General features: G+C 47.9%; 2 protein-coding genes and 3 long non-coding RNA genes across 10 annotated transcripts; 3 read left to right on the top strand and 2 right to left on the bottom strand.

Moving 5' to 3' along the window:
• Positions 1 to 15695: 15695 nt before the first annotated feature.
• On the bottom strand, positions 15696 to 64456 carry MAPK9 (mitogen-activated protein kinase 9). 6 transcript variants are annotated; one of them, XM_082723653.1, is made up of 13 exons: positions 64241 to 64454; positions 50371 to 50541; positions 49677 to 49912; positions 39149 to 39278; positions 36658 to 36716; positions 34056 to 34194; positions 26083 to 26248; positions 25120 to 25191; positions 21407 to 21589; positions 20246 to 20370; positions 19015 to 19078; positions 17984 to 18055; positions 15696 to 16465 (listed from the first exon to the last, which is right to left on the bottom strand). In XM_082723653.1, exons 3-13 carry the CDS (start codon positions 49718 to 49720, stop codon positions 16323 to 16325), a joined length of 1197 nt encoding a protein of 398 aa, XP_082579779.1. In that variant the 5' UTR covers positions 49721 to 49912; positions 50371 to 50541; positions 64241 to 64454; the 3' UTR covers positions 15696 to 16322. The 6 variants fall into 6 exon arrangements, with proteins under 6 accessions (XP_082579779.1, XP_082579778.1, XP_082579781.1 ...); XM_082723652.1 differs by lacking the exon at positions 25120 to 25191 and adding an exon at positions 24713 to 24784 and having other exon boundaries at positions 64241 to 64451; XM_082723655.1 differs by lacking the exon at positions 49677 to 49912 and having other exon boundaries at positions 15696 to 16470; positions 64241 to 64456.
• Positions 64457 to 64581: 125 nt separating this feature from the next.
• Positions 64582 to 68098, top strand: LOC309861122. The gene is made up of 2 exons (XR_014309767.1): positions 64582 to 64782; positions 65211 to 68098. It is a non-coding gene; the product is annotated as an uncharacterized lncRNA (long non-coding RNA).
• A 510-nt stretch (positions 68099 to 68608) lies between these two features.
• Positions 68609 to 111393, bottom strand: GFPT2 (glutamine-fructose-6-phosphate transaminase 2). The gene is made up of 19 exons (XM_082723564.1): positions 111186 to 111393; positions 97997 to 98104; positions 96538 to 96636; positions 95901 to 96026; positions 92345 to 92403; positions 91554 to 91688; positions 91005 to 91066; positions 87883 to 87962; positions 87293 to 87410; positions 82143 to 82306; positions 80563 to 80658; positions 80389 to 80486; positions 79998 to 80118; positions 77725 to 77882; positions 77449 to 77563; positions 73553 to 73680; positions 71903 to 72070; positions 70819 to 70980; positions 68609 to 69485 (listed from the first exon to the last, which is right to left on the bottom strand). Exons 1-19 carry the CDS (start codon positions 111376 to 111378, stop codon positions 69441 to 69443), a joined length of 2235 nt encoding a protein of 744 aa, XP_082579690.1. The 5' UTR covers positions 111379 to 111393; the 3' UTR covers positions 68609 to 69440.
• Positions 87969 to 97971, top strand: LOC309861121. The gene is made up of 2 exons (XR_014309766.1): positions 87969 to 88616; positions 97086 to 97971. It is a non-coding gene; the product is annotated as an uncharacterized lncRNA (long non-coding RNA).
• Positions 111394 to 111400: 7 nt separating the features above from the next.
• LOC309861123 lies at positions 111401 to 120041 on the top strand. The gene is made up of 2 exons (XR_014309768.1): positions 111401 to 112078; positions 118992 to 120041. It is a non-coding gene; the product is annotated as an uncharacterized lncRNA (long non-coding RNA).
• The last annotated feature ends 8318 nt before the right edge of the window (positions 120042 to 128359 follow it).

The raw sequence follows: 128359 nt of genomic DNA, 5'->3' as shown, positions 1-128359 counted from the left end.
CCTGTGGCCGGGGCAGCTATGAGTTGCTGCCCGGAGTGGGGACCTCGAACTGCTCTCTCACCTGGCAAACCCCTAGCACCCTAAGACCCCGGTTCTCCCCTTTCCTCAGTGTGGGACCCGGTCGCGCCTCTGGCCTCTCCTCCTGCGATGGCCACTCAGCTGGGGTTTGTCTGTGTCCCTGGGCACACGGGCATCAAGGGGGCGGGGAAGGCTGCGCATACCTCCCCCACCCTGACTGCCCTCCGTGGAGGAAGGGATGGCAGCCCCAGGAACTGGCCCACAGGGAGGGTGGGTCACCCCCTGGGGGCGCTGGGTGCTACTAGGACAATGCTGTGCTCTTTCTCTTTTAGAATGGCGGAGGGAGCTGGGACAGGATCCCATGCCCTTTCTCAACTGGCTCTACCTGGACTTTTAAAATCTCCTGGTTTATCCCAGCATGGAGGTCAGGGCATCAGTCCTCTGCTTCAGTCAGAATCTGACCAGTGAGATGTGGCAGAAAACGCAACGCAAACAGCATATGCCAAAATCACTCATTGACTCATGAAGCATTTAAATAAATAAATAAATAAATAAATAAATAAAAATTAAAAAGCCAAGGCATTCTGCCTTCAGGAATAGCTAGATCCAGGTGCTGAAACAATATAAATGGGAATCCACCTCCCCCATCTCCCAGACCCGCTGTGGCAGAATGGCCCCCAGCAGTCTTGGGTTGACACCCTGAGAAAGGGCACACCTGCCTGATAGCTCTGGCCAGACCCCAGAGCTGCCACCCAGAGGCTCAGAGGAGTCTGACTCAGGTCATTTCCACAGACCTGGACGTGAAGATTACAGGTCAGGGGGTCGCCTCCCCCGAGCTCAGATAAAGTTACCTCTTTGTCATCCCTGAGGTTGGATAGAGTAGGGCTCTGCTCCAAGCATGTCCTGAGAGCTATTTCCAGAATACTGGACAGGTGAAAACAACAGAGTCCAGCCTGTGGCTTGCATAGTGGGGGAAACTGAGGCCTGGGGGGAGCAAGTGTCTGCCTGGGGCACACACACGTATTAGGACCAGTGTGATTTGGTTGGACTGGGCAGGGAGACAACAGGGCCTTGGGACAGGACCAGGCCAGAGGCTGGCCCTAGTGAGGGTGATGCCCAAAACCAATGTCAAGGGTCAGGCTGGGGTGAAGAACCAAGGGGAAACAGAGGCAGGCAGGGAATGAGGGCAGGTGCTGGGGCTAATCCTCAGGCTTGTGTACTTTCTTCAAGTCCCACCCCACACCCCTGGCCCTCATGTTAGGCCCAGTGCATCACCCAGGGGTATGCTGGGTTCTAGGGAGAGACGGTTGCAGGAGGGATCCTATAAGAGCTGGACTGCTGGGGTGCCTGGGTGGCTCAGTGGGTTAAGCCGCTGCCTTCGGCTCAGGTCATGATCTCAGGGTCCTGGGATTGAGTCCTGCATCGGGCTCTCTGCTCAGCGGGGGGCCTGCTTCCCTCTCTCTCTCTCTCTGCCTGCCTCTCCATCTACTTGTGATTTCTCTCTGTCAAATAAATAAAATCTTTAAAAAAAAAAAAAAAAAAGAGCTGGACTGCTCACCTGTGACATGAGGGGCCAGAGCAGCCATGTGGGGACACCTCCCCCTCCTGAATGTAGCTCAGAGAAGCAGGACAGTCTCTCCCCACCCTGCTGCCTCTCTTCCAACAAAAGCCTGGGGGCCACTGAGGCCTGATTGTCGTGCTGAATGAAGGCTTGGGAGCAGGGACTGGGGCAGTGCTTGGGGGAGCAGTGGAAACCCACGGGCAAACTTGCCTGGGGACACAGTCCAGGTTCTAAGTGGGTGAGTCGGTGGGGCTGTGCCCTGTGACAGGAGGAGATGGCCCTGTCCTCTGAGATTTGCTGTGTCCTTGCCCACTGCACAGGAAGTCAGCATGGCCCAGCAGCCGCTTGAACCGAGTCCTGAGGCCAGCGTGGGACTCTGCGCTGGGCCATCCCAGGGGAAGGAAAGGCTGGCTGCTGGTGCTGGGTCTGGGCCCTGGGGGAAGTCTGGCTGAGCGTCGGTACCAGTTTCTGTAGCCCCCTCCCTGACCCAGCCAAGAGCACACTGTCCAGCAGGGCCCCTCAGCCTGCCCCACCCCACCTCCCTTCCCACCCAGGAGGCACACCCACAGCCTCCTTCCCAGAAATGTGGGGCCCAGGATGGAGGGTGAGCCTCCCCTGCCCCCTCGCCCGTTCCTCTCCGAGATTTCTAGTGAGTACTCCCCGAAGGCCTGTGTGAGCTGGGAACCACACTGGGTGCTGACGGACCTGCCAGCAGGTTATGAGGTTCCTGTCCCCTTAGAGCCCATGGTTCAGAGAGGAGACACTGGAAACTAACCATACAAACAAAAGAATGATAAAAGCAACCTTTTCGGGGAACGCTTAGGTGCCACTTGACCTAATAATACAGGTGAGGTGGTTGGAGTATGGCTGGGGCCACTTTGGACTGGAGGCCAGGGGAAAGCATTCCCCTTCCCTGGCACAGGTGCGGTTGGGTTGAGACCTGAGTGAGGAGACAGCAGCCCCAAAGGTCAGTGGAAAGAGCATCCTGGGCAGAGGGGATAGCAGAAGCAAAGGCCCTGCGGACAGCATGTGCTTCACACCTTTGTGAGGACGGAAGGAGGCCGGGCACCTGGCGAGGAGAGGATGGTGGATAGAGCGGGAGCCCAGGTGGAAGGTGGCAAGGCCGGGTTGGGGCCTCCTGGGGTGTGAAAACCTGGGACTCTGTTCTCAGGGTGGTGCTCCTGGCACTCATGAGCCCTTTTCCAGCACCCCTGGCCCAGTCCCCCTTGCCTATGGCCCAGACCATATCTGGCCCACACAAGCAAGTCTGAGGCCACCTGAGTGCTCCAGCAGCCCAGCACTGGGATGGCAGGACTGGGGTCCCTGTCCTTGCTTCCCTGAGGGTGGATGCGAGGGAGGGGGTGGTAGGCAGGGGAGGGCCCTGGGGCAGCCCCAAGGGTTATTGATGGGGGAGAAGCCACTGGGCGACGGAAAGAGGGGACACGTGTGAGAAGAGCTTAGCTCTTCTCAAGGGCGTACACAGGGGACCTGCGGAGGCTGTGGGCCAGGGGGATTATTTGGAGGACTCCTGGAGGTGGCTGGACTTCGGGCTGCTCGGTCGTCAGGGGTGAAGGAAGGAGACATTGGGGTTCTAGTCACTGCCGACATTCAGCATCTTAGAGCCTGTGAGACCTTGCGGCACGTCTGTCCCAGCTCTTGGCCCGGCCAGAGCAGGGAACTCGGGAAGGAACCTGACACCAAGTGGTGGTGACACCACGCAGTGTCACCAGTAAGATCAGAGAATGGCGAGGACAGAGCTTTGGGTTCTGGCCAGTGCGTTTAATTAGTGCGATTCATAGCTCATCTGTTCCTGAGTCTGGTGGAAACTCTCCACGTATAACCATAAGGGCAAAGCTCCAGGAGACAGTCATCAGATAGCCAGCCACTAGTGGTGGGGGGTGTCACTGTTATGGACTGAATGTGTCACCCCCCCCATTCACATGTTGAAATCCTCGGCCCCAAGATGGGCCATAGGGGGATGACTGACTAGGTCAAGTACGTGAACCCTCATGAATGGGGACCAGGGCCCCCTTATAAAAGAGACCCCAGAGAGCTCCCTTGTCCCTTCTATTATGTGAGGACACAGGGCGAAGATGTCCGTCTGTGAACATGGGCCCCCATTGGAACTCAGTGGTGCTGGAGCCCTGATCTTAGACCTCTAGTCTGCAGGACTAGGAAAGATAAGTTTCTGAGGTTCAGGAGCTAAAGTGGCCTGATTGGACAGAGACAGTCACATTTGATTCCTGTTCATAGACTAGGATGCCAACCACCCCCCTGGTGCTTGCTGGGTGAGGATCAGAGACAGAGTATGTGTGCACATATGTATGCACTTCTGGTGTGTGCTCTGTGTATATGCGTGTGTGTGTGTGTGAGTGTGGTGTGTGTGTGTGTCATGTGTGATATGCACATGCGAGGTGGTGAGTATAGATTTGATCCCCATCTGGGTCCCCCAGCCCACGGTTCCGAGCAGGGCTGGGCTGAGGACAGAGGTAGGCATCACAGGGTCATAGGCAGAGTCCCCCGGAAGGAGAGCCTGAGTTGCTAGTACAGGTGCTCTGTGTGGATAGGAATCCCAGGGAGCCAGGGAGGACAGAAAGACTTGAAGGGGGAATGGGGGACAGCCCACAAAGGCTGCATTATTAGGATGGATACCACGTGGCCAACAGAGGCTCAGACTTTGGGGAGCTGTGCGGGGAGTGTCTCAGCTTCTCTTGCTGGGCAGAGAGCTTATTTATGTCCCTTATCCATCCTTCCCTGAAGGCTGAGCGGGCTTGGCAATTCAAACAAAATTCCCAAGGTGGAAAAGCAGAGCGGGCGGTGGACCACTCTTGACATGTGCATGGAACCCTCCATCTAGCTCTGAGGTGGGCGAGACTCGGCACAGGCTGCAAGGTGTGCCTGCAATGGTGCCCCCCCGGAGCACTCAGATTCCCTCAGGTCCCACATTAAGTTCACAGGGTCGCCCCCCCCAACCTGTGAGTCTCCTCATCCTCCTACAGCACTTCCACTCGCCTAGGTGGCCACGGGGGCACCTCAAGGCATAGATTGAGGTTCAGAGGAGCCTGTACTGGGTCTTGGGGGGCAGCGCCCAGCACAGCCTTAATTTGCAGGCCTGGGAAGCCCCTATGGAGGATCCTCAGTCTCCAAGCTCGGGGCAGAGCTGCAATGTGCTGGGTCTGCTGGGTTCTTGGGGGGTACTGATGGCATGAACCTCCTGTGAGGTTCTGAGCGCTCCCGGCACATACCACACCCGAGACCTCACTTTTCCAGGCTATCCAATGTTACCGGGCATTAGGTATCACCCGGAACCTGAGGACAGGTGGCAGCCCAAGACCCCCATCGAGACCCTGGTTTGGGTGTATGAGTGGTCCCCAAGTTCCCAGGTAATGCAGATGTGGGCAGGAGATGGGGCACATGCTCCCATTTGTGGCGGGGGGGCAGAATAATGGCTGCCCCCAAGATGTCCACATCCCGATCCCTGGAACCTGTGAATATGTGACCTTTCCACAGCAGGAGGGGTCCAGTTAGGGCTTTGAGATGGGGACATTAACCTGGTTGATATGGGTGAGACCCGTGTCATCACATGGGCGCTTAAAAGTGGGAGATGGGCAGAAGAGGAGTCAAGGGATGGGAGGACGGAAGCAGGGTCAGAGAGATGCCTGCTGCTGGCTTTGACAATGGAGGAAAGGGGCCACAAGGCAAGGAATGAGGCCAGCCTCTGGAAGCTGGGAAAGGCAAGGAATGAATCTCACCCCGACATCCCCTCGCCCACCAAGCCTCCAGCTGGAGCTGGCCCTGCGGACAGCTTTGCTTGAAGCCTTCTGAGACCTGTGTGGGACTTTTGACCTTCAGAACTGTAAGATCATACACTTGTGTTGTTGTGAGCCCATGAAGTTTGTGGTAATTTGAGATAGCAGCAATAGGAGACTAAGACACCAGTCCACATAAGTGGCTCAGAGAGGGCAGGTGGCCCACGTGGGTGGCACAGCGGACCTAGCGTCCAAGCCCTCCTTGCATTTCCCTGGCTGCTCTGCTTGCAGCGGGGGAAGCAGCGTGGCCGAGACGGGGAGCAGGCGCTTTGAGGGGGGGGGACATGCATGGCTGGGCAGAGTGGACCTGTGCTTGGCTTGCCCTCGGAGCTCGTTCACCGCACAGATGCCCGAGACCCTGCCGAGACCTGATACTCAGAGAGTCAGGGTGGGACCAGGAATCTGTGTCTCATCCCAATGGTACCATCGCCAACAACACGATGTTGTTTTCGGACATCGTCTGTCCTCACCATGATGCTGGCAACCTTGATAATTTAATGTACAAGATGTAGAGAGCAGCCTGGCGGTGGGAGGTCAAGTTTGAAAAATAGCCACGTGGTCAGCTGGGACCCGTGAAGGCTGCCACAGAAGTGAGGCAGAGACACAGAGGTCACAGCTGGGGAGGTTTGCCCTGGGGTCAGGTGAAGGACAGGAGGTAGCTGGACAAGAGTGGCAGCTGGGAGACCCTCCTGCCATTATGGCTGCTGCCCCCTTAGACTAGTTTGCTATTGGGCAGCGGTGGAGATGGGGACAAGGGGGCAGAGCTGACCTGGTGATAAAGGCAAGGGGCTCCAGCTTCCTTCCCCCAGGCGACTTCTCCCTGCCTGCAGTTGTCAGCTCACCTGCATTAAGGATTTGATTGCAGCCACTGAGGAGGAAGGTCTCCAGAGGCAGGGGCTGTGTGTCTGTCTGATTTATGGCCCGATTATTTATGAGCTGCTCGGTGAGTATTTGTTGGAGTGAATGAAGGCACGGCCTGTGGCTGGGTGAGGAGAAGAGGGGGCAGGAGTGGGCCTGGAAGGGCAGGCGGGGAAGCAGGGGGCCCCGGGGTGAGCAGTCTGGTGACTGAGGAAGGATGCATTTGGATTTGCAAGATTTCCCTGGGGATTTGTGGTCTCTGCCCCCAGCAGGGCGCGGGGTTTCTGGACTGCCATAGGGGGGTGGCAGGCTAACGGGACACAGGCATCGAGCTTTGGCAGGACTCGACCTGGTCTGTGTCCTCTCAGTGGGTGCCGCCACGGCCCCTTTCTCCTGGTCGGGTGCTGGGCAGTCCCTCACTGGTGTACTGCACATTTCTGGTAGTCAGCTTGCATGCATGTGCACGTGCGTGTGTGTGCAAACACGCACGCACACACACGCACGCACGCACACGTGCACGCGCATACGCTCCAGTCCCCATCAGGAGGTGGCTTCAGGCTGTGGCTTCCGGATGGTTGACATTTTCTGCTTCCCCTTGCTCTTCCCTAAATAAGCCCCGCCACTCCCCGAAGGAAGCTCTTTTCTATTCAGAGTTTTCTGAGCATTTCTTTTTAAAAACAAAAATAGGTTATTTATCAAGAGAGTGATGTTGAGTCACCCTGCATGCATTCTGGAAACCATACAATGTTGGATTCCATTCACATCTATGAAAAGGGCGTGTGATCGTGATCTTTTTTCCCGCTTTGGAATCAAGATGGTACCAACCTTCCAGATGGAGTTGGTTGGTTTGAAAATCTTGGGTCAGAGCGGGTTTTTCTGTCAACAGAGTGTGTTAGTAAAAACAGACCTGTAAGACTGATTTGTCCTGGAGAGATTTGGGGGGTAAGGGGTGGCCTTTGGTTGCTGCTTCCCTTTCTCTGATGGCTCCTGGTCCAGTGGAGTTTTCCGGAGGCCGTCTAGAATACACAGTAGCTCCGAGCCCAGGACGGGCACCAGCCTGCCCAGCCCCAGACCCCGTCTGCACACACAGTGAGTGTCAGCTAGGGGAGCTCACGCTGTCTCCCTGCCCATTCCTCCCACTTCACGATGGAGAGAACCATGCTGAGCTCACAGGACCTGCTGAGATCAAATAAATTCACATGTACAATGGACTCAGTGTCATCACTCTCGAGACCATCTCAGTCCTTTTTATTTCTATTGAAAACAATCTGCTTCTCACGGATTATCATGCGCACTGGAACGTTGTAAATATTGCATCCAGGCTTACTTCCCTTTTTCTCTTTGCTCTTGTGTATTCTTCTTTTCTGTGCCCGGGATTGCCAGAGGTCTGTCTACCTTTTTGGTATTTTGACTTCACTGATTTTTTTCTCATTTTTATTTTCTAGTGTCTTGTCCTTATCCTTGTCCTGATTTTTATTCTTCTTCCTTTTTGGTTTCTTTGGGCTTGCCCTGTTGCTCTTCTGTCGATCGTCCGCGCTGGATACTGAACTCAGTTTGAACAACTTGTCTTGTTTTTGATAAATGTATTTCAGCCTTAGCTGGGAACTACCAGATTTTGTATGCCATGTTTTTTAGAGGTTGTGCACTTTTTGGGAGTTTCTCCATTTTTCCTTACAATTTCCTCTTTCATGTAAGTTGCTTATCATGTCCTGCTTAGTCCCCAGATGTGGAAGGTCTTTTCAAATTTATTTTGAATTTTATTGCATTATCATAGAAAAACAGCTGTGTATTAGGGACTTTGAGATTTACTGAGGTGCCCTCTGTGGCGTGGTACACAGTCAGTTTTCCTTTAAGTTCTCTGCGTCATGAAAGGGAATTTGCCTGTTGGGTGTAATATTCTGTATGAGCCCAAGTTACATAACTGTTCAGAGTTTTCTGAGCATTTCTTTTTAAAAACAAAAATAGGTTATTTATCAAGAGAGTGGTGTTGAGTCACCCTGCATGCATTCTGGAAACCATACAATGTTGGATTCCATACATATCTTCGCTCATTTTTCACCTGCTTGACCTGTCAGTTTCTGAGAGGAGCGCCTTCTAACTCTATTTTTTAATTTCTCTCTGTGGTACTGTCAGTCACTTCATACACACCCACACTGATTCTTCAGTAGGTTTCTCTCAAGTCGTGTGGACCCATTTACCCCATGAACCCTCCTTATTATAAACACTATGAACATGTCTGCTTTTGATACACAGGAGTTCATGTGCATATGTGTCTATGCGTCCTTGTGCCTTTGTCTACAGGGGATTCTGCACGAGTTTGCAGATATTAAAAAGTCTGGTTGCTTGTATGTAACAAGCAGGAGGGAGGGATCTGTGATTATGTGTATCAGCAGAAATGTATATATGTACGGACACAGGCATGTCCTCTGCACATATACAGATGGAGAAGGCTAATGTGCATATAGTAAAATGTTAATATCCGGGGAACCCAGGTGGAGAAAGTTACACAGGAATCCTTTGAACTATGGTTGCGACGTTTCTGTCACTCTGAAACTACTCCATTATTATGATTTTTAAATTTTCAATAGGCTTCAGCCCCAAAGTAGGCTTGAACTCACGACCCTGAGATCAAGGGTCACACGCTCTACCAACTGAGCCCGCCAGGAGTCCCCACTCTGAAACTAACTCAAAATAAAAAGTTAAAAAAGCTTAATGAGGTCAGAGGATTGGTGGGAATCAGAAATTGAGGATCTTCCCCAGTCACAACTTAAGTCTCAAAAAGAATGACGGGAATATACTCAACGAGAAGAGAAAACAAACCCTCCTGTGAGACCACTCGGAGCGACGATTAAACCCATGTCCTCTTCTGAGAACTGGTGGCTGAAGAGAAGGAAGAGGCTTGGAGCCCACCCTTCAGCCTGGCCTCACCTGTGGGCCACCAAGCAGCCCCAGCGGATGCCATGAGGCTCCCCTGACAGCAGAGTCCAGGAAACGGTGTCGAGGGAATGGTGGCATCAAAATCCCTCTTGCGGTCAAGAGCTCCCATAAGACTCCTGCTCGTGGCAGCCACCTATGGTATGTGGTGGATGGGGCACCCTGAAAGTGAACCCACATGCCTGACTTTCTGGTCAGAGGGGGAGACACTGTGACTGTGTGCAGTTGTAATGATGCAGGACTGGGCTGGAGACACCCCAAACCCAGAGGGCAATTTTAGCATCACTGATGGTGGGTTAAAAAGAATGAAGTGTCTTCAGATGGGAGCTCGGACAAAGGACACAGTATCACTCAGGTGTGTTATAACTAAAAGATGCATGTGTATCGGTTGAACCTTTAGATAAAGCCTGCAGATCCAGAAAATGCTGGAGGTGGGGAGCGTGGTCTGTATACCCCCGTGGAAGCGGCCACATGGGGCTAGAGGGGGCCCTCATTGACGGGACAGCATGCCGGTGACCACGGGCCGGTGTCGTGGGGGTGGGGGGATCAACAGTTTCTTAAGGACATGACAGGCAGAAACTAGGCACCAGGAACGCAAGGGCCAGATACACTAAAAAAAGACTTTGGGGACACTGGGGAAATCCCAAGGCCTAGGTATTAGGGCAGATGAGGACTTACAGACACGGACAGCTGGAGATCGGTAAATGAAGCATGCATGTTATAAAAAGCATATATGTATGACCTCATTTGGGCAAAGACAAACCGACAAACCAACCATCTAGACGTGTGTATGTCCACAGAAAACCACATAGTAAGGTTATTAACAGTGGTCATCTCTGAATGTGGGAATACATATGTTTAGTTTCTCATCCTTGATTATACTTTCTTATATATATATATATATATATATATATATACACACACACACATACACACATATGTATGTATATACATATATACATAGACACATATATATGTATATACATATATGTATATACATATATACATGTATGTGTGTGTATATAGACAGTATGTCTATATACACACACACACACATACAGGGAGAGAGAGAGAGAATATATGCATTTTACATTTTTTAAAATAGGGAGCAGATGGGAGGAAAGGAGGTGGAGAAAGTGAATACAGTCGGCGCTTGATTTCTGTTGCAAAGGGGGAGCAATTCGAGGGTGATGTCGGGTTGTGAGCTCACTAACATGAGTGAGGTGGAGGTGGGGAAGGGAGCAGAGGGATGGAGAGAGGCCACACTGCATCAAGCTCCCATGGGAGTGAAGGTCAGGCAGAGGGCTGGGCCCTAACCCTAACCCTGCTCCTCTACCCACTCCCTGACCTGTGGACGTGGGACAACAACTGGTCTTGTCTTCTGAGTGGCCAATGGCTGTCTAGAGTGCAGATTTCGAAGAGGAAGCCAGCGTCTCCTGCTGGCTCCTCCCAAGAGAAAACCAAAGCAAGAACACTGAGCACCAGGGTGTATGACAGACTCCTTTTTCTCAAGATGTGATGAAGTGCTCTTGGGATATCTCTGTGGAGTCCCACTGAGATGCTTCTTCCTGACCTTGTTGGCAGAGGGACCCCGCTGAGGAGGGGACAATGTGCTGGCCACATGGGTCCCTCTCTGTGACTGCTAGGGTCCGCCTCGAGGCTCTGTCCTCCTGCTCAGTGGTGTTAGTCACCACTTGGATGAATTTTCAGAAGGCACATTCGAGCTTCTAAAACTGACAGATGTCACCGGCTGGCAGATGGAAGGCTCATGAAGTCTGACAGAATCGGGACTAACAGTCATGGCAGGAATCCAGGGACTCTGACGGACTATAGGGGTCGGGGGCGACATGGCTGGGAAGGTTCAGGCCCTCTGTGATGGTGTTACTTGGCTGGGGAAGACTCGCTTGCCAAGCATGCTCGCTGCTCAGGCTGTATCTGGAATATTCCATTCACTTGGGGCCCACATCTGTAGGGTGTACCGAGGTGATGAGGCTCTGGGGGCCAAAGGGAGAGGGTTGGAGGAACTTTGAGCTGAAGTCAGAGGAATGAAGACTTGTGGCCTACCTTTTCAACCAGCGGACTCCCTCTGTCTCACCCAAGGGAAAGGCCTGGGGCTCCAGCTGTGGAAGCCTTGGGAATAGGTTTCAGTTCTGTTTAAAAGAGAACTTCCTGATGGCCAAAACCACACAGAATTCTGCAGGGAGGGACTTCCCTTCGTTAAAGCCCTGTGAGCGGAGGCTGGGTGGCCTCAGGTGCCTTCCCGCCCTGAACAAGGGGTAGACTGGAAGGTCTCTCCTCCCATGGTTAGGCTTTATGAAAGCCAAGTGAGCAAATGAAATGAAGGGAAAAGCATGCTTATAGGAATCTAAGAGAGTCAGGGGAGTTTTGGGAGAAGGGCAGAAACTATTACTGGAGAACCGACAATTTAAATAGGGATTTCGGCGGCAAGTTCAGTTTATTTCAAAGCACAGCACGAACTACTTCTTGGAAAAGATGGATTTAATTTTTTCTGTGTTTCCCTGAAGTCTGTCTTATAAACCTAGAGCTCTCAGTCTTGCCCTTAAATTCCACATGGAACGAATCACAGAAATGATGCATTTCACTGGACCTGAACCCTTATGTCCTCTTTTTGAGACTACCGACTAATGCTGGGGCTCAGAGTGAAGACATCACCAACATCCGTGTGCAAGTGTCCCGGCTGGTGAGAGCGGAAGGGCCTTCCCCTGCAGGCTCTGCTTCCCTCCGTGCACAGGAAGCCTCCAGAAGCTGCTCCTGGAGAACGCAGAATGGGGCTCTTCACATGGTATCCGCCAGGGCCCAGGACTCCTCAGAAAGTGTGGCAGAATTTGGTGTTCATGGCATTTTTCTTGGGGGAGGGACACCATTTGCTTCAGACCCTCTAACAGGGCTTATGGCTAAAAGAAGAGTGAGTTTTGCACCTGCAGGACACAAGGCAGTGTGCAGACCAGCAAGCCTGCACTCCCTCCCCGCTCCTCCCTGGGTCTGGGACTGTGTTAGAGAACTCACTCCAACTTCCCTTCCAACTTTCAAGTGCCCGCAGAGAGGGGATGGTAGCAAATACCCTTGCTCACAAGGACTCTGGGCCCCCAAAGCCTGGCTCTTTCAAAGCGTGAAGGAGTGTGACCCAGGGCCTTGAGAACTTGCTGAAGGACAAATTCCCCATGGCTGTGACAGGCACATTCTTCCTAAATCCTGGTCACAGATGGTTTCAACAAGACATGACTGGCCACTCTCCGTTTGTTACCAGTTTTCCTGGTCTGAAAACAAAATATTCAGTGACTGCCTTATTGCCAGAGGGAACCTTACGCTTAAATTCATACGAAGAGCCATAGGAGCATCGGGACAATGTTAGGTTATTTTGAAAGATTACCCTTCTCCCCACCAAACCCCACCCCCCCACGACTACACTAACCATTTCAGTTAATAAATAAAAAGGATTTTTTTTTACCGTCTGCATTGAAAGTCTGAAGGGGGCAAGAGAGAGAAATGGGGCCCAGACCCATATTAAGAGAAATGTTTTCCTTCTCTAGAGAACTTTATAAATCAGCCCGATACTCCTTTATCTGGAATGATTCTGGCTCTTTTAAGCATAGAAGAGAAAGCCATTGAGGGCCCTGTTAGTCCTACCGTTTTAAGTAGTGAACTGGGTGTGGAGCCTAATGTGGGGCTTGAACTCCTGACCCTGAGGTCAAGCCCTGAGCAGAGATCAAGAGTAGGATGCCAGACTGACTAAGCCACCCGGGCAACCCTGAGGAGTGGACATCTTAAAGCTCCTCAAACCCAGAAGCAAAATCCAAGTGGCTAATCCCGTGTACAAAACCATAAGCAGACAGGCAGTGGGAACGGTTCTAAGCATGACAGGTGGGGACCCACCGGCCACGCCCTGTGAGGAAAATGCTTACGCCAGTACTCAGGATATTTGATTGTGTATACTTGCATATTTCTGAAAACTGAGATGCAGAGTTTGCAGAAACATCTTCAGTCAAAGACATAAAAGAAATTGTTTGCCTGCCAATTAACAACATTTGCTAATATTGATGGAGATGATACACCAGCACTGACCCGAGTTCATCTCTGTAATCAGAGATGGTGATGTAGAAAATAAGCCAAGTGTCACTTAAAACCACACAAAAACCAAACATACTTTACACTTCTTCTCTTTAAAAATGTATCTGTATTATTACCACCAATCAAGGCACACACGGTGTATTTTATTATAAGACATTAAGCAACGTTACTTCTGAGAGCTGCAGCCTGAAGGTCACGTCTGTACTGGCTGCCAGCATGAACACCCGAGGACGACGCTAGAAATCTACTGAACTCACACATAGTCACCATGACAGACAGGGCATTGCATCTGGATTAAACCAGTGTCCCAGCCAGCGGTCCAGCCAGGGCCTCTGGGCATCAGCAGGGGCCCTGCCAAGGGTTTGCTCCTTCCCGCTCGGAGGCTCTGGGTTTTGGGTCCCAGACAGAACAGAGCCTCACTGCCATTTCCATGATCCCGACTGATCAATACTGAGCAGTCTGTGTTTCTAGAATGTTCTCCTGCTCTTAGAGACCCCATCTACTCTCAGAAACCTGCACTGCAGGTCAAGACCCAACCGAAGGGAGGCAGTCATTTCCTTTTTAACTAAAAATGAAGCCAACAGATAAAAGAAACCTAGTCCAAGTCCCAGGCTAATGATAAATTTCCTGGCTTATAAAAATAAGTAGTTATTTCCAGGGTTATGTACAATATAAATTACAAAAATAAAATAGAAAAGACGAGAAAGTTGAGCACGTTTTAGTTCTTTTTCCAACATCGACCCTCATCCCTCTAGAGCAGTTTGAAACTGTCTATACTGCACCAGGACCCCGGCGCATCTCGGCTCAGGAGGGAGGACCCTGGCATGGGGTGAGGTATTTCTACTGAAGGTGGGCATGGCAGGAAGCCCGTCCACAGGGACACAGGCTTCCCCTGTGAATACACGGAGGAGGAAGAAGTGAGCAGAAAGCCAGTCTGCAGGGGCACCCAGCTCTACTCACAAAGAGGCCCTCAGAAGTAAGAGCCCTATGTGCCCTCAGCATCCCCATGCTGTGTTCACAGAGGCCTAGAGCAGATACACATTTTTTTTTTAAGATTTTATTTATTTATTTGAGAGAGAGAGAGAGGGAAAGCATGAGAGGCAAGAGGGGAGAGGGTCAGAGGGAGGAGCAGACTCCCCACTGAGCAGGGAGCCTGATGTGGGACTTGATCCCAGGACTCCAGGATCATGACCCGAGCTGAAAGCAGTTGCCCAACCAACTGAACCACCCAGGCATCCCAGATACTCATTTTTAAAGAACATATATTAGATAGAAGGCCGTTTTAAGATGTTTATATTTGGTTAACGATAACTTTCTTCACTGTACCATCAGGCCTCCGAAACCAAAGCCATTCTAAGCCATATCATAGGTGTTTCTGCTTCAATCCAAGTCAGCATTTCCATCTTGTATTTGAATATGTCTAAACCTCACAACATAAAACTGTTACTTCAACATGAATTTTGTTCATCAAGGGCTCCAGTCTCCACAGATAAGACCAACCAATGAGATGCAAGTGACGGAGATAATCCTATGTTTTAGATAACATTTATAATAAACTTTCTTATCCAAGTTCCTCCTCAGAACACATTCTGTAGAATGTTGACCCAATAGTTTCCCAAAGAGTTAAACACGGGATATGAATTTGTAACAGAAGAAGCTCAAGGGATAAGCACAGTGAGCACAGGGGGCCAAAATGTGACCAGGGTGAGCCCAGTTCCGCTGTGATAATCCAGTACTCTAGCTTAGGGAACTCCTAGTGATATCCACATCAGAATCTGAAAGCATCAATTTCAGGTGAGCAGTTTTAAGTCAGAAAATACTCAAGAGTTAATCACTACTCCTAAGGGTTTTTCCTCTACAACCCCATGAGGGGGTTTCCCAGAAGATCCATGGGTTTCCCTTTAGGAAAAGGAAATGTTCCACCAACTGGAAAACACCACCATCCCAGAGGCATTCTGATTCACCTTGCTTCCTAAAACAGATCCAAGGTGGGGTGGGCAAAAAAAGAAAATTGTGTAAGAGCGTTAGGTTGGAAACCAAAAACGCTGCCCTGGGAGATGGTGCCTCTCTCGGGGAAGGACCCTGACCAGTCTCGGAGGGAGCAAGTGCTCAGGAAGTCACTGCAGTCATCTTCAGTGACCATTTTGTCAAATTCTACTCTCACCACTAATGGATTTGAGAATCTGCCATCATGTTATTGACATGGAGTGTTAGGCATCTAACAAAGAAGGTGAAGTTTTAGGTGGCAGTTTAAATTAATGAGTCCAGAAGACCAGGAGAAAGGAGCAAGGGTAGATTAGGATTGTAAAGGCATATATGTCTCAAGCAGCACAAAACGGAAAACTTTAAGACAATTTAGAGAAAACAGTGTCCACAGAGGTATCTTGGTTTTAGCAATGATAATTCTCAGCCCAAAACATGACAGATTTAAGAAAAGTTGTATTTTTTTTTATTTATTAAATAGATTTAATTATATTCCTTCTGAAATACAAAAGATAGAATAAATCATACCATAAAAGAAGGTAAGATATGATAATATGATGGTGGCCAATTAATACACATAAACCTGTTTTTTCCTGGACAGACACTAAATTACTCAAGAGGATTAAGAGAGAATTCTAGAAGCAGCACTACCTGGAGGATTATTTGGCATTTAAATACTGATTTCCAAAGTGCTAGAGGGCAAGCCTGAGCAAGCACACGTGGTCACATGCATATAATTCCCCAACGGTTACAGAGGATGAGAAAATGTCACTATTACTGTACAACTTAAAAAAAAAGTAAAACAAAATCATCTACTCTAATTGCTCACCTGAAATGACCTTGCACAACTTCTCTACGAGTGTGGCTCGCACTTGTGTTCTTCAGACACAGTCTGCTTCACTGTGAAATCTAGGCAGGCAATCCTATTGGAACTGAGCAGGGGCAAGGCATCGTGTTCCTTACATGCAGAACATGGAGTTTTTCTATTTGGTTCCATCAACCCCCAAGCATTTCAGGCCCATGGAAGTGAGAATTCCTACACTGAGGACGAGCTTGCGGGTCGTGCCTTATCACCGGCAACCTTCGAGGGGTCCCGTGGAGGCGTCGAGGCTGCTGTCTGTGTCTGAGGCCAGCGTCTGCTCGGTGGACATGGACGAGATGTCGTTGATGGATGACGACCGGGACGGAGTGGCGTTGCTGCTTACTGCTGCATCTGTGCTAAGAAAACCAAGGAGAATAAAATCTGACGCACGACATTGCTGCGGGTCTGGGCAGTGGAGCCTTGGGGCCCTACCCTCCACAGCTGGCGTGGCTCCAGGCCTCACTGCCAGTGTGGACAAGTGGTGAGTCAGCTGCCCGTGCCCAGCTTTTCCTGGAGTCCTTCTCTGGGCCCAGGATCCCAAACATCCTCCTTTTCTTCCCATGCTGAAAAACACCTGCCTCTTTAAAAAAAGATATTCATAGAAAGTTGGTGTCCTACAACTCTCAGTGTCGCAAAAGGCTGAAGCCCAAATAAGGGCTTGATGATCATCAGATGTTTCAGCTATAGTCATCAATACTTTGTCCAAGGGAAAAAGCAGCAACCTTGGAACAATTCTTTTGTAATAAAAACGCAATGGAAAAAAATCAGATGGGGAGACACACCTTGAGAGACTCTTAAGTCTAGGGAACAAACTGAGGGTGGCTGGAGGGGAGGGAGGAGAAGGGTGGGGTAAATGGGGGATGGGCATTAGGAAGGCACGTGATGTGATCTGCACAGGGTGTTCTATGCAACTGATGAATTATTAAACACTACATCTGAAACTAATGATGTACTACATGTTGGCTTTTTAAATTAAGAAAACCATGCTAAAATAAAAACTATATACAAACAAACAAAAAGGAAAAAAAATTAGTGGCCTCCTACTGACTTTATTTTTGTTTTCTATATCCTGAAAACTGACATTTTGAGTCTTTAAGGTACATGAAACTATGCTATTTCCTAGGGCCTGTATTTTAGTCTGGTGCAAGCAAAAATAAAACATTTGAACTCTCAGAGGCCAGTGCCTACAGTCTTCAATTTGTGCCTTGTTAACCACAGGCACCTAATTCTGTGCTGAAGTTACGTAATCTCCAGATACTTGGCATGTACGTCATGCTGAACAGAAAATTCAAGAGTCTGTGTCTCCGTGTGCATGAGTGCGGGCTTCTGGGTGGGGGGGACGAGGTGAGAGAATAAATATAACAAGGAAGGATCTCACTCAGGAAGCATGTGGGACCCTACAATCCTGCGCAAACACCACACGTGTTCTGTCTCTGACAGTTCCATGGGGAGTCGGCCACCAGGGAGGCCAAGTACAAATACGGGAGTATTAGATGAACAGCTTTTTCACAAGGGAACCAGACTGCATTTTACTTAGATTTGCACGGATTTTCTTCTGGAGCCAGGTGGGGCCTGCCCAGAGGGTCATGCACCGTGGCGACGTTTGAAATTCAGCTCCCTCATCTATAGATGGAGCTGGCAGGAGCAGAGGCCAGTATGGAAGTAGGCCGGTTCTAACCCAGTTCTAATCTCCTGAAGCAGAAGCCCAGCAGCTGCTGCCACTGCAACACCCCAGACAGGCAGCCGACTTCCCATCAGGAGCTTTTGGACCCAGGGCCGGGTGAGCTGCCATCCCAAGTGCTGCTGCCATTTAGGAAAGTTGGAAGGGGAAAAGGAGACTGGGCTCAAGCTATCAAAGCAATCACTAACCTGAAGGCTGATCTTTGACCACGCCGTTCTTGCTCCTCTCTTCCCAGTCCAGCACTTCCTTGTAAATCAGCTCTTCAAACAGACACGCAAGGTAGAAGCCTCCATCAGTTTCTCTGCATCTCTGAACCCTGCTTCCTAATTAATCGGGGCCACTCCAAGGGCAACGTGATGCCTTATTTTTAACCATGATATACAGTTAACTCAATAATACTGTCTACCTAGACCAAAACACCCACTGTTCGATACATTACATCTTCTCAACCTGACTGAAGGTGGTTCTGTACCCACAGGGGGTTCTACAAGGGGCGGGGGACTAGCAAAGTGACCCTTGTGGAGCATTTGAAAGTACCACACGTTTTCGCACCATTTGCAAGCATTTCTCTCATTACTCGGGGTTCTCCAAATGGAGACGGTATCCATCTGTGGGGGAGAAGCCCCTCCAGCCTGGCCAGAAATTTATACAAACTCATCAGTCATTTCTTGGCTTCAACCTTAGTTTCCTTGATTCTGACTTGTAAGTGAAGCAAACAACCTCCCAGGGAAGCATCAAGGGTTCCTAGAGTTTCGGCATTTGTGAGCCGAGAGGAGAATGCCTTGAGCATTTCCCTGGCACAGAGTGTGGCTATGTGTGTTGCCCTGGCGAGCGCATGTTCATGCAGGTCCCGGCTCTCCAGTCACCCTGAGAGAGCAGACGTAATCCGCTGGGGCAGAGCACGTTGCCATGTTTGACCTGCACTGACCCAGGTTCTCAATTCCTACTGATTCTGCTTTTTAATGGGGAATTGCTCTTCAACCTCCTGGTTACGAGCTTAGTTGCCTGTGGGCTGTTTGGTGAATCTCACAGTCTCCAGAAGCCACAGTATGCAGCTGATACCGGTTCTTCTCTGTTATCTGCAAGTTCCTGCTCTACTAGGGAGTGGGAAGACCTGGGCTAACAGGGGCTGCAGGGCCTCTCGCCACTTCCCTAGAAGGGCTCCTGCCAACAAGCGACTGCATAGGCGAGTGAGGGGCAAAGTCCCATTTGCCTTTACCTTTCCACTCTTCAATCGCATGCTCTCGTTCTTCCAGCTGGGCATCGTATATCTGAGGTGGTGGCTGAAAATTAAATGACACGTGAAGTCAACAGTTACAAACGTAATGAGGCATGAAGACGGTAAAATCACTGGGGAGATTCTCATCTATTTATCATGTGACTTTCATTCAATACATGGCTCCTTAAAGGTTTCTTCAGAAGTGCGATGTTACATCACTTTGTGAATCAAAATAATTAGGGAGAAATTAACCAAGAAAAAAAAGAGGAGCTATTGTGGTCCTCTTAATAATGACATGATCTCTAAACATTCTCACGGCATCTGCCCAAATGTACCTATGAAGCAGTAATCATGAGCCGCTTCCTAGCAACCCGCCCTGGATGAGGACCATGCCGGCTCAGGTTTGCAGTTCTTCACGTCAGAGCCCCCTTACCCAATCCCTGACTCGCACAGGACCGTTCCAAAGACCTACTTCAAAAGCCCATGTCGATAAATGGGGCTCCTTGAAACACTGTTCACTGTGGTGGTGAAGCCCACGGGCGAGCCCTAAAGCAAGCCTGCCCCCATGAGTTACGTCTTAGAGCCAGAGAGCATTCAGGCCACTGCTGCTAAGGCAGAATGGCCCTGAGCCCACACTCTCAAGTGGAACTGCCCTGGGAACCTTCCAGCAAGTTTCTTAGCCTCTCTGACTGGATGGACTAAACAAGCTGTTATAAGCAAAGCACACAGCACCCTGCCAGGCACATGATGGGGGCTTCATAAGTGGTGGCATTATGATCCCACGCCAGCTTGTGTATAAAGGAAGACAACGTGGCACCATAGCATAGGCACATCCACTCCTGAGCTACATGGAGCAATGGCCCCAGGAGCAAGGGTCCCAAAAGGGACTCAAGTCTCTGACGACCGCTGGCCTCTTTATAGTCAGGAGTCCTCTGAAATCTAGAACTTGTGGGCACCTGGGTGGCTCAGTGGGTTAAGCATCTGCCTTTGGCTCAGGTCACGATCCCAGGATTCTGGGATCGAGCCCCACATCGAGCTCCCTGCTCAGCGGAGACTCTGCTGCTCCCCCTGCTTGTGCTCTCTCTTTGTCAGATGAATAAATAAAATCTTAAAAAAAAAAATGAAATCTAGAACTTGCCATCTTCATGCAGCTGTTCGGACTGAGCCATGGAAGATCCGAGGAAACATACGCCCTGCCCCCCCAACAAGTCCTTCTGGAACACAGGCTTACCGCTTCGGCTTCAGCAGGGTCGTACCAAACGGTAATATAAGGGTGACGTAAAGCTTCGTCCACAGAGATTCGCTTGTCGGGATCAATCACTAACATTTTTGATAACAAATCTCTAGCTTGACTTGCTAGGGTGCAAACAAATGATTAGATGAATACATGAATGCCGAGACACAGAACATCACAGAGGAAATGCGACAGTGCCGACAGAATAGAGATGTATTCACCTTGAGAAATTTTTTGGCAGGTTCCAGATCAATCAAGGCTTTTTCTTTACAAATAAGCCAAGAAACCACTTTCACTACCATCAGGTTTTTGACCTCCATTTCTTGCCTCTGGATCTGGGAGGGGAAGGGGGAACAGGGCACCAAGGGGACACAGGCCAACAGGAGGCCAACATGGTGCCTAGGGAGAGCTGCTACTAGGGGGGGCGCAGGGGCCCAGCTAAGGGCTGCACTTCTTGACATGCAGGCATGGAGCACCGGAAGGCTCTTCTCTTCATGTCCCCTCCAGACGGATTACAATAGACCTCTGAAGCCATACAATGATCTCATGTTTGCCCGTGATCGAACACTTCATGGATGCCTCCCCTATGCCCAACTGCATGTAATGTTGGCAACATACATTTAAAAAAAAATCTAGAGATTACTTGTTAGAAAAAAACCAACATACTCAGTAACTCACCTAAATATTGGCAATTAAAGTTCACATCGGTAGGCAAAGGAGAGATGGGACTTTTCGGATGGAGGCACAGTATACCCTGAGGTGGAGAGAAATCTATCCTTTCCCTTAAATCACAGCTTTAGTGATGGGCACGGGAGAAGTGGAGGAGGAGCTTTATTTTATCCAACTATGGGCTAGAATCTTAACTAGAGGGTTCCTTGTACCCAAAGACTGTGATTTCCAATTGCTATAATTAACATAAGACTGGTTCAGAGGGACTCGAACCTTTTCATTTTGACCAAAGATTTCAGCGTGGCCATTCTGTAGAGGACAGAACTTTCAGGTCTCTAAGCCTTCAGGCTGGCCTGTACCTCACTTTATTTGAGGGCTTCCATTATTTTATCTCCCCACATCCAGAGGCATCAGAACGAGGACCTGAAGAGGCCGAGAGTGGTGCCCAGACTGTGGAAACAGGGATGAAGGAAACAAAGGGCCTCTTACTTTTAATTTTGTCTCGTTCGGATTCGGATGGGAATATCCAATCTGGAAAGAGCTCTTCGAATTTGATGCCGGGGTACTTCGGTCTGTTTTCTACGTAATTCCTCACGGTCGGCTGCAGTTTCTTCATAAAATCCGCAGACGGTGTTCCTAGTTGCTCAATGACTTTATTCCACTGATCAATATCTAAGGAGTCTCTTGAGGAAAATACAACTGAAGGGCCTTACGGTCACGTCACATGAAGTAGCATCATTCAAAGAAACATGAAAACCCTCTTTCGACCTACTGACAGGTAATGAGTGAGGCCACCCCACAGGTGTTTTGATACAATATGCAAATATGGTGTGGGTTTCCAAAGGGAGACTAGTTTTAAAACCTCTGTGCCTTTCTAAACTCTGGTCACAGTATATTAGACTGTGTATATTACAGTATATTAGACTATTATACTAATATATTAGTATATTAGACTGACCCACCTTCTAGACCAAATGACAGTTATCTTGTAACTGAAGGATACCCATGACAGAGGTGATGAAAGATGAAGTTAGATAAATAGGACTTCAGCAAACCGAAATCAGTTTTCACACTGAGGCTACTTAGATTCGAAAGCTTGCTGAAGTAGACAGACCTGGGTCCCGGGGTCACGGCTGGGAAAGCAGAGGCCCCACGGAGTATGGTGCGTGAGCCAGGGTTCGGGGCTCTCGAGCCCAGGCCCTGTCCTCTCCCACAGGACCACAGGCTTGCCTGGGACTGGGCTTAGATGGACAGCTCTGCGAGGTCATTCTCATTCCCCTGGCACTGACCCTGACCATCACTGCAGTACCCTGGAGTGCATCTTACTTCCTTTCAGAGCACATGACCTGGGTTTCGGACTCCACTGTGCTCTAACCATGCGCCGGGTGCTGAACACTCAGTCTCCCTTGGCTTCCGGCTTGCTTGTTTGTAAAATGCAGAAAATATCAGCTTTGCCTAGTTCACAGGGGGCTTGGAATAATGGGCATTATGAGCTGGAAAGTGATTCTGAGACTGAAACGATGATAACAGAGAATGTAGGCCAGGAAAAAAAAGTCATGTAAACAGCAATGTTTAAAAACCCATTTTCAAAAGTTGTTTAAAAAAAAAAAAAAGGAATGGAGGTTTGTCTTAGAAAAATGCAATCACATTATTGTGGAAGAAGCCGGGGAGCTGAACAGGCTCAGGGGATGGGCTCTGGCCACTGGAGTCACTAGCATATTCTCCTCCCTCACTCCTGTGTTCCTATGTGCTGCCGGAGCTGGATGGGGAAGCCCTCAAGCCCTTCTCACCACCTTCACTTTCCACTGATCCTCTGAAACATCCCTCGTCTCCCTGCTCCTGCTCTTGTCCGTGAGTCTGTCTGCCTTTGGCCCAGCCGCTGGAACGACCTTTTCCAACATAAGTCAGGTCTGAGCCTAGAAAAGGGCAGGTGCTGAGTAAATGTTTAGTGTGCTCATGATCAAGGGTCATTTCTGTAGACTAACGGGAGGAAGGGAAAGGGTGGGAAGGGAAACATCACACCCAACAAGCCTGATGGGCCTTCTTGGTGTGTGCGTGCACTCCTATCCCTTGGCTCCCATGGGCCTCTCGTTATGCTGAAGAGGGATCGAGGCTGAGGGATGCCCGGACTCCTGTGCGCCTGAGGGTGGCAGCTCCCTGTCTCTGATGGGCTACTGTGGCACAGGAGGTCCTCTTCTACCCCAGGTCACGGATTTGAAGCACATCTCAGAGCACTGCAGTCTAGATGCCAGAATCTTTTCCCATTCCAGTAATTTTTAATCTAATGTTTGAAATAGGGGGCAAAAATTGCCTTTGGAAAATGATGTTAACCCTGTATATATATTTTGAGAATGACATCAGGTCGCCTGATATATAAAAATACTAGTTACCGACATGGCAAGATGTTAATACTTAAGGGAGGAACTTCAAATTAACTTTGTAGTGCACCAGAAAGTATCCACAGTTTTTATACTTTCTGAAGAAAACATTTCATAATTCAAAAAAGGAAGGACACAAAATGAACAAGAATTGAGACCAATGAAATGTTAAGTAGATCCTTCTAAATTATTTATCTTCAGAATACATCAACTTTTCCCTTTTAAGCTGAGTCTGTTTGCAAGATAAAGACCTCCTTATTTATAGTTTGGAACAAGCGAATCAAAGGAAAGGCAGTGGAAAACTGCCAGAAAATTTATTAGAACAAAATAAAATGCTGTATTTAACTTCACATAAAATCTGTGATGTGAAAAATGTCAAGGAAGGCAAATAAAATGATAGGAACAAAATCTTTTCATTCCACATTTGTGTTGTAAAGAATTTATATTACAAGAAAATCACCCTCATAAAATTATAAAAAAACTAAAATAACTTTAATAAAATACATACAAAACACTGACTACACAGCTCCATCTCCTTTAAAAATAACCATCAATCTGCCATCAGACAGAGACCACTTTAAGGTTTCATAAGGCAAAAACAAAATCAAAGACTAATGGAAATCGTAAGTGGTTAGAACGCAAATGAAAAAGGGAGTATGTTTGAGTGAAAAATATTAAAGATGGGAGAATGTGAGAAGCGTGACCAAGGAAAGCTACTCTAACGAGCATGTTGTCTCGTCTGCTTTATGCTCTGTGTTATTAATGTGATTTGCTGACCACAGTATAAGTTAATCTTCTGCATAGTATATTTACTCAGACTTCTCCAGGTGTGTCACAGAAGAACCTTCTAGATGGATCTTTTAAAAATTTCTACAAAATAGCAGAGTAACAGGCAAGAAAATTAACATGTACTGTTCCTCACTAAACTTCTTTTTGATCTCTTTTACTTTAGTCTTATGTAGTGTGCTTCAGTTCTTACTTTGGGGGAAAATATTTTAGTCCATTCTAATAACTAGCAAAATGGTATATTAATAATTGAATGACACAATAATACTGGCCTATTAAGCTTAGACAGCAACCTTCCTCGTTAAAACAACTGAATGATCTAAATAAACAGTATTTTTCATTTAAATATCAAAATATGTTTGACAGAATAAATCAATTCCTAAGCTATTTTTGATAAAATTAAAACTAACATAATTGGTTTAATGTAACTCTAAGCCTCCATAAAGTCATTACAGGTAGTCAAGTGAAAAAGAAAACATAAAACTGAACCACTTGGTTTGTGATGCTAATTTAACAAACATAATAAAGACCCCCCCAGGATACGGTCTACAAGTACAACATTTTCCTTTCGAGCTCCTGCTGGCCTCGGCATTTATGGAAAGCACGGCCATGAAGGTCCCGGGAAGGATACGATCAGTGCCTTGGAAAATCACACAACCTTTCACCAGCTCTCCCATGATGCAACCCACTGACCAGATATCAACTGAAAATAAAATGAAATGATAAAATTATGAAGTGCCATGAACAAAACAAAGGTGAGGAAAAGGAGTTCTAACAGTGTACTAAACACACAAATATGGAAAAATAAATGGCTAGCTAAGGGTGAGCTGTCCCCATGGTGTGAACGACTGCCGGCCTTCGCTGTGGCCTTCGGCTTCCGGCAGTCTGGGCTATAGTACCTGAGGGTCCAGCACTTTACAGCATGGAATACAAACAGACCCGCCAACAGAAGAAGTGGCTGTGCCCCCAGAGCTGTGTGCAGGCAGGCACCCGCCCGCCCCCACGGCCCATGCTTGGGTTTCTCCCTGTGAAGGATACAGTCTCTTCCTGGGAACAGGACTTTATGGAGGACCATTTCTGCCATGATGCACCCGACAGACCAGATGTCCACTACCAAACACCAGGTGATTAAAGCCAGCCCGAGATCCCCATGCAGCTTTCTCAAGACCCCCTCCCAACAAAGACAAGCCCAGCTGTCGTCAAGTATGGACACCATGCCCACTGCGTGACCCTCTGCTACCCTATCATGCCTGCAGGACCTTCTGGGAGCAGGTGCGCTGGTCTGGGCTTCCTTGGGGCCTGAGGGCCAGACAGAGGGCTACTTGGTGGCCCTGCTTAGCACTATTGGAGGAGCCAACGGGGCCACCAGGAAGCCATAGAGAGACATCTCTCGGGGGGCGGGGGGGCACTGGTGACCATCCAGATCACCTGCACAAAGTTTCAGACTCTTTTTTTTTATCAGCAATTTGATATTTTTATTTTTTTTATGCTTAACATTGAAAAATATAAGTTTCAGACTCTTAGCGAGTAACTGTGATTGAGTTCTTTTTGACAAATTTGTCGAGAGCTAAGTTACAAAGGGCTCTGATATTGTTCGAGTAAGTTAAGTGTTGATGTTAATAAACCGGTTTTACACAAAAAACAGCATGTATCACTCTATTTGTACTAAGCTCAAAAAATAAGGAAAAACCAGGCTTCGGCACTGGAAATCAGGGTAACGACTCCCTATGGGGGCAGAGAGCTTAGAGGGGGCCTGGGGAGGTCTTCAGGTACTGCTGGTGTGGTGGGCCTGCACATGTGTCCAAACCAAGCATGTTAAAGTTTGAGATGGTAAAAAGTACTCGTTTCAAAAGTGAATTTGTACAAGCGGGTGACTTCAGCCACTGGAGACATGAGATTAATGACTTTGCACCTGTGGGCCCACCCAGGGTGTTTCCTGTGGCCTGGGGGAACACTGCTACTGGTGAGCCTCAGCCACGCAGGGGCACCGCCTGCACTCACCGTTCTCTTTGTAGCCCATGCCCAGGATGACTTCAGGCGCCCGGTAATAACGCGTCACCACATATGGAGTCATCATGAAGTTGGTACACGCCGTTCGGGCCAGGCCAAAATCAAGGATCTTGAGTGTGCAGTCTGATTTTACTACGATGTTGCTAGGCTTCAAGTCCTAGGGCAGAGACGGCTGAGGTGAGCATGACAACCCAGAGCACACTATACCGCCAACCTCGTACCCCAGGGATTCGTGAGGCTGGGGGCTGCCCAGGTACCAGAGTTCTGGGACATCAAGGGGGGTTAGAACTGAACACTGGAATTTGGGAAAACCTAACTCTCTCAAATTGAAACAAATACAAATTCACTTCAAGAAGTCAGATGGTCGCCCTCGTCCCTATGTGGGAAACGTCACGACATCTCTTTGCTTAAAACCTCCTTGGAGCTCCCACAGAACCCAGCTTTCCCTCCTCCACACCTGCTCCTCCGTCAGTCCCCAGCTGTCCCACAGAAATATAACACAGGCCACACGAAATTCACATTTTCTAAGAGCCACCTTAGGAAGGATGAATACAAACACATAAAGTGAATTGTAATAAGGTACCTTATGTAACCCAATATACCCATTAACATTATCGTTTTAATATGTGAAACAACATACAGAAATGATTAATGAGGCAGTTCATATTCCTTTTTTGGTACTGTTCTTGAAATCCACTGCATCTTAACAATGACACCACATTCTAAGTACTCGACAGCCCTGTGGCTCGTGGCTGCCACACTACTCAGCACGGGGCTAGAATTCTCTAACTCCACAATCTTTGAATGGAGACTTCTTCTCTCAGACAAAGAATTCCATGGTCCCCAAGCCTGCCCCACCACACACACCTCCCAGAAGGCACCCTCATCTCCCCCTGCCAGAGCCCGGGCTGCGCTGTCAGCTCTCAGAGCCCAGCCTCATCCAGTGGATGCACCAAAGTTGCTCGCTGTGTGAACACATGTGTCACCCTCCCCTCGACCCCACACTATGGACACATGAACATGAGTTCCACCCCGGGCCTTTCTTCACAAGGACCATCTCATCCCCATATCCTTCCTCAGGCCCCAGAGATCTGACTGCTGGCTGGGATGGCAGCCTGCACATTCACCCTAGAAACTGTGCCTTCTCAGCTATCCCCGTCCGCTGTCCTCCCTAGTCACACTGAGCACGGGAGGACCTGGGAAGACTCAGTGTGAGGGGTCAGGCCCAGCACCTGACTCATGCCTTCCAAGGAACATGCACAGATGGGTGCTCGCAGGTGTGCCTTGAGACAGTTAAAAACTCCATCAGATAAAATTATGTTTCATTACTGTTGAATGTTCTCAACTTCTTGGATTCGGTAGAAATATGTAATATTTGAAAACGCAATGAAAATTCCCACCGATTCCCATGCAGATGCCCTGGTGTCACTGGCCACCACCCTCTCATCCTCTCATCCATGTGGGGGAGCCCGCGGGAGCTCTCCCATCCCTCTGTGAGCCCCTCACGCACACCAGCGTGCCTTGTGAGGAGGCAGTCATACAGCTAAGGCAAAGAACCAATTTATCTCTAGTTTTTTTTTTTTTTTTTTTAAGACCAAGACTATGGCAAAAGCAGGTATGTTAATAGGTATGTTAACACCTGATAACAGGTAAGATAATGCTCATCTTCGTGAAGAAAAAATTTTTTTAAATGTCCAAATGACAAGGAACTATTTTGGGTCTCTTTGGAAAGGAATGACAACATCCCATTGGTTGGGATGTCAAAAGGTGCTTTCTTTAGAGGAAGCTGATTCCTTCCTCTGGAATCCACCCCAGCCTTGATCTAAAGCAATGCCATAGGGAAAAGGGTTAGTAGTGCAGCTCACCGTCCACCGCTCAGTGAACCGCAGAATGAGGTAGAAAACATGCCAGTCTCCAGCCCCTTCCAGCTGTCAGAAAATTCTCCCCTCGAGCAGATTGGGTTGGAAGGACACCCTATACTGCCATCTGCTGGAAAATTGTGATAACAAAATGCAAAGCCGCTGTCTGTGATGTCCTGGCAGGCCTGAAAGGTGCTGGCCTGGGGATGCCTGCCCACAGGAGGGGCTGGAAAAGGTCTCGGGGCTCCTGATGGCCCCCCCACTTCCATGGCACTCTCTCTTACCACCCCAAACAGGGAAAAGAAGAAACACACGTTAAGATACAAAGGACACACGAACTTGGGGCTTGGCCCACAGATGTAGGGATGGCCATGAGAGCACAGTGTCCCTGGGGCAGACAACAAGAATGAGTGAAACAACTATAGCCACAGAAGGGCCAGAGCAGAGGAGAAGGGGGCCGAGGGCGGCACCCCATAAGACACCATTTTCCCCGGTCAGTTCTCAGATCAGAACCCAATGACCAGAGCGGTATCCTAGGAAGGAGGACCCTGCACATGGTGACAAGTGTCCGCTACCTTGATTTCCCCAGTTCTTCCCTAGAGGTACCTGCAGCCACTCACCGGGATGACTGAACCCTGGGACAGGAGGCTAAGCAGTCATCTGGAGGACTGTGGGACATGAGCTCTGAGTGGACCCTGAAACGCAACGACCCAAAGCACCATGGTTCCAGCTAGCTGACGACACAGACCTGTGCACACTACGGAAGTACATTGCTGTCTGTCCCACCTGTGTGTGAACAGTTTCTGACCCTCCCTCCCAATCAGCATGGAAGAATGCATTTGCCCTGTCAGTGGCTTCACGCTGTACTAAGGCCTTATTAATCGGTTCTAGGAGCTCTATCATGGCTGGCACTGCAGCTGCAACCAGCACTACTAGCTGCATAGGCCTTGGCGGCAAACATTCTCCGGGACCACTGAGTTTCCTCCAGGGCCGGACTGGGGACTCAAACAGGGCTGTGACATGGAGTGCTGTCCTTGAGTTCCAGTGGTGGCCCTAATCTCCTCTATCCATGCTGACCCCGGAGATCAAACGTGTTCTTGACTTATCTTGGTGGGACAGTCTCATGTGCCCACTTGGCCTTCGCCATCATGACACCTCTTACTTTGCAGGCCAAGGAACCAGTGCGGGGGTCACTCCAACTGCCCAGTGTATCCGTTTCGATCATACAATTTCAGGACTGGGGAGGGGACTGCTGGCTGCATCCACGGGCCCAGTAGCCTGTTCTGAGCCACCAGAGTCAGACCCCTCAGATATCAAGGTCTGGGTCACATGCAGGCAAACCATGGAGACCTGGCAAGGCGACAGCCGAGGGAACAGAGAGTGGACAAGGGAAAGTGTGCATCTGTTGTGGCCCAGAGAACAACTACTGGGACAGGAGATACCTTCTTCTCAAGCTCCCCTCAGGAAGAGAGACCCATGGGGAGCACCACAAAGCTCCTCCTGACCTGTGTGGCTCCTGGCCTGTCACAGTGTAGGGCAGGAGCCCATTTCTGAGACACCAGACTCCAGCAGGCGGCTCAGGGACTGCCGTGGGGGAAGCTTTCTGAGGGCCATAGTTGCAGCCTGCAGCCCTGCCCTCAGTCCCTCCAACAGCTCAGCCCTGGGCTGCTTTCCGCCAGCCTCTCCAATCCCTGCAGCCCACTCCCCGGCTCTTCCACACAGGCCTTCACCTAGTACGAATCTCGCAGGTCCAGTCCCATCCTGGCAGGCCATGCTGTCCATGAAAAACCCCACATGCTCTCTGGGGACAAAGAGTGGTGGAGAGGCAGGAAATGAATGACTTGGCTGAGTGTGGTACATTCCAAACTCAGTGAGCAGCCCGAGCACCACAAGGGGGACCACAATGCCCAGGAAAGGGTCAGGGCTTTCCAGATCTCCCCAGCTCCACCCCAGAAGAGAGGCAGGCTCCTTCTTCACCCCTATGGCCCCATAACCTAGAAAAACTGAAACTGAGATTCCAGACTTGGGCCTCAGCACAATAGCAACAGATATGCTGGTGGGAGGCACAGGGAGGGCATGGGTGTAGTGGAGGTCTGCATCCTGACCCAGCTCTACCCTACCTAGCTTCTGACACCAGGCATTCTGGGCATTCTGAAAGAAATACTACAAATTTCCCAGAACTCTAGGGCATAGCCTTCCAGACTAAAGGGCCATCAAGTGCCCACCACAAGGAATGAAAAAAATTTTCGTATCAAGGCATATCGCCATAACATTTCAGAACCCAAGAAATGAAGAAACATTTTTAGAGAATCAAGAGAGAAAAACACAACAGGGCACTTGCAAATCATCTAGAGTAAGAATGGTACTAGAAAGCTCAAAAGCCAAACTACATGACACTAAAACAGGGTCCTGCATTTACAACTTGGAGGGCAACTGATTTGTAACTAAGAATTCTATATCCAGCCAAACTATGAATCACGTGACAGGGCAGAATGAAGAGTTTTAAGCATTTAAGGCCGCAAGAAAGTTTACCTCCCATGCACCACTTCTGCAGAAGCTATTGGAGGATGTGTTCCACCAAAATAAGGGAATAAACTGAGAAAGACAGAAAGGGGTCAGGGAGCAGGTTAAGCCCCAGGGAAATGCTAGGGCCAGGGCCAGGATGACCCCCCCCCCACCTGCCGCATCAGGTATGGGGGTGGGGGGCAGCCAGTCAAGGTGGGAACAGCTCTGAGGTTCTGAGAGCGAGGGTCCACCTGCGATGAAACAGCACATCACCTGGACACACTGAGAGGAAACCCAGATGCTTGGCAGAAGGCTTTGCGTTAACTTAGCAAGGAGAGCAGAGCAAACTACTTGCTCCTTGAAAAGCAAAAGAACAAGACCACAATGCAAACAACTAAATCACAGTGTAAACAGAAGGCTGCGGGGGGCGGGGGGCATTTAGGTGATCAGAGTGATAGACAACACACCACCCATACTGGTCCAAACCCAATGACACCACCAACACCAGGGAGGTCAGGCCACGGGAAAGGTAGCCGAAGGGGAGGGGAGGCTCTGGGTCAGGGAGAGGGAGCTAAAGTGATACCTTATGCCCCAAAGGGAAGGGATGGGGATAAACACCAAAATAACAGCGAAAAGAACAGAGTTTGCTTCTGGGGAGCAAGAAATTAGAAGGAGGAAGTGGGGACTCTGTGTTGTTGCTTTTTTTAAAATAAATATTTGCAGAACTATTTGATCCTTGATTAAAATAAGGAACAAATCAACCAACTTGTTCAGAAAGTTGCAGAATAATTACAAACAAGGGTGATCCCGTTTGAAAAGTATAAACTGAAAAGGACATCAGTACACACAGATACATTGGTAGTAAGGTACTCACTCTAAAGTTTGGGAGCAAACACCCAGCTGTTATCACGACCCACCCCCAGACAACAGCAGAGAACTGGAGGACTTTCCCTTCTTTTAAGTTTTTGAATCATACAAGGTAAAAAGTGGTGAGACTATCAATGTTCTACTTTCCAAATAATTAAAATTTATATTTAGTATAAAAGCAATTTAATAAGCAAAACTGAAAATGTGTATTTTGTACATGGCACTGTGTATGAGAGAAAAGACCAAAAAGGCTCGTGGACAACCATGAACCCACTAATAGGTTCTTCATCACCTCTTGGGTCCTGGCCGGGTGGGCAGGGTGGGCCACTGGGGCTTCTCGCTATTTGCACTATCTCCCTTTCCCACTACCAGCACGTGGTTCTTTCACAAGCGAGCACAAAGTCCAGCAGACCCATGAATGTGTGAACAGGTAGAAGACAAGCAGGCGGAGTGGCAAGGCCTGGTGGGGTGATGGACAGGATGGAGAAGGGCTTGGTGGGATCATCTGCTGGGGTGTTCTAGGGTTTCTAAACACTGTGCTGGGCAAAGTAGACACCCCTTTGGACACTCTTTGACATTCTGGTCATCAGAACTGGAACCAAGCTTCAGGGACCGAACATTCCCTAACATGGGCATGTGTGCTGCAGCCCTGGAAAGGTCCCTAGGATACTGCTTCCCCACAATACTCGGCCCAGGAAGGGAGCAACAAGTAAGGCAAACCATTTTCCTTTACAAAACTGATAAGGCTTAACACAGTAAGGCTGGAAACTTATTCTAAAGCCATGAATGTAACACAAAATGTGGTTAAGAGCTAGGAAGAGTGTCTTAATTTATATAATGGACTGTGAAATTTTTAGGAAGCAAAAGAGAATAGTATGTTGGGAAATGTTTATTTTTAATTAAAAAAATGGGTATTATTATGTTAAGTGAAAAATGTCAGTTGGAGAAAGACAAATATCATATGATTTCATTCTTCTGTGGAGTTTAAGAAACAAATGAGCAAACAGGGAAAAAAAAGAGAATGAGATAAACCAAAAAACAGACTCCTCACTGTAAGAGAATAAAGTACTGGTCACCAGAAGGGGGAGGGTAGGGGGATGCGGGAAACAGGTGATGGGGAAGAAGGAGGGCCCTTGCGGTGATGAGCACTGGGTGTATCAAAGTGCTGAATCATGATATTGTACACCTGGAACTAATATTACACTGTAGGTTAACTAGCTGGAATTTAAATAAAAACAAAAGAAAAAAATGAGTAATATTATTTTAAAAGAAAACTTGTCAAGAGAATTTATATTATTTTAACTGGACACTTGGTGGCAGCAAAGGCCATATTTTAAATAACATCACCCAGTCAGGAGCCCAGTGTGTGTGAGGCCCCACACAGGGCCCTGGCTGGGGACCAGGTATGCCGCCCAGGCCCTAGGGCTTTGGAGTCCCAGACCTGAGGCTCATGGCTAGGGGTAAGGGCAGTCGGGTACTCTGTGGGTTGGCGGGCTGTGCAGTTGTGGCCAATGTTTCCTGGCGCCTAACAGATCTACCACACCATTGAAAATCTCTCTATTCTTTCCTCTGTGAATAGGCTTCTTTGTTCTGGTCTCACTATCTTTCTCCCCACACAGATTGTGGTTCAGAGAAATGACAACTTCTTGATGTTGGAATATAATATCTATAGACAATTTGTCGACAGAATTAGTATGGTAATAATTTAGGGAATGCTAAGAATGTCTCCAACATAATTCTATTATCTCTGCCTGTAGTCTCACTCAACATTTTATTGTCAAAGAAAATTCTATCCTGATGTTCTGCTTGCACAGTGATACAAGTCAAAAAAGAAACAAAAACTCCTAAGAGCAGCTTACAGAAGTACACTGTATCCACTGGTTTTTAAATGCTACTTCCTGACAGAGTACAGCCAGCTGTCATTCAAATCCCAGTTTAGGGGCTCAGGACACCCATCCTGGGCCATTCCAAAAGTTCCCACCGAGGGGCCAGGATGCTACAGTGGCAAAGCTTTATGACTCTAAGAAATGGGGATTTGGTCCATAATTTATGTATGATTTCTCAAGCAATGGTATCATTTACTACTTAGCCTCTAACTGTTCTCCATCCCAAATCTAAACTCCTGCCTCATTAAAAATGGGATTTCAGGGGCGCCTGGGTGGCTCAGTGGGTTAAAGCCTCTGCCTTCGGCTCAGGTCATGATCCCGGGGTCCTGGGATTGAGCCCCGCATCGGGCTCTCTGCTCAGCAGAGAGCCTGCTTCCTCCTCTCTCTCTGCCTGCCTCTCTGCCTACTTGTGACCTCTGTCTGTCAAATAAATAAATAAATCTTTAAAAAAAAAATGGGATTTCAAATATGGCAAATATATTAACAATGAACAAACAGATGGTTCTGGGTAAATAACATTGGGGAGTTCTCTGTTCTATTCTTGTAACTTTTAAACTTTAAGTTACTTCAAAATTAAAGGTTAAAAAAAAAAAGGTAAGTTTTTTTCTGCAGCATCAAACCGAGCAGCTCAAGCCTGCATCTGGAGTGGCTTATGTGGGCTTGGGCCAACAAGGCGCTCCTTCTAATCTCAGTGGGATTTGGGAACTCAACACGATCCCATAATTTCTTTGAATTCTTTTGACACTGGCAACTTTTAAAAAAATATTAAGTTCTTTTGTGCCTGGAGAATCATGACTGGAAAATGTTGTGACTTTAAAAATAAAACTAACGTGGTGTCACTACTTACTCTATGAATGATACCAGCTGAATGCAGATGTTTAATACCACAGAGCATCTGGTAAAGAAGATAGGACATCCTTTCATGGTCCAGCTCCATGTGAATAACCTGACATAAGTTAGCATCCATTAATTCCATAACCAAATACCTGGGGGGAAAAAGATCAGCCATGTACACATAAAAATCACCCAAAATTCCTTTATGGTCCTAAACTATATTTATATGAAACAGTAATAACTTACTACTTAGTTACTGCACTGGCTAAAATTTTGGAAAAAAACAAAAAACAAAAAAAAACCTTGTTTTTTCTAAATATTTATAAGGTATCTTGTAAAAAAAAAAAAAAAGCAAACATATAATGGAACTTAGCAGAAGTTTTCCAAAAAAAAACTATCAACATGGGGCGCCTGGGTGGCTCAGTGGGCTAAGCCGCTGCCTTCGGCTCAGGTCCTGATCTCAGGGTCTGGGGATTGAGTCCCACATCGGGCTCTCTGCTCAGCAGGGAGCCTGCTTCCTCCTCTCTCTCTCTGCCTGCCTCTCTGCCTACTTGTGATCTCTCTCTGTCAAATAAATAAATAAATAAAATCTTAAAAAAAAAAAAACTATCAACATGATATATTTCGTATTAAAACAATTTTTAAATCATATACAATAGAATTTCAAATATTCAAATTCTCCCAAATCTTTATTTATGTGTTTTTTTTTTGCTATTGGATCATACTTACCAGTAGAGAAACCGAGCTGTTATTCTCTCATGCTGGACCTTCTGCCCATACCAGCTATACCCCGTATTTTTGCTCTCTGCAAGCAAAACTCCCCTAAGAGGTGTCTATACTTGTCATCTCCCATTCTTCTCCCATTTGTTCTGAAGCCCACTTCCATCGGGTATGTGACCTGCCACTCTGCTGCAAGTGTCCTTGCCAAGACCCTTGATGACTTGCATGTCGCTAAATCCGATGGTTTGTCCTACAGTCCTGGCTAGCTGTGCCCTGCTCCCCTTCCCAACTTCTTACTGTTGGGGGTGCCAGTGCTCACTCCTTGGCCTCTTCCTCTTCTCTGACTATCACTGTCTTGGTGATCTCCTCTGGTCCCTGGTCTGAACACTTTAAATACCATCTGCAGACCGTCAACTCTCAAGTTCATACCTTCTGCCCAGACCTCTCTCCTGAATTGCCAGGCTTATAACTGTCCATGTCCCAGGCCTACTTGGGTATCCAAGAGGTATCTCGAGGCCCATGTCCAAAACTGAGCCCCCATTTCTACCTCCCCCACCAGTTGGCTCTGCCTGTTGCCCTCCTTGTCTCAGCTGGGAGCACCTGCAAGGGGCTCAGGCCAGCACCAGGCGTCACCCTCAGCTTCCCCTTCCTCACACTGCAGTCCTCTACAGTGGCTCCCCTTTCGGGACAGTTTCAGCCTCCAGTCTACCCCCTTTACCTTGTACCCTCTGGCCTAAATGCAATCACCATCACCCTTCCCCTACATTGCTATGGGGCTTCTGTGTCCCCACCCCTGCTGGTCCCAACAGAGACACTAAAGTTATTCTTTGACAATGTAAATCAGGGAAGCTCACGCCTCTGCTGGGTCTTACTGCCTTGACTTGAAGTAAGTGGCCTTGAGGCCCAGGAGGGTCTGGCCCCATCACTTCTCCGAGAGCTCACCCTCTTCTTTCCTCTGCCCCTCCCTGCCCCACCCCAACTCTGCTCCAGCCACACTGGCCACCTGTGGCTCTCAGAGCACAGTGGGCATGGCCCCACTTCCTCTCCTTTGTACACCTGTTCCTTCTATCTCGATCTCACCTTCCCTCAAATATCTGTAGGACTAATCCTGAGCCTCCTTTATGGGTTTCTTTATCCCCAGTCCAGTGAGGTATTTCTCCTCCTCTGCTTAGGATGTTCCCTGACTCCTAACCCCCGCACTTCTGATTCCCTAACCCAGCTCACTTCTTCCAGAACACCTGCGACATCCTTAAGATGGCAGCACTTCCTTCCGTTGACAGCGTATCTTCTCTAGCTTTCTCAAAGCTCTCAGAGCGAGTATGATGGCCTGCAATTCTTAATCATAAAAGGGATCTTGGCCTGTTTGGGTCACTGAAGTATGCCAAGTCCGAGAGAATGCCTAGCACACAAGTGGCAATCAGATATTTGTTGAATGAATGCACCACTCAATTTAGGACGAGTTGGGCATTCTATTTCAATACAATAAATTAATATTTTACTGTTTGTAAGATAATTCTATTTCAGATTTTGGAATTGCATGGTGTTTAGTGATATAATGATTTCAAATAACAATTATAAAGCCTTGAACCCTATCATCCTGGCTTTCAGGGGCACTGGAGAAAAACATTTTATATTTCAGCAAAGCAAATCAACAGCATTAATGGTCACTGTCTGCTCCAAAGAATTGTTTCCAGTCATCCTGTCGGTTATGGAGATGATAATATCTAGGCACAAATAGTTGAATATTATTATTTTTCTTAACATTTCTCCTCCACAGGAAAAAGTGGCTAAATATATTGTTACCTACATTTCTGAAGTAAGAAAAGCAATTACTTTCTTTTCTAAATTTTTAGTCTTTGATGCATGGTGCGTTACTGAGTAAAAATGATACTTACACATCTTGAAATTCTTCTAGAGTCTTTTGTGGCGTAAACACATTTAACAAACTAATTATCTGGAAAGAGAAGATTTATTATTCCTCAGCATGTCAGGTAACTTCACTTAATTATCAAAATTAAGTTTAACATTAAAAATGTATTAAAACTGAAAAATCATAGCAGAGCTCAGTATTTATTATTTTTATTAGTTTTACCAAAATATCCTATTACATGGTATTTGAGAAAAGTTAAATGATTAGGATTCTCACCTTGGAAAGACGATATATTTTTAATCAAATCACATTTGATGTGTCTCTAGTAACTCATTATGAGACAGTTTTAACACATAATGTCTTTTGGGCTCTGGACATAAACAGGTAGACATTATGGGTAGAAAAACACCAAAGCAATATGTTGACTCTGAAAACTGAAATACGCTCTACAAATTTCTGAAGTTTTGAAATAGGAAGGTGAAACCTGTATTTTTAGTATGATGAAGGTGAACCCCTCAAAGTGTTACTTATTTACTTAAAGAAGGTTGTGGGAAGGCCTCTAGGAGTCCCACCGCTTGAGTATCAAACACACATCCTCAATCATTTCAAATGACCAAGGGAAAGACGAATGACTGAGAATATAGGATTAGGGTGGCCGGCTAACTGAGGGCAAAATAAAACCAGATCCATACTGAATCTTCACATCAACTCCACATGGAACAAAGATTTAAATGTAAACCATGAAACCACAGAACACTAAAATGTGGATAAACATTTACGTAATCCTGGCATAGAAAAGCCTTTTCTAAACATGACAGGAAACCTAGAACATGTGTCATATTAAACCCAAACCAAGGTCAACAAACCAAAAAAAAAAAAAAAAAAACCAAAAACAACAACAACAAACAAAAACCACCAAAAAACTAATATAGCAAAAGCAACCTAAATGAGGTCAAATGGAAAAGAAGTCAGGGTTGATAGCTTTAATTATACAAAGATCCTCTATAAAGGCATAAAAGAGACCAACAGCCGAAGAGAAAAATGGTCAGAGGCCACAGGAAACAGATTCTTTTTTTTTTTTTTTGGAAACAGATTCTTTAAAAATAAATGGTTAATAGAGATAAAGTATGGAAAGAATTTAGCTTCAGAAGTAAGAATAAGATATCACTTGTCATCTCTCAGATGGGCAAAGCACAACAACAAAAAAATCAACAATATGTACATAGTGCTGGGGGATTCTGAAATAAAACACGTTCTTAGATAATCTTTTTTGTACCCCTCGACAGTCTTAGTGAAAGTGTAAAACTGCAGTCTTCTGTGAGGTCAATTTGTCAGCACATACTAAAATAAGAAGTGTGCAGTACACACTTTGACTAAGAAGTTCACCTGGACAGGTGGGCAGAGATGCAAGTACAGGGAGGTTTGTTCCAGCACTGGTTATAATAGCAAAAACTGGAAGCAATCCAAATATCCAGTAACAGGTGACCGGTTAAATAAATAATTGTGCATGTGTACTATGTAATGTATCTGAGGCCCAAGAGTATTCTGCGAGGGAAAAGGCCAGATGCACCATAACACAACTGATCATGTTCATGTAATATGTAGGTGCACGTGTAAGAATGTTCACCAAAATGTTAATGATAATGATCTAAGGGTTTCGATGACTTTTGCCTTCTTGTTTATACTGTATGAATTAAAAAAAACCTAACCATACTTGTGCATAACATGAAAAAAATGTTAAATGTGTAAGTAAAACAAAGCACATGTTGGAGAAATCAAAAACAAACTCAAACCACAGACTCAAAAGAATAAACTTGTCTTTGTTTTGTATGTAATGTCCGTACCCCAGAAAGATCCAGCATCAATGCTAAAGTGAAGGGAGGCACGTAAGTAAGGGGTCACAAGGGCTGATCTCCAAAGCCCCTTACAGACAGAACACTTTACAATTTTTTTCAAACACAGCAAAGTTACCAAATCATCCTCACGATAATGCTCAGAGACTAGCTGTGGACATACGATGGGCCTGCATACCTCGTTTTCTGGAGAAACACAATTTCTCCTTGAAATTCACAGTGTTTTGGTTTTGGTGGAAATGTCAAAGCATAGACACCTTGAGTATCACACCATTTACTCACATTTATTTAGAACTGAAATGTCCATCATACGAGGTAAAAAGCTACCTGATGGAACAATGTTTTTCTAAAAAAAATTGGTTAATTGTTTCTCAGTTTCTTAGGTCAATGTTGTTGCCATTTTACAGAAACAGAAACAGTGAAAATCAAATGATTACAGGTTAACTGATCTTGCTGTCAGACCTAGACAGGACCATGACGCTTCTTGCTGACTTTAATTTCCCCAATGCTGATTAAGAATTTTGTCAAGAAAATAGAACCCCTTAAATAGTTCCTGTTATGACTATTTTACCCAAGGTCTGAACTCAATGTATTTCCAAAGACCCCCCCAAGATGACAATATCATGAACAACATTACACAGAGGAAATGTAGACATAACTTACATTTTTATGATTGACACATTTTAAGAGGACGAGTTCACGGTAAGCTCTCTTTGCATGAGTTTGATTCTGAAAAGGACGGCTTAGTTTCTTGACTGCAACATTTATCCCAAGAACTGTATCAAAAGCAGCACTATAATCAGGAAATATAATAAGGGACCCATTAGGATGATTCTGGAGAAGACTACAATGCACAATGCCCATTCAATGCATTCTGTTTAAAAATAAGTAACAAATAAGGAAATGTCTTTCTGCTTGCTTCCACTCAAGGTACTCCTACACATAAAGAACAAGTCAAGTTGGCTATGAGTGTGGGATGGACTGACTCCTTTGCAGAGGCACAAACTTGGAAGCTGCAGTTAAGACACACACCTGGACCTCTCCTTATATGAGTTGAGATTATTATATTCAGAACCAAGTAATTAAATACAAAGTGTGTAAGACCAGCCAAGAAGTGAACTCTTCAGTTTGAATACGCCAATAAGTTGGAAAAAAAAAAGTCACTGGTTATCACAGAATACAATATAGGTATAATCTGGCATATGGCAGTGGAGGAAATGGTTGAGCTCATAAGAAGGATGTAACAAATACAAGCTCTGATTGTGTTTTTCCCAGACAAAAGAGTCTGAAAAAAGGAAACAGAAGCCAAGATCTCAGCTCATGGTAAATCCCCAAGATACAAAAGCTCTAATGTAAGCAATGGCTATATAAAATTTGACTAGAAATAACTCCTTGTGCTATTATAGTAAGAATAAAATCTTGCAGAGGCTGCATTTCTGGCATCTCAAGTTCCCAGCCAAAAGTCATGGTTCCTTTTTACCTCCAGAAAATAGGAAAAATTGAGTAGGCTGTTTGGGCACTTGGTATAAACTACACTAATGACGCTACTAGTGTTATTCTTGCCCTTCGGCTCCTCACCAGAGGTTAAGAGCTGCTAAGGACCACTTGAGAATCCAAGCACCATCTAAAATATTGTTTCTATGTATTTGTTCTATGCAGTTTGTAACACTGTTTTCCATGTATTCACCCCATTCATGTTTGTTTGTTTGTGTTTTTTTTTTTTTTTTTTTTTTTGCTAATGACCCTCACTTAATTCCATCTGTTTTAAATTGAAGGCTAGAAATTCCATGTTACTTTGTAATTATTTCTCTTCAATTCAGGTCACATTAAGTGTACATGTGTACACATAGGTCAATCCACATGCCCATATGCAAATACAACATTCACATGAATTATAAAATGTTCAGATAAATCTATTTGTGCAACAAATGTACACACATGTATTTGTATCTACTATATTTTAGTCTTAATTTGAAAACAGACACGCCGTTTTTGATCTAAAAAGTTTGTGCCCAAAATGAGCCAAATGGACTTAAATTCTAACCCTCTGAGCAGACACACACTTCCATTCCTAGTTCCAACCCTTAGAGCGACCACCTTCCATTATTTCTGGTTTTAATTCTTATGGTCCCTTCTCAACTCCAAAGAATATACTTTTATCAGCATTTCCTCATTTATCGACTTCAGAAGTAGTCTAACTACTCCCCTAAAACTGAAGATTTAGTCCCTTTACTTGACAGCCCCACACCTCCCAGTTTTTTGCTATCGTGTTATTCTAAACTTTCCCTTTGGTCACCTTAGTTACTTAAACAACGTGCCTAAACTTCTTGTTCCATCAGCTTTGGAGGGAGGGATCCTCCAGACTCCCAGTGTGTAATACAAGACCACCACATTCCATACTCTCTTTCCTTTCCTCCAAACTCTGTCTCAAATGACATATCTATTCGGTCTCTACAGCTAAGTCTTCTGTGTGTTCCCTTTCAGACATGTCTAAACATTGAGAACCAAGACACAGAGGGCACGCACATGTGCAAATGTCAGTGTTCCTAACTGCAGGGGCAAAATGACATTTCATTTTCTTTTTTTATAAAGATTTTATTTATTTATTTGTCAGAGAGAGAGAGAGAGAGAGAGAGCAAGAGCGAGCACAGGCAGAGTGGCAGGCAGAGTCAGAGGGAGAAGCAGGCTCCCTGTGGAGCAAGGAGCCCGATGTGGGACTCGATCCCAGGACGCTGGGATCATGACCTGAGCCGAAGGCAGCTGCTTAACCAACTGAGCCACCCAGGCGTCCCGACATTTCATTTTCTAAGGAACACATGACCCTTGTCACCGCTCACAAGAAAATGAGATTGTTTCCGGTGTCGAAGTCAAGTGGATTTTCTTTTCTTACAATCCAGCAATCCATTGCTCAAACATCATGTCTTTTGAAAGCTGTTTGACCTCAGACCATTACTTTTTCTAGGTTATTTCACCACAAATTTCTCTTAAGAAGAAAAATATCCCTTTCTGCAGCCCTTCCCATTATTGTTTGGAGTCTATTGCAAATAGTCTATTCTATTCTTTTTGACAGCACTTTTTCTTGGAGTTCCTTTCAAGGCTGGCAGCACAGCTACCACCCTGGGGTTTCTTTTCACTGGCCTCCATGTTTCTGGTTGTACATGTTCTTGAATTCTCTCTCTTGGTGGAGTACATTCTCAAGAAACTTCCTCAGAAAAAAATGTGTGGAAGATAAATGACCTTATTCTGCCTTTGGCCTTGATTGTTGGTCTTCTGACTTCAAACTCAATTTTCTCTCCGAACTTCATGGATTTCCAACATTGAGTATTGGTGAGAAGGCGATGCCTGTCTGATATTCATTCATTGACTTCCCTTCCTATTCCTCAGCTCCATGATTGACCACAAAGAGCCATGCTTTGTCAGCATTCCCCCCACCCCCCAACATCTACTACTAATCACTATCCCTCCTGTCCCCCAAAGACGATAACTACTTTTGACTCTTAGGAAAATCACTTCCTTGCTGTTACCAGAGGAACAAGAATTTTTAAGCTCCCTCCCCAGAGCCCCCATGGCTGCTTCTCCTTCTTCTTCTTCTTCTTCTTCTTCTTTTTTTTTTTTTTTTAAGATTATTTATTTATTTATTTGACAGACAGAGATCACAAGTAGGCAGAGAGGCAGGCAGAGAGAGAAGGGGAAGCAGGCTCCCCGCTGAGCAGAGAGCCCGATGTAGGGCTCGATTCCAGGACCCCGGGATCATGACCTGAGCTGAAGGCAGAGGCTTCACTAAGCCACCCAGGCGCCCCAACCCATGGCTTCATTTTGCCTGGTTTTTAAAATCAGCTGGTCTGACTTCTGGTGAGACTCTTCTGCTGTTGCGTGTAGCTAGAATTCATTCTGGGTCACTGCTATATTATTCCTTTGCATGACTATGTGACAGAACGTTGACAGGTACTTTGGTTGTTCTCAGTTTGGAAGTGATTACAAAAAAACATTCATAAACATTCCCGCACAGGGAGAGATATTCTCGGCATCCCCTCTGCACACATTTCTGATGAGTAGATAGCTAAGAGTAGGGATGCACATACTTAGCAGATAATGTCAAACCACTGTCAAAGTAGTTTGTTCTACCAATTTCTAGGCATTTGATTTTTATGTATCTTGGACTTGGTGTCCTACAACAGGGCTTAGCATACTCACTAACAAACAGGAGCTGGGGGGTAATCTAATCACAAAGACCTTCAGAAGCAGAGTTTGCTCTGGCTGGGGGGAAGAGGGGAAAGTCTGAGAGATTTTTACCCTGAGAAGGATCAGACGTACCACTGCTGCCTTTAGGATGGAAGGGGACATGTGAGAAGGCCTGTGGGAGCTTCGAGAAGAACAGTGGCCCTTGGCTGACAGAGAGCAAGGGATAGGGACCTCAGACCTATGGCTGCAGGGGACTGACTCCTGCAGCTGCTTGGAAGCACATTCTTTCCCAGATCCTCCAGATAAGAGCACCGTCTGGCCAACATCTTGATTTCAGCTTGATGAGATGCTGGGCAAGAACCTGGGCAAGCCTGTGAAGACTTTTGACCTACAGAACCATGAAACTATGAATGGGTGCTTATTTGTTTTTAAAACACCAAGTCTGGGGTAATTTGTTATGCAGCAATAGAAAACTAATACACCCTCTCTCCTATACTATTTCTACACATCTGTTTCTTCAGGCCTCTTCCTGAATTTTTTTCCTGACCCATCTTACAGATTGCTAAATCTCTCTTCAGTTATATCTAATATGCCATAAAACCCATCCATTAACTTCACAATTTGATTTCTGTATCTTACAGTTCTAGAGTTCTTCTTAGTTCTTTTTTCTATGTTCTCATTTTTCATCTTCCCTTTAACCATCCTGAACTTAGCATCATAGCTATTTAGAAGTCTGGATCCAAGAATGCCCATTTCCCCTGTGGATCTGCTTCTTTTGTCTGTTTGTGCTGGGCTGTATGCCTGTCTAATCTCCCATGGGACTAGTTATTAGTGATTACGTATGGGACCTGGCACTTGCAAGACTCCTTGCTGTCTGGAAATAATCTGATACCCAGTATGATGCGGCCTTCCTCCAGGGAGAATTTAAATTCACTTCTGCTAGGTACCTGGTTGGGGGGGGGGCATTAGCAATCTGGGTTCAATTCAGTTCAAGTTCAGCAAATTGAGATGAGCTGAAGCTGAGTGGCAGTGCCTGCAAGGGTCTGTTTCTTTCTGGTTCAGTCTCCCTCTTGGAGGTAATCCTTTACTGGACTGAGGTCAACGTGAAGCAAGTTCACCAGGCCCCCACAGGGCCCAGGGCTCCAATCCCTGTCTGCCAGTCCCCCAAGGCAATTCCAAGTATGATTCAATCTCTCAGCTGCCCACTCTAGAACTGTCAGAAGACCTCAGGGGGAAGAGTTCCAAATCCTGGGCTCCCCTCATTAGGCTCTGTCCTTCCCCGGATCCTGGCCTATGTAAGCCTTCACTCACCTACGTGTGCTCTAGGTGCAAATGCTGAGCATGGGGGTGAGGGTGGGAATGCTGGGAGCCAACTGGCTCAATTGTTTCATAATTAACACACCTATTTCTAGCCACTTCTGTCATCTTCATTTTCCGTATTTGTCCTCTCTATACCCACAGCCTCTTTGGGGTCTTACTATAGACATGTTCTCTTCCTTGCTGCAGATGTCTCGTCTACTTAGTCTCACTTCCTCTGCTCCATTTATCTGCATCAAGTTTCCAATTACTTTTTACCTTAGGGAGGAACCTTGTTAAAAGGCTCTCCTGCATGGACTACTGCCTCCTGTTCTCAGTTAGGTATCTGATCCAGCAGCTCTAAGCCACTTGTTTTAGAAGTCAAACTATCAAGAACCACAAAGACACACAGATTCGCCCAAGGCCACAGAGAACTGCAATGTGCATCACGGCCAGCCTTGGAACTCATTCCCCCCGAGTCACTGCCTTCCTGAGTTTTATGCTACAGACCTCCTTCACTGCAGAAATGCTGTTACACACATTCTAAGCTTACTTATACCACTAGAGAGAAAACAAAATGGTGTAAGAGCAGGCCGGCATTTGGGGGTGCCGGAACTATAGAGAGGAAAAGAAGTAAGAGCTAGACTACCCACTTCAAGCTCCGGTTGCTAACGGTCACTTCTAGGGGCTGCCAGGTCCAATACTATCCATAAAACAAACAATCCTTTGGCTGAACAACTTGAGAGTTTAGAAAGAGAAAGAAAAAACTGAAGAGATATGAAAGAAATGTATACACATTTCCCACAACAGCTTCATAATCTTACAATGACTTCATTTTACAAAATAACATAGTTGATACTTAAGAATAATCCAGAGAGGGGCGCCTGGGTGGCACAGGGGGTTAAGCCTCTGCCTTTGGCTCAGGTCATGATCCCAAGGTGCTGGGATGGAGCCCCGCATCGGGCTCTCTGCTCAGCGGGGAGCCTGCTTCCTCCTCTCTCTCTCTGCCTGCCTCTCTGCCTCCTTGTGATCTCTCTCTCTGTCCAATAATAAAATAAAATCTTTAAAAAAAATTATAAAAAAAAAGAATAATCCAGAGATAAATATTTCAAAACTTACTTCCTAATTTATTTTACTAATATTTTTAATGAACAATAAAAAGAGAAACAAATCAGAGACAAATGCAAAAACAATGAAAAATTAAAGAGTCAGAATATTTTACTTGGGTCCCAGCTCTTCCATTTAATCTTGCATCAATACTGGCACCTTTTTTGCCCATACCTCAGGCCCTAGGTCCCTTTATAAAGCTCTAGTTTAAACAGACAACGAACAAGTTTTATAAGCCATGCACTATTGCTACTATGATATTTTATTTCTCAAAATGTAAAAACACGCATGGCCCCTATGTTAGTTTTCTATTGCTATTATAAGAAATTACCAAATTTAGTAGTCTAAGACACAGATTTACTATTTTACAGTTCTGGAGAGAGACAGAGCATGTTTGTGTGTGTGTGCGTGTGTGTGTGTGTGCGTGCGCATGCATGGGCACATCAATTAAGCACTTGGTTCAATCAGAGGCGAGGCTCTATTCTATTTTTTTAATAAGATTTTATTTATTTCAGAGAGAGTGAGTGAGAGAGAACACAAGTGATGGAGAGGCAGAAGGAGAGAGAGAAGCAGGCTCCCCACTGAGCAGGTAGCCTGACTTGGGACTCGATCCCGGGACTCCAAGAATCATGACCTGAGCCAAAGGCAGATGCTTAACTGACTGAGCCACCCAGGCACCCAGGAAGCACCATTCTAAATGTGAGCTGTGGTTACCTGGGGACGTTTCATAGATGAGATCAGTCTTGAAAGACCAGGGATGGCCTCTTGAAAGACTGGTATGCCTCTGAGGACAATCCAACTGGGACATGCAGTAGGGACAAAAGTGACGGCCGTGGGAATGAACCTGTTGTGTTTGCAGGGAAAGGAGCACTGGAGAGAACTGGATACGCAGAAATTAGGGCTTGATGGTGGAAGTACTCAGGCCCTTCTGTCACTGACAGGAAGAAAGACGTCTGACGGCTTTAGTAGTTTCTTGCTCTATTCCAACAACTGAATGGGGTAAGACCCTCTCCTTGAACATGTACAGGACAGTTTTCTACTGAGGTCCTTAAAGCAAAATGCCAATATCCAAGATGCTGTGCAAAACCAAGCCAGGAAAAGATCCTCAGAAGTCTCATGGAGAAAGTGCTCTCCTCTCCATCTGCGGTCACCACTGCTGCAGCTCAGCGAGACCACAAAGCCTCAAGCCGGGCAGGAAGGTGAGGAGCACCTGGCTGACAGCAAGTCGTACCAGCTATGGGACAGAGGAGCGAGGAAGTAATCATAGAAACGAGGTCTCCAGGCATGCAGCCCCAACTCCTGGGATGGTACAACTCCGAAAGATGACACAGCACAGAAGTCTAAGCATGATTTTTATAACTGCACAAACATTTTCAAAAGAAAACATCAATACTCTGAGTCAAGTTAACTAACCCCCTTTTCCATGTATCCATTAAAGTTAACCCAGCTAACAGGCTTTGATTTGGTAATGATGAACTAACTGGCTGGGTTACAAAGGTAAGTGAATAGTGAAATCCAAGATGGTGAAATAAACTGTTGGCTGTGCATGGGCTCATTAAGTTTTAATTAATTAATTAAGTTTAATCAGTTCTAAGTAATGACTTCTTCCTTGAGTAGAAAAGAACAGAAGCCCAGTCTTTAATCTTTCCTAGGAATCAAGAGATGAGATTTAGAATGGTGCTAAAATTTTAGCTATGACAGGGACACCTGGGTGGCTCAGTTGGTTAAACGTCTGCCTTCAGCTCAGGTCATGATCCCAAGGTCCTCAGATTGAGCCCAGCATTAGGCTCCCTGCTCAGCAGGGAGCCTGCTTCTCCCTCTCCCTCTGCTGCTCCCCTTGCTTCTGGTCTCTCTAATAAATAAAATCTTAAAAAAAAAAAAATTTTAGCCATGACATACGTCTTTCTTCCTACCTTTCTGCATGTGAGAGAAAAGCTGCTCTAACAAATAGCAATAAAATTGTCATAAAATCATGTAAAGGAAAATACTAAGAGTTAAGTGACATTACTTAAGATTCTGTGAATATGTAAATTAAGCTACTATAGGTAGTGACAACATATTTTGTAATAATATAGCACAAAAATGTGATTATATATGATACTATGGTATCAGGAGTTAAATAGCTATTATGAATGACAAATAGCCTTGGTTTAAGGCACTGTCCAGTTTGCTCTTCTAAAACTTATTTTTTTTTAAAGATTTTATTTATTCATTTGAAAGATAGAGATCACAAGTAGGCAGAGAGAGAGAGAGAGAGGGAAGCAGGCTCCCCACTGAGCAGGGAGCCCGATGTGGGGCTCGATCCCAGGACCCTGGGATCATGACCGGAGCCGAAGGCAGAGGCTTTAACCCACTGAGCCACCCAGGCACCCCTAAAACATATTTTTGAGGTGAGACTCACATACACATAAAATTAACCATCTGAAAGGGAACAATTCAGTGGCATTTGGTTCATCCACAATGTTGTGCAGTTACCACCTCTGTATCTAGGTCATTCCGAAAGACTTTCCTCACCACAAACAAAGCAGTGTTCCTCCATCCCCTCACCTCTGCCTCCATGGATTTATCTACTTGGGGTATTTACCCTGAGCCTCTGGCTCCTTCCACACAGCATGTTCTTGGGGACCAATGCCAGTGCTCCGTTCCTTTCTGTGAGGAACATCCTGTGGACGCACACACACAACTTGGCATCTCTTCATCCACAGATGGACATGTGGGCTGTTTGCACCTTTCGGCTGCTGCGACCAACCTCTGTGTACAGCTCTCTGTTTGAATGCCTGTCTTTAATTCTAGGAGTACTTCCTGGGTCTTGTGGTAGTTAAATATGGAGGAACCATCAAACCATTTTCCCCAAGTGGCACGTCACTTTACATTCTCACCAGCAATGTGTGAGGGTCTAATTCCTTCGCATCCTTGACATCAGCTACCTCCCACTGTGCTAACCGTGGGCATCCCAGTGGGTGTCAAGCAGGATCTCACTACGGTTCTGACTTTCATTTCCTTAATGCCGAATGATAAGCACCTTTCCATGTGCTTATCACCTGTTTACATATCTTCTTTGAGGAAACGTCTGTTCAAGTCCTTTGTTTTTTTGTTCTGTTTAAAATTTTTTTTTTTTTAACAGTTGTAAGAGTTCTTTATACATTCTAGACACTAGGCTCTTACCTGATATATGATTTGAAAATACTTCCCCATTTTGCAGGTTGTTTTTTTCACTCCCTTGACAGTGTCCTTTGATGCACCAACGTTTTTAATTTTGATGGAGTCCAATTTTTTATTTTGTTGCCCATGCTTTTGGTGTCATTTCTAAGAATCCACAGTCATGAAGCTTTCCTCCATTTTCTTCCAAGAGTTTAATGCTTACAGCAGTTATATTTATGTCAACGATCTAGTCTGAGGTAACTTCTTAAATTATGTGAAAGTAAGGGTCTAACTTCACCCTTCTGCAGGGGATATCCAGCTGTCCCAGCACTGTTTGTTGAAGAGACTGTTATTTCCCCATTGAATAACCTTGGCAGCTTTTCCAAAAACAAACTGTTTGTTCTACCATCCACCAACATAATGTATGGGTATTTCTGGACTTTGAGTTTTTTAAATTTTTTAATTCAGAATTTTCCATCCTATAAGTCTGCCACTACTTTTCCCTGATTAAGTCTGGCTTATAATAGCATATTAGGAACTTTGTTTCAAAACCAATTTTTTTTTAAATGAAAAATACACTTCCATAATGAATAATTCCATTATTACACATGTCTTTAAAAAATAAAGATGAAAAGGAGCATATGCAACCTGGAAGTCACAACCTCTGCAAACAGTACTTTATCAAGTAGCATGTGATTTTACTGTTATTTACCATGCTGTAATGAAGTCATTAATTTTAACTGCCAATCGTTTATAAAACCTTCCATTTTACAGTGACTTATGAACATCCAGTCAGCCTCTCCCTGCTGTTACTACATTAAACATCCTTGATAACAGTCTTGCCAAATTATCTGTGTCAAATGACCCCCCAATTCCAAATCAGAAGAATGTTTTATTGTCTGGAACTTTTTAGACGTATCGAAGTGTCCTCATTCGGGCCATCCAAACTTCTCTTGGTACCCTGGACTTAAGCACCGATATAGCGTGCCATCACTTGGAAACTGAGATCACTATTATTTTAGACACACGCCTGGCATTCCTTCCACGCAGCCCCTTCTCCTGCATTAGTCCTTTTGCAAAGCTCTACACTGCCATCTCCTCTTAGCTCCTGGGGCCTCCAACCACCCAGGCTAAAGGAAATACTTGACTTCTCTGACGGCAGATCTCCAAACCCGGGGATCACTTCAAACCACTAGTACAGAGACTCTAACACAAACATCAGCTCCCCTACCCAGATTATCTGGAAGAGTTCTCTCTTACTTTGAATCCCCTCTGCCTACAAGGGCTAAACATGGGCTATGTAGCTTTATCACAGTTTCCTTCAGAGGCAGAGACCATCTTGTTTTTACTGACCCAAAAAAGAAAAAAGAAAGAAAGAAAGAAAGTCTTGCCCGGGGAGACTACGGGAGAAAAACTTTGGGAAGTGCTGATAACTGTAGTCTAGAAAACATGTGAAAGAGTTTACCTTGAGCTGGCCGGTGATGGCGCGGCAGCTGACTGTCTTACCATGCAAGACACTAAGGCTCAGGGTCAGACCAACGGTTCTGACGGGCTGGACACATGGCTGAAGTGAGACACCAAGGAAGAGACGGCCAGCCCAACCCCTCACACAGCAGCCCTTCCTGGTTAATCCATGGGGTGATAATGACACTGCTTGGCCTCGTCTTTCCAATGAAGGACAAGGCACTGCAGTGACGGCGCCTAGAAATGAATAGGAGTGATTTGGGGGTAAAAGGGGAAGGGGGAAAGGTGGCCAGGATGAAGAAATGAATAAAACTCCAAATTTCTGTTACAACTCACTGTCATACCTATTACTCTAGTATCTAATGACAGGAGGGGAAATGGAAAAGGGAAAAAAAAAACAACAAAGAAAAGAAAAAAGACACAAAGCAAAAAAAAAAAAAAGAAAGAAAGAAAGAAAGAAAAACTACCTATTTATATTTATGCAGCATTCTAAGAATTTAGGTTTGTATCCTACAATAGGACTACATATAACTAGAGCAAGAGGTTGACTCAATTTAGTTCAAAAACCTACTGCAAAGAAAAGAGTAGTTTTTTGTTTTTTGTTTTTTTAAATCAACTGTGTTTCTAAGTTCTGACAATTTAGTTCTTAGTACAATAAAAACTGGGTCCACGCTATTGAAAGAAACCCTACTTACCAAACAATTCCTTGGGCTCCGGAGCCGATTGGCTTCAACTGCTGGTAACGTTTGAGGACCGTGAAGGTTGAGTCTGCCACTTGCACACTATAAAACTGACTATCACATTTACTGTCACTCATGATGTAGTATCATAGAATATTCCAAAAAGTTGGTACGGTTGTCGGGTTCCTTGAAAGAAAAACAGAATGAACATGTATTCTTAGATTACATGTGTGCAGCTCACACATGCAAAATTTTTAAAAGATTTTATTTACTTATTTGACAGAGAGAAAGATATCACAAGTAGGCAGAGAGGCAGGCAGAGAGAGAGGAGGAAGCAGGCTTCCTGCTGTACAGAGTCCAATGCAGGGCTTGATCCCAGGACCTTGGGATAACGACCTGAGCCAAGGGCAGAGGCTTAACCCACTGAGCCACCCAGACGCCCCAAGAGTGTTGCAAATTTAATGGCGTCTGAGACAAGGGGGCTGTAAGTGGATAAACTCAGTTGCACCAAGAACTTCAACAACATGCAAACAAAACAAAACAAAAAACCCCAATCGCCCCCCCCCCCCAAAACCAAAAATGCAACAACGCTGCAGAGGTACTGAGCCTTCCATGGAAGGACAGAATGCTGAGGCCCGGCATGACCATGTTTTAAGGGAGTGGTCTAGGAAATAACAGCCTTTTTTGTATCTGTACAGTTAGCCAGCCAGGACAAGATTATGTCACCGTGTGACTCTCCTCAGCTTGCCTCCTGTGGGACCAGCATATGCCGGGCTGGCTCAGGGATGAAGGTACTCGGGAGAGGTTTCAAAGGGATCCTGTCTACGATTCCTATAAACACTGCAAAAGGGCTGAGTCCACAAGTTCAGGTGAAGTGATGAAGCACAGAGCCAGTCCTGGGCCAAAGTGACTGCAAATGGGGGAAGTTATAGAACAACGGGGTGCTGGGCCCTGGTGACGTGGCTGTGTGTGCCCGTGCGTGTCCTGGAACTGGCCCATGTTCCCCAAACCCCACATTCCTTGCAGGCTCAATACCCACACGCTCTAGATGGAGAAATGTGGTAACCTGCAGTCAATGACCTGGATGCTCTGACATCTATTCGTGATACATTAGTCCAAACTGGCAGTCTCAAAGCGGCCTTTTGGTGGGTTAGGCAACAGATCAAGATCCCTACCCCGCAGGAGCCTGTGTGATTAGCAGGCAGCTACACGGACAGGGTTCCCTGGCTCTTATCTGAAGACTTTTATTTAAAAGTCAGCAAGCTATTTATTTTGCCCTTTTATTAAAAAAAAAAATTAAAAAGCCATCAAGTGAATCCTAGAGGTAAACGTCCTATACAGTTTTAAAAACTGGGAACTTAAAATTTTATTGCCCAGCTCCAGCAATTTCCTGTTTGCTCTACCATCTAATATTTGATGGCGACCCACTGAGTCAATGGAGTGATAATTTGTATTTTGATACAGTGATGCCTGGAATTTCCATTAAATATGGAAATAAGCTGATTGATAACAGGCCTAAATAAAGAATTTAAATTGAGTGAATAGTTTCTCCAGCTGACCACTCCTTCACTCCTGTTTCCCAGCTTTTTTTTTTTTTTTTTTTAAATACCAATCTCAGGGCAGTGGCTGAGCCATCTGGGCTCCAGGCCTCTGGGCCACGGAGCCATCAAGGCAGAGAGACATGGGTCCTGACCTGCTTTTCAGAGTGGTCATTTGAGAAGCTGAGAGAGGGATGGTTTGGAGTGGGCAGGACTGAAGACAGGGAGACCTGGCAAAACAGGACAGGGTTGTGGCTGGTGTGGACGAGAAGTGAATGCACGTCTTGGAGGAAGCATGTACACGACCTGGAGAAGAGGGGAAAGCAGGTGAAGCCGCTGGAGGGAAGCCGGGCGCACAAGCGGTCATCGAGTCTGGCTTCGGACAGGTAAACCGCAGTGCTAGAGAGATGAGCAGCAGGACAGCCACAAGCTGCTGCAGATCTCCAGGACCCCTCCTCCATCCTTCATTCTAGGACAGAAGCCTCCCTGTTCCAGCTGGACAGATGGCCACCCAACTAGTCATGACATCTGGCTGTGTTCCTGGCAGCCAGGTGTGGCCAGATGGCCAGCTTTTGGCACCTGACAGGTGAGCAGAGCAACAGCATTTTTCTTTTCTTTCTTCCATCTTAAAGAAAGCTGCCTGCTGTCCAACATATCTTTCTCTGTTGCTGCTGGCTGGGGGAACAACTGTCATCGACCCAGACATGGAAGTCAAGTGCTGGAGAGGGCAGAGCCGCCCACCAGCCGGAGTCCTGAATGATCTTGCAGCATGGAGACGCCACGCACCGTGGCTCACCTGCCAGCTCGGAGACTGGCGCAAACGTACTCCTCCACCCTCGCTGAGCAATCCTGAGCTCTCTCTCCTCTGCTATAGCTGCTGGGACCTGTGTTCTGCCTGCCACACTCTTGGGTTAGCTTTTGTGGATTTGGGGAGAACATTACATCATCAGGTTTGAGGATGGATAGATTTTCATCTCAAGATTTAAAATAAGTTTTAAATTAAAGGATGTTGCGCTTAGTAGACAAAAACAAAACAAAAAAAACCCACATGCACATAAGAGAGAAGTTGTCAGAGCCACCTTCTCTGTCAACCTTGGGCTCCGTGAGCAGGAGACAGCCAGTAATTTAGTTGTTAATGAAATCAACTCTGTTGAGATTCTATTTCAACAAAATGGACATCACCTGGGTTTTAGAAGACAGTTTACAAATTGGGAAGTGTACAAGTTCTTCATACAACCACATTATCAACGCACTGAAGGTGCAGTCATTGCCTTCACTTCCCTTGCTGGTGGGCACTGGTTCCTCCCCTGGGCTCCCGCAGTAGGACCTAGTCCCCGCCCACGCTGCTTCTACACGGTCACTCGGTTTCAGCAGGTCTGCCTCTGTCTCCCTTCCCCAGCCAGGGAGCACCTCTAAAGCAGGAAGGATCTGTCTTCACTCTCACACATTGAGAAATTTAAAGAAGTGTCCAGTGTCTACCATGATCCACTGAAAAAGCTCCTTGGTGACACAAGGGACACACTCTGCTCCTTGGGGGACACGCAGGACACATCCTGCTCCCTGGGTTCTTCAGACCTGTGCGTACTGGGCAGATAGCTCAAGGGACGGAGTTGGCCCAGCCTTTGCTAAAGGCATCTGGTTCATGTCCATGCCCTTCTTCCTTCACCACGCTACTTCAATGAATCATTGTTGAACAAAATGCTCTCATCTAAAATCCCTACTGGTCTAAGACTGAGGACTCTTGCAGAATCCCCTCTAGGAATTCTGGAGTAAAATCGACCCACTCTACAGATAAATGTGGGGTAGGAGGAACATTCCTAACTTGTTTAGAGCCTAGAATAAGAAATGCTTTTAAAAAATTCACTAGTATTCCTCTAGATACATGCAATTCAACTACTGTAAATAAGATACTAATGTCTGAGTCCTATGGGGACATCAGCTACCATTCGCTGAGACCTCCCCACACTTCATGAGGGCCTCCTGTACACCAAGGACAAGGTAATGGTTATTAAGAGGGCACTATCCAGACTGTCCCTTTCCTCGAATGGCAAAGAACATGATCATCACACCACCTAGTAAGTATCCTAGGGGTAGAAGTGGGCCCAAGGGCAGGGGCCCAGCACAGTGGTATGTTGAGGTGCAGCTAGTGATAAGCAGAGAGCGTGTGCGAGTGAGACATGGCTGTCAAGGAAGGTTTCCAAGAGGAGTTAAGATGAATGCAAGTCTATTCACGGTATCAACCCAGGGTTGCAGGAACAGGCCTTCTCCATCGTGCTTGCAAGCACTGTAAGTTGGTGAAACACTTTTGGCGAGGAGAAGACATACTATCTAATGAAAAATTTAAAGGCATGTGACTCCTAACCTGGAAACTACTGTTCTATACATGTATTGGACAAAAATGTATGTATGAAAGCTCAAAAATACTTGTTCAAGAATGTTTGTGGCACTTCCTGTAACTGGCAAAAAAAAAAAAAAAAAAAAAAAAGGAGAAATAACCTCAAAGGTATACTTGAAATGAGTGACTAAATTATGGCATGAAAGCACAATAAAGTGATTAAAAATAATGCAGGGACTTTGTGTACTGAAAAGGAATGATGTCCAAGACACCTTAAGGCAAAAAAGTTGAAGAATGTATGTAGTAAACGCCAGTCTGTGGGAAGGGTCCCGTGCATGCGCTCGCACATACACAATATGTGAGCAAGTGCAGAAATGAAGGGGGAAATGAGACTTATTCTTCCCACTGTAACTTTCTGTGGGTTGTTTTTTTTTTTTTTTAGTCATGCACATATTTCACATTAAAACGAACAAACAAATTAAACCCTTTTAAATGGAAAGGTGAGACCTAAATGTAGGGTAGGTTTGGGGCAGCTGAGGCCACAGGCAGGACAGTGGGCCAGGCTGTGAACTGCAGGTTATAAACAACCCCCTGCCCTCTGCCCCTCTCTGCAACCACTGGGGGAGCAGCACTGCCCCTACTCTGCAGATGAGGGCAGGAGCTAGGAGACAGTGAGGAAGCAGCCCAGATCCCTAGCTGGACAGTGGCACGGCCCGGGTCTCAATTTAGGTGTGTCTGATGACACTATTCCTGTCCTTCCCAATACCCTGTTCTAATTACTATCTCTCTCACTGTATTTATAAAGTAAAGTGCAGTGACCAAGGACTGGTCAGGATCAGGCCAGGAAAAAACACAGCCCTTTACGTCGCATCCTGCTGGCTTCACTCCACCAAGACACTTTCTTCTGATGATGACGAGTCAGTCGCCTTCACACTCAGGCCAACCTTCAACCACACAAATGGTTCAGGATACCCACAACAGGCAAGATCTAAAATAACCAACTGCTGCAGTTAAAAGCAGATTTTCACAATCGCCCTCTTGGTTCAATACTTGCTATTGAAGTTTTCAACCAAACTATTTTTTCCTCCTTTAATTCCTATCCAAAACAGCAAGTGCAACAACTTCACCTTCTTTGATAATCAGGAGCCTTGCAGCATCTCAGAGTCATCATTCTGGACGTCAGTTCTTAAACCATACTACAAATTATGATAAAGGATGACACTCATGTTTGGTGATCACAGCATCCCTGAAGGAAGGGTCCATTGAGGTCTCCTCTCCACAGGCCCCTGCAGGTACCAGGGCCTGTCCTTTGCCCCTCCCAGGCCCCAACTCCCTGCGCTCCTATTAGGGCATTCTCAGTTCTCCCTCACCATGGCAACCACCCAAGTGCCTTCCCTGCCTCCATTCCTGCTACCTCCAAACCACTGTACACATGTCATTTAGAAAGGGATATCTGCCTGCATAAAAAACTACATGGGGCGCCTGGGTGGCTCAGTTGCTTAGGCATCTGCCTTCGGCTCAGGTCATGATCCTAGGGTCCTGGGATCGAGTCCTGCATCGGGCTCCCTGCTCAGCAGAGAGCCTGCTTCTCCCTCTCCCTCTGCTCCCCATCTGGTCATGCTCTCTCCCTCTCAAACAAATAAATAAAATCTTAAAAGAAAAAAACTGTACACAGATTTCATAGCACCTACATTTTAACATTTTAAAACACTAACACCCACATTTCAACACTGAAAACCACCCAGGTGTCCTTGAGTGGGTGAATGGTTAAGCAAAGTGCTGTCCATCCATTCTACGGAACACAAGAGAACACAGTCAGCAAGAGAAATGAACCAACCACTGATACCCTCAGCAACCTGGGTGATCCTTTTTTTTTTTATTTGACAGAGAGAAATTACAAGTAAACTGAGAGGCAGGCAGAGAGAGAGAGAAGGAAGCAGGCTCCCTGCTGAGCAGAGAGCCCGATGCGGGACTCGATCCCAGGACCCTGAGATCATGACCTGAGCCGAAGGCAGCGGCTTAACCCACTGAGCCACCCAGGCGCCCCAACCTGGGTGATCTTAAGGGCATTATCCTTAAGGGAAAAAGCCCATCTCCAAAGGGCCACACAGTATAATTCCATTCACACAACATTCTTGAAATGACAGAATTACAGAGTTGTACACCAGATTAGTGGTTCCCAGGGTTATGAATGGTGGGGACCTGTGTGTGTGTGTGTGTGTGTGTGTGTGTGTGTCTGTATGGGGCAGCACAGGGGAGATCTCTTGGATGAGGAAACCGTTCCGTATCTTGACTGTGGTGGGGATGTTTATACTGACCTCTGTGTGTGACAGAATGCCCCAGAACTGTGTGCACACACTACCAGTGCCACGTTCCTGGCGTTGGTCTTGTGCTGCAGTTATGTAAACATGCAGCCAACGGGGAAAACTGGGTGGAGGATGTACGGGAACTCTGTACTATTTTTACAACTTCTTATGAACCTGGATTTCAAAATAAGGAGTTAAGAGAGGGAGAGAGAGAGAGACAGAGAGACAGAGAAAGAGAGATTTGCTGAACATGTGCAGTGGTCATACTGCTCTCTGGCTTACATTCCTTTGATGGTGACTGACTACCTGGAAAGTACATTCCAATCCCTAGTGCAGCAGAGGAGCTAACAGGGCCCGTGGCCCACTCTCAGGCAACAGGGAACCACCGGAGATGCTGGCTGATGCCCCGGCTCCCGTGTACCTGCGGGCCTCTTCCTGAGCTGTTTCATCAGCCTGCAGTGACTTCCCTCCCCATTCTGTCCTCCTGGCCAACCTTCATCCTCCTTCAGAGTCTAGTGCACGCGCCTGCTTCTCTCCCACACTGTCCTCTGCAGCCTCTCTCTTCCAACGGTGCTGGGCATGCCCCCATGTTTGGCACCACAACCTATGTTCCTCTTCTATTGCACTGCACATCTATCTCCACTTCTGCTCCGTGAGCTCCTTCAGGGCAGAAAATGTTGTCTGCCTCACTTCCTAATCCTCTACTAATTTCATCCTGGGTGCCCAGTAAATGTCTGTTAAAGGCAAAGCTAAGTGGGATAAGAAACGTGGTGGGGCAGTAGGGTGCTGTGGTTAGCATCGATGCTCTGGAGTCAGAGGGCAGGTTACTGGGTAGACTCCACCAAAAAACTGTTAGAACAGAACAAATTCTGTCAAGATTCAGGATATACACTCAACACACAAACATCTTTTGCGTCTCTATGTGCTGGTGAACTCTCAGAGAAATTAAATGATGCTTTCACAACTGCATCAGAAAGAATAGAATAACTTTAAACAAGGAGGTGACAGACCTCTATACAGAAAACTTGAAGACATTAATGGAAAAAATGAAAGACACAAATAAATGAAAGATATTCTGTGTTCACGGACTGGAAAAACCAATATTGTTAAAATGTCCATACTCCCTAAGCAATTTAGAGCTTCAGTACAATTCCTATCAAAATTCCAGTGGCACTTTCTGCAGAACTAGAACAAATAATCCTAAAATTTGTATGGAACTGAATAGCCAGCGCAATTTTAAGAAAGAAGAACAAAGCTGGAGGCATCATGCTCCCTGATTTCCAAGCTATAGTAATTAAGTATTACAAAGCTATAGTAATTAAGACAGTATGGTATGGGCATAAAAACAGACACATGTATCAATGGAATAGTTCACCAGAAGGAAAAGTCCACACATACATGGTTGATTAATTTATGACAAAAGGAGCTGATAATATGCAACAGGGAAAGGACAGTCTCTTCCATAAATGGTGCTGGGAAAACCAGGCAGCCACATGCAGAAGAATGAAACTCAAACACTCTGACACTACACACAAAAATTAACGTTAAGGCGGATTAAAGACTTGCGCGCCACCATAAAATACCTAGCAGGAAAAACGGGCAGTAAGCTCCCAGACAGCAGTCTTGACAATGATTTTTTTAAACTGGCACCAAAAGCAGGAGCAACAAAGACAAATATAAACAAGTGGAACTATATCAAACTAGAAAGCTTCTGCACAGCAAAGAAAACCATCAGCAAAATAAAAGGCAACCTACAGAATGGGTAAAATACTGTGAATCATAGAGCTGATAAGGGGTTAATACCCAAAATATATAAGAAACCCAAACAGATCAATGGCAGAAAACACAAAACAATCTGAGGCATCCGGTTGATTCAGTGCACTGAATGTCCAACTCTTGGTTTTGGCTCAAGTCCTAATCTCTGGGTCATGAGATCAAGCCCTGCATGGGGCTCCACACTCAGTCAGGAGTCTGCTTAAGATTCCTTCCCTCTCCCATGCTTTCCCTCTCTCTCCACTCCTCCCTCCCACCCTTGCTTACGCATGCTCTCTCTCTAAAATCTCAAACACACACACACACACACACACACACACACACATACACAGAACCCCATGAATAATCTGCCTTAAAGAATGGGCAGAAGATCTGAACAGTTTTCCAAAGAAGACAAAGAAATGGCCAGCAGGTACATAAAAAGATGCTCAAAAGCGTTAATCATTAGGGAAATGTAAATCAAAACCACAGTGCAAGATCACCTCAGGCCCACGAGAATGGATAATATCAAAAAGACAAGAAATGACAAGTGCTGGAAAGGATGTGGAGAAAATGAAGCCCTTGTCTCTGTTGGGGGGAATATAAACTGGGGCAGCTCCTATGGAAAATAGTTCAGAAGCTCCTCAAAACATTAAAAAATAGAATGACCATTTGATCCAGCAATTCCACTTCTGGATATTTATCCAAAGAAAACAAAGACACTAACTTGAAAATAATACACACCCCACGTTCACTGCAGCATTATTTACAACAGCCAAGATATGGAAACAACCTAGTGTCCATTAGTGGGTGAGTGGATAAAGAAGATGTGGTTTATATACCCATTAAATATTACATAAAAGAAGGAAATGTGCCATTTATGACAATATGGACAGAACTCAAGGGTATTATGCTAAGTGAAAGAAGTCAGACAGAGAAAGACAAATACTGGGGCACCTAGGCAGCTCAGTCGGTTAAATGCCTGCCTTCATCTGGGGTCATGATTCCACGGTCCTGGGATCAAGCCCATGTTCAGCAACCTGCTCAGTGAGAAGTTGGCTTCACCTCCTTCTGGCCCTTCCCCTGTTCGTGCTCTCTCTCAAATAAATAAAATCTTAAAAAAAAAAAAAAAAAGACAAATATTGTATGATCTCTCTTATATGAAGGATCTTTAAAAAAAAAAAAAAAAAGAAAAAGACCAACCTTATAAAGAGAATAGATTGGTGGTTGCTAGAGGTAGGGTTAGGTGTAGGAGAAATGGGAAGGGGGCAAAAAAGTAAAAAGAAAAAACCACATATTACTGTATGTGTTTTCTACTCTTCTAAATTATAGTATACAGACTTAAGATTTGGAATAAATATTTCTTATAAGAATGGTCAAAATAGCTATCTGGAATAGGATTTCTAGATTTTCTCTTTAGATACTAAACTATAACACGTAATAGCACAATAAAGATACCTATTTAAAAAAAAAGATTGGGACTCTGGGGTCAGAGGGTAACAGGCCTGCCACTTGGCCAGACGATCCTGGACTACACTCATCTATAAAACAGGGATGAGCATTGAATCAACCTCAGGGGGCAGTGAGCACAGAACCCAGCACAGGGCAAGGTCTCAAAGTCAACTGACATTAGGACAAGATTACCACACCCATTCTGTTTACTGCTCCCCCTCCCCAAAGTCTGCATTCTGAAAATGTGAACTAAAATCTGCTAAGGGGGAAAGCTGATGACATGGTCATTACTGGGTTGTGCAGAGGTTGTGCCTGGCAGGGGACATCTCAGGACGTTTGCTGAAGACACCTGCTTCCTAAGAGGTGCTGTGTTTCTGAGAGTCTAGTTAGGAATTGGTGAAACAGATTTTGATTCCAGAATCAGAGCTGGTGGATTTATTACTTGGGCTGCACCCTCAGCCCAGATATGTTAAAATCAAACTAATAGCAGCATTGGTTGAGCTACACAATACTTAAATAGTCTAATGAATTAAATCACTTACAGATCTATACAAATACAAATACATACACACACATATATTGTGTTTTTTTAAAGAAAGTTCTTTTAAAAGCGTTCATTCTTTCTCAATCATTCTTAGCATCATTGTGGGGGAGGGAGGATAAAATTGTTTTTTTAAATAAATCCCCAAGTTTTTCCTATCCCAGCCTATGGAAAGAGAAACTTCTGGCATACATTAAAAGGTGTTCACACCGTTCTTTCTCCTCATAGCCAAAAAAATTCATTTATAGAAACACTTCAAATTACAACTTCAGAATAGGCAAGAACCCATTTAACATAAAGGCAGTTAATATTAATGGCTCATTTATAAGAAAAAGAGAACTATCTCATTTGTTATCCATGTATCCTTGGAATCCAGTTTTACTATCTCTGAAAAGTTTTAGAGTGTGTAATCTTTGTGAAGTAATATTAGCTGAGGGCAGGGGTGGTGGTGAAATAGTTTATGGGACCAAAATCCAAAAAAACAAACAAACACATAAAAAATCTCAAATACATTAAATAAAATCAAATTTGTTGAATTCCACCTTCAAATATTTAGTAAACTTCTTTAACTATAAAAAAGTCCTATGTTAAAATGGTGATTACTCTTGCTCATTATTTTCTATTAATTTATACCCCAGCATTTACCAAAGAGGATTTGAGGCATCCATTAAAAATATTTTAAGTGGCAACTCAAAGGCCAATATAAAAATCTGAAACAATGAGCCTTTGTTGTGCAAAATATATATAAACTTTCCTCTCAAATGGTACAACCCTTAATGAATCAATGGGTCTAGGCACTGAGCATCTGCCTCTAGATCAAAGAGAGCACCCCACCTGGGACATCCTAAACCTGAACAAGCCACGTCTAGATTCGACTACGAATTTTCAGGAAATACAGAGAAACATGATAAATTACATTGCAGAAATGCAGTCCATAAAACGCAACCATGGAAATGCTACAGAAATGCAACTGCTTCAACAAATCAACTCCCAGGAAAATGAACAAACAAAAAGAAATAGAGGGGGGAATCTACAGGTTAAAAGAAACTTAAGAGATGTACCAACCAATCACAATAGATGGACCTCATCTAGATCCTGATTCTAATGAACAAACTGTTAAAGAACCATAAAACTTATGGGGCAACTGGAAATGTGAACATTGACTGGTTATTTGAGTATATAAAGGCATTACTGTGATTCTAAATTCGAAAGAGTCCTTATCTTTTAAAGATATATACTGAAACATTCATGGATGAAATGACATGACATTTAGTTTTCTCTTGAAAATAGTATGGAGGGTACTGGTGAAAGAAGATGGGCCAGGAGTTGACAACTGTGGAAGCGGGCTACTATCATCTAATTTTGGTCTGTGTTTGAAAGTTCTCATAATAAACAGTTAAAATAAAGACTGACCTTGAAACTAGTTGACGCAATCACGAAAGACCAAGTACAAACTTAATTATTTTCAAGAAAATGATGTAACAAAAAAAGTCATCTTAATCCGAGGAGAAGTCTAGCTACATATTTAAACCACAAATAGCTGCCCTGACTGCCAAATCAAGTGTTAAGAAAATGTGGTTTCTGTTTTACCTCATGCATCACGAAAACAACTGCTTCACTCGCTGTTAATTGCTTCATCTGGCACTTTTCTTTATCCAGAAAATTAAGAACATTTTATTTTAAATAGACAAATTGAATATGCCCTCCAACACTTATTTCAAACACATTTTAATCCTGGCGTCACAAACATGAAATCCTCAGGAATATCAACACTCTCCAGAGAAGACTATGCCAAAATAGGATTATCTTTAACCCTGCAGGATCCTTTTGGAAAAAAAAAGAAGAGGGGGAGGATTAAATGGAGGCAAACACCTAGATTGGATGTTGTTCTTTCAGAACAAATTAAAAGCCAAAAAAGAACAGTGAGAGCTGAGGAACCCAGGAAAGGATGCTTTCCTGGGGAGAGGCCTGGGTTCAAATTTCACTTTCCAAGCTGCATGCTGTGAAGCTCACTGCTGGAACTCTGTGAGCCTCCTCGTCCACCTCTGCAGAAATGGGTTTCACAGCTGCTACTCAGGGGGTCACCAGTGACAATTAAGTGAGAGTACCCGAATAAACAAACAGGGCCCCACTCCCCTGGCCTTGGGCTACCTTTCCCGCTCTGCCCTCCTACACACCCTGCCCTGGAGAGCCAACAGTCTTGCAACCAAGCTAAATGGATTTTGCATGGCTCAGAGCATTGAAAATTTTTTAAAAATTAGATACTGCCAACACTTGAGAATCAGGAGCATAGGAATACAAGGTAGAGTTCCGACTTCTTTCTTAAGATTGTGGGGTGAGGTCTGGTTTTCCAGTGTCCTCACCATCCTGCAGGCTAACTCCCGAGCCCAGACTGGCCTAATGTCCTTCCTCCGCCCTGCCCTTTCCCCCCATTCTGTGCCTCTCCCTGCCTGGCGAATTTCTCTTCAGGGCCCAACTCTAGTACACCTGTCACTTCCTCCACATTTCCACAGAGGAGCCCCTCCACTACACTCCATCACACTGTCCTGGCACTAACCTGTCCATGTATCTGCCACCTCTGCTGGGCTTTCTGGAGGAAGGGACCCTGTTGCTATTGCCTTTGTGTCCCCAGGGCTGAGCAGAAAGCCTGACCTAGATAATGCAGAGTTTGGTAACCGCCTCCCGAACGTGTGAAGGAAATTAGAGCTAAAATATCACAAAAATGTAAAATTTCACATCACAGCTTGTTCTGACAGTTACCAAATAAAGGGGTCAAGGACATTAAGATGTGCAAAACGAGAACAAGCTTCCATCTGCTTACATATTTCACGAGTTAGTCAAGTCAGTAAATAAACTGACAAAGCAGAAGCAACAGTAGGCAGGGTCATTCATTCGTTCATTGGATTGGTATCACTGAATTCTCACTGTGTGCCTTCTAAGCACTGGGGACAACGCAGGGGACAAATCAGACAACTACCTGTTTTCAAAAAGCTACATCCTAGTAGGGAAACAAAATCAACAGACAGACACAGTCATTTCAACCCAGAGGCAACGCTAGGAAGAAAACTAAACAAAATAATGAGATAGAATGATGAAGGGGAGAAAGAGAGCGGTCAAGGAAGGCCTCCTGGAAAATGAGACATCCGACCATAAGGAGCCAGTTGTGCAAAGATACCGGAGACAGCTCCAAGCGTTGGAAACGGAAGTGCAAAGGTCCTGAGGTAAATAGGGCTGAGCCGTCAAGGCAGGGCAGACGATGGGTGGGACTGGAGGGCAGAGTTCTGGGTGGTGGGAGTGGTAGGGGAGGTGGGCAGGGCCCGCTCTGGCACTGCTAGGCACTGAATGTGCAATGACTAGGCACTGGAGCAGCGCGGGAATGGGGGTCTCTGGGCGGAAGGGGACAGGGTTCCTGGCCAAATCACACAAGCATGGGGCGGAATCCCGCCCAATTTCCCGCAGACGAGCCCGGGCTCCCGCCCAGACGCTTTCACACACACTGACACAACCGGACAACAACCCTGTCCAGAACGGGAGACATTTCCCCACCTTCCCTAGGGGAAAGCATTGGAACCCCGAGGGTCAGTGCCTTGGCCAAGGTCGCGGGAACCAGACTCCGGGTCCTTAGCATCCCCGCGCGGGTATGCCACTGCGCGCCCCTCCGTCCGGAGGGATGGCGTCCACAGACCCCGCCGCACGTCTGCCAGAGCCAGGCCAGGGAGCGGGCCCGCAGCCCCTGGCTGCTGACAGCCGGGCGGGAGGGGGCGACTGCGGCAGCCGGGAGGGCAGGGGCGGCGGCCAGGGCCGCCTGCGCCCCCACAGAGCCCGGCCCGCTCCGCAGCTCCCGGCCCCGCGACCCCCAGTCCTGCCCACTGCGGCCGCGCGGCCCTCCCGCCGCTCCTTCCCCGCGGGGCCCGCTCGAGCAGCCCCTGCCAGGCCTCTCCCGCCCGCCCGCTGGGCTCACCTCGCCTCCCAGCCGCCGCGCCAAGGGTAGAGGGCGAGCGGGCGGACTGGCGGCGCTGCGCACTGGCCGCTCGCGGCTCCGCTGCCGGGGGCTCGGCCGGCCAGCCGCCCCGCCCCGCTCCGCCCCGCCGCCGCCGCCGCCGCAGTGGGTGTGAGGGGCGCCGGGGCGCTTCGACCCTTCCGGTCCCGCTCCCTTCTCCTCCGTCGCCGCCGCCGCCGCCGCGGCGCCGGGCCTGACCGACCCGCGCGCTCACCAATCAGCGCGAGGAGAGCCGGGCAGGCGCGGCCAATCGCGCCGGGGGGGAGGGTCGTGACGGGCGGCGTGGGCGGGGAGAAGGGCGGAGTCGGAGTCTCCGTGCGGGGCTCCGAGCGGCTCGGCGGCGCTAGGCGGGTGGCGGCCGCGCAGCTGTTCAGCCTGTGCCGGGCGCCCTTCGGGTCCGACCGCGCGCGGAGTCAGCCATCCCCACCACCGGGCACGCGGGAGCCGGGAGGCGGCGGAGAAGGCCGACGGGCGGACCAAGAGCCGGGCGCTCCGGGCGGCAGGTGCAGGGTGGCCGCGGAGAGGCGGCCTGTCGGGGAACGGAGCCGGCCGTTTGAGGGAGAGCTCAGGGCGAGCACGAGGGGAGGCCGGGGCCTTGGCGGCCGGCGCCCAGGAGCCCGGCGCGGGGTGGCGCCCGGGAGGACGTGGAGGCCCAGGCGGTGAGGAGTGGGGAGGAGAGGCAGGGGTCGTGGACTCTGCGGCCTTCTCTGAGCGACTAGAGTCGGGGAGCGGAGAACAAGGAGGTGGCCGCGTGCAGACTGGGTTCCCCGCGTGTCCGTGACGGTATGCAGGAGGGGACGGGCTGGTGTACTCAGGGCGGGGGTCAAACCTCTGACTCAGAGAAAGGCAAGGTCGAAAATGGGGAGGAAAGGAGCGCAGTGCCGAGGTCCCCCTAGGGCCTGGGGTGCCCTGACACTTACCTTCTTTTGAGCCAACTCCTGCAACCCTGTGGCCCCTCGCTCGGCTTCCAGCGGCCCTGGGTCGTGTGAAATGACGGGAGAAGCCGGGGCATTGCCTGTTGCGAGATTTGCGTTTGAACAAGCAGAGCGGAGAGTGAGGCAGGAAGACTGGACACACTGAAAAAGGATCAGAGGTCCGTGGATAGGTGGGGGGGCGGTGCACGCTTTAGGGACCGGTAGAAAGAGGGATTGTGGAGGAGGAGCGGCCTGCGCAGAACGCCAGAGACTTCTGGGTCATCAGGGCAGGGGACAAATTGGGAGGAAGAAGCAGGGCTCTGCGGGGCGGAGGCCAAAGGGCTTGGGGGCATGGAGGGTAGTGGCAGAATTTGGGGAGGATGGCAGGCCTGCGACGCAGGGCCAGGCTGAGGGCACCAAGGCCTCAGAAGAGTATCATCGAAGACCCGCTCCTTCCATGGGGTCCTCCCTTAGGCCACCCCCTAGTTTGGCCACCAGAGGGAGTTTTCTGAAATAGACTGTGGCCCATCCTTGCTTGAAATTGTAGCTCCTGAGTGTGATCTGAATTAAGGGGGGGCCCACCTTGGTCCTTACATCAGCCTCGCTGACCACCTGCCCCAGGTGCACAAGAGAAAACAGGGAGCCAAAAATTGCCATCATCAAGGATTATGGGAGGCTAGTAAAGCCTGGCTGTTAGAGCTCTCATTTCACTAAGGGGCACTCGTGGGTGCGTCCTCTTAAATTCCCCTTTTTTGGTTTATGAAATACAGAGAACATTTATGGACACAGAGCTGAGGTGTTGAGGTGGGAAGGGTCTAGTCCATGCTTGGAAAAATGTACATTATTTTGGCAGAGGCCACGTGAGATGAGTGGTGGGGAGGGTGTGGCACACATGAGCAGGACTGGCAGCTGACCTAGCCTGCTGGGTGTGGAGAAAGAGTTGAGGTAGTCCTCCTGGATAGGCGGAATCCCCAACTGAGGCTGGAAAGCTAGCAGGAATGTGGTTTGGGAGGAAAGGACACTAGGACCCAAAGATTCAGAAGTAAGCACCTGCGTGCTGTGTTCAGGAAATCCAAGGTCACCTGGTCTTGCTGGAGATGGGAGAGGTGGACTGGTGGGTTAGTAGGGCCTTGAGCTGGACGGGCACTATAGACTGGAGATCCATGGGCTCGCTTCAATTCACCAGTATGCCTTGTTTAACCCAGTTTTGTTTGTTTGTCTTTGAATTGGCTTGGTTGCCAACATTTGAAAATTGGGAGCTTTCACTTGAAAAATCTCAATTGCTGGTTTCTCTTGGTTAGCAGCTCTGCCACCATGGGACCTGCATTCACAGAAGGCAGTAGCTGGCTGGAACTGAGTGGCAGCTGCCCCTTGAAGGGAGGTCCCTAGCTCACCAGAGTCCCTGCCACTCCTTACAACACATCTCTGGCCATGACTTTATTAGCCCTTACCTGCTGGCCCTTGGGGCATTACGGCGTAGGGGTCCCGTCTGTGGAGGGAAAAGGTGGCTGCTGAGGGGTGTTAAGAAAGGAAGTGAACGATGTGCTTAGGTATTTATTTTGGAAAGATCACTAGAGCCCATGGAGTTTCGGGGATGGGGGGGCTTGTGTCCACAAGACCAGTGAGGGAGCTACTGCAAAGGCCCTTCTAAGAGAAGCTGAGGCCTGGTCTGGGGCAGGTGTCAAGAAGAAGGAACTGATTTGAAACTGTTTCAAGACTTGAGGGACGTGAAGAGGCACAGCTGCCACTACACAGCCACCAGGATGGCTGCAGTAAAAAAGAGAACATCGGTGCTGACCACGTGGAGCCGTTGGAACTCTCATCCGCGGCTGGTGGGAAAGTGGAGTGGGCATGCCCACTTTGTAAAACAGTTTGGCAATTTCTGGTAACCTCAGACATACTTCTGTCATACCAGCCAGCAGCCCTGTTCCCGGATATGTATCTGAGAGATATAAAAACATGTCCACACAAAGAACCGGACATAAATATAGCAGCTTTATTCCAAACGGTCAAAGATTAGAAACAACCGAAGCCCATATGTAGCCCGTTGGGTAAGCAAACTATGGTGCATCCCTACAGAGGAATACTACCTGACAGATGCACGGCCTGTAAAAGTGCCCCTAAAACCTCATGCTAAGTGGAAGAAGCCAACAAGGCTACAACCTCTATGATTCTGTTTATAGAACATTCTGGAAAAGGCAAAATTAGTTCAGTGGTTGCCAAAGATCAAGGTGGGGGGGGGGCAGGGATGATCAGTGGGGGCCAGGAGGGAATTTGGGGGGTTGAAGGGTATACTCTATATTTTAATTACAATGGTGAGCATATCACTGTATATTTATCCAATTTCAGAAGTGGGCATCTAAAAAAAGGGTGACCTTTGATGTATGTAAATTATACTAAAAAACTTGATGTAAAGAAAAGAGGTCCGTTGAAGCTGTAGAATGATCAGTCTTAGAGGTGGGATGTGGGGGGTGAGGGAGGAGGGGGAGTCAGGGATGAGGCCATGGTTCCCGGCTTGACTCACACCCTGGTGAATTCTGTGGGGAGAGGGGGAGGATGGGGCTCAGAGGATGCCTCCATGGCGCTCCTGGGATCCTGCCAGCCCTTCAGAAGTGGGGTTCTGGAAGGGCAGCAAGAAACCTCTGCCAGTGGCTGCCATTGCCGGGAGCACCTGGTGGTGGGTGAGTTTTAGGGAGCACTGCAAGGGTCTGATGGTGTCCTAGAGTCACTCACACCAGTTAATGGTCATGAAGACACATTTCAAGCCATCTGGGATAGCCACTTTCTTCTGGAACCTAAATGCCAACCCCACAAGCCTTCAGAACTCTTTATCCCTGGCTCCTTATCTTCCTGCCTGACTGTATTAATAAAATTGGTGATGATGGAAATAAAAAGTACAGATTTATGTGTCGCCTGGGTGGCTCAGTCATTTAAACATCTGCCTTCGCCTCAGGTCATGAACCCGGAGTCCAGGGATTGAGCCCTGCGTCTGGCTCCCTGCTCAACAGAGAGCCTGCTTCTCTCTCTCTCCCCTGCTCTCCCCCCACCTCTCTCTCAAATAAAATCTTAAAAAAAAAAAAAATTGTGGACTTGAGAGTTTCACCCCTGCATGCTGCCTTCAGGTTCCAGGCAACCTTAAACAGCATCAGGTGCTCCAACCCCCTCCAACAGCCGTTCAGCAGACTCAACCTAGAGTCCCCAGTATCCTACAGTTTGTTGCCCCTGGAAAGGATTTTAATCCTCATGTTCACGTTAAAAGGATGCCCATCACAGGTGCAGGCACCATGCCATTGGCTACCAAGAAATGGGGCTCACTCCCATAGGACCCTGCTGATTTCCTGTTTTAAGGACCCCTCCACGTCTGAGTACATAAAAAAGAATGAGATTACCAGAAATCCAAACCCACAAGCCAAAAAAGAATTGTACTATCTTTATTGTCTTAAAATTGCATAGTATTTCGATTGTGCACGCTTTTAAATAGAGGGCAAGGTCACCCACTTGAAACTACTCTCTTGCATGGGATAGTTCAAGCGTTTTACTATAGGTAGGAGCAGGGACCAAAATGCTGCCTGGGCTTAAAAAGAACCACAATCAGGTTGAACTGAAGTTGGAGAGCTGGGAGGGATTTATAGGCGAACAAACCATCAGAAGGACATTGAAATTTTGAAGGGCTTTATAGGAGGCGCAGGAAGATGATGGTGGTGGGGGAAGGCTTCCCTGGTGTCAGGGGACGGGATTCAGGGGCAGCCCAGAGAGGACAGGAAAGGAGAAAGGAGTCCAGAGGGGCAATGCCTTGTGCTCAAATCTGAGATGAATGCCCCCCTGCCAGGAGGCTGGTGGGTACATGGTCCAGGAGTTACCTTGGCTTCTGAAAGCCACATACTAGAAAAATAACTTAAAAGCTATACAATCATTATAAATATTTTGTCTTTTAAAACTAACTAGTGTTGGTTTAAAAAAAAGGTTCACAGTTAACTCTGAAGAGAGCTGTGTCTCTATTGCACAGTAGTGGAAATGTCTGCTCTGATTCCCATGTATAAACCTCTGGCAAGTTCAGGACACAGAGAAACAATATCTGCTGTAAGCAAAGCACTTGGGTACAAGGCACGTGGCAGCTGTCAAGCTCTACTGGGCTCTACTTGGAACACACAGAATGCCCGCTGTTCTTCCCACTTGGGCCTCCCTGGGATGGGCCTCGAACCACACACTACAGGTGGCAACGGCCTCCTCAGGCTCTTTCTTGTTCTCTACTCCACGGTCACAGACTTGGCCAGATTTCTGGGGAAGTCGACCTAAAATGAGAGAAAGTACCCGCTCAGGACCCCATTGAGCTCAGCAACGTGCCATGTCACAACGCCCATCATCCAAGTATCCGAACACAAGGAGATGGGTGTTCTGATCATCTTTGGCCATGAACTCGTTCCTGGAGACCTGCATCTTGGAAGTCTCAGAAGCAGTTCCTTATTCCAGAAACGTCACTCAACTACATAATGTTGAGTTCATTCAATAGACACATAGTGGGCACCTGCTTCATGTCATGCTGCGTTCCCACTATTAAAAGGATCTAATTCGTGCTATTAAAACGAGTGAGCTCAGTGTGTCCTGTCAAATATTCACTTTTCTTGGAAGGATCATACATTCAATTCACGGGACTTATTAGTCCGTGGTGGGGGTTGGGAAGAAAATCTGACTGGGTTGGTTGATAAAGCAAGCTTCAGTTTTTATCTACAATGTCTTCTTTTGCTCACAATATTTTTTTTAAAAGAAGTAAATATGACAAAATGTTAGCCAGTGGCAGTTCTGGATTTGTATACCATTAGATATCTGTTACATTGTTGTTGCTGTTTTTGCAAGGTTATGCATCTTTAAAAGCATCTTGGATATTTTCTCAAAATAAAATTGTAATAAAACTTCTGTTTCTTTACAACGTGAGTTGTATGCTCTCTTACACTTTTGTTGGTAGGATGGTAAATGGGCTCTTTTCTGGAACATAAATTGACAATACATGTTAGGAGTCTCAAAATGTTGAATCATTTGCTAGACTGAAGACAAGTCTTACATGTGGGAGAAAGATACATGTGCAAAGATGTTCACTGCAGTTGTGATTTATGTAGCCATTTCCCCCCAAATTAGCAACAGTTTAAATAACAGAAGATTGGCTAAGTCATCATAGCTATAATCCATGCCACAAGACTGTTGGAATATTGTACATGTTGCTTGTGGAAGTTATTATATTTGAAATACTGTAAATGTTGCTTCAATAAGCACAAGACGTAAGAAAATACTTGTAAATATATTTAAAGGGAAGATGTAAAATGTCATTCTCAATATAATCTCAAAAAATGTTCAAAAATTCACATGCACAAGGCAAAGACTGGAATAAATTATTGAACTGGCTAATTAACCTTGACCCTCTGGGTGATATATAAATAGGCTACTATAACCTTCACAACCTTGCAACTTGTTTTCAAGGGGTCTAAGTTACTTTAAAAAGAAAGTTGTTTTAAATGAAAAAATTTCTCCTATGAATATTTACACCAAAAAAGCACTTAAGAATGGAATCAGAACTCCGGGGTTATGTTTTTTCCCCTGGGGGGGGGGCACTCGGCGCAGTTTCAGACATACATCGTAGCCTCGGAGCACAGCCAGATGAAAGGACAGCAGCTGCAGCGGGATCACACTCAGGATACCCTGGAGGCAGTCGACCGTGTGGGGCAGTTCGATCGTCTTGTACGCGAACTTGGAACTCTCAGTGTCGTCTCTGGAGCACAGGATAATCGGGCGACCCTACAGCCAAGAAGTAGGATCACAACACGCAGATGGTCTCAGAAGGAATCACCCCTCACCTACAGCCGCGTTTCTGAGATCAACCTCATGGCCACGATCACAGTGATCTCTGGCTTTTGTTGCAGTTACGGGGGAGGTGATGCGCACAGCTGGCTCAAAGGACAGAGTGTTGGAAGCCGTTGGGTGAGTTTCTCTCCCTTCCCCAGTAGGGTGATCGCCAGCCTGTGGAATTCATTCAGCACCCACCTGTTGAGTGGCTTCCATGTGCCTTGCCAAGGGCAAGGGGTAGAGAAAAAACCATAAACCAGCCAATCAATAACTAATGATGAATTTCTAGATAAGCGCCGCAGAGGCAACAAAACACGGTAATATGATCAGAAGACACAGGGGAGGAACAGCCAGCGCCAAGGCATGGAAGCAGAGATCAGCTTGGCATGAGGGCGAAAGAGAAGGAAGGGGCCAGGGGGTGCAGGCTTTGGTTGCTCTTGTTTTATGGGAAGCCACTGGAGGGTTTTAAGCAAGGAAGTAAAGCGGTTTGTGTTTTATAACTTCTGTCTGGCTACTTGTTTTATAACTTCTGCTGAGCCAGGCATGGTGGCAGCTGGCTGAAGGGTATTGTTGGATATTTTACCTCCCTGTACCTTCACAAGCCCTCCCAGAATGAATCCCTGGGGAGCTCTGTATCCCCCGCCTCCAGGCAGATCCATACTGGGGCTCCGGGACAGCTTGGGCCAATCTGGGTCACAAGGTGTCCCTGAGGAGCCGTCGTGCTCATGGCCACAGGCTGGACAGTCATTTCTGAATGTGTGTTCCACTCATGAGGGGTAGTGTAGTCAAGCCTGCTTAGCATCAGGCCTGCTTATAATCCGTGTATGGAAGAGGACAGGAGAGAAGGGACCCCAGCCCATCTGAGACCCTTCACCTGGCGGGCTGTGACCTGCTGCAGGGCGTTCTGGCATTTGGCAAAGCAAGGGTCCTTCATGATGACCATGATGACGGGCATCTGCTTATCGATCAGCGCCAGGGGTCCGTGCTTCAGCTCCCCAGCCAGGATGCCTTCCGAGTGCATATAGGTTATCTCCTTAATTTTCTGGGGAAACACAAGTTGGGGTCCGTGTGACACTGGGCAGATGGGGCGGGTGGGGGGGGGAGGGCTGGAGTAGATGGCCAGAGGAGAGGAAGGGGAGCTAGGGGAGGGAGGACTCCAGAAGGCAGGGAGCTGAGGGCTGCAGGGCAGATGAATGGGTGAAGTGGCCAACACCTCGGGGCCTAGGGCCACAGCATGCACAGAGCCCAGCACACAGCCTATGTCCCAGACCACCCCCAGCATAGCCGCCATCTTGGATAGACAAGTTAGATTTGGCTCAAGAGCTGATTTGGCTCTCCCCTTCCACTCTCTGTCCGGGCCCCATGGCCTCCCCACAGTCACAATTTGTAATGGCAACATTGCATTCTGTCTAGATATACCTTCCTTCAATTATCTGATGGGTTGTTTCCCCCAATTCTAGACCATTAATAACTTCCAAAGCATTCTTTCAACTTAATCAGCAGGAAAAATCACACACACACTGGACTGTTATTGGAATTTTCCCCGATGTTTATGGAGATCCATTTCTATTCAGTTACCATTAAACCTATGTCACTGAATGGGTGAGTGTCTAAAGAAACATTTCTCAACTCCCCTACAACTATTTATTTTGGTGGTGGGGGGCACTGTTGGGAGTATAGCTCCACTGGGGATGGGAATGCTGTAGACAGCTGGAGTGCCAGCCCCCAGGAGACCACAGAAGGGCCATTGATGTGCCCCAACCGCGGAGTAAAAGCTTCTTTCTTCCCGTGAAGACTGGCTCGGAGATACAGCTGAATATGCATCTTTTACCAGGACACTGGGGCACAGCAGCTGAGCCCCCCTTATCCTGCACCAGGCGACAGAGGCATGGGGGAGAGGCAAGTAGACTCCACCCAGGTCTTGCTCCTATTGTGCCCCCCCCACCCCACTGACCCCAGAAGCAGCATGCCCAGCCCTTTACTTGCTTTGGCAGGGATCAGAGCCTGCCCAGGAAGCATGTGGAATTTGGAGCTCACTGCCACTGGCGCCAACTCCAGCTCATGCACCTTGTCTCCCACTCACCCCTACTGCTTGTAAAACTCTCAGATGCAGGTGATGGGGAAGGATCAGGGACTTGCTCCCTAGGAAGAGGAGCGGAACCAAGCTGGGCCAGGGATGGTGCCCTTGGCTTGGGTCCCGAGTGCCCTCTCACGAGTGACGCTGTCTCCCATCTACTCTGGTTGGGCACTCCCATCCATGAGCAGCAAGCAGAGACTAGACTCAGCCCCTGGACAGCACCGCCCAACCCCTCGGTAGCCCCGCCATCCTGGCACCTGCCCAAGCTCCATCAGCTCTTGGGCTCCCAGTTACCAATTAAAAAAAAAAAAAAAAGCAGGCTGGTTTTCAAAGCTCATTCTGTTAGGATCTCTAGCTCCCTTTGGAAGTTTGAGGGCTAACAGGGATACTCTGCAGAGAGCCCTCATGCAGGGGCTGGTGGGCGGTGATGGGGAAGGGGAGGCTCACCAAAGCTCCTTCCAGGCACGTGGCATAGTTATAGCCCCGACCCATGACCAGGAGTGACCTCTGTGTGTACAGCTCCAGGGCCAGGTCGTGAATCTTCTCATCCAGCAACAGCACTTCCTTGATCAGCCCTAAATCGCAACAAATACAGCAGAGGCGATGCCAGTCATACAGATTTCATAGCAAGATTCACACAGAAAAATCATGGCGTGTAAGACAGAGTTTAGGAACTCCCACCACTTGATGCACTTGGCTTCCTCACATTAGTTCCAAAGGATTTTAAACATAGATTATGGGAAATAACTTGGTGATTAGCCAGGATTTTGTTTATGTTCATACTTTCTTAAGCTTGTAAGGTGATCAGGAAGGCGTTATTTCTAGCTCCATTTTATAGGTGAGGCAACTGAGGCTCAGGGCTGACACCCCCAATTAATGTCCTATGCCCCCACCCAGCCCACCTGCTAGGGACAACACCAGTGTAGGTTGGACCAAAGTTTCCCAATCTTTTTGGTCTCAAGACCTCTTTGCACTCTTAAAAATGATTGTGAATCCATAAGACACTCAGCTTCTGTTGGTTCTATCAGTACTTACCAGATTAGAAACTGAGAAAATTAAAGATATTTTTATTCATTCATTTAAAAATCACAATAACCCCATTATACACTTTTAAAAGTTAGTGAGAGTAATGGTGCTGGTTTATATATTTTTTAATTTTTTTTTTTAGATTTTATTTATTTATTTGACAGAGAGAGAGAGTAGGCAGAGAGGCAGGCAGAGGGAGAGAGAGAGAGAGAGAGAAGCAAGAAGGCTCCTTGCTGAGCAGAGAGCCCGATGCGGGGCTCGGTCCCAGGACCCTGAGATCACGACCTGAGCCAAAGGCAGAGGCTGAACCCACTGAGCCACCCAGACACCCCACTGGTTTATATTTTTATAAATCTTTTTAAATGCCTGACTCTGTAATAAAGACATTAGATCCTCACATCTTTTCCCTCATTCAACCTGTTGTGATATGCTCTTTTGGTTGAAGTATAGGAAGAAAATTCAACCTCACAGAGTTTTATAGTTGGAGAAGGAAGAAACATTTACATTACTTTTTCAGATAATCGTGAATGTGTTTCTCTGATATTATATCAGACTCAAGAAATGGTAATGTCTTTTCTTTTAAATTAATTTATTTAAGTAATCTCTGCACCCAACTTGGGCTTGAACTTGAGTCACTGAGATGAGTCACATGCTCTACTCACTGAGCCATCCAGGTGCCCCAAGAAGCAGTAATTTCTTAAAAGAGTAGTTGCCAATGTAGACTCTGAAATCACATCCATAAACATTTCCTACATTGTGACATTAAAATATCAATCCAGGGCCCCTGGGTGGCTCAGTGGGTTAAGCCTCTGCCTTCGGCTCAGGTCATGGTCTCAGGGACCTGGCATCGAGCCCCACATCCGGCTCTCTGCTCAGCGAGGAACCTGCTTCCCCCCCCCCCCTCTCTACCTGCCTCTCTGCCTACTTGTGATCTCTGTCTGTCAAATAAATAAATAAATAAATAAAAATCTAAATCCCAGGGTCCTGGGATCGAGCCCCACATGGGGCTCTCTGCTCAGGGGGTGCCTGCTTCCCTTTCTCTCTGCCTGCCTCTCTGCCTACTTGGGTTCTCTCTCTGTCAAATAAATAAAAAAAAACTTTAAAAATAAAATATCGGTCTATCTTGCACTTATCTAAAGGGAGGTTTTACACATGTGTACTTTTGTAACATCACACATTGGCCATTTGGAAAATGTAGGTTCACTACATTATGCAAATTTTCTAAAAATGGACACATTTCATCATAAAATGTTTTTTTAAGAAATGACATATGTTCAAATCACCACGGCCTGATCAGAGATGCCTTTAAGTGGTGGGAAGGGGTTAAGTTCACACTCACCAGCTACAAGATTTCCCAGATACTGAATTTCACTAGAAAGCCTAAAGTTTATCACTGGCAAGAGATACTGTCAGTTTTTCTTCTTGAAGTGTCAGGCTAACTTTGCTCCTTTTGAGAAAACGTCTGTCACATACTCAAGTTGCTACTCTAACAATCCCAGGGTGCTTGTCTTGGAAACAACCATCACACTCTCCAGGGTGCTTTATGCACACTTCCCATTTTGTCGAAGAGAACATATAAAATTTTGCAATTTGCTAAGATTAATGCATTTTTCTGCATCGTGAAGGACATCTTTGTGAGCCAAGCTTGGTGCATGGCGGGGTGTGCTACGGTGCCAACGGTGGCCACCACTGCCTTTGCAAATGTCCACACAGCAAAAAAGGCAAACATAAATATAATAAATATACAATATATACACAAATATATATACAATAAACATACAAATATAAAATATAATAAGCACATATTATATTGATATAAATATAAATATAATAAACATACATAATATACATAAATATAATAAATATTTTTATTATAAATAGTGTTTACGGTGAGACTAGCGCTAGGACTGCAGACCACATCTTGGGAACTGCTGACTTCAGTACTCAGGGTCGAGTACTGTTTTTACACCATTCATATCTGGCTTAAAGCGAAGAATTTTCTCATCCATATTTTCAGCCTCTTGAGTTGGCCAGATTCAAATCTTTGGGCTTTGTAAGGTTAGATGGTGATTTTCCTTCACCGCCCTTTCTGGGATTTGCCCCTGGCTCCTAGGAAGGACCCAGTCCTTCCCTGTCTCTGGGAGGAACTGCCTCCCAGCCTCATAACCAGACTGTCTAGGCTTCTCCTTGTCCAGGGGTGAGGTCTATTTCATTTCACGCTCCCAGGGCTGTACAAAGAACACACACTAGGTCTTTCTGCATCCCTGGAGCACAAGTGTCTGAAGGAAAGGCACTCCCAAGATAGCACACGGGGCAGGAAACTCTACTGGGCCCTGATCTCTGTGTGGTGAATGATTGCAGAAACCATGTTCTCCCCAAAGAGTCTGAGATTCTGGGTCATAGACACAGGATATCACAGACTACAACAGATGGGACCTAGCAAAAGAGGGGAGTTGGGTGAGACTGAAGGAATAACCTGGGAGAGGAAAAGACTCAAGGTCCTTTGTTCCTTCTCAGATATTTGCTGAGCACCTGTCCTGCCTGCACACCAGGCATCCAGCAGTGATGCTGATGGATAGGGTGGTTTACTCGCAGGGCAGATACATCAGGTGGGAGACAAGCTAGTACATGGGAGAACAGGTAATTTCAGATCATGCCATGTGCTCTAAAGAAAAGCAATGGGATAACTATTTTGTAGCTGGGACAGGGGATTAGGTAGCATGGCCAGAAAGGGTCCCGGGGGGAGACATCTCAACTCAGACTCAAATGATGAGAAGCCATCAGCTGTGTGGAGAGCCAGAGGAAGAGGGTTTCTGTAGAGGACAGGGCCAGTACAAAGGCCCTGTGGTGGAAAGACCTTGGCACTGCTGAGCATCAGAAGGTCATGAGGTGGGGTGCCCAGGTGGCTCAGAGGGTTAAGCCTCTGCCTTGGGCTCAGGTCATGATCTTAGGGTCCTGGGATCAAGCCCTGCAATGGGCTCTCTGCTCAGCGGCTAGCCTGTTTCCCCCCGTCTCTCTCTGCCTACTTGTGATCTTTTTCTCTGTGTCAAATAAATAAATAAAATCTTAAGAAAAATAAAAAAGAAGGTCATGAGGCAGCCCAGGGAGGGAGGGAGGAAGTAGAGTGGAGGTCAGAGGTGTCAGGGGCCCAGTGTGCAGGATTCTAAAGCCTGGTGGGCAGTGTGGACTTTAATCTCAGCCCAGGGGGAGCTTCTGGAGGCATCTAGTGGTAACCAGGAAGTTTTCAGGAGGAAGAACTGATTAACAGCACTGTTAATGAGAGACAGTCATAAGGAAACTTTAGTTCTAGAACATACCAGGTAAAGACCGTAAACCACAAATGATCTCTCGCCTTCTGTTTTGCAGTGAAATTCGGTCTTCGGACATCATCAAACCGAACATCACCAGGGAGATGAACTGACTTGTATAAGCCTGTGGATAAAATGGTGACTTAGGCAGAGCAGGGGTAAACGTGTGCTTGTGGACCACATGGGAAGAAGCACATCACAGCCCACCCCACCCCCACACACCATGGCCCCCTACCACCCATCCGACCGAGGCCCTCCCCCAGGGCACAGGTGGGAGGTGCTGACCTTGGTACTGGCCACGCCGATCTCGGGCCCCGCGTTGATATGGACACCGCAGTCTGTCTCTCGGGAGATGGAGCTACCCACTGTGTTGGTGACGCCCACAGTCAGGGCCCGGCGGTCCTTACAGTAGCGCAATGCCAGGAGGGTGTCTGCAGTCTCACCTGCCACATGGGTCCCCCCTTTCAGCCATGTGTTCCCAGGACCGTGGCTCTGCCAGCTCAAGCCCCCCGGCCCCCCAACTCATGTACTCTCACTCTTATGCGTGATCAGGGCCCTGGCACAGCTGGCACGTTCTCAGAAAGGAAAATCCATACTCGGCAATTTTTCCAGTTGATTCTCGGATTCAAGATTTGGCTACTCCTTATGTGGCAAGCACGTTCTCGTCGGTAATGGTTTCACTGAACTCCCATGGCAGCCCCACGTGAGTCATCGTCCCCCTTGAGGACAAGGTCCTCAGAGATGGAGGGAACCAGTACTGCCTTGTTCCCTCAGGTGACAGACGAGCCAACCCGTGTGCACCTGGCTCCCAGTGTCCTTGCTAGGACTTTAAGCTGCCTTATTCAGAACGTGCTGAGATTTAACATTTAAAATGCACACATGCCCCGGGATGGCATTTCTCAAATACAACTTTTTTTTTTTTTTTTTTTTTTAAGATTTTATGTATTTATTTGACAGAGAGGCAGCCACAGAGGGAACACAAGCAGGAGGAGTGGGAAAGAGAGAAGCATGCTTCCTGCCGAGTGGGGAGCCCGATGCAGGGCTCAAGCCCAGGACCCTGAGATCACGATCTGAGCTGAAGGCAGACGCTTAATGGCTGAGCCACCAGGCACCCCTCAAATAGATCTTGTTTTAAAGCAGAACACTTCTTGCAGCCTGCTAGTTTGAATTCAAAATTACCTTTACAGTAAAGCTACTTAAAAAGGTTCACAAATAAGCCAGCCCAGGAACCCTGTATTTTTAAGTCCTGAAAGCTCGAACTAAAAGAAATATGATCCAGTCATCATAAAATTAAACCCATTGACATCTACGTGGCTACGGCTTTTCGGCTGTACCCGTGTGTCCCATCTCCTTTTTGTCTTCAGATGTGTCTAGGGCACTGCCCGTCCTCAGCACCAGGGCTCAGGGCTATGACGCAGGGAGCCTGATGGCTCTCTCTTCATCAACCCCACTCCCCAGCGTTTTTTTTTTTTTTTTTTAATTTAACGAGAAGGGCAGAACAAAACGAAACAAAATCCTTTAGACACGCGTTGCTTTTCCATTAAATCCGCCTCTTCTCTTTGGCTGACAGGTCCCACCCAATTCATGAAATATTCTGAGCCTCTAACATTGGCATCTGAAGTCATGGGGCAGCTCCTGTTATTCTGAGTTTGTCACTGAAATGGAAAGGGCCTTAAAAATTCAAATTGGGGGGACGCCTGGGTGGCTCAGTTGGTTGGACGACTGCCTTCGGCTCAGGTCATGATCCTGGAGTCCCGGGATCGAGTCCCGCATCGGACTCCCAGCTCCATGGGGAGTCTGCTTCTCTCTCTGACCTTCTCCTCTCTCACCTTCTCACTCTCTCTCTCTCAAGTAAATAAAAAAATAAAAATCTTAAAAAAAATAAAAAATAAAAAAAAATTCAAATTGGGGGCAGAGTTCAAAAGCAGGCTATTAGGGCAATGCTGTTAACGTTCATGGTAATAATGACATCGTGGTTATGTGTTTTTTTGTTGTTGTTTTGTTTTGTTTTTGGTTATGTGCTTTTTTTTTTCTTTTACCACTTAGAGATCCATCGTGAGATATTTATGAAACGACGCGATGTCTGGGATTGATTTCAAAATAACCCCGTGGAGGGGACAGGTTCATATGGATCTGGATGGCACAGCTCTGCTGAGCTAATCATTGCCAAGGACGGGCGACTCCTTACGAGAAACTCCACTTTTACAGAGATTTGGAATTTTCCATAATTAAAATGTTTTTTAAAACCCTTCTAAAGGTTGTGGAGAGTCCAGGCATATGGCTATGAATCACCTCCCTGACTCTCTGCCCAGCCTGGCTAAGATATAGTGAGCCCTACACCTGAGCACTCGAGCTCGCTCGCTCGCTCTTTCTCTTTCCCTCTCTCTCCTCTGCCTCCCCCTGCTGGGCAGCAAGGGAACTGCAAAGCACGCACATAGTCCTTGAAGTGACTCTCAAACCAGCAGAATTTGAAAGAACTTTCTCCTCTCTAAATCCACCCTGCACACACCTAAGCACTTAGGTGAGTGGTCCCTTAAGTCCAAACCTATCTTCCTTACCTGACTGGCTGATGAAAAAGCAAACGTCATCCCTGAACACCGGTGTGTTCCTGTCCAGAAAATCGCTCGCAAGTTCAACCATCACAGGGAGCTCTGTCAGCTCCTCCAAAACTTGCCGTGTCTGAAGTCAACAGGAATGGGGACCAAAATCAGTCACAGATGCTACAGAGACACAGGCAGCTGGGCTCCTGGGGACGGTTTATGAAGTGGCTGGGTTCAGAAGGCAAGGGAATTCCAGGGATGGCCCGGAGACAGGCTCTTGTGCCAACTCTCATGCTGGTTCACGGGCACCAGGTTTGGGAGGTCGGACACCGTAGCATCTAAGACGCATCTTGTCCTCAGCCACCACTCCCTCCCCAGCACCATCAAGGACCCAGCACCAGGCACTTACAGCCACAGCCGCGTGGTAACTGGTTCCACAGCCAATCACGATCAGCCGGCGGCATCGCCGAATTTCCTTCAAGTGGTCCTTCAAGCCACCCAGGAGCACTGAGGGGCACACACAGACCATTAATGCTGACCGACCAGGGAGGCGCCCTGGCCCAGGGCACAGACGAAGGATTACCTGTGTTGGTCTCAAAATTCACCCGGCCTCTCATAGTGTTGAAAACAGACTCTGGCTGTTCGAAGATCTCCTTCTGCATAAATGCACTGAAGTTACCTGGTCAGATAGACATCAGCAAAACAGGTCAGTTTTAAGCAACTTGCATGACCACTGCTTAACTTGCAATTGGGGTACAAAGCCGTTAAACAGTTACTTGGAGATGTGGAGGTCACTGTAGATTCTCAGGGGCCTCCCAGGGACTGTGGCCCCTAATGCTCACAGTGACGAGAGAGAGGGAAGCAGGTCAGATGAGATGACTACCGTCAGTTGACATACTGGACCGTGCAGCTGGAAGGAGCAAGGGCTATAAGCAGCAAATGTGTGGCTTCCCTTAGCAAGGCCAGAGGAAAGGAAAACACCTTGCCTCCAAAAACAAACCTATTTAGGGATGTACAAATGACGTAAGCCCAGAGAAATAGGCAACTGTCTTTTGAACAAATACTTTCCTAGCTTCTGTATTAAAGGGAAATGTTTTCTGGGGCTCCGGGGTGGCTCAGTTTATTAAGCATCTGCCTTTGGCTCAAGCTGTGATCCTGGGGTCCTGGGACTGAGCCCCACATCAGGCTCCCTGCTTAGCCTGCTTCTCCCTCTCCAGCTTCCCTTGCTCATGTTCTCCCTCCCTCTCAAATGAATAAATAAAACCTTAAAAAAAAGGAAAGAAAAGAAAAGATAAACCTTTCTGCCACCCATGCTTTTCTAGGGCTCTGATCTGAACAGAAGTGGATGACGTCAAAGGGATGATCTGGCCACAGCAGGTTAAGGCCCCTGGCAAGTGCTGCACCTGAAGCTTTGGAGGTGTCCACAGACAGAGTGGGAACATTCTCTGGGATACACACACATGGCCATGTGCTCTGTCTGCCACCTTCAGCTGAGGATGGGCACCAAGAAGCAAAGAAGGCAAGTGAGGATGATCAGGGAAGGGCTCTCTGAGGGGCTGATGTTTCAGGGTAGAGAATTAGAAGGAGCCAGTCAGGGGTAATGACCCCCAGGTGAGCAAGCTGTTGGCCGGCTGATGTCACCTTGAGGTGGCCTGAGAGGTGGGTGGGGTGTAGTGGGAAAAGGGTAAAGTGAGGTGGGGCCAGTCTGGGCGTGGGGCATTGTGGCTGTGGCAGGAAGTGTGGATTTTCTACTAAGAACAGTGAGATGCCACTGGAGGGCTTTAAGCAGCAGGATAAGAAGGTCTGACTCACATTCCTAAATGTTTACTCGGGCTGCCCAGTGGAGAAGGGGGTGTGGGGAGACAGGCTTTCCTTGGAAGGAGGAAGTAATGCTTGTTACTGCAGCCCTCTGGCCCACAGAAGAAATAACATCTGGGTGTCGGAATGTGTCCCAGAGAGTTGGTAAAGAGAGGTGGTGGACGGACTGGTCAGATCAAGCAGGGAGACTTGCTGCCTGGCTCTAGTCAGGAGCTCTCCAATGGCTGCAGCATGCAGGAGGGCTGTGGTACCCATTCAGGGTAAGAGCAGAGTCTCAGGAGCTCCCCCATGGAGCAACCCCTCCTCCCCAAGGCCACTGCACACAGACCCTCAGAGGACACCTGCCTTTCATGATTTGCTGCAGTTCCATCTGCAAGGTCTGGATGGCTCGAGATGGGTCGTCACTGGCCGAACGCTTGACCCGATGAATGGAGAGTTTCCCATCAGCCACAGCGGCGATGTCGTCATCCTCGAGGAAGATGACGCGGTTGGTGTGTTCAATGATGGCGCTGGAGCAAGAGAAATGTCACAGATGGCGTCTGCGCTCGACCGTGAGGAGATGGCAGTCCCTGCCTCCCAAGTGTGGGTCCACATCAGGAGCATTGGAGGGCATTTTAGGAGGGAGAGGGACATCATCCTGTAAACCTTAAATCATACCTCCTTCCCTCCACCCAGAATAATTGTGAAGCCCGTCCCACACATCCTATCATTTCATCTGTAAACACTGAAGCTTGTTTCTCTAAAAGCGAAGGATCATTTTTTAACTCAGATACCGCGATCACATCTAAAATCAGTAAGTTATTCCTTCATCTCATCAAAAATCCAGTCTGTTCAAATTTCCCCAGTAATCTCATAGATGTCCTTTTAGGACTGTTTTCTTCAAATCAAGATCCAGACAGTGTCACCTTTGAAGAACTGCTTGGCAACCGACACATTATTCTGAATCAGAATGGGAAAGAATGAAACATTTATCTTACACTTTCAAAATGATCTGGCTCTCAGAATAAGCCACTGTTTATGGAAGCAAGTGTCTCTTTCTAGAAGGAATATAGCTGGTAAGGAAGGAATGATGGCATTAGAAGAGTCAATTTGAGAACTCCTAATTATTTTATTTTTATTTTTTAAAAAGATTTTATTTATTTGAGAGAGAGAAGGAGTGCATGAACAGGGGGGAGTGACAGAGGAAGAGGGAGAAGCAGGGTCTCTGCTGGGCAGGGAGCCTGACATGGGGCTCAATCCAAGGACCTCAAGAAAATGATCTGAGCTGAAGGCAGACGATTAAGTGACTGAGCCACCCAGGTGCCCTGGACTCCTAATTATTAATCTTTCTGGGCAAGGGCTGTCAATGGCAGCTGAAACCAAGAGGTGAAAAGCAGAGAGCAGCTTTATAATGGATGGGTGACCCCGTCTGACATCTGAACCCTTCAATTGATCTTAACAGCACAAAAAGACAGATGATGATATACATATGCCTCCAGATGAAAGGACACACCACCACCTAGGAAGCAGTTTTGCCAAAAAAGTCAAACCTGAAGGGGATCGAGTTTCTAGACACCTGTGAACACCAGAGCACAGAAGTACGATGGGCAGGGGAACATGTGAAATGACACCACCAGGACTTCACTCAGCAAAATCCTGATAGCGGGAAAGTCATCAGGACAAGTGACTCGGTTTATTAACACAGGCGCATGAGCGTGTGTGCGCATACATACACACACACACCCTCTAAGGATAAAAGGGTGGTTTGAGAGTAAAGTACAAAATATGTCCACCGATGAAATGTGGGGTCACTGTACTTCCTTTTATAAAAGTTTTGTCTGCATGGAAAATAATAATGATTTTTATCTTGCAAAATGGCAATACAAAGATTCTTTGTAAAAATAAATTGAGTTTGGGGTGCCTGAGTGGCTCAGTTGGTTAAGTCTGCCTTTGAGTCAGGTCATGATCCCAGGGGTCCTGGGATCGAGCCCCACATCAGGCTCCTTGCTCATTGGGAAGCCTGCTTTTCTCTCTCCCTCTGGCACTCCCCCTGCTTGGGCTCACTCTCTCTTTGTCAAATAAATAAATAAAATCTTAACAGAAAATAAACTGACTTAGAAAAGTTGGTAGGTGAAAAAGCAAAAGTAATCAATGACACAAGCCGTGTTAAAAAAAAAAAAATGCACAAAGGTGGTGCTTATAGGATTCTGGGAAGGAAAAAACCCTCATCCTACCCAGTGCCACACCCACACATGTCCCGTGCATGAACTTTGTAACTCCTGATGCAAAGTTGAAGAGAGAAATGATCATGTTCTAAGACCCTGAGAGATGTGTCTCCAGACAGATGATTGGGAAGAGAGACAAGGCAGGATGGAAAGAAAGCCACTGTCCCAGAGAAAAACACTTTACACAATATATACCCATTGTGTAAAAAGTCAAAAACACAGAGTGAGAGGGAGATGGTCTGAGCCCATCTCCAAGAGATAAACACTGGTTACATCGCCCTGCCCTCCATGCAGAGTTTAAAACAGGCATCGATGTGTGCATAGACAGCAGTACGTTGAAAAAGAATCGTTTTTATTTACGAAATGCGTGGTAGCATAATCCCTTATTAACATTATTGACCTGGGATGACTGGGAGGCCAAAGAGATCTTTACATTTCTCTTTAATGATTCTCATACTAAAAAAGAATATATATGATAGAAAATTCATGAAAGAAAATGCAAAAATTAGAAAATAAATGGATGTATTTGCTAAAGGGTAAAAATGTTGGTTCACATAATTATCTGGTTTGTTAATGCATATTTCTATAGAGCTCAGATCATAGAGCATGGATGTCTTGGTATCCCATATTTTCACCAACATTTCCCATGTAACTAATTTTAATGGAATCATAATTCTAAATAGTCTCGTTCCTAAGTGGATATATGGTGATATACATAACCTCTTTACAAACGTGGAGATTTAGGAGATTTCACCCACACTTCTTAGTATTATAAATATAAGTGTCATGGGAAATATGTTGTTTAAATGTATATTACTTAATAGATACAGAGTTCTTGCATTTTGAAAAGACTAATATTTCTATTTTTCTTTTACATTTTGGGTATTCTTCCATAATATGTTCTTTATAATATTTTATGTTAATATGTTGGCCTCAAATTCATCTGTATTTTTGTTATTATTATATGCTTCATGACGAAATTCTAAATCATCACCCTATTGATATTATTGATCTTAATTAGAATAATGACATTTTTATTATGTCACAATAACATTATTAACACCTTTGGTTTATTTTTCTCATTTTTTTCTCTAGAGAACCATCTAGGATATATGGTATATTACATAGCCAAAATCTTCTGTAATTGGGATTAAATTGTTTTTGAGGGTTTTGGAGGGGTGGGGGGGTTGGGTGAGCCTGGTGGTGGGTATTAAGGAGGGCATGTATCACATGGAACACTGGGTGTGGTGCATAAACAACGAATCTTGGAACACTGAAAAAAATAAAATTAAATTTTAAAAAAAGAATAAATCATCAATCAATCCTTCAATAATCAAATTTAAGGGGGAAAAAAAAAAGACTGTTGGCCCAGCAGCTAGATAGACCCAACATGGAATCCTCATTTCTGCCTCTTAATGAGATCATCCTGACAAAGTACCGCCCCTCTCCCCCAACCCCCAGCACTGGGTACTGTGTTGTCCCTAAGGCTCCACCGGGTGCCTTCCTATCTGGGAGGGCGACCCCTCTCATTCTCACTTTGCAACAACAAACTGCTGGCTTTCTGGTCTATGCACCACATCCTGCAGAATCACCTGGTCAAGTTCCCCAAACCTAAACAAAGGAATCCTGAGGATTTTAATCATTAGCATCAAATTTACGGGTTAATTTAAGGAGAGTCAGTGTCTTTAAAAAATGGTTTCTAGGGACATGTGTGTGGGTGGCTCAGTTGGTTAAGCAGCTGCCTTTGGCTGAGGTCATGATCCCAGCGTCCTGGGATTGAGTCCCACATCAGGCTCCTTGCTCAGCGGGGAGCCTGCTTTTGCCTCTGCCTGCCATTCTGTCTGCCTGTGCTCACTCTCTCTGACAAATAAATTTAAAAAATCTTTAAAAAAAATAGTTTCTAATTATTCAAATACTTTTAAGCCAATTAACTTTTTAAAATAATATTTAGCCTTTTTACCCAGGTAGGGGGGACTCTATTGAAATCTGTTCTTGTTTCTCCTGGTGAACTTTTATAGTCTTCTCCAAAGGGATTCTGGATAAATTTTGTTAAAATTCATTTTAAGGGATTAAAAAAAAGCTTTTCCAGTTCTGGTAAATAGATGCCTTTTTTTGTTGTTGTTCAGGAAAGTTTTGCTGAGAGTTCACGTGAATAGGGACAGAAGGAAATTGGGTGGATATGGTCCCACTGCCCTTTGCAGAGGATAGTTTACTGCTGGGAGGTCAGATTTCCACACCTCCATTCTCTGACCAGCCTCTACGGATTAGTTCTAACAGGCTTTGAGTTGCATTTTAAAAGCATATGGTTCCATTGCCTACGCATAATTATTTCATCTCCTTTGCAGGCGTTCATGCCTTTTTTTCTTTTCTTTTCTTTTCTTTTCCTTTTTTAAGAAGCATTTAGCATATTTCTTTGAATATAAGGTTAACAGTAATCTTAGGGCCCACAATTATCTGATATACTTCCAAGACACCGAAACTGCAGCAAGCTGTAATTGCAAGATGCCACGGACAGATGCTAAAAATCTGTAAGACGATTGTGTGTCTTAGAATCACCGAAAGAGGGTTAGCTTGTCACTGAAATGGTGCTCTAAGGAACACAGTTTGGGAAATGCTGCCTTTCCCCATCCGTATGGAGTACAATGCTGGCTGTGGACAGAACCAGACTTGACAGCCAAGGGCTCTAGGTTCCTATGACTCCGTGTGTTCTGGGAGATCTCGTCTGATGTCCTCCATGCTTCCTCTCTGGTGTGGGAAGACCCTCCAGGAGGCTGGTAGGTAGGAGGCACGAGAAGGGGAAGCAGTGGTGCTGTTTATGGCACTTTTCTCCTTCAACGACCGGGAAAGTGTCTCGGTCTTTTCTGAGTATGTGTGTATGTGTGTGTATAAATTTTTTTGCCCTGAAATGAGTATGAAGCAGACTTGTTCAAATTTCAGAGTCATTTGCTTTGTCTGTTTTAATGACAACACAGACTTTGAAATCAGTGGGACCAAACCCATAAGTCTTGGGTCTGTCTTTTATGAGCAGTCACACGCGGGCAGAGACAGGTGGGACACCTGTCTCCCCTAAAGGGAGCAGCCTTTGAATGATCCAGACAGCCTGGGCCAGAGAGAGCTCAGTCCAGCGTGCTCAGAGGAAGGGTCCCAGAGATCTGAAATCTGCCATCCTCCCTGCCCGCCTTGCCCTGAGAAAACAGCTGAAATGAGGGGCTGCATTAGGAATGGTGGTATTTAACCCTTCCCGTTTGATTATGCCAGCCCCGGGGAAGAAAGGCCTCACGGCTCAGCTACCTTGCATCAGAAGCGAAGAAGAATTCCACGGCCTTATCGCCAACGGCATGAAGGCAGGTCGAGCTGTCCAGCCTCTTCATCCTCGTTTTGCAGATGTTTTTCACATTCTCAAAATTGCCTGGCGGATGACGGAAAGGATCGCAAGCCCCATTAGACGGCTTTGTTTGAATAACATGAAGCAAGGCTCCAGCTTCCCCTCTGAATATGTGTGGGAGACGTTTGCAATTTTTAGCTCTGGCTGCGTCAGCCAAATCGTGCTGATGATCCCCAAATAGCGCAGAACCGCTGCAAGAGCATTTCAACGGCTGCAAACCAAACTGAACTAAGTCAGCACACACCCCAGAGTGCGAACGCCTCTACAGGCTGCAGCCGCGTGCCGTTCCCCGGACTTGTGCGTGTCTTTGAAAATATCCAGGATAAAGAACTTTTGCAAAAAAAAGCAGCGCTGAGTCTCCGCGGCAGGAAACCCTCTCCAGCCTGGAGCCCCGGGGGCAGGCTGGCCCCAGTGGAGGGAAAACGGGCTGTCTCCGTGGGGGGCTGCCTGCCCTGGAGCCCCGTGGCCCTGTTCAAGCCCTTCTCGAAACACTTACGCGTCCTATACAAGATGGGGATCTGTTCCGTGGAGAGTTTGTATTTGCTCCGCACTCCAATGAGCAGGGGGCTGCCTCTCCTGCAGAGACAAGAGGCAGTCAAGGGACTTGTTGCCTTCCCCCAACCATGGGGAAGGGCTAGATGGCATCTGAGCACTGAGGAGGGTTCCCTGCATCCAGCCGCCCCCCAGCCCCCGGGGCAAGTGTGCTCTTGAGATGCCACAGGATAGAGTCCTCCACCCCTGGAAGATACTCCCTGGCTTAGAGCCGGGACCAAAAGGCCAGCAGGAGAATTCCAGCTGGTTTCCATGGTACCACCCACCTGTCCAGGGAACCCACACCTGGTTAGGTCACAGAGGCTGAGACATTAGTAGGTCCGGGCAGCTGCAGGAACATTCAGTGTCTCCAGCTGTTCTCCTCTATTTGCTGCCATCTCTAAAAAGTGGCATCCCCCATGGCCTAGGATCTGCCCCAAGATTCTCTCCCCACTTCCTGCCTATCCCCTCTCCCAATGCTTTTGCCTGACTCAGTTGTTCTCCGGCTTTGGGGGCATTATAATGACTGGCTTTGGATCTGCCCAACTTTGGGGGCCACTGAACATGCCTTCAAGGGGGGGGGGTCTTGCTGCCCTGAGTGATACTTCATGTGTCACAGTTTCAAACCTCTGACCTGCGGAAAGGTGGACTCCATTACAAAGGGGACAGTGCCTTGGGGAATTCCTAAAGCTGACCTGAGTGAGTACCTAGCACCCAGGTTTCCTTTCCCAGTCCCCCTCTGGCTTCTCCAAGTGAGGGCACAAGATCTGTGGCTTTAAAGAAGGTGCTGTGAGCCCCTTGAGTATTTTGGACCATCTTTTATTATATCTAAAGATATAATGTACCTTTAAAAAATATAAAATATAAAGAGATAGGGACGCTTGGGTGGCATAGTGGATTAAGCATCTGACTCTGGGTTCTCGCTCAGGTCATGATCTAGGGGTCCTGAGACTGAGCCGCACATGGGCTCTGCGCTCAGCATTGAGTCTGCTTGGGATTCTCTCCCTCTCTCTCTCTGCCCCTCCCCCCACTCCTGCACGCGCACGCACACACTCTCTCTCTAATAAATAAATAAACAAATCTAAAGCAAAGAGGAGACACGATTCTGGGTCTAATGGGGATCCAGCTTAAACAGCCTTTATAATACTGACAATGAGAAGATACTGTGGTTACCTAATTTTCTTGGCAAAAGTCTCTCCCAGATTTTATGTCGTAGATTGAGCTCTGTGGTTTCTCCCAGCCTTGCCACCAAGAATGCTCCCAAGACATCCCAAAGATTGTTCTGGGGGTTACAGAGCCACTAGCTGAAGCCAATTTAGAAACATACATTCTTCACGCTGCCACCTTCTCCGTTTATTTAAAATGGCAATACCAGTATAACACCAAATTTCTAAATTTGATAGGGATCCAGGGGTCTCTTACAATTCTACAACTGAAGGAGGTAACTGCTGTCCATTAGGTCCTAGCCTAGAAAGAAACTGAATCATGGTACTTTCACATCACTTCTGGCCTAGGAGTCAGTGTGAGACAGTCTTGTCTCGTCACTGGGCATCTCCCAGGGCCACTGGGGCATTCCTGATGTCTTCTCGGAACCTTCAGAGTGAAGCCTGCCGCCCCCAGTGCACCTGGGGCACTGCAGAGCTGGGCCTCTGTCAATATCCTCACTCCTCGCCAGCCCTTGAAGTTCAAGGGGCACCGTGCTTGTGACCTTGCACCAGGCTGTCTCCCATGCCTGGCACACAGCAGGTGTCTGCAATTACACAATGGAACAGCAGAAAGTACCACCACTGCCCCCCACCTCCCGACTTCCTGACCTGCCTACAGATCCCTGCAGCACTGAGCTCACTCCAGGACCCTTGCTTTTTCGCTCACCTGGCTCCTTCTGCCGGACTCCCCTAGGCTGACACCTGCCCTCATGGCATGTCCCCCACAATCCCCAACATAGAGCACCAAGACATTCTGCCCTACTCTGTTCTCTTGCACAGATGTCCAGTCCTTAAGGGCAGGACCAGATTCGGTGTCACTAGGTCCCCAGAACCCAGTGTAGAGTAAATGCTCAAAGAATATTAGTTGGATGGATGGAGGGAGGGATATGCAGATGGACAGATAGATGTGTGGATGGATGGTCAGACTGATGGTCTGGTGGATAATTAACTCATCTGAATATAAAAAACAGGACAACACTCACACCCTCACTTGAATGAATGCACACAGTGCTGGGGTCCTTGGGCCCTAACAGGGGGCCACAAGGGCTGACCCAGGCCCTGTTGGCTAATTTCTAGAACACCCATGCTGTGAAGGTGATGAACCTCTAGTTCAGGGCTTTCAAGGCCTCAGCAACAATTAATGTTCCTTTGTTCCTAGTTTCATGCTCATAATTTTGCTTACATTTTCTTGGTGTGTGTGTGTGTTTAAGATTTTATTTATTTATTTGCCAGACTGAGAGAGACAGAGCACAAGCAGGGGGAGCAGCAGGGTGGGACTCGATTCCAGGACCCTGGGATCATGACCTGAGCCGAAGGCAGACTCTTAACCTCACAGGCACCCCATTGCATAAATTTTCTTTTTTCTTTCTTTCTTTTTTTTTTTTTTTTAAGGTTTATTTATTTAACAGAGATCACAAGTAGGCAGAGAGGCAGGCGGAGAGAGGGGGAAGCAGGCTTCCCGCTGAGCAGAGAGCCCGATGTGGGGCTCGATCCTAGGTCACTGAGATCATGACCCAATCTGAAGGCAGAGGCTTAACTCACTGAGCCACCCAGGTGCCCCCACTGCATACATCTTCTAAAGAGAACCTCGAGTACTGGTCTGGAACATGAATCTGCCCCTCGCTACATACAATTTTACTTTTACTTTAAATTTGTTGTCAACTTCTGAAAATCTAGAGCTTCCAAATAAAAATCCAACTTTCTGGTTTCTCTTGTAATAATCAGAAGCTGTGACCACAGATCTGGTGGGGATACCCAAGCCACAGCTGTTCCTTAGAGACTGCCTTCCGGTTTGTCAAACGCCCCACTTCTCCCCTGGGCAGCAAGCTAGCAACTGCACGTTATTTATTTATTCTTGAAATGTCACTCTGTTGAGCCTCACCTGGTGGCAACGGCTTCTCCCGGGTAGTGGATGCTCTTGAAAACCAACGCAAAGGCCCCTTCCTGTGAACACAGCAAACTAGAGTGAGGAACGACACGCTCTGGACCCACCAGTCTGGCCCACTGCCCCAGACAAGGGCCACTCCTCCTGCTGCGTGGGTCCTGGGGTCACTCCCTCAGGGGGCTGAGGGCAGGACAGTTCGTGCAGCATGATGGCTGGAGGAGAAAGGGAAAACAGCAGGTACCATGCTGAGGAACCAAAGCCCTCTGTACCTTAACTTTTTTTTTTTAATTTAAGCTTTTTTTTTTTTTTAAGATTTTATTTATTTATTAGAGAGACAGAGACAGAGACAGAGCATAAGCAGGGAGCGTGGCAGGCAGTGGGAGAGGAGCAGGGAGCTGGGTACAGGACTCGATCCCAGGACTCAGAGATCATGACCTGAGCCGAATGAAGGCAGATGCTTGACCCACAGAGCCATCCAAGCGCCCTTGTGCTTTTTTAGCTTCTTACGTCAAGCATACCAGAATAGGTCAGGTTCTCTTAACTCACCAACTGCTGAATGACTCTTTCGACCAGTGTTGAAAATGTAATGTCCTCAGTTTCTCTGTTGTCAAACACATACTTAATTAGCTTGGCGATGGTCTCGGTATCTGTTTCTGACTCAAACTCGTACCCTTTGCTTTCCTGGAATATTTCGTGGGACAGAGTGTCAGATAACCGGCATTGAGTAACACCGCTCCCTCTCCTCCCTTATGACCCACCCTGGCAGCGACTTCAGATAAGAACAAGGAAAACGGGGATCGGAAGTGTCTGCCAGAAGCACAGAGCTCAGTACAGCTGAGTCATTCCAGTGATTCCCTGAGATCATCCTGCCTCAGAAGCCGGTCTCTGCCCTTAATCTGGACATTGCAAAAAAACAGTAGGCCAAATGATCAAAGATGTTGAGTCAAATCCACCCACATCCCAGCCCACACCACAACCTCTTCATACGTTAAACACTCGCCGTCTGTCTTCCCACCCCACATTCCATTTGGTGTATGAGTTGATGTGTTATGTCAACACTTTATGACAGTGCAGACACATTAATAAAAAGAAGTTCGTGTTCTTTGGCTTATGGGAATCTGCAATACACTGGAGGTACGTGCAAAGGCCCAGTTATCTTCTCCAGCAAGACATGGGGAGCTCGGCCAAGCCGGGACGACATTTATCCAACGCTCACATGTGACTGAGAGTGGGTCTCACTCAGCTCCCGCCTCTGTTTCCAGCAGGAAATGAGATGGTTGGAAAGTTCTCAGGGAAGACCACTTAACTTCCACGTCAAACCAGGGGAAGGATCTTACCAGAAACTTCCTCAGGTCTTTGTAATTTGTGATGATCCCGTTATGGATGACTACGAATTCTGGAAGAGAAGTATGGCGAAGACAGAAATGCTATGAGAAAGTGACATTCAAGCCAGAAATGAGGACAGTGGTCTGACAGCTTGAAACTCGGCAGCTCAGCTACCACCAGGTCCGCTGTGTAGCAAACATCACTGAGGCTGATGAGAGCTGATGACTACCATCTACCACCACCTCAGTTCAACCCCGAGGAAATGCACAGTTCTCTTCGGGTAAAGAGCACATACTTGCCTGACCTCGCACAGGGCTCTGACCTGTAGCCTACAGCATCCTCAAACACACTTTGGTATTTAGGTAAAATGGGGCAGGATGAAGTCTTCGGAATCTAGAAACTAGCCCAGGCAGTCCCAACCTGCTTTAGGCTCAATGAGGCCACAAGTTGGCAGTCCACATGCGTGCTTTGTTTGACCCACACTGCATTGTAAAAAGATTTAAGTTTAAAAATTTTGAACTTTCACTTAAAAATCCTGATTTTTCTCAGGGCACCTGGGTGGCTCATTGGGTTAAGTATCTGCCTTCGGCTCAGGTCATGATCCCAGGATCCTGGGATCAAGGCCCCATCAGGCTCCCTGCTCAGCAAGGAGTCTGCATCTCCCCCTGCCCCTTCCCACCGTGCATTCAGGCTCTCTCTTACTACCGAAGAAATAAAACCTGTTTTTTAAAAACTCTAGGGGAACGCAGGTGACTCAGTGGGTTCAGTGTCTGCCTTCAGCTCAGATCATGATTCTGGAGTCCCGGGATCAAGCCCTGCTTCGGGCTTCCTGCTCAGTGGGGAGTCTGCTTCTCTCTCTCCCCCTGCTGCTCCCCCACTCATCCTCTCTCTCCCACTCTCAGATAAATAATATCTTAAAATTAAATTAAATTATAAATCCCGATTTCTCACGGGAGGAAAAATCTGGCATCCTTGGGCTCACCCACATTCCTGTGTGGCCATGAGCACTTCTCTCTGCGGGATCTGCCTGTTGTGGCTTCTCCCACCTCCCCAAGCACCAGCAGCAAACCCTGCTCATGTCCAGCTACTCCCTGCATGGGGGACCCCCTGGTCAACGCTGGCAAAGTGAGGGATACATCTGCTTAGTCACCACTGCATTTTCTCAACCAATGGCTGTCGAGTAACTTGAAGGTCTAAAACCAGCCTGAGATTTTTTTGTTTCTGGGTAAGTAACCCCCATTCATCCTGAGCCCAGATGAGAGGAAGACCTTTTATTGATCTTAAGATTTACTATCCTTCAGTGAAACTTTGGGTCTTCAGGTTTTTTTTTTTTTTCAGTACAGTATAGTCCTTTACTCTTTTTCGTTATTTTTATCATTTCCTCCCTACTTTTTTTTTTTCCTTTACAGTCTATTGTTTACTTTGGGGAGTTCACACAAAAACTGGGAGGACTCAGATAGAAAAGCCATTTTGGCAAATGCACTAGGTACAGCTGAATTCTATTACAGCCTTATGTTTTTGTTTTTCTTTTGTTTTTTACTTTATTTGTTCTGTTCTCTTCTTGGGGACACCCATAATGCACCTGTTGGATCTCTATTAACTGTGTCCGTATCCAACCACTTCTTATTTTTCCTACTGACTCCAACACGGTGTCTTCAGTATACTTTCCGAACTCTGTCCCATTTTTTTCATTTCAGTCGATTGTCTCAACTTCTCATTGGTAGTTTGTTTCCCAGAATCTGTGTTTTCTTTGTGAGAACTCTGTAATTTTCTTGTATAATGCTGTTGCTAGCTATAAGCTTTTCTTCAAAATATGCTTTTCAGTCATCCCTGATGAGTTGCTAAAAAAATTCTACGAATCTTTGCTTATTTCTCATGTCGTTTGCAATTACTCATCCTGAGTCAGGGCAGGCATTTTCCAGTTTGGGTGTGGGGGGCGGGATCTGCTTGGAGCCTGCTTCGGGCTTCCTGCTCAGTGGGGAGTCTGCTTCTCTCTCTCCCCCTGCTGCTCCCCCACTCATCAGCGGGGGACACAGAGTCATCGTCTACACTGAAGTGGGAGTTCACCTTATCACCTGGGGTGACATCTCAGCATACATGGTCTGGGGATCAGCCTCTTGTATCTGGCTTGGGATTTGGCGGATGCACATTCTAGATCCTCATGACCATGGGGTCTGCTGTCTGCTGTCTGCTTCCTGGATGTAGGGCACCTGCCCCAGCACAGGGATGGTTCAGGGCATGGACTAGATTCAAGGGTCAATCCCTAGCAAAAACTCACTACCCACGACCCCAGCTGTTCTGCCGAGCAGGGCACTTGGGGCTCAGCCTTCCGAATTGGGCAGGATGAGCCACTGTTCCCAGAGGTAAAGGACACTGAGTTGGGAGGCGTCAGAGTCTCTCCTGTGCCCCAAACTCTATGACAATGAACGGCAGTGAGGCTTGCCATGTGCGTAGCTAAGTGCCTATCCATTAGCACTCAGAGCCTCAAAGCCTCTGACGTCTCTGATTTCTACTCTAATATGGGGTTTGGAGAGGACTTGCATGATGCCAGGAGATGTCTTCAGGTGGGGGTCCCAGTTGACACCAGAGAGCATTCTCTCTGCTGGATACCCTCCCCCATCGTGCCCAGATGTGAGTCAGTGGGGGCTTCTGGCTTGACCAGGTCTAACCTAGAAAGGAGACCCACTGGGATTTCCAGACCTACCAGGACATCCCCCATGAGAGGGACTGGGGAGCATTAAGAACGATGGCATGCAGAACTTTCCAGGGGGGCCCAGGCATAGGATGTGGATCCATGAGCTGGGGCTGCCCCAAGGGGATGGCTGGGAGAACTGAGGAGCCGGCAGCCCGCCAGACAGGGCCCGGTATCCTTGGGACGGTCCTGAGCAGTTTCCACGTCCCCGCTTTGTGACTGCGGATCGCTGCTTGTCAGTGGAACTCTAAGGTACCCCGAGCCCAGGTACCATACCTTCTAGTTCTTCAAGGGATGCCAGAAGTCTCGACTTCCAGGTATGATCATTCTCGGGCCTAAAACCCTGCAGCGAGCCACATGGAGTGCTCTGGTGTTTGGAGGGAGCTCCTGGGCTGCTTGTCAGATCTCAAGCCTGTGGCAGCCAAGGTGTCACCACAGGGCCCCAGACTGGAGTGGGCACCTCCGACATGAACCAGAATCAGCACCACCACAGCCCTGGTTCAAACCTCTCTCTTCAGGAGGGAAGGAAACCCACTCCTCCCTGAGGGCTCCTAGCCCTCCGGAACACCGCAGTCCCTTGTTGAAGAACAGTGCCCAGACTCTTCGACTCCTCTGCTGCCAAGTCCCACTCAGGCTGGGAGCCAGCAGCAGCCCCTGGAAGTGCCACTGTTTTCCTGGGGAGGTCAGCACCACCCAGGAGCGAGGCTGAGTTTGCTTCCTATCTGGGGCTGGCTGCCACTCCCTGGGGATGGGTTCCTCAGGGAAGACAGGGCTGGGAGAGAAGCAAGCCAGCTGGGAATGGGGTTGGATCAAGGGCCAGGCAGAACCTTCTGGACTGGGGCGGAGGGGGGGGGGGGTAAGGCCATGTTACATACCATTGCCTTTGTCTGAGCGTTGTGGATGGCTGTTGACAGCGTTGGGGACCCCATGGGTGGCCCAGCGCGTGTGGGCAATGCCGAAGTGGGTCTCAAACTCCACCTTTAAGTCCATGCTGTCTTGTTCTAGATCAAGGGAAAGTAAGCGTTGACACAATACCGTTAGGGGGAGGCGACGTCATTATACGCACGGGCCTCAGCTACATCGAAAGCTACGTCCCACCTTCCACTGCGAGGGCCCCACTCTGGGGATTTCTGCCAGATCCCTGCTGCGGTTTACTCAGTCCTTACCAGTAACTTAACTCACTAACCAAAATGAGCTTCTTGGGAAAAAATAAAATAAAAAGGGTCGCCATGATCAAGGGAATAGCAGTATCATCTGCCAGAAAAATGAAAATAAATATGTAAGTGCTGAATTTTTTTTAATATGCTCATGCCCCACCTCCTAAAAAAAAAACAAAAAACAACCCATCCCACACCCTGAGAAACACAGTTTTACCATGTGGGCTGAATCCCCCTTCTGTTTACCCGCACTTGGATGAGCTCCTATTTTTAGTCTTGGGTATTGCTGGCATAAAAGGTTTTTAACTGACCCATAAGGCCTTTATTGCTCTGACCGGGCCTGTGGTCCACTTACTATAAAGTTCCTCATCAAGCGCCTTGACATTCCCTCTTTTCTTGACCAGCTGGATATATCGTTCTTTGACTTCGTTATTATGTCCATCGATGGCCACACCTGTGGTACACACACAATTTCTTTCTTTCTTTTTTTTTTTTTTTTGGTATTGGCATTGAAGTTGTGTCTCCCACACCTCATTACAGAGTACGACCCTAGGAGAGGGCTGCAGAGCTCTGTGGACTTATCATTTCTTGTTTGCCAGGCGGGTGGCCTGGAAGAAAACTAGACAGTGTTGAGGACGTCGACTTGCAGAGAAGAGGCCGTGGCAACCTAGCGCGGGTCTAACCAGGGTGCAGCCCCGGAGGGCTGCCTGTGAGGGAGGCCCCTCCAGGGCCACCACAGAAGGCAGTGGGCTCACCGGAGGGCCTTCATCATGCTGTGCACTGGGCCCTGTGCTTTGGCTGGTGTCCCCCTTGCAACAGCATTCCTACAATCCTTCATTTGACTCACTTTCCATTAAGAATGAACAGAAGCATAAAATGATCTGGCTCCCCCTTTTTCCCCAGGCTGCTTACTTGAAAATGGGAAGCAGACTAACTACCCTCACAGAAGTGTGCAGCCACTGAGAAAGACCATCAGGCGATCCAATCTTTATAGCAACATGTCCACAACAGCCAAACTATGGAACGAACCTAGATGTCCATCAACAGGTGAATGGATAAAGAAGATGTGGTATATATACACAATGGAATACTATGCAGCCATCAAAAGAAATGAAATCTTGCCATTTGCAACAAGTGGATGGAACTAGAGGGTATTATGCTGAGCAAAATAAAGTCAATCAGAGAAAGAAAACTATCATATGATCTCACTGATATGAGGAATTTGAGAGGCAGGCAGGGGATTTGGGGGGTAAGGAAGGAAAAAATGAAACAAGATGGGATTGGGAGGGAGACAAACCATAAGAGACGCTTAACCTCACAAAACAAACTGAGGGTTGCTGCGGGGGGCAGGGAGAGGGTGGTGGGGTAATGGACACTGGGGAGGGTATGTGCTATGGTGAGTGCTGTGAAGTGTGTAAGCCTGACGATTCATAGACCTGTACCCCTGGGACAAATAATACCTTATATTTTAATTTAAAAAAAAGAAAAAAAGACCACTGGAAGAGTTTGGGATAACAGACAATGCAGTAGAGAGATGAAAACAGGACATCAAATTATAATTCTATAACAATAATCAGGTAAAAACAAAAAATACCTATGTACGACAACCCCTGCCACCCGCCCCCAGACCACCCTAACCTAACATAGGCCCAGCAGTGACCAAGACAGGGACACAAAGATATTGACGGGAGGGCTTTGGGTGGAGTTTTCTTTTTTTTTTTTTTTCACTGTTATTTCTTCTTTCTACTTTTCTCTAGTTTTCGAGTTAAATAAACAAATGCGCTGTGTACACCATAACAGCCTGTAGGACCTACCCGCGGAGTCATAGCCTCTGTACTCAAGCCTCTGCAGGCCCTTAATGAGGGTCTCGAAAATCTCCTTCCTCGTCCGGGGCACTCTGTAGTTCATGTATGCGAAGATTCCTGTGAAAAGAGAGGAAAACCACACGTCTGTCAATCAGCTGGTCAGTGTTTGGGTAAAAAAACAGCTCTGGGGACCCAGGCACGGTGGCATGGCCTGACAGTTTCCTGGCTGCACGCGTGGCCTTCCCCTGACATATCCAAGAGCCATGCTCCCCGCCTGCTTCGGGACGCACCTGGCTCACAGCCCAGCCCATGACAAGAAGTCTCAGGAGGCATGTAAAGAACACATCAGACACCTTGGCCTGACAGTTCCCCCGCAGAGAATTTCTCCTACGGCTGTACTTCGTGACACGGCTTTCATTTAGAATAGCAAAGATCAGGGGTGCCTGGGCGGCTCAGTAGGTTAAGTGCCTGCTTTAGGCTCAGGTCATGATCTCAGGGTCCTGGACCGAGTCCCGTATCAGGCTCCCTGATCCACGATGAACCTGCTTCTCTTTTTCCTTCTGCTGTTCCCTCTGCTTGTGTGCTCTCACTCTCGCTCCTTCTCTCACAAATAAATAAACAAAATCTTTAAAAATATATATAACAGCAGAGATCAGCAAAACCGCCTGGCCACTTGGGAACGTCTGGAGTCCTCGTCTATGTGGATCTCTTGATCTGCACAGAACAGAACTGGGAAGAGTCCTCCTACAGCAGGTGAAACAGGGACTGAGACCTCAACACCTTTTTCCCACTTGCCCCTGTAGCCTGGAACTTTAGCATCAATAAATGTTGCTTTTACAGTAGCAAAAATAAAACCACCTGTTGGCCTGCAGGGAATCCCTATCTTTAAGATAGATCTGCATGCCCAGAAGACTTTATGTGGCTGTATTTCTGTATTTGTATTTCAAAATACTATTTTCCCAAAAAGGGAGAAACAGTCGCCCTGTTGGTGTTCTCCCCAAACTCCTTTGCCCTGAGACTATGGACCCCTGGTCTGTCTCTGTCCCACCCTGCAAGCTCCTTATCCTGGCATCCCTCTTTCCTTTTGTCCACCCTGCCCCATTAAGGGGAATCTAACCTCCTCAAAGCTCAGCTCCCACCACCTCCCAGGACTGGCTCATCCCTCCCAGGCCCCCACCGGGAGTGCTCCTGCTCTGGGCCACCCCTGTGCCCGCGCATCTTGGAATACCTTCATCCCCCGGTAAGAACACAGGCTGGCACATCTATCTTTATACTTCTCACTATGTCTTGGCACACCGTCCTTGTTCAATAAACGTATGTGGAGTAGAGTGACTGTAAATCTACTTTATTCAGGGAAGCAAGAGTATAGATCGTGAAGAATTTTGGCCTTCAGGAATATTCATAGTAACTCATCTTACTGAGGACTCACTACGTGCCAGGCACTCTGCCAAGCATTCCCACACGGATGTCAATTAAAGCTCCCATCAGTCCCTTTCTGGACCAGGAGCCCGGGAGGCTGTGACTTGACCTCAGGACTTAAAATGCCCTAACCACTGGGAAGTGTTGCCTCAGGGATGAATGAGATGAAAAGGCCTATTTCCCTAATTTTCATAATTTAACTTTAATTTTAAATTTTTTCGGGATGACACAAAGGTCTAACCAAGATTAAAACTTTGCCAGGTATCTGCACCCTCACGTTCACTGCACCATTATTTGCCATAGCCAAGGCATGGAAACAAGTGAAGTGTCCAACCATAGATGAATAGATTGAAAAATTATGGTATATATTTACAATGGACTATTCCTCGGCTGCAAAAAAGAAGGAAATCCTGCCATTTGCAGCAACGCGGATGGAACTGGAGGGCATTAGGCTAAGCGAAGTAAGTCAGACAGAGCAAGATCAATACTGTATCATCTCATATGAGGAGTCTAAAAAAATCTCAAACTCATAGATACAGAGATCAGATTGGTGGTTGGCAGAAGCTGGGGTAGGGGGAGGCGGCATGGAGCAGGAGATGGGGGACCCTGGTAAAGATGGTCAAAACATACAAACTTCCAGTTATAAGGTAAGTAAGTCCAGGAGATGTAATGGATGGTGTGGTGACTTCAGTTAATAATGCTCTATTATATATCTGAAAGTTGCTAAAAGAGTAGCTCTTTAAAGTCCTCCTCACAAGGAAAAAGTGTTAACTATGTGAGGGGATGGATGTTCACTAATCTTTTTCCCCCCCCTGGGGATTTATTTTATTTTTTTAAATTGACATACAATGTATTATTTGTTTCAGGGGTGCAGGTCTGTGATTCATTAGTCTTACACAATACACAGCTCTCTGCAACACACTGTCCGTCACTGTCCCCAATGTCCGTCACCCAGCCATCCCATCCTTCCCACCCACCCCCGATGTTTACTAATCTTACTGCAGCAATTGCTTCACAAACACACATAAACCAAATCACTTGGTACACCTGAAACGTATGCGATGATACACGTCTAATCTATCTCAATAAAACTGGGAGGGGGCGAATGCCAGAGAGGAACCTCAGAAAGGACAACCTTCCTAAGGGAAACTGAAGGCTGAGCCCAATTATACACAAAACCTCCTGTAAAATCTCCAGTCATGAAAAAGATTAGATTCAAGCCAATCCAATGTTTCTGAATGAGTGATTCGACATCACTTAAAGGGATGTGATTATGGTCACAGCAGACAAATGTTAAACTGGCTAGAATTCATTCTAGAAGTAGTCAAAAGCAAGGCAATAAAACTAAACACTGCTAAAAATGATATTTTGCATGTTTATGTCCTGTATGTGTTACTGTACATGGGCTATATTTGCACTCAAGTATGAAAGTGCAGAATCTCTATATAAAAACATGCACCCTGTGCTTTCTGACCCGGGACAGATGCTTTCTTTTTAACCCGGCTGAGGTTAATTTTGGCAGTCAGCTATTTTTGTGTTCCTGGCTGACTCGAGGTCAGGTGAGAGTCGCTGAGTCTGAGGTCTTGTGTGCAATTTAGGCATACCCCCCTCGCCCCTCTTGGGTGAAGGAGCTGAGCGTCTGTGTCACACAGGAGCTCACACTACATACCCTACCTTTCGGACCTCAACACGTCTGGGCAGAGGACGTATTTTTGTCACCATACTCACTAAAAAAACCCCACCAAAACAAACAAAAAAAAAACAATATCTACCTTCTAATGGAAACATTAAACAATTTTGAGCAGCTCTATTGGGCTCTAAGTCCCATACTGTAATACTTCCCCATTTAAAGTGTATAATTCAATGGTTTTCAGGACAGTTGGCCCTTAAAGAACACAGGATTGAACTGCCCAGGACCACCTTTTTTCTTTTTTTTTAATAACTACAGTACTATACTGTAAATATATTTCTCTTCCTTATTTCCTCCCTTCTTTTCTCTCTTTCTTTTATTCCTCTTTCCTTTCTTTTTAAGATTTGTTTATTTATTTGACACAGAAAGAGAACACAAGTGGGAAGGGGGCAGCAGGCAGAGGGAGAGGGAGAAGTGGGCTCCCCGCTGAGCAGGGAGCCCAATGAGGAGCTTGATCCCAGGACCCCTGGGATCATGACCAGAGCTGAAGGTAGCCACCCAACAGACTGAGCCACCCAGGCACTCCTCTTCCTTACGATTTTTTTAATAACATTGGCTTTTCTCTAGCTTACTTAATATGAGATATAGTACATGGTCCATTAACACACAGTCTATGTATTAATGCTTCTGGGTAAGGCTTCCACTCGATGGTAGCTAAGTTTTGGGGAATCAGAGTTACACATGAATTTTCAGTGGCATAGGGTGCTGGCACCCCTACCACCCCCATCGTTCAAGGTCAACCCTGTGTTCACAGAGTCGACGGACCACCACTACAATCTAATGTTCGGGTGAAATTTTCATAACGTTAATTATTCTGCAAAAATATCAGAAAGTTCCCCGGGAGGACGCAGGTGAATTCCGGGCACCCTAAATGCCACGTAGGCATGAGAGATCACTGCGTGAAGGGGGGAGCCCCTCACAGGTCATTTTTGGAGTCTTCCCTGGCATCCCAGGAATCCTTCTAGAATTACAGCTGCACCTCACACAGGGGAGCCGACACTGCAGATGACTCAAAGGCCAGATACCAACTCAGGAGAGGTTTGCAATCTGAAATGCTTTCATGAGAGTGCTCCAAGGCGCTGTTTCTGATTCTCCCCTGTGAGTCCCCTTCCTCTGGGCCAAAGTGCACTTATGAAATCCTTCTGTCAGGCCTGGATGCTGTTGGAGGTGCCTCTGGCTCTCAGATCCTGACAGCAGTCTTCTTGGTGGGGAGGTCGGGGTGCTGGTTAAAGTGTCCTTGTCCTCAGGCCCACCAGCTGTGTCCGCACCCAGCCAGGAGGTTCCCAGCCACTCTTGCACAGTTTGGGAGAACCCTGTGGTGAGGGGGGCTGCCAAGGAGTGGTTTTCAAGGTCTTTGCGCAAGAAAGCATGAATCTAATTTCAGCATAAAATCTCCTGCATGCGGACATCTATTCAAGAAAGCTCTTTCATTAACTAAGCGGCATCCCTCTCCTCTCCAGCTCTCTCTTGGCAGGTTTTCCCCTGTACTCTCTGGAGATGAAGGGGGGTGGGAACAAAACCTCAGCATCGACACCAGGATCTTACTATTTTAGAAAAATAAAGAAATGGAGCAAAACTGCTCTCCCGGGCCTTTCTCTCATCATTCACATCAGAATTCCCTCCTGGAATCCCTACCATCGGTAACAAAAGCTACCCCCGAGACTCCATTTTTTACCTATGAGATCAGTTCAAACAGTTCGACGATCCAGCGAGAGCTTAAATTTGCGCACCCCTTCTGGAAGGCAATTGGACAAGCTTTCAGAATTAAAAATGTACACATCTGTGGACCAGAGCGGTTGCTAGGCATGGATCCAAACACTATCCCTGCAGAGGGGCGTGTGTGTGTGCACGAGGACGGTAGCTCAGCTCAGTGCTGTTTGCCGTCCTTGAAGATGGGGGACAGCCTGAGGCTTGGCAGGGACCAGGTAAGTGACAGCAGCACAGCCACATGGCGGGACCACCGTGGGACCACTCTTCCACAGAGAACAAGGTGAGGCTCTGCGTTCTCTTGGAAAGCAAGCTCCAAGATGTGTCAAGGGGAAAAAGCAGCTTGAAGAACATACCTAAATTATGCAAGGAGGGGTGGGGAGACACAGACAGTATTTCTGGAAGGGCATCCAAGACCCTGGGGTGGGATGAGGGTGCAGTGGTTGCCTCGGAAGAGGGTATTGGATACGGGGCAGAAACTCCCTTTCTACTGCACATGTGCACTTTGTATGGTCACAATATTTTGCCACGTGCCCATATACACTACCTTAGCATGTGCTGCTGCACATGTTAGACATTGGTAGACATGGGATTGTTATTGAGGGCAGTCTGACTTCCCTGACTTCTCTATGGCTCCAGGACCCCACTCACCCAGAAGAACCAGGGGCCACAAGAAGGAGAAAGCCCTATCTGAGCTCCCCTTCCAGCATGTAAAAGGATGGGCCCAAGGTCCCCCAAGGGTCCTCCCGCTCATGGGGTTTGGGAGACACCAAGCAGCAGGTGCACGTGGCACCCAGGAAGCCAGTTCTTTCAGAACCTTATCTCGTCAGATCCTCCCTGGGTCTGGGGCCAAGGCTGCCGTTCCTGCGAACAGACAGGGCACCTGTCTGGCTCCAAGGCCAAAGATCTGAGTAAGACACAGCTGGGTCTATGTGAGAGATTGCAGGGCATCTCCCTGTTGCCTCCCCACCAAAATCAGTGTAAACTCTGCCTTACAATCCTACCCCAAGGAGTGAGAAATACCTCACATAGAGAGAGACAGCTCACATCTATGGACAGATGCCCACCTCATCCCTGATGGGAAGACCTCTGACTGCCCTCCCCCCACCATAGGGCCCAGGATCATGGTGACATCAGGAAGCTCCTCTAGGCCCCCATCAGACATTGCTGATTCCGACTCCACTTTCTCTGCCCATCCAGGCCGTGGCAATGACAGCAAGTCTGCCCCCCTGCTCCTCATATCCCTCCCTCCCTTGCACAGGCAGGTTGGTGAAATCCCAGAAATGTCTTGCCTTGGGACAGAGACTGTTGTGGCCTAACCAGCCCAGCTCAGCACATGTCCCATGCCCACACCCCACCCCGGCATCCAGAGTTTCCAAAGAGCTTTTCAGGGCCCTACTCTTAAATCTGAGGGGGAAGTGAGGGAGCAAAATGTCTAGAGGGAGAAAAGTCGAGATAAACTCCAGAAAAGGCTCCAGAAGGGATGCAGGATGGAGACTAGCCCTTTGAAAGGGGACTGTGGCCCTTTCTGCCTGGCTCATCTTGAGGATCTGGGGGATTCTAGCACTCCCTCTGCAAAAGGGCTTGAGTGATTGTACAGTTGACTCAGGACCAAAGGCACCAAGACAAGGTCCTTCCACACATACAAGGGATGCTCAACCTCCAAGTGACAGATAATCCCCGGACACAGGGCCAGAACTAGGAGCAGTGAACTCCTGGAATCTTTCTAACCCCTGGAATGCCTGGGGCGGTGGGGAGGGGAGCAGGGGCTGCCTGAGGCCTAGAGGACAGGGGAAGAGGTCAAATTCACAGTGGGCAGGCTGGGGTCTGTATTCTGAAAATGTGGCTGTAGTTTTGGAAAATCTGTCCCTCCCTCCGAGCATCAGCTTCACAATGAAAGCCCTGTCCTCACTGTGAATGGGGGGTGGGGGGAGACAGCCCTGGGTAGAGATCCAGCCTGCACCCCACTGGGGTGAGGACTCAGCCCCTGGGTCCACATCACCAGACAGCAAGACTGGGACCACCCCTCCCCCAGACCAAGGGTGATCCTTCCACCACCATCCCATGCTTCTCAGCATTGAAGGAGCTGACCTCCTTAGCCCTCGAGCCTAGGTCAAATTAGACTCTAGTCCAATTTTCAAGTAGGGTCACTCCCCACCCAGACAAAAGATGTGCATGCCAGTTGAACTTCTGTCTCAGAAAATTCCCGTGTGTGTGTATGTGTGTTTGTGAGCGTGTGTCTATGTGTGTGTGTCTGAGTGTCAGGGGCGTGTGTGTGAGTGAGCACGTTGGTGTGCATCAATACATATGAGTACGTGTGGTGTAGGGATGTGTAGGAGTGTGAATGTGTTTGAGCATTGGATATGTGTGAGTTTGCGTGTTGAGTACATGCGATTATGAGTGTGAGCGTGAGCATGTATGGGTGTGAGAAAGTGTTTGAGGGTTGGGTGTGCGTATGTGGTGTGCTAGGAAAGGGAGGACAGGCCTACTCTCTTGGGTGAGGCCCCAGGTCGGGGAGCCCACTGAGCTGTGGCCTCTCTGGGCAACACCATCTTGATGAAATGGGGACAATTGTGGCCACCTCCTCACAGAAGTGAGAGCAAAGGCAGAGATCCCACGCCAAGGTTCTCACAGTAAAGATATGGGGATCAGGGGCACCTGGGTGGCTCAGTGGGTTAAAGCCTCTACCTTCGGCTCAGGTCATGGTCCCAGGGTCCTAGGATCGAGCCCCGCATTGGGCTCCCTGCTCATCAGGGAGCCTGCTTCCTCCTCTCTCTCTATCTGCCTGTCTCTCTGCCTACTTGTAATCTCTCTGTCAAACAAATAAATAAAATTAAAAAAAAAAAAAAAGAGGGGTGCCTGGGTGGCTCAGTGGGTTGAGCCGCTGCCTTCAGCTCAGGTCATGATCTCAGGGTCCTGGGATCGAGTCCCGCATCGGGCTCTCTGCTCAGCAGGGAGCCTGCTTCCTTCTCTCTCTCTCTGCCTGCCTCTCAGTGTACTTGTGGTTTCTGTCAGATAAATAAATAAAATCTTTAAAAAAAAAATTAAAAAATAAAATAAATAAATAAATAAATAAATAAATAAAAAGACATGGGGATCGGAGGGCCTGGCTCAGGGTCAGGACAGCCTCTTCCTGCCTCTGGTCTCACTGGGACTCCATGGGTTAAAGTTACCCCACCACAGGAATCCCTGTGATAACAGGAGACTCAGCTTCCTGCAGTAAACGTGTTGGCATTTCTATTTTTAATAAAAAAAAGTTCTTGGTGTCCCTGTCATTTTAGGATTTCGTGAAGAGCAAAGGGAGAAGCAACATATACTCCAAAGTGTACTAAAAAATACTTTAAATGAAGTGTAAGTCTTGTTTAAGCTGCCAAAATTTGGCTATAAAAAATGATCAGATGATCAGATGAAAATTCTTTATTTTCACATCAGATAATCTCCCAGAAGTTTCTCTTTAGGGTGTTTGTTGCCTTGAATCCATCTTCCTTTATAAGCAAATTTCAAGAAATATAAAAACAATCTTTCAATTTAAAAGTACTGCCTACTTGTGTTACGTCACAAAATTTCCAGAAGGTTCTTGTGAACTTGGGAAACCCCCGATGAATAAGACTGAGGGAGGAGTGGCGTGATGATGGGCAGGAGGAGGGGGGCATGGGGAGATCACTTCCAGCGCTGAGCCCCTTTCCAGCTGGTTTCTGCGAAGCCCTCTGTCTGAATGCCCAGGGGAGTCCTGCTGGCAGGATCTGAGCTCCCGAGAGCCAATCGCATGCATCTCTTCTCAACTCCTTGCTTAGGGACCTCACACTCACACTGACGACCTGAAATTAGCCATCGCGAGCCGCTTGTCAAACATTTATCTGCACATCCCCAAGCAGGGGTTCTGTTTTGTAAGGTTCTTATAGCTTGGAGAGGTAGCAAGGCAAGTGACCTGACCCCAGAGTCTATGTCCCATCAACTCCAGCTTAGTCCCTTCTGTGGCATCCATCCATGAACTGGACCATTGTAGGGAGGAAAGGGGTGTCAAATATGATGGGGTTCCCTGTGCAGGAAGAAGTTTGGGGCAAAAGGGTGAGTTTTCTCCCATGTCATGTAATCTCCCTGGAAGTCTAAAATGAGAGACAGGCCCCCTAAGCACATGACAAGCTTTTGTGAAGACTGCCATGCAAGTGAATAGACCGTGTGTGTGTGTGTGTGTGTGTGTATCCCAGGCCCCTTGATTCTGAGGGATAAAACCATGTCTGCTTCTTACAGGGAAGAGATGAGTGGGAAGACTAGAAGACATGGAGGGAGGGCAAGATGGAGTGAGTGCTGTATTTATATGACACAAGACCTGACTTCTAGAAAAGCTGTGAAAACTACTTGGTCGAACTGGGTTTGTGGTGCATGCTGGTGAAGAGAGAGTCTTTAACTGATGCCTACACTCACCTTCTGACTGTGGTGGGTCCAGTCTGCAAGTCCTGGGACCTGGGGACTTGGGTGTGCACATAGGGCACAGAGGGGATACCAATGGCCCTCAACTCAACATCCTTTTGGCCATATCCTGATGTCTGGGATTAGCAACACTGGGCAATTCTTGGGGAAGACACCTAAAAGCCAAAGCCCAACTATAGCAGGGTACATAATGGCCCTCAAAGATATCAGGTCCTAACCCTAGATTCTGTAAAAATATGTATATGGAAGAAGGTCTTTACAGATGCAGTTAAGTGAAAAATCTGGAGATGGGAGATTCTCCTGGATTATCCAAGTCTTATAATCACAAGTCTTATAAAAGGGAGGCAGAGGAAGATCTGACATGGAATGGGGGAAGGCGATGGGACCACAGAGGCACATAACGAAATAAGGAGACACACAGCCAAGGAATCCTGGCAGCCGTCACAAGCTGAAAGCAACAAGGAACAGATTCTTCTGTAGGGCATCCAGGAGAAAGTGGGGGCCCCTTCTGACACTTTGATCTCGGCTCAGTAAAACTGACTTTTGGACTTCTGGTCTTCAAAACTGTGAGAAAATAAATTCACGTTGTTTTATACCAGCAACTTTGTGGTAATATCTTGCTGGCGGCCACTACTACGCCAACTAAGACAAAAGGCAATGCATTCAAAGTGAGGGTTTTCGCTTCTACTAAGAACCAAGAATCTGTTCCTTCTCCAGAGCCAGCTTCACCCCCCGCCTCAAAGATGACTCAATGCAGTAAGTCGTAAAGGATAGGGAAGCCTGAAGAATTCATGGACCAGAAGTGCAAGCCTCCTTGCCCAGTGTCCACGCATGCGCAGTCCCTGCTACCATGCTCTTAGACAGCCTGCGTCTTTAGCTGGACGCACCTGTCCCTCCCTGGCCCTCCTGCTTTTCACTTCTCTCTCTGGAGCTCGTACTTGAGGCCAGGCTCTTGTGGCCCCGTTCCTGGCAAAGTCAGGGCTCCCCGCCTCGGCGATGCTGGGGTCTCAAGCTCAAACTGCACACAGGCCATCCTGTAATGTCAGTGAGTAAGGGACCTGAGCAGGAGAACCCAGGAAGCCTGCACCCATCATCCCAGGGGCCACGGTGCACTCTGCAGATGGATACACTCAGCAGTGCTCACCTTCTTCTTCTTCTTCTTTTTTTTTTTTCTTTCAAGAGAAGCTGAAAATCCCACCTCCTAATGTAAAATCTCCTGATTATGTCATTTGGTGGCTGTAAGAAATAGTTTGAGCCCTGGGTACCACACAGAAGGACGGGCACCCACTGTCTGGCACAGGTCCCAGGGTTCTCCCCGTCTGACAGCGTTTACCTAATGGGTTATCCCACCCCTGCTTGGTGACCACCTCTGCACCCCCTCTCTGACTTCTGGACCCTTCTCTGAGGGCAGGATCATGCCCCAGAGGCCCCAGGTTCTGACAAACACAGGACCTCTCCAGAAGCGGCCAGTCACTACTGAATGAGTGAAGAAGGAAGGAGAGGAGGAAAGTCAGCAAAATACCAGCAACTCTCAGATGTCAACAAAATCACCTCTGAGGGTCTGTGTACCTCTGCTGTGCCCTCAATGTGCTTGGAACTCTGAGCATCAACTGCTTAGTGTGCAGAGGTTCAGCTAGGACTGGGCCCGGCTTTCTGTAGGAGACCCGGGGAAGATGAGGGGGAGACTGGTCATTCTTAGCAACCGTTGGCCCCTGTCAGACCTCAGCCCTGGAGACTCCATCTCTGAGGAGGCTTCCAAGTGGCAGATCACAGTGGGGCAAATACCAGCCCAGAAAGAAGGCCTAAAACAACCCCTCCTGGACAGAGGTGGGCACAGACCTCTTCACGCCTCAGCGTTCTTGCACGGAAAGCGACAAGGGTAAGTAGCTCATTCCAGGAGTATCTTTGCAATTTCCACCCTATCCTTGCACCCAGTATGCAACCATTTCCTTAGTATTTTTCTAGAAAAGTGACGAAGTTTCTGAAAGCCTAAATAAATGCACTACAAAAAGACACAGCCATGAAAAGAAAACCAGTATCACTTGCCATACATGTACAGGCCATCATCTGGGGAAAAAACAAAAAACAAATACCAGAATAACGTGTTTAATTCTAGCCAGCTGCTGCTGTTGAGATCTGAGCTCGGGACAATGTCCTCCTTGCAAGGAGTGCCTGGCAAGTGTAAGAGAGCTGTAAAAGACATCTTAGCACCCAGCTGAGACTTTCTCCTGTCTACTTGAAAAGGAAACAACTTTCCCATGTGGGAGTTGCACATGGCTCCCTGCCTTCACCGGGGTGTGCAGGGTGGGATCTGCTTGGGGGTGGGGGTGGGGCTAGGTAGTTACAGCCCAAAGCTCATCATTTCCTTAGGGGACAAAACATGTGCTGTCCCTTAAGAAAGCAGAACAAAACCCCAGATCAGGAGAGTTTGAGTCCATCTCTCTCCACTAGGCTCAAAGCACTGCAGAGAAAGCTGGATGCAGGTAGGAAGCAGGAAAGAAGGCTGGGGTGCTGGTGGAGGTGGGGCGCAGGAGGGCATCTGAGAAGAGGAAGGAGGGAGGGTACCAGGGCCAGAGGGGCAGACCCTCCCAGAGCAAAGGTCTTGGTCAGTCCACCAGTCTGGCTCTAAGACCTCCCATCAAGGGCCTTGAATGCCGCACGGAGGGGTTTAGAACCCAAAGGGCTCTGGCAAAACCTCCACCTTTACCTCCTCTCTCTGCCCAGAAACACCCACAGGCGCCCTATACATTGTTAATGATGCCCTGCGGCCCTGAGATTTTTGCTGAAGGTTCAAGAATTTAAATTGATGCCTGCTTGGGCTGGGGGAGGCTGCATCCCAAAGCCAGCTGCGGATCCTTGGTAAGACGTTCGTTTTCACTTTCAGGAGCGACTGGCCTCAGAAACAAGGCCTGTATAGATCTTGGCCCAGGGCTGACCGCTGGCACATCCCACCCCACAGCCCTAGGCGAACTCAGACAGAGGCCTTTCATGGCTTCAAAAGTTCCACCAGGTCCTCCAGCCACAGGAGGCTGGAATGGGTAACTGAATCCTACTCAAGCTAAAAAAAAAAAAAAAAAAAAAAAGGCACAGTGACCTTTTGTCCCAGCAGAAGTTCCCCGCCGGCCCTCTCCCCAGCTAGCGGAGGCGGCCCAGCCAGGAGAGTAAGGAATTGCAGATGTGCGCGAAGGGCGGCAGCCGCCCTCCCCACCGCCCAGCCGTCTCCCGGGACAGCACCGTGTCGCCACGGTGTTCAGGACTCCCGAGCCCAGCCCTGCTCCCCATCCCGGATTCCCTCTCCCAGCTTCGCTCGAGGCTGCCTCTTCCCCAAGCCTCGCCGAGAGCCCTTTCAGCCAAGAGGCGGCAACACGGAATCAACCCTTCCAGGGACAGAGGTTCATTTTGGGACGCGAGTAGAACGCATAGGCCCTTCCCGAGGGCACGAGGGCTGCTCCCGATGCCACTGGGGCGAGTCCCGCGGGCTGCCCGGAGGGTGCAGGTGGGGCCGGCTCTCCTCGGTGGCCGCGGTGGGGTGAAAGCCGGGCTAGGCACTCCGCGCCCGGGATGCGTGAGCTTGCGCGTGGCCGCCTTTGTGGGCGACTTGGGGGCGCTTTCCGTACTGGACATGGGATGGGGGGTATGAATACTTCTGTATTGTGAAGGTCCAGGCCCGGGACAGGACCAGTTCTGGCTCCTCTGGAGAGGGCTGGGCCGGGTCGTCCTGACCAAGTCCCGGACCGAGGGTGGACAGTCTCCTCTCCCACACCTCCCAGGAACAGCCACTCGGGGACCGGGGACAGGAGGGGACAGGCTCGGACGGTGATAGCCCCTAGTTCTAGAACGGGGGCAGATCGATGTCCCCGTCCCGCACCACCTCCGTGTCCCCGGCGCCCCGTTCTCGGCTCCAGGCGCCGAGAGGATGGGGAGCGCGGAAGGCGCGCCCACCACACTCACCGCACATCGTGGCTGCTGCTCGTGCCCTTCGCGGCTCGGAGACTCTGCACGTTCTGGACACTCGGAATTCCGTGCGCGCCTGGCACTCCGCGGGCCTCGGCTCCCGCCGCCCAGCCTCCGGCCCTTTTAGCGCGGAGCCCTCCGCCAGAGGCGGGGCCTGGGCGGGGCCTCCTCCCGCCTGCCTGCTCCCCATTGGTCCCCGGTTGTCGTGACAACGGCGGGGACTGGGCCCCCGGGAGGCAGGGAACCGCGTGAGGGGCGGTTACCCGCTCCCCCGGCGCGCGGGCGTCGGGTCCTGGACGTAGACTGGGGGCGGCAGACGATCTGAGATCAGATCCAGACTCAACACGATCTAGGCGTGGGCCCTTGGGCGGGGGACTGAGTCGCTCTGTGCTTCAGTTTCCCCGTCTGTAAAATGGGATGACAGTGGACCCTCACTACCGGGTCCTGGTGAGGATTAAGACAGTGTGTGTAAGGCACAGAGCACAACGTCACACGCCCTGCGCCTCCCCTGTGCGCCCCTCTCTGTGCAGGGCTCCTCCCAGGGCGCACGGGAGGCCGTCAAGCCTGGCCCTCCTCCCTGTGAAGAGGGAACTCTAGAGCCCCCCGGATAGATGAAAAACTGGGGCCTTTCGAGGTGGAAAGGGGCTTTGCCCTAACGGGGCGGCCAGAAGTGGCAAATTCTGGCAGTGGCAGAAGTCGAACCCAGGATTTACTGGAGAGATGGAACTGGAAGGCGGGGATTCCCCAGGCCGTGAGTGCAAAATGGGGCGACCCGGGGAGCCGCCCCCGCCCTGAGCCTCGCTGGCCCGTCTGTCCTCAGCGCACTGGCCCGCGCCAGCCAGGGGCTTCTTCGCCCGCCCACGATCCTGGAGCCCGAACCCGGCCCCCCCGTGAGTCACTGGGACCCGCGTTCCTCCGCCCTGGTTACTGGCCGTCTTCTCCACTCCCTTCTGCTCTCCGGGCCTCGGTCTCCCGAGGAAGGTCACGAGAACTGGCCCAACATTTGCGTACTTTGAAGCCATCTGGTGTTTTTTATTTTACTTTAAAAAAAAAAAAAAATCTTGAAATTCTAAACAGATCCTCCCCAGTCGTGTTAGAGAACAAAACGAGGCTTTCTGCGTCTTGTCTGGGGCATTTCCCCCCGATGTAATCTCCCTCTAGCTTCACCATGGTTCTGCAGGTCCTTGTTTTCCCCATTTGGCCTCTGAGAATACGGAGGATCAGCGACAGTAAGGAAGGGGTTTGGTTGAGTCATTCTGTGGGGAAATAGTGGAGCCGGCTCTGGAGCAGCTGTGTCTGCCTCTCACCCTTCCCTGTGCAGGGTGGTACATTCATTCATTCATTCCTGAGCAGTGGCTTCATGCCTGTCCTGATGCTTAAGGGGACTTCATGATGAGTGAGAGTAATCCAGCCTGGGCACCTGCCTGCCACTTATGGAGTGGTAGGAGGGATACACTAATGTAGCCTCACACAGAGAGCAAGAAAATTCCAGGTGGGGTTGGCATTACAGGGCGGTGGGCAGGGTGGGTTGATGGGGAGGGTGCCAGGCTCTGCCTGGGGCTGGGCTGGGTCTGGAATTGGTGCAGGTCAGTGCAGAGCCAGGGCAGGTGGCCAGAGGAAGCAAGCAGGCTTGAGAAGGGAGGTTCAGGCATGTGCAAAGGTCCTGCTCCTGAGGACAAGAGTTCCACCCCAGACCAGCATGAGGTCATCAGTCCCTCTCCCAAGCCCAAGATGCCAGGATCCCTGGGGTCCTACTAGGGTCCAGATCTGCCTCCCAGCCTCCTTGGGGATTCACAGCTCTCCACTGTGGTTAACATTATCCCCCCTGCTCTGGGGACTGGTCATGTGGCCTGGGCCTAGCCACCTAGCCATGTGGTCCTCCTGGCCTTGGCATTAGTTCAGGGAGCAGCATGTGGCCCATGCTGGGCTCTTGACAACCTGTTCCGAGACATGGGGAAATCAGAAAATATAAGCTTCTTCCCTGTCTGGTGGCACAGCTGGTTGGAGGGCAGGCGGGTGATGCTGGGGACCCTCTTGTCAACTTTGGGGTGGGGTGGGGAAGGGAAGGGATGTCTGAAAGTGCAATCCAGAGCAAAACAGATCTCTAGAATGGAGGAAGATGTACATTTTCTGGAGCCCCTGGATTTAGCTGGGCCCAAAGCCAGAATTTATCCCTGGAATTCCCAGCTTCCCTTGAGGCACTCTGAAGTGACTTCTGTCAATTGCAACGGAATAGAGTCCTGACTCCTTCCACCTTCAGGAGCTGTGATCTGAAGTTCAGGGGAGCAGTTAGGCAGCTGGTGCCCCCAGCCTATAAGGTGCTGCTGGTTAGAGCCCCTGCCTACCCTCGGCCTTAACAGGGACCTCTCCTGGTGCAACCCAGGAGGCCCCCGGGATTTGGTAAAATAAAGTGATCTGCCCGAAGTCACCCAGCTCTGAAGTAGGGGGCTGGTCAGGATCAGGAGGTCCAGGCTTAGCCCCTGTCAGAGGAAGGAGGATGGAAGAACACGCATAGACGCCCTCTCCCAGTCTGGCCCCATACCTGTGCTCCTGGGAGAGTGAGCCTGAGTGGCTGGAGCCCGAAGTCTCCGGGGCCTGGATGATCACCGCAGATGGCTCTGGCCCCACTTTCCAGGAGTGACCTTGACCCCTCTGGCCCACAGAGTAGGACCCTGTGCTTGGATGGCAGAGAGCTGCCCCCAGCATGGCTCCTTCACCCCACACTGTTTTTTTTCAGACATTAAGTTAACTTCTAAGTTGGGGGATTTGTTCATTGACTTGTTTCTCCCATACAACCCGGAGAGCTACTGCCGCCTCCCACGCTGTCCACTAAAGTCCCACAACTCTCCTGGTAGACACAGAATGTGCCTGTTCTCCTCCGGCCACAGGCCTGTTCAGCTGCTTTTTTCTGTAACATTTCTCCACTGGGGTGTGGGGAGGGCTGTGGGATCCATAGCCATTGGGGTCCTCCTGTCAGTCTCCACTTACCCCAGCTGGGCTGGGCCCCCCAGAGGACCCCGGGGGTAGTCATCTGTGCCTCCTGATCTTCCTGTTGCCCCCTGGTCCTTTTTTCCTGGAAGAGATACATTTTCATTTTAGGAAATGAAAAATAAAAACATTTTTAAGGGTTAATCATGTCAGCTTTTTACAACACTCCCAAACATTATTCTTTGCATTGGTAGTCAATATTTTTTTTAAGGATTTATTTATTTATTTTAGAGAGAGATAGAGAGCGCAAATGAGTGGGAGGGGCAAAGGCAGAGGGAGAGGAGTCTCAAGCAGGCTCCCTGATGAGCGTGGAGCCCAACATAGGGCTCGATCCCATGACCCTGAGCCAAAACCGAGTCTGATGCTCAACCTACTGAGCCACCCAGGTGCCCCTGATAGTTATTATTTAAAAAATAATATAGTTGTGCCACAAATACTGCTTTAAAGCCAGAGTTTGATTTCTGATTAGAAAGAATTTCAAATCGGGGCACCTGGGTGGCTCAGTTGGTTAAGCATCTGCCTTCAGCTCAGGTCATGATTCCAGGGTCCTGGCATTGAGCCCTGCATGGGGCACCCCGCTCAGCTCCGTGGAGAACCTGCTTCTCCCTCTCCCTTTAACCCCCTGCCTGTGCTCTCTTTCTCGCTCTCTCTTTCAAATAAATAAATCTTAAAAAAAAAAAAAAAAAAGGAAGAAAAGAAAGAAAGAAAGAAAGAATTTCAAACCATGCTGTGAAGCCCGGATCTGGCCCAGGAATGCCAATGCTGTCAATCCACTTCTGGGGCCATTGCACCCAGGAAAAGCTGGACTCTGCCCAGCCAGGAGGGGGTTGGGGTCCACGTGGTTGAGCAGAACTCTGGGATTGCATGTGCTGGCTGTTGGACATCGGTGAGTGGAGAGCAGCAGGGTGCCCTGGGCCTTTCTGACCAAGACGCAGGGGCTGGTGATGGTAAGCAGTGTATTATTTCAGGCACACATCTCCTCTGGGACAAAAAGAGGCACCAGATCCACTCTTTACCCCTCCCCTGGCTCTGTGCCCTGGGAGACTGGCCTTCCTGGGGGGTCTCAGGCCCTCTGGCTTCTGGTTGGTCTGGAGAGGGAGTGGACGCAGTCATTGTGGAAATCTGCCCCCTGAGGCCTCAGGTTTGGTCTAGTGGCCTCTCCCGCACCACCCTGTCTGGATCCTGCCCGGATCCAGCCCTTCAGGTCTCTGAGTGGTGATGCATGGCATGAGCCCCCACCCCCTAAACTGGCGCCGCCCAGCTCATGGCCTTAACCTTCTACTACGCTGCCTTCTGGAAATGCTCTGTCATCCCGTCTGAGGGGTGACCCAAGGTGACTAGCTGTCTGACTTTCCCTGGGACCGCCCTGGGTTTAGGACTGAGGAGGTTCCCACCTCCCCAGCAACCCCTTGGTCCTGGACAGACTGGGCCGCTGGTCCCTCTGGCTGCCATGGATTTCAGCGGGGATTCTGATACTGCATTCTTGCTCCCCACTCCCCATCCTGTCGCCAAGATGAGATCAGGAAGGGCTCTGTAGGTAGCTGAGTGGACTATTCCATACCACTGCTCCTGTCCTGCAGATTCTGGTGCTGGGGCGGGGGGGCTCTCCGAGGGTGGTGGCCCACGTCCCCTCTGAGTCATCCGGGCTAACAGTGGCCTTGGGTTATGATTCTTGGAGCCTAGGGCAGGGACAGAGGGTGAGGGTTGGAGACTCTTCTGGCATCCCTCTGCATCAGACAGGGTGCGTCTGATAGGGCAGATAGGGCAATGGAGGACACCCCACGCAAGGGTCCATTCCAGAGCAAGGGATCTGGGCCCCAGAGCAAACCCGAACCCATTTTTGCCTCCTGCGCAGCCTGGTCTCCATGTTTGTTGAGAACCTTCTGGACCCTGCTGGGGCAGAAGGGAGGCTTCGGGGAGGGTCTGCCTGGGTGTTCATTAAGCACGTGGGCAGCCACAATGTGTGGGGTGACCAATGGGCAGAAGGGACATTTGGGCCTGTTCTCCTCTCCTCTGGGGACGACACCTTAGATTCCTCTGTGGGATCACCCCTTCTCTCCTCTCAACCTTCTGGGTCCCATGTGGCTGGCTTCCTTTCTAGCTGCTGTCACGGTGTCTGGCCCAGGCCTACGCAATGAGGGCACCACCCTCAGAATGGGGGGGTTGGGTCTGGGCTGGCCGAGGGACCTAACTCAGACGGATGAGAACCAGTGAGTATCATCCCAGAGGAGCACTGCAGGTCCCATTGGGGGAAAGGGAGCTAACTTTCCAGGGAAGTCACTAAGGAATTAGGATATAGGACTGGGGTGTTGTTTGGCCAGCTTCACCCCAATGGGAAGAGTTCAAGAGTGTAGATAAAGCAGAGGAAAGATCCAGCCCTGCCTGAAGGCATGCATGCCTGAACTTCTCCAGCATTCTGTCCTTGTTGGGGTGGCCCCCCCACCCTGGCTTACCTGGTGAGGTTGACCCTTGCCCTCAGGGACTGATGCACTATTTGCCCTCCCCTATCCTCTCCAGCCCCTGCCCAGTCACTGAGTTAGCGGTTATTACCTTCCTGTCCAGTGGGCTGTGGAGGTGGTTCCTTCCTGGGACCGGGTCCTCCAAGCACTGATCTTCGTGACCTTCTCCTGGGAGGTGGGTAGAGCTACCACCAGTTTCTGTGACTCAAGTGCTGATCACTACCATAACTTTGACTTTCCATGGAGCATGGGAAGGTGGGGGGGTCTCACAGCTGATGGAGCTTCCCCATTCTGCGGGCCCATGAGGGTCTTCCACATCTTTGGGAATAATTGGACCTGTCTACAAAAACCATCTTTCTCTTCTTGTCTATGGCAACCAGAGTGCTGTTTTCAACTTCCTTAGAAATATCTTTGTGCTCTTTTTTTTTTTTAAGATTTTATTTATTTTTTTGAGAGTGAGAGAGAAGTCATGAGAAGGGGGAGGGTCTGAGGGAGAAGCAGACTCCCTGCTGAGCAGGGAGCCTGATGCTGGACTTGATCCTGGGATTTTAGGATGGTGACCTGAGCCAAAGGCAGTTGCTTAACCAACTGAGCCTCCCAAGAGCCCAAATCTTTGTGCTCTTGGCAAGTATGTAAACACACACACACACACACACACACACACACTTTTGTTTTGAAAAATTTCGGAAAAAGTCTCGTCAACCCCTACCTACTCATCACCCAGAGTCAACAATTAGTTATTCACGTGTAACTGATTTTGTCTCAACTATCTCTCCAGCTTTGGTTTTGGAGTAAGTCCTGATCTGATTTGATTCTTTAATAACTCATGAAATTTAAGGCCCTTAAGACTGTAATACCAGTATCACACCAAACAAAATGAATAGTAACATGTTAATGTTATCTGACACTCACCTCATCTTTAATATTGATAGGCATTGGGGTATATTCAACATTCCTTGATTGTCTCAAAATGTCTTTTTATAGCTTGTTGGTTTATTTTTTATTTTTACTTTTTGGCTTGTGGGTTTAAGTTGGGATACCAACAGCATTTACCCATTGCCTTTGGCTGGTATGTCTCTAAGACTTTTTAAATTTAGAATCCGTGAAAACACATACTACCTCCCTCCCCCACGGGTGATGGTCTGATATTAGCAAATGTTTTTACACCAGGCAGGGCTCCTAGCTGGCAGGAGGCTGTGTGCGGGCCACGTGCCACTGGTAAAGCAGCAGCCCCAGGGCCTAGAGCAGACAGGAGGTGTGGAGACCAGAGAGCAGGTCTCTGGCCTGGAGCTGGGCTGGTCAGGTTTGCACTCTGGCTCTCTGCAGCCTTGGCGTATATGGCTTTGAGCAAAGCATTCTTCTCTTCCAGAAGATGGAGGAGAGCAGGCTATCCTATCTAGTGTCTGAGAAAGCACCAGAGAGTACATCCTTCCAGAGAGAAATGTGGCGATATGTATCAACAGGGGCCTGATGTCAGGAAGTGTGAAACATACCCTCTAGGAAATGTTGTGAAACTCTGAGACTCTGGGGGTGGGGGATTGGGGTGGGAAGTGGTAAGCAGGGGGTGTGTAGAAGGTATGTTATTTGGTAGAAAAAAAGGGCTACAAAGATGCCATCTTGTGTATGCCTCATTGCATTTGGTTTCATAGATAACAGCTTCGGTGAAATACCATAGAATTCAGCCATTTGCTGAGCACAAGTCAATGGTTTTAAGTCTCTTCTCAGAGTTGTACAACCCCCACCACAATCTGTTCAAGGTTATTTTCTTTCTTTCTTTCTCCCTCCCTCCCTTTCTTTTTTTTTTTTTTTTTTTAAAGATTTTTGTTTATTTGTCAGAGAGAGCGAGAGTGCACTAGCAGTGGGAGGGACAGAGGGACACACAAGGAGCAAGGAGCCCAATGCGGGGCTCTATCCCAGCTATCTGAGATCGTGACCTGAGCTGAAGGCAGACACTTAACTGACTGAGCCACCCAGGCGCCCCAGTTCGATCATCATCTTTCCCTAAAAAAAGAAATCAAGAGCCTCCAAGCCTGGCAGGAAAGGCTTCTTGTCCAAAGGGCATTCATGCTCCTGGGAAGAAGAACGGCCCACCCCAGCCCAGGAAGAACAGGGAGGGCCTCCTGTCCCACCTGCAAAGTGACGGGTGGCAGGCCTAGGACTCAGGTCCCAGCCAGCCCCATGAGGCCAAGGGCTGTGGGGGCCCATGCAGGGCTGGCCTCTTGGCGCAGCCCTCCTGGCTGGCTCCCTCCTTGGCAGGGAAGCCAGGGCAGAGAGAACAAGGCACTCTGTGTCCTCTAGGGATGCAAATTGTCCCAAGTCATGAAGCTGACCGATCTCGTTTTGGATCTTCTTGCAGGTCTGCAGATGTTAGAGAGCAAAAAAAGCTGAAAACAGGCCAACGTCCAGACTCTTGGCCCTCCAGCCTGGCATATCCGTGTGCATGGCTGGAGTCATGGCAGGAATTCTGATAATGAGCAAGCACAGAACCTTTCCAGGAGGGGATATGCTTACTCTGTCTCGAGTCCCACCAACCCTAAACATATAGGCATGTCGTGGTGACTGCCCGTTCTAGGGATGCTGCCCAGTCTGTGTACGTGAGGAACCTTTCACAGCTGGCTAATGAAGATCATTCTGGACGGGACACTGTGCTCTCTCGCTGGCCGTCAAAGATGTCGCTGAAATCCTGTGATGGGGACTTCAATGGCCCCATTGGGATGGGACTTCCAAGATCTCCACTGGGCACACGACTCTGACCGGACCCACCTTCTGCCTTCTGTCCCCTGAACCTGACCTTATAGCCACAAGGCTGGCCTGGAGGGCATGGTTCTGGCCTTGGACCTTTGCTTGGTTCAGGGAACAGGAATGCACCTCGAACTGACTGTTTGACTGAATGTTTTCATCCCCTCAAAATTCATGTGTCAAAACCCTGACTCCCAGTATCATGGTATTTGGAGGTGAGGTCTCTGGGAAGTGGTTACGTTTAGATGAGGCCATGGGGGTGGGACACTGTTGTTGGGATTTGTGTCCTTAGGAGAAGAGGAACAAAGATTTCTCTCTCTCCACACACGGTGCTGAGGGAAGGCCATGTGAAGACACAGCAAGAAGGCTCTATCTGCCAGAAAGAGGACCCTCACTGAGAACCTGAAGAACTGAAGCCTCCACAGATTTAAGAAACAAATGTCTCTTGGGGCGCCTGGGTGGCTCAGTCATTAAGGGTCTGTCTTTGGCTCAGGTCATGATCCCAGGGTCCTGGGATCAAGCCCTACATCAGTTTCCCTGCTCAGTTGGAAGCCTGCTTCTCCTTCTCCCACTCCTCCTGCTTGTGTTCCCTCTCTTGCCGCCTCTCTCTGTCAAATAAATTTTTTAAAAAATTAAAAAATAAAGGAATAAATGTCTCTTGTTTGAATCACCTGGTTATTTTTTTTTTATGGCACCTGAGCTATAAGACTTCAACTTCAACAAGAAAAGAAAGGAAATATTCTGTTCCCAAAAGCAGACCCAGGGACTAAAACAGCATCCTCACGGTGCTGTGCCCAACTCATCCCACCTCCCAGTAGTCTTGGGGCTCAGCAGATGCCTGTCTGGTGGCCACATCTATACAGTGAACCATCCCAGGGAGAGTAGAGCAGTGAGCTCACTTCTCCCGTCAGAGGGACCAGTCCTGGGAGCTGAAGACAGGGGTTCACCCTGCAACCATCTGGAGTGAGAGGTGAAAGGAGGGTCTGCAGATGGGAAAAAGAGAAGACACTGGGCGGTCCAAGACCATTCACTGGGTGTCTGAGGGTCCTAGGTGGGCTCAGACTGAGAAAGGATGCAGAAGCAGTGAGAACCTTCCTTTCTCATTTCTCTTCTTTCCCCAGATGGTAGCAATCTTGTCTCTTCCCTGACAGGATCAAGAGGGAAGGCAGCAACACCAAAGACAAAGATGGGGCTCTGCTCAGAAAACCTCCTGCATGGACCCCTCTCCCACCAGGCAATAGAACTCCTTTACCCCTCGGGCACTTCCTTGGCCAGCCATGCACCAGTCTGGTGCTGGCATCAAAGGCTGGTGATGAGTCAGGTTCCATCTCTGCTGTCGACAGCTCATGGTGAAGCTGGGAAGCAGATGTGAATCTTCACCCTGCTGCAAAGAACAACAGCTTAAAGGGAACAAGTGGAGGCAGCCGCCCACTTTTCCTAGAACTGATCTGATGGTGTGTAACTGGGAGAGGAAAAAAAATTTTAAACAGGTGGAAGTAAAAAAGGGACTTTTACATGACTTTATCATGTAACTCCAGATTTCAGGGGTAGGTTCAGGTATGGCTCGATCCAGGTGCTCTGATCCTGTGCTCCATCTCTTAGCTCTGCTTTGGCTTCAGGTCTGCTTCCCTTTCCCTGCTGGCCCCTGGAAGCCCAAGGCTTATGTCTTACTGACTCAGCAGCTCCAGTGGGGATTCCTTCCCCGAAGATTTCCAGCAAAAGTCTTGGGAGGGATTCATGCATCCCTGAGCTAAACACTGTATATGTCATCATAGGTCTGAGTTACACAGCTCCCATGGGGATGAGGGTGACAGCCCCAATTAAAGCCTGAGGGGCTGTTACTGGACTAAAGGCATGGGTAATGGGCTGTCCATTGCAGATGGGTAGGACAGGGATCGAGCTGAAGAGAAGCATGTGGGGAGCCCACCCAGCCAGAACCCGAGTTCTGTGATTGTCCTTAAACAGAGGTGACCGGGAGGGCTTTTCACTGAAAAGATGCCTGAGGCAGGAGGAAGCTGGTTGGGTGGGCTTGGGTGCAGGCCTGGCAACAGTGGGGAGCTCTGGGAGGTTGCATGGGCAGAGGCTGGGACTATGAGTGTGGGGCAGTGGGGAGGAAGGGAGCCACGGCATGGCCTCCAGTATCCAGCTCTGAGGGCAAGGGGAGAGCCATTTGCTGGTCTTTGGATCCAAGATGGCAGCAGGCTGAGGGGTTGGGGCTGACTGATTGGGCCCTGTTGGATCTGAGCTGCCTATGGACACAGGCCCCCTCCCAAACCCACCCCACAGATGTGAGTCTGGAGCTCAGGGAGGGATTGCCCTGGATGCAGGTATTAGAGCTGAAGACCCAAATCTGAAAGAAGTGCAGAGGAAATGGAGATACAGAGGAATCCAAGTCCTGGTGCACCCCCAGCCCCCCGCGCTGGCCTGTGACCCTGTGAGCCTTTTCACCTCTAGAAGACTTATCTGTGAAATGGGGCTGAAAAAGCCTAGCTCCCAGGCAGCTAGGAGAACAGAGCAGGATGCCCTCTGCAAACCACAAAACACAGGCCAGGTGCTCAGAGGACAGCAGAGATGGGGGAGGCAGGGGAGGCCACAGAGGGTCTGAGAACCATAACCCAGGGAGGGGCAGTGTCTATCCACATAGAGGGACTGCTGAGGGCCCGTTAGCTGAGGTAAAGTGGCCATGGCAAGGACTGGGAGGTGGGGTTCCAACCCGGTCAAGGGAGCTTAATCAGGGTGGGGGGGACATTCTGCTGTGGGGTCACTGCCAGGGACAGCCGCAAAGACACCCTGTTGGCAGCATTCAGACCCTTAATTATTTTCTCCTAAAAACACAGCTGGGAAGTGAATGATCACTGGCCTTAGGGACGGGTGTTGCCCAGATGGCCTTTCTGTCACCCCTCCCAGCATAACAGGATTTTTCAAGATCATCTTGTCATCCTGCAGATGAAGAAAATGAGCTGTGTGTTACTTGTTTGCAGAGTGAGTCAGACTCCAGCTTTGGGGATTCTGGGGCCTTCTGGGCCCATCTGCCCATTGGCCAGATGGGGAGAGGGTCCAGAGAAGCCCTGTGCATCATGCTTTCATCGGGGGGGGGGGGGTTGGCTGGGACCTTCAGGTGGGGCGACCTCCCAGGGTTAGCACAGGCTACCTTAACCCCCAAACCTACACATGGCCCTTGTTGCTTCAGGATGCCCCCTGAGGGACTCAGCATTTTCCAGGCAGGGGTGTGTGTGTGTGTGTGTGTGTGTGTGTGTGTGTATCAAAAAAAGAGCAAGTAGGAGGCCAGGTGACAATGTGAAAGACTTTGGGGGCCATGTTCAGAGGTATGAGCTCCATTCTCTGGTGAGCACAAGAAGTCACTTGTCCCCTCTTCCAGGCCCTTGCTCTTCCCTCAGCCCGGAAGCCTTCCCTGAGTCCCAGATTGCCACACAGGACTGGCTCATGTCACTCCCCAGAAAAAGCTCCTCTCCTCACTGCCACTGCTGAAAGTGTCCACCTAGTGGTCCTGCTTGCTTGCCTGACACCCAGCACTTGCCCAGTGCTCCCTGGCTTTGGTCACCCACCCCCCTTGCCTTTGGGACAACAGGGCTGACAGAGCAAGGCCACAGATAGTCCCTGTTTGGATCTTTCTCCCTCTGCTGCAGTGGAGAGAGGGCCTAGCAGGCCCTGGGCTGCTGCTGGGATCTGAGAGTAGCTTCTCAGCCTGAAAGAGAGACTGCACATCCCCAGGTGAACAGCCTCCTCCCTCTGCTGTCACCACTGAAAAGATGTAAAGCTCAGGATTTACATTTACATGGCTGAGAACAGGAGAGGATGCTTCTGGCAGCCTGTGGGTTAAGGTTGAATCCCCACTCTATTCTTACTCTACTCCTTAACTGCTGGCCCTTTTTGGGCCACTCACTGACTTCTTTTTTTGCATATGTGAAATATGAATGGGACCCCTAGCTCTTATAAGGACTAAATAAGAGAAGGTGTCGGGAACACACATGGAATACCAGTACAACAAAAGGATAGTAAAAAAAAAAAAAAAATCTTGAAAATAAAAAACAAAATCCTTCTAAAGAATCCTAGAGCAGAAGAGGGATTAGAACTGAAGCTGTTTAGGAACATCCACAAGAAAACCTGGGGAGTACATACAAAGCAGTATTCAGAGGAAAGTTCATAGCCTTGAAAACATCATTTGGAATATCAGAAAGAAGAAAACTCCTTACAGGAAGGGCCTTTTCTCCCCCACTTCCTGTTTTGTTCACTGATAAGCCCCAAGTGCCTAGAACAGGAGGTAAAAGAAACTGAGAGAAAGAGAACAGGGAAGGCTCTGCTGTCAGGAAGGAAGAGGAGGATGTCACTGGCAACCACAAGGATTGAAATCTCAGGACCACACTAGATAAGGCAGAGGGTGGCTGATGCCAGCTGGAGAGTCTGGACAAAGAATAATAGTGCCCTAGGCAGACCCAGAACCTTCTATACAGTTACCAAAGCACTTGTTACCTAAACTGGGGCTCTGGGATGAAGGCGGCACTATTAATAATGATGCTGAGACAACAGGTGTCGACTTGGGACGATCTGCCCCACAAGTCAATTATAGGATTTTCTATTTCCACACAACCCCAGAGAAGGCAGGGACAGGTGTCTGTGAAGCAAGTGAATGTGAAAGCTTGAATTAATAGAGATTACCAGAAATCTACTAAAATTGAACCCAAGCTTTGTGGATTCAAATTAAGTTGTTACATTAAAAAAAAAAAAAAAAAAAAAAAAAAAGCTGAGTTATATTTTGTCAGAGTTCCTGCCTTCAAATTGGGTAGTTTGAGAAGATTTTTGTAAAAGGATCCTTTGTGAAGGCATGGTTGGGGTGGAGGGAAACAGCAGGCAGGACTCTGCTGCTAATTACAGCAGGGACCCATTACTGTGACTGGGCCTGGCAGGGTTAAGAGAAGGGAGAAGCTTCTGGAACTCTGAGACTGGAAGGGCCATGTAGTGAAGGTCGTCCAAGAGGAGCTATGACCTTTGGCTGTGGCAGGCTGACCCCTATACTCCTCTCTTCTCTGCCTCCAATCTTTTGCTAAACGCCTCCCATTGCTGGAAGTCAGAGCAATGGAGAGCCCTTGAAGTGGCCCCAATAGATACAGGATAAGGATGGAGGTGGGTAGAGAGTGAGTCTGCAGGGACAAATGGAAGCTGCCTCAAACATCCCACCCCTTTTTGCCCCCAGAATCCATTCACTCAAGGAAAACTTTGTGTATGCACAGGGGGCCCAATAATTTCCAATAATAATAGAGGGACTGGCCAACTTTTTCTTTCTTTTCTTAGTTGAGATATAATTGACATATAACATTATATACATTTCAGGTGTATAATATAATGATATTTAATATATATATATATCTATATTGCATAATAATGTTTGCAACAAATCCAGTTAACATATGTCACCAGGTGTTGTTACAATTTTTTTTCCTGTGATGAAAACTTTTAAGATCTACTCTCTTAGCAAATGTCACATATGCAATACAGTTATCATTAACTATGGTCACCATGCTCTACATTGAATTCCCAGAACATATTGCTTTTATAACTGGAAGTTTATACATTTTGACCCTCTTTGCCCATTTCTCCCACCTCACCCCCACCTCTGGCCTTTCTGTCACCCCTCTGGCAATCATCCACCTGTGCTCTGTGTCTATGAGTTTGGTTTTTGGTTTTAGTTTCCATATATGGTGAACTCATACAGTATTTGTCTTTCTCTGTCTCACTTGTTTTGCTTAGCATAATGCCCTCAACATCCACCCATGTTGTTGCAAGTGGCAAGATTTCCTTCTTTATTAGAGCTGAATACTATTCCATTGTGTATATATACCAAATTGTTATCCATTCACCCACTGATGGACACATTGGTTGTTTCTGTATCTTGTAAATAATGCTGCAGTGAACATGGGGGTGCATGTATCATTTAGAGCCAGTGTTTTCATTTCCCTTGGATAATTACTCAAAAGTGGAATTGTTGGATCATATGGTAGTTCTATTTTTGATCTTTTGAGGAAGCTCCATAGTGTTTTCAGTAAGGGCTGCACCAATTCCCATTCCCACCAACAGTGCAACTGGATTCTTCTTTACCCACATCCCCATCCACCCAACTTTTTCTATAAAGAATCAGGTAGTGAATATTTAAGGTCTGTGAGCCATCCTGTTCTTATTGTAATTTGACTTTGCTGTAATAGCCACAGATGATATATAAACAATGAGTGTGGCTCTGCCCCAATAAAAGCTTGTTTACAAAAACTGGGGTCCATAGACCATAATTGCCTAGCCCCTCAGCTATAGCATTATTACGGGCAAATTTTGTTCCTTGGTTGGTCCTGCTGAAACCTAAAATGCTTACTACCACCAGTGTTTTTCATGTGTGAAAACAGGAAAATGAGTGTGTGCTGGGACAGTGGAGAAAAAAACTGATTGTCTTGCTTTGTGCTGGTCAGGAGATCTGTGTTGACAATTGGGGTTCCTTCTTCCATTCTGCATTCCCCTTACCCTCTGCCAGTTCCTTTACAGGTAGCATTCTTTATCTGGCGATTCTTTCCCAATCTTTACTCCTACAGCATCTGAGTCCTTTCTTAGTGAACCCATCTTTATTGGTTATATGCTTTCCATGGACTAGTACTAGCCAGAGATAGGAGGAGGCACCCTAGGGAACATCCTCGGTTCACAGTCTTTCTCGCTCCCTCTGCCGACAACAATCCAGTTTCTTTCTCGTAATGGGGTCCATTCCCTCCCCAGTACGTGACCCCTTCTATCTGCCTGTTGATTCTATGAATGGAGAGCCCACGTGGCAGGGGGCACTCTCACCTTCTGGTAGTAGAAGCCATAATTGTATTCCTTCCTGAATGCTGGGACCTGTAAGCTCCCACAGGATCTAAGGTGACTGAAAGGGAATGCAAGGCTTCTTTAGGATGATGTCAGTGAAATGGTTAAAGGGGAACATTCCCATTTCTACTGCTGGTGCTCAGGCCCATGAATTCTGCATGTGGGGAAGATGGTACCGTATCTGTTCATTGGTGTGATGCATACACACATTTTGTAGGCCAACACTCCAGCCTCAAAAGGTATTGTCCCCAGAGGGTCTCTAATGAAGCCACCACTCCTACAAGCCAGCTGCTTCTTGGTGATGGGGCATGGGGGAGCCCACTGGCCTACCTTTGGTGTAAAATGTATCCATTGGTTGGAGGCCATGTTGTGTGGGATACAGTAGATACGGTGGTCTCTGAGTCTATCAATGGCAGTGCTGCTGGAAGCTCCACAGGCAGGGAAGGCAAAGATGTATTTGGAGAGTGCATCATTCCAGGGAGGACAGAGCAATTCTTCCATGATGGCAGGGGTCCAATGTAATGGACTGGCCAAGAAATGGCCGGCTGATCCCCCCCAAGGAAAGGTGTCATCCTGGGGGCTTGGCACTGGCTCCTGCTGCTGAGCAGGTTGGCCACTCAAGAGGGACAGTGGCCAGCCCAGCCTCGGGAGAGCAAAGTCTGTGCTGTTGAGCCCATGCACAACCTCCATCCCCTTCACCACGGCCCCATTACATAGCCCTTCAAAGAAGCATGGGAGAGATGGAAGGGATGCTGGTTGACAGCCACAGGTGGGTTAATTGTCCGTTTGATTACTGAGCGTGGCCTCCACTGTGGAAGTCCTTGGGTAGGTGTTCACAGGGGACGCACATGTCATCACACTCTGTGCCTGTCTAAAGAACCCAGACCACTTGGCCCCCAAATTTCCAATCCTTTTCTCTTTGAGCTCTTTCCAGCCAGCCATCTCTTTAGCCAATGCCCAGGAGTCTGAGTGTGCCTCTGCCATACTTCCTTCCGTAGGGAGTGGATAACCAGGTGAGTCCCCTGAAGTTCTTCCCATGGGGAAGATTTCCGTCCGCCATGTTCTTTCTCTGACAGCAGGGGGAGGGGAATGTGGGGGGGGCTACCAGTCACTTCCTGCACTGGCGCTAGCTTATTATGGAACCCACTCATGGAGCAGGGCCTTGAACTCTGTTAACTAATCATGAGGCAGATCTCCCAAGGACCCTGCCGTGGCTGGGGCAGAGGTAGTGAAGCAGTGGGAACAGGTGTAGCGGGAGCTACCCTCCTGTTCATCCTGTCCTCTGTGCCTTCCAGACCTGCCTGCTTACCATTTCCATTTAAGATGGAAGGCTGTTCTGCACATACAACTTTGTGATTTGTTGGTGCAGACACTGCCCAGTTCCTAATGCACCTTTCGGGTCAGGCAGTACAAATTTCTACCCTAAGGTCAAGGTGTGTGTGCTCTCCCAGGGCCCAGCTGTAAGTTAGGAACATGTTTTCAAGTGGAGATTCATGTTGGCAGAAGAGGGCATGGCTTTCCTCCAGGACCCTGGTTATCAGGAAGTGGGTTGGAATAGGAACTCAAATGTGCTATACGTTGGCTCCAAAATCCAATGGTTTTGCTTCTCTTTTTCCTGGCAGGTGGCATAAGGTGTAGCAACTTACCTCTACTTTGGAGCTGAGATCTCTGGACCTTTAGAAAATTTGTGGATGTGGAGGTCTGGGAGTTTCCTATGGTTTCCCTCCTGCCCTCTGGCAGGAACATGTCTCAGTAGGGCTCTCCCCTCCAACCTTGGGCCATGCACCTCTCTGAACAGTTGTGGTGGCCGGTGACTAGACCTCATGGTCTTGGGGGAGACAGGTAAGCCCAGGCACAGTCCAAAAGTGGCTTTTGTGCCCAGGGGTCTACTTCCCAGGTTGGGACGCCTCTGGTATCAAGAGGGGTTTAGGCGCATTTGGGGATTCAGAGTTCTGCCTCATTTGTGTCTTTCTGATGTCTGTGTTTTATGTGTCAGGAGCCCCTCTCCCCATGCCCTCATTGTGTGTCACCGCCAGCAAGATAGGACCTCTGTCACTGCAGCTCTGGGCCCCACACAGTCATTCCCTGGGTGTGGCCTTCCGCCACATCTGCCCTGCTTCCCAGGAG

The sequence above is a fragment of the Mustela nivalis genome (assembly GCF_964662115.1).
Source record: "Mustela nivalis genome assembly, chromosome: 3".
Classification (NCBI taxonomy): domain Eukaryota; kingdom Metazoa; phylum Chordata; class Mammalia; order Carnivora; family Mustelidae; genus Mustela; species Mustela nivalis.
Note: the sequence above shows the minus strand (reverse complement) of the source record. Positions and strands in the feature narration are given on the sequence as shown.

Bases quoted from the DNA above. Each gene is read 5' to 3' on its own strand.
- GFPT2 (XM_082723564.1), bottom strand. From the start codon at position 111,378: ATGGGGAGCAGGCAGGCGGGAGGAGGCCCCGCCCAGGCCCCGCCTCTG. The intron at 91,689-92,344 runs GTAAGATCCTTC...GAAATATTCCAG, and splicing joins AAGACCTGAGGAAGTTTCTG to GAAAGCAAAGGGTACGAGTT. The intron at 72,071-73,552 runs GTGAGCCTCCCC...GTGTTTCCCCAG, and splicing joins CGTGCCTGGAAGGAGCTTTG to AAAATTAAGGAGATAACCTA.
- MAPK9 (XM_082723651.1), bottom strand. From the start codon at position 50,492: ATGAGTGACAGTAAATGTGATAGTCAGTTTTATAGTGTGCAAGTGGCA. The intron at 26,249-34,055 runs GTAAGTAGTGAC...TCTCTGCCCTAG, and splicing joins CAGCTGGTATCATTCATAGA to GACTTGAAGCCTAGCAACAT. The intron at 25,192-26,082 runs GTGAGTGCAGGC...GGTGTTTGGTAG, and splicing joins CATGGGCTACAAAGAGAACG to TGGACATCTGGTCTGTCGGG.